Source organism: Oenanthe melanoleuca, chromosome 8, assembly GCF_029582105.1.
Source record: "Oenanthe melanoleuca isolate GR-GAL-2019-014 chromosome 8, OMel1.0, whole genome shotgun sequence".
Classification (NCBI taxonomy): Eukaryota; Metazoa; Chordata; class Aves; order Passeriformes; family Muscicapidae; genus Oenanthe; species Oenanthe melanoleuca.
Genome location: NC_079342.1, coordinates 13715664 through 13859842, shown reverse-complemented (window position 1 = coordinate 13859842; position 144179 = coordinate 13715664). Strand labels below are relative to the sequence as shown.

Below are 144179 nucleotides of genomic sequence, written 5' to 3'. Positions count from 1 at the left end.
TCTAAGAAGCTGTATTTTGTGCAGCCATTAAAGAAAATTATTTGACTGGTGTTCAAATACACAATACTTGATTAGCAACCAGTACACAAAATTCTCTTCTCATTTCTTGAGTAGTAATTGCTTTTTATAAAAAATGCATCATTTTCTCAGAGTAACATCCTATTCTCCTCTTGTATTTTCAATTTACAAGTATTCACTGAACTATAATGTTGACATTCAAATCATAAGGCTAAAAAAAGTTTAGTTTAGTTTGCTTCTCAATTTATTCTTATTTATCTGATAGCATATATTTCCAATTATGCAAAACATTCTATTGAAATTTAAAAGAATTCATTTGGAGCCACAAGTCTATTTCTACAATATACATGGCTTCAAAAATCCCACCAAAAAAAATCCACGAGAAACACACAGGAATTTTTGAGTCAACCTGAAAAATTAGTTTAATCTGTTTGAGAAAAAGTGAATATATATATATCTATATCAGAAACACCATTCTGGTAATTTTAAATGAAAATTGCTCTCTTATTTGGCTTTCTCCAAACAAGTGTAAAACTGCTCAGACACACTGAGCTCCAGTTCTCTGGCAAAAGTACCTATTTTTCCCATGTATACCCTGAAAGCAGGAGTCACCAAAACTCCTGAGGTGTGCAGTCTCTGGTGGAAAGGCTTGTGTGCAGGACACCCCAAGTGACAGTAAGCTCCTGTCCTGGTTCACAAGGGTCACTGAACGAGGGCAGAAACTTTTCAACCAACTTCTTTCATTAATTTGAGCACTGCTTTACACTGTGCCTCATGTTTGGGCCACAGTTATACCCTTAGCCAAATAACAGATGCAGACTCTATCTTCCCTGACAGAATTTGCTTTCAAAAAGACTGACTGACAAGTTCCTATTTGTTCTTTTTCTGGGGAAAAAATAGTATTTTCATATATATAACTGAGGGTCATGCTCTTGGTATTTTCAGAGCTCTAAAAGCTCCAGAGACATAAGGGAGAGAGAGCTGACTTCTTACCATTGATCACAAACTCCATCACAAGGAGAAAGATTGAGACCTTGATGTAGGCTGTCAAGATTTATACCAAGGAGGGCTGTCTTCAAAAGAAGGCTGTGGATAAATAAAAGCCAGATAACAGGCTCTTCAGACTGAGCTTTAGAATCAGGGTGCATGGGCTGAGGAGCCCCATCAATACTATTTCTGCAATACTGCCTGCCAAGAAAACTAGGGAGGCTCTGAAAAATGAGTGAGCAGGGGATGGGAGAGTTTATTTATCCATATGGTAACAACATTCAGACAGCTCCTAGTAACATACAAGATGTAGTAATGTACTTGAGAGGAAATAATTTTAAAATATATTGTCTCCAAATTCTTATGATTCATACTAGCTAATACAATCCTCCGGGCCAAATACCACAGTCCCTCCTCAGCTCTCATTCAAGGAAAATCTGCTCAAAATCAATAGGAGTTTGCTTTATAAGGGAAAAAAAGTGAAAACTAAGGATAAAATAGGGCTATCATTCACAGTACACATGAAAATCATTGTGGTTGTTCAAACATGCAGAGAATAAATCATAATAAAGAGATGCTGTACCACTGATGACCTAGTTTTCAAAATCTGTACACAGTTAGTAATGGAACTGAACACAAACTTCAGCACACAAGAAAAGCCAAAGTCTATCACCTGGCTGACAGTTTTCACTTCTGAATGCCATGGTCTGTTCAGAAACTGTCAGCCCCCTACATTGCACAACCTTTCTTGTTCACACAATTATGGATGAGTATTTTGAGAAAAGACTACATGCTATTAGGATGGGAAACATTCTACTTTTCTTATGATGTTTCTGCATAAAAATAACAGTCTTATAAATTTTTTTACTTTACCTTTTAATAACACAGTCTGGGATTTATTTTGGAAGATTTGAGTGCTTCAGAATAATTTCTCTCTCACAAAAAAAAACATTACTATGACAAATATTTAGCTATTATTTAGGTCATGTTTAATTCATTTCACTAAGTAAAAATGTTATTAGTACCGACGCTTATGAAAATAAGTAGGATTGTTTTATTATTTGAAATTATATAATGAAATTTTGCAAACAAATATTAAATGGACAAAGATATTTCGCAAAATATGTAACTCTAAAGACAAATTATTATTTATTCCTTTCTTACTTTTTTTAAAGGAGGCAGAAAACTCTGCTTATTATCAAAGATGGTGATGCAACTTTCAGGGTTTGCTACATTTAATCATCTTTGTTGTGAAGAGTAAACCAATGGTTCCCCATATTTCAGCCAGTCCTACATTTCTCTCATTAAATTTTCCAATTTATTATTCATTTTAACTTATTACTCTCACTGTTACCAAGGTCCTGTTTTAGACTATAAAACACATGCATTATACAATAAAGCAAATATGCCCAAATTTTAGTAGTATAATTAGTGTACAATTTCTTTTCCTCTTCAGTTATACTCTTTCATTCTGTATTCATACTCTTCACTCCATCATCATTTTCTGCTCACACACACCACTGCAAACCCCTCCCCACCCAATCACTTTCATGCTTTTAATTTGCTTATGCTCTCAGTTTCTCCTACCAGGTCTTTCTTTCAATCTGTTTCATGATACTTAAGGCTCTCCTTTCCTCTCTCTTCTCCCATCTCTTTTCCTCTCTGCTTTTTATTCCTAACTGTCTTTACATCTCCATTATTGTATTCAACATGACACATTTAGGAATTTACCTCTTCTCCTTATCTTTCTGTCAAGATACCTGTTCTCTGCCCTGCTGTAAAATTTCTCCTGGATGTTTCATGACGCCAAAGCATGATTTCTCATCAGCTTCTTTACTGACACATTGCTTCCTCTGCTGTGCAGCAGAGCAGGCTGTGTGTGCATGATGGGGTGTGCATTGCAGCAGATTGCAAGGATGGGGGTGTTGATTGCATCAGTGTGTGTGTGTGTGCATGCTCATGTGTGTGCTCACATATTGGTGCCAGTTACCAGCTATACTAGACCCTAGGAATCACTGCAACTAGAACTTAACCACTATTAAATTCCACTTCCAAGCTATGATGCAAAAATATTTTGCCTAAAGCAAATTGAAGCAGATGCAGAAGTTTACTATGAAATAGGAAATGCTTCCACCTTATTACCTTCGAATCTTTTAGAGAGTCTGAACCAAACTAGAACATGTGGACAGTACAAGTGACAGGATGATTATATTTTTAAGTGTAAAAAAAAAAATTAGAATTGCTGAGTCTCGTGATACAATGTCCAAAGGAATGAGGGAGCTGCTACCAAACTGCAGAGAGCAAAGAAGTAGCAGGCAAGAGCACAGGGAGCAGGAATCCATGGGAATGATGCAGACTCTGGATAAGATAAGAGAAAGGAAAAAGAAGTCCAGGTGAGGCAAGGACAGGCATGCAAATGTTGAAATCACCTGAACCTGAGTAAATTTCTAAACTGAAGAGCCCCATGAGTACATGTTCTCTTAAGATAAACAAAATGTGTTTTAAATATTTAACTCTTTCCTGGAACCAGAAACTGAGGTATGAGCACACATATAGAATTTTATTGGATATTTCTAATACATACATATGAAAAAAGGTTTGTTTCCTGAGGTTAACTGTAATGAGACAAGAATCTTAAGTGTCATTTTATAGATTCCTGAAACTCCTTTAGGATTCAAACAACACTCAAACCACTTCATTTTTACAAAATTACTGACGTATCTGTTTTTAAGAAGGCAACCTTCAATGTAATTTCTTCACAGTGAAGCACTATGACTGAGGACACTATGCCTGCTGCTAACCTCTCTCCTCCAAATTTTGCTGTTGCCTGTATTTCCTTGTCCACCTGCTGTTTTTCAGCACAGATTGGTAACCCAAAGGTCACTCTAATCTGCATTTATCCAGCCAACTGCATTGCATGACCAATAAGGGAGGCACCTGAGTGATAGTGCACCTCTTAAAGAAGCACCTGGATGGTTCTCTGCATGTGGAAGAGGCAGCACTCCCCACCCATTAAAACTAACAGCATACAGAAAAATCCTTAAAAAGAAAATCACGTCTAAACCCAGTAGTACACTGTTAACCACTTGCCATGTCTAATGCTGAATTGTCATCCCTGTGCTCTCTAAGAGCTTGACAAGGCAAGTTCACCTCCCAAAGAATCTTGATCTGAAAAGAAATTAAACATTCACCATTTGAGCCCTCCAAGATTTGGAGGACAAAGGTCTATAGCAGGCAAACAGATTAAAGGGATAAGAACAGTTTTACAATTAAGATACACTCAAGTGTGCTGATTTTAATCTAATGCCCCAAATACAGAAAAATTGTTTCAACTCCCACATCTCGTTTAGAAACATACTTCTCTCTTTTCTTTTTCTCTGTCTCCTTTCTTTCAAGGAAGAAGTAATTTCTTCTTCAAAAAGAATTAATGACACTCACTGATGACACATTTCAAGACAAGTAAGTGCAATAACAGGAATTAAATACAGGACATTGGCAGAATAATGCCAGGAACCGGAATAATTTCATTAATCATCTCACACTTACCTACCCACTCAGTTCTATAATTTGGAACTTCAAGCTAAGCTTTCTATATTGAAATAACAGGTCTTTGTTTAGAAAAGAAAATATACATACATATAAAAGCAAATCAAACCTCTTACAATATATATATATATATATATATATATATATATATATATATATATATATATATATATATATATGTATATATATGTATATATATATGTATGTATGTGTATATATATATATATATATAATGGCAGGTTTTTTGTTACTATGGCTATGTTGTTGGCTATATTCCATTTAGTCTGTCACCTTCCTTCAGTTTCACAGGTATATAACTGTAACTACATTTTCATCAATACCTCATTTACTTTGAAAATAATACCATCTGGATAGGAAATTATTTTTTGTTTCTTATCCTCCTTCGTTGCAATAATGAAATATCTCCAAAATTATTGTTAGATGTGTTTCTTTTTTGAAATGCCATCCTTGCACAGAGCACCCTGACAACCAGAGACAAAAAAAGAATAATCTTCCAGAAGTCACATTTCTCAATCAGCACAAGCTTACAATTTTAACAGTGCCATCAGTCTGATGGACATGGAAGTGATTCTGTATTTCATAAGGTTTTAGAACTACTGTCAGCCAGGATTTATGTCACATCCATACAAAACTACTAGAAATATATTTTTTTTCTTCTGTTTTGTGTAATATATTTGCTATCTCTACTGAGCAGCATATAAGGAAGAGACTTGCAACTAACAGAACACTAACATGTTCAGTATGGGGAAAATCAGGCAGAAAAGCATATTTTTGTCATTTTCAGAAGTAAGGGGTCATCTAACTTCACCTGCCAGTTTTGCCTGTTTTGTCAGAGCTGAACAGAACAGTCCAGGCCACTCAAATGGGCTTCCTTGTTTCTTCAAGCCATCAGCAAAGTGTCACAGTTCAAGCAGCTGCAAAGGACACGGTGCAAGGAGCACACACTGCAGGAGCTGCAATCACTCAGTGATGTCCCTGCCACGGCCACCAGAAACTGCAGTGGCTCAAGGCCAGACAGCTGGCACATGCAAAAGATGGAAACATCACATCAACAACTCCCACGTACTGGGTGAAATGAGTCTTGTCATCTTGATGCATTTATCCACTGTGTGCATTTTCAAAGTTAGTGCTACCAAGAGATGAGTGGCTGTAAACACTCTATGAAATGTAGGAGTCAATATAAATAGTGGTTAATGACTAGATCAAGATGAGAGTTGTTACTATTTTGGTGGAGGTCCTGGCCCTTTCTGAAACTTCTCTTGCACACTCTTTGCCTCTGCAAGGGATTGCTCCCCTAAGCACTGTAAACAGTAGGCAGAAAACAGCAGAATTTCTGGAGACAGCAACAGAAAACTCTGAGTTACATGATCAAATTTCTACATCATTCCTGCCTGTCCAGGACTTTGACCATAGTGCATTTACCCATGACTGGTCTCTATGATGATCAGTGTCTTCCCTCTTCATGCACATTACTTATTTAGACTACACAGAATAAATTGCAGGACGATACACTGTAACATACAATCATATCAAAATTAGTATTGAAAAAGCCCTATTTTTTTCTATAAATAATTAATGGAACTAGTATAACAGAAGAACTTTCCCTATAAAATGCTTCAAGTGGAAAAGATCCCTTGTGTTTTGTTTATCAGAGGAGTGATAGCTGACTGGTGAAAATTCCTTTCATACTTAGGAAGTACCAAAAAATATATTTTTCCCTGAAATCAGTGTTTGGATTGCCTGCAGGAAAAAATAATGTGTGTGCCCAATGCAGTTCTTTACAGTTGCCTGCAGAGTACTAAATGTGCACTTTTTTTATTAATGGAAGTGAAGGAAGGGTTTTTTCCTTCATCTTGTTCTTACCTAACTTATTGCCATTAACCTTGCAGATAATAAGTCTTCCATCTTCTTCTTTAATGACAAAAATGAAATAAACTCAAGCCACTTCAGCACTGCTTTGAAACTCTCCCTTCTGATGTGCCATCAAAGCAGTCCTGAACAGGCTTTAAAATGAGATGGTTAAATGAGCTGCAGTTCTGCCACACTCCCTCCTCCCACCTGTTGAATCCCATGACCTAGAAGTGAAGAAGCCACCTGCATCCCTCCTGCCAGCTCAAACTGCTCCATGTGATTACGGCAGCTGTATGAGGGGTGCTACAGAGGGATGCAGAATCACAGAAAATATTACTGAGGCAATGGCAATACTAAGTAAAATTCCAAAAAGAGAGCTCTGTAAGTGGGGGGAAGCCAACTGCTTCCTGGACAGCCAGAACTACCTCCCTCAATGCACTCCACTGTAACTGACATGCCACAGCTAGAGCCTTGACCTGGTAGCATTTCATTTTATTAAACTATCACTGTTCCTAAACTCAGCCAGAATGATCCTGGATCTGTAATTTTTCCTCCACTCAAAAGCGTGCTGCTGTTTTGGAAAACATCCCAGTCTCCAAGAAGATTATGAGAAATATCATTCCATTAATACTGTTCCTTAGGAGTTAATTTCATCTCTATGTAAGTCTATAAAAGAGTTCTTGCATGGAGGGCAATAGAGTTGAACTAAAGCTGTGCAAAATGTACAAAGAGCCACATGACACTATATAAAACTCACCAGGTCTAAGGAGTGCACTAATAATTTGAACCAGCAGGGCTTTGCTCTAAATTTTATTGAGCCAGAAAACCTTTCATTAAAATCAGAAATGTAATTTTGGTCACTATCTGGAATTGTACACATTTCTGGAAGCTAATTATTTCTCTTTTTCCTCCCCTTCTCCCCCTTCCAGGAGGAATGCTGTGCCTGTTACACAAAGCCATGGGTATAAGTTTCATGGTTAGGTTTCTGGAAGGATAATTGGCTCCATGTGACCAACATGAAACCTGCTACAGCTAAGCAGAGAGCCTCTCTGTACCTGACTTACATAATTCTGAATTACAAAAGTAAGAGTTCTAAAATAAACTTTTTTAAGCACTAGCACCTTGAGTTGCTGTGACTCACCCAGAGAGATGCTGCTCTTGGTGAGCACATCAGTCCTGTGGCTGTGCTGTCAAGGGATCATTCTCAGCTCCTGTCCCCTGGCAAAGCCATTATGTTCTTACAAATCCCTGCTAGATCCCACACAGTTACGTTACCTGTTTGTGCAGCCAGGGAGAAGGAAGTAAATCAGTGTTAACTCTTTACCTGGGCAAAAAAAAAAAAAAAAAAATAGAATACGGATTCAAATTTGAATGTATATGTATAATGTACATGAATGTGAATGTATAATGCATTCCTTCCATGACCGAGCCACTGTCACATTCATGTCTCAAGTCTACAGTAAATGCAATGGCAGCCAGCTAGGAAATGCTGGTTTGTTCATTAACTCTTTTGTTAATAATTCTATCTAAAAGTGTCTAGGTATAACATGCACTTTCCACTCTCCTGATCACACATGCAGTAGAAGCAACTTAACACCCAAAAACTTTTACAGGTATGCAAGTTCCAGATCCACACATTCTGATGGAAAAAATATAATTTGGATACACAGTGTATTTGGGGGGAACTAGAGCTTCTTCATCAGTCTTCAATATATATATGTCTTGTTTCTATAGCACTTACACAACCAGAGGTATAAAATAACAGCAGAAGAAGCAATTTCTTATATATAAAAAAATAAATAAATAAAAGTGGAAATTTCTCCTTAGGAAGAGAAGAATTTTCACAGAAACAGTAACCAGACCAGATAAAGTGTGAAAGTTGGGGGGGAGCTTGGCATATTCTCAACACTGTAATTCTTATTTAAGTTGTCACAGACAAAATTGCAAGACTTCTTCTGTTTAAGTATGTCGAACTAAAATTTTTAATAATAATTGATTCTTTTAGACAAAATAGGATCAAAGATTTGAAAACACTAGAATTTATTTTAGTGATTAAAAAATAAAAAATAATTTAATTTAATGAGGGCAATCAGAGAGCAAAAATGTGCAAGATTTGAAAGAAAAAAGACATTAAAATTTAGCAAGAACTGGATGACCTTAATAAATGAAGTAGCAAGCAAGAGGTGAAATTGGAGAATAAGATGTTATTAAACTAAAAGCATGGAAAATAATAATTAAAAATGACCATAACCAACAGATGACCCTTAGTAAAGTCAAACAAGCATGCTGTGCTGCAAAGCTGTGGTGTGATGTACTTTCAATAGTATCAAATGTATCAGAGTAAGGTTTGCCTAAAAAAAAAATTTGGAAGTTTGTTGGCAAATACAAATAATGACCTTTATCAATCTCAGCCTAACAGTAAATACATAGCATTCTGTTTTGCCTCCTGAATATTTGGAAGTAGTTGACATTAAAATTTAGTTTGCTTATCTTAAGGGTAGAGCATTCAGCATCTGTTTAAAATCATAAAACTGTACTGGTAAACATTTTGTGATCAAAAAACCCCAATCATCCTGTATTGTGAAAATGATCCTGAGATCTACCAATGAGGAATACCTAATTAAAGAGATTAATTACATTCTCATCTTTTTTAGCATATGGAAGTTACTTTTTCCCCACAGATACCAAAAAATATTGAACTAACTTAATTTTTTGGTCATTGCCAGTGTTTCTCTTTCTCTTTTTCCTTTTTTTTAATGAAGTCTTCCTTTAACCTGAACAACTGTTCACAGTCACCTTCTGAAATTGGACATTGCTCATCTGTTTACCCAAACATCTCTGAGACATCAAAAAAGCAAGGTTGAGAGCCAGGCCCAAAGAGCATATGGGTTAATCATCATTATTTCTACCCCTTCACCATCCAGAAGCAGGTTTTTACTGTAAGTCACTGAAAACAAACTCCACAATGTCTTCTTTCCTTCTACCCACATTTTCATTTCAAGCATCAGCTCACAAAAACATTTTGCAGAGGGAAAAAAAATAAAAACCAACTTTTCCTGGAGCTTTTTTTCCAGTTGATTGCTACTTCTTGGCACCAATTATAAGCAACTGCTTCACAGCTGAACCAAAGCAGCACTGTCAGCAAAATCACAGGCTCTCCATTTGCAAGCAATCAGAGAGACTCGGTGCAAAGGGGCAAAGGTGAGACAGACACCAGCCTAATAGGCCAAGGAGGAATATGGCCCTTGTCTTGCTCAGCCCAGGCAGCCTGGCTGGTCAGAATGTAAACCTCTGTAAACAATTTCACTGCCTGTCTGATAAAGAACTGCAAACTCAGTAGGGAGCACAAAACCGCTGGGACAAGGGGGACTACAGACCCTGCCACCAAAGCCAGAGTTAAAAATAAAAGCATAGAATGAACTCACTGCCCAGCTGGAGTGAGGCATCTCTGGTCATTGGTCAATAGTGACAGAGGTAACAGACAACAAAGACCACATTCAATGCCTCTTCTTAATGACAGGAGACATCAAACAGCTGTCTGCACAAGCAACCTTGAGGGAATTCACAGTCTGGCTCAGTTTCATGCTTCACACCCTGATTCCTAGCTCTGGTTCTTGATCCTGCTTCCTACCTGCTGAGCCATGGTTCCTCTTATATTTTCTTTATTCTATCCTCCCTGTGCTACAGCTTGTCCCTGGCTGGCCTGCTTGGCCAAATCCAGCACTGTCCACAGGCTGCTGCCTTGCTGCTTGGAGTCCTTGGCAGTCTGTCTCAGACCAAAACAAATCCCTCAACCCTGAAATGATGCATTATTTAATTACTGTGGGTCCTCAGTCATGACCCCAGAGTTGATTTGTTAATCTGTCATCAGCCTGGTCTATCTCAGAAGCACAGCCATCAGGTGATGCAGGGTATGGTTCTTCAGCTCAGAATTTCTTTGAACTCCACTAGAAGTCAGCACAACAGCACAGGGGTCTCTTCACATCTCTACTCTTTGCCAGTTTCAGCAGTCAGCCTGATTAGGTTTAACTCAGCCTTCTGGAGAGTGCTCGGTCATGCATGGTCATGTTTAACTAATAAGTACCACAGAAGGTGAACAAAGAAGCGTGATAAAAACAGAGATGCATAGCACAGAAAGCAGCTCTGATCACTTTGGTACCACACCCTGCAAGCTGCTGGTGAGTGCTATGGCTTTAACAGTAATTTTGGGTACAGTTGGGTGGCTTTTTGCATTGATCACTACAGAAGTGTCTGATTTTACCATTAAGTAATTTTCCTGCTGATCTAGCAGTAGTATTAGTGGGTACTGAAGTAGATTACATTAACCTAGCTCTCTGTATTCATAATGAAGTTCTATATGATCTATCTTAGTAAAAGGTGAAAAACAGTAATCAGCACACCAAGACAGAGCACAAGCATGAAATCTGCCTAGAGCAGCAGGCTGGTACAGGCAACAGTCAGAGGCTCAATTGAGAAACCCCTTCTGTTCCCACAGGAGCCCAGGTCTCCTCCAAGCTGGCTCTGCAATCGTAGGGCACAGGCATGCTGAAAAAATGTTATAACTCTCATGTTATAAGGAGCTGACAGAGCAGAATAAAAAAGTCATGGCCAGATGTGAGGTGAACACCCATTTCTGGGGAAGGATCAGCACACCATACAACCAAGAAACTTTGAAACCATTTGTGGAAAAACAATAATCAGAGCACAGAATGGATTTTATGAACAAGAAATCAATTCACTGTCAGTAAACTCAAACTACAGTACCACAGCTGGATGAGTTGCCTATCCTTGAACGACTAAGGACCACAACATCCTTTCTGGCATTAGAGCCAGCCTGCTCCACAATCCTTCATCTCTAGGTTAATACTGTTATCTGTGGGTGCATATACAGGTCAAAAGTCCAATAGCTGGTGAAAGCCTTTTTCTCCCTCACTTTCTGCCTATACACTGGCCTTGCTGACTTTCCTTGCTTGCTCTGCTATATACAGTACTAGCTGTGAACTGCTGTAAACAGTAGAACTCCTTCCACACACACACAAGTAACCCCTTCTTCATTTCCCTGTTTTACACTCCAGCAGATGTAAAAGCCACTTGCACTACTCCCCCAGTTTGTATGTACATAATTTTTTTACACTCCTGCCCCAAAGTTAACCAGGAAACTTACCTAAAGCCTATCAAAGAATTTTGTCCACTGACCAATCCAGAAACAGAAATTCAGGGATGGTGAGCAGGGAAAAGCAGAATTGAAGCACTACGTCATGCAGGAAATCACAGAAGAGACACAGAATATTCTGGGAATCACACTTCTTGTGAGGGTAGTAATTTGTAGTGGACACTCCTTCACCCTCTCTAAGGCAGTTGTATTAAATTATTGCAATGGTTTTTTGTTCTACAACTCATCATAAGAATTGCATTTGAAATACTTTTTAAACATTTATATCATTTGACAAAGAAAATTTCCATTAATGCAGAAGTCATAAGCTCTACTGAAAGTGATGTTCTCTTTCACGGGTCCTTATTTTTCAAAAACATGGAAAACTACATAACAACCAAACTAACAAACAGTATTTCATCACTTTTCTTTCACTTTCAATAATTCAGAGCCCTAATATTTACTCTATTACCTGTGCAGCATAAATATTAATGACATGCAACTACAAACTTTGAGTACATTCTGACTAGATCAACAACAGAGAACTCTTGCCCTTGGCCTAAAGACAAAAATTGCCACTGTGATTAATAACAAAAGTGACAAAACCTTGTAAGTGCAATCAAGAAACATATTATTCTAGAGAAACAATTCACTACTTCCTAAATGCACTTCACAAAGGCTTGAGATGTGTTTTTAAAAACATCAGAAAACCCACCCTGAAATTATTGTATTGCATGGAAGCTTTTGCAATCTTTTGACTGCATTTCAATGTTCCAAAAGCTCTATGTCTCGTATTTAACAGGTTTTCCATTTTGCATGTTTAACGTTACAATGCACTAATAAAAATAGCAAAATTAAGTCCCAGTTTCCCTGAATGATTAATTTCAACATACTTTCAGAGGAAAGAAAGTTTAACTCTTATTTAAGGGGGTAGAATGGAATGCACTCTGCTGCCAGACTACTCACCTATACAAAAATAAGCAGGGACCTTTCCCCCAGTTTTTCCTGAATGCAAAGCAGTTTTCATTTATGATTTCATAGAATTAATAGACTCAAGGTTAGAAAATTCTGATGACACAAATCTGTTAACACACTGAAAAGGTTCTTGCATTTTCCTAATGCTACTATTTACTAATAATGCTTTATCTGAACCCCCCTTAATGCACAGAAGTCTGTTCAGCCACTTGATGAGCCAAGGTTAGCATTCCCACTGTGCTGACACAAAAGGAAGTAATGAAAGTAAGAATCTGCAACTCAGTGTTCTTTAAAGAGTCAATAGTATCTGGTGAGAGATTGTCACTCTACACTTTGTGTAGGCAAAGACAATCTGGACTCCTGGATTCTGAACTAATATTTATTCTACTTAGTACAGAGAGCTCCTCCCCTCTCCCCCCCATACCCCCCACTCAATTTTCTCCGTTTACTTCAGGAACAAAATGGGCACTTATCTTTTTTTTCTGCCCATTCCCTTGGGAAGCAATAAATCTTGAAATGCATTTCTGACATCTTGACAACTACTGACACTATTAACTGGGGGCTGCCTGAGATGGGCAGAATCCTATCATCTCTCTCATCCACAGTCATCAGGAAGAGCTCAAAAACCAAATCAGATATTTAGTAGCAGATGACTGAAGTGTAGTGTTTTGGCAACCTTCACCAGCCTTTGTTCCTCAATTCTGTCCAGCTTTTCTCCGTGTTTGGCTTACTGACCAAAGTCCAAAATGTGAGGGCTACAATATGCCCAGTTAGCATGCAAATGAGAAGATCAAAAGCAGCCCTCCTTTTTATGAGCACACAAGCACTCTCTTAGTCAACAACCATATACATCCCACTTCTGGTTTTGCCACTGGGAATATGAGATCTAGATCAGATTCAAAGGACAGGAGAGAGAAAATTAGTGGTATGTCATTTCCACCCATTTTAGCAGAGTTAGCCACAAGCTGTGGCATAGGCAATAAATTATATACTATGAAATTTCAAAGAACCACAAACAATCAACATGGGATTCCAGTGTTTGTTTGTTTCTTTACTTTGGCCTTTATTTAATTGCTACTCTGGGTATAAAACAATTTTCATGGATTGCTCAACCATATGGAGGCAAACATATCTGGACCCAGGTCCAGGTATGAGATGTCAGGTAGAGAAAGTCTTGTGCTCTGGACATATAGAGAGGAACTCACTGTGAGCAGAGAGAAAGAGCTAACCAGTGCCGTCCTCTAATGTCACTTAGCATACAGACTTAAAACCTAGCAACTCAGATGTGACCAAGAGGAACTACTGTACCACAAGGACAAGACTTTTGTCTTTACTTCCCTGTAATTTATAAATTGTCCATAACAATGCACCCTTCTGGTTCTCTCATTTTTAGTTCTCCCCTGATATCCATCAAATCTGCACTTAGTTATCTTCAGGATCAGTGTTTGATAGCTTTTCTAATAATGTCACTGCAACCCTGATCCTTTTTTTCACAAGGACTGTTTTTTGGTTTGTTTTTTTTTTGCTTCATTATGAATACTGTCTCTCTATTGCTAGAGTGACTGTTTTTCCTCTCTTTAACAAAGAGGAAATAGATTAGAGTGATTCAGTTTAAAGGGACCTACAGTGATGATGTAGTTGCACTGCCTGGTCAGTTCAAGGCTGACCAAAAGTTAAAGTATGGTAGTACAGGCATTGTTCAATTGTCTCTTAAACCCTGACAGGCTTGGGCCATCCACCACCTCTCTAGGAAGCCTGCTCCAGGGTTTGTCTACCCTCTCTGTAGAGAAATGCTTCCTAATGTCCCATCTAAATCTTTCCTTGTGCAACTCTGAACCATTCCCACACATCCTATCACTGGATAGTAGGGACAAGAGATCTACTATGGGGAGAAGACCACAGCTTGGAAAAAGTGAAGAAAAGCATTAGAAAATGCAAGATGTACAGTAATCAACCATGGAGGAATAATAAAAGGTTTAGGTGTTTGGATCCATACTTAAAGAGAATGATACACAAAAGTATTTCTACTGAAAAACTAGAAACTTAGTGTTACCTTAATCTTATCATAAAGCAGGATGGATAGTTCAACATCTTCCACAAAAGAGCCAAGAAAAAGAGGCCTTAGCTTAGTTTACCATTTAGTGAATATCTGAATAAGTAAGAGGATCAGATCATTAGGGGAGGAATAAGGACAGTTTCTATTGAACCACCCAAGGCTATTTAATTATTTATAACCTCCTTGATTACTTGTGAGAGGGGTCAAATCACTTTTGTAACACATGATTTTTTTATATCATTTTTCAGCGGGTGAGGTAAATGATTATGGCTTTTTCCCTCTAGCTCCAGATGGGCTATAGTTGTTAATGTCTGTTATGTTAATAGAGTATGCAATATTAAGGAATATAAGATATTTATAACAAGTTATAACAGAGCTATGACCCAAACAAATCAGATATAAAATTTTAATGAATTGGTCCCTCAGTCTATTAATTTAGTTGTAGGGTAGAAAGCTAGCAAACATATTTTCTCTCTCAGGCACTACAACTGGAGAAAAACATTAGCCAGGGTCAAACTCTGTTGCATGCTACTAAAAGAAAAGAGTACGTTTGAAAGTGAGATAGAGTTTAATTTCAGGAAGATTTCTTAGTAACATCACTAATTAGAAACAAAAAGTAGAACTACATTTTCCACAAGTTTTTTCTTTATGTCATACAATGTTGACAATATACATATATAAAAGCCAAGAATTTAAAAACCTAGAAAAGATCCTTGATGGATTTACCATTACTTATAATGAAGTAATGTATGCACAGTTACAATGTTTTCAGTTTCTTCTGGAAACCAAAGAATATATTTTTGCATATGTTATATATACATATATAAACACTTACTGGGTTATTGATCCTAAGGAAGATTGGGATACATTCTTCACAAATTCCTCCAGATTTAAAAACTGCTTAGAAAATATACCATGTTTTATTCTAGAAAAAATACATTCAACTTCTGTAGAATTTTTCTACAGCATTTTTATAAAGGTCTTCTTGAAAACACATAAAGAAATTAATAGTAATTTTAAAATACATTATACAGATCATATTTTAAACCCTAATATATTTTCTGATTCAACCTCTTAAGGAAAGTTTTGTTTGAGGTTTTTTTAAGAGTTGACTTGCTACTTTATGTCCAGGAATATGTAATAGTTACACACAAAATCAGGTACCTAACAAATATCAGCCCAACTACATGGCTTGTAGTTACCTAATTCTCCAATCCAGATGTTTCATGTTGCTCCTTTCTCTCCATTTCCTGCACTTTTATAATCAAATTTCTCATTCATCTTTACCTGACTCAATTACTCTTCAGGATAATCTGCCCATACTTATCTATATACCCACTTAATTAATAGCACTGCCATTGCATTATGACTTTCAGAAATGTTACATTGGAAAGTGTTGGAGGTTATTTAATTACACAGCATTAACCATTCCTTCCCATGATAAATATATTCCTGTGCACCCCCATGCCCACATAAACAAACATAGAGAATTTAATTCTCTCTTTTTGCGGGCCCTTGATCACAAAAATCAGTGCTGCTCAACCAAAATCACACTGACCCTGACCTCTCCAGTTCAGTCCAGCCACTGAAGTGGTGTCAGGACAGCATCACAGCAGGTCTGAGTGACAAACCTGCAGCACCCTGCTGCTTCTGGCATCCCAGTGGCTTCAGGAACAGCTCTCCACGGCTGCCAGGGCACAACGTGGCTGGCACCCACCTCCAAGGGCTCACACAGGCTCTACAGCTGTACAGAACAAAAGCTGTGAAAGCAAAACCTCACCCAGAGAGCTGGGCCTCAGTTTGCCTTGCTGCTTTGGCTGCTTTTTCACAGAAACCATGCTCATTTTGCAGGGAACACTGCCAGAATGTCACATCCAGACCAAAATGGCTTTCACCTTTTCTTCATGATATTCTAGAAACACAGCACATTATACTTTATAGCCTAATATATTTGTTGTCCTTTGTGATTCTTGGCTGTCTCTGGGATTTTTATTTTTTTTTAATGTTTCAATTGCCAAATAAACCATTAAAAGCTCCAATAAAAATGAATATTAATGTACTAATAATGCATACTCCTCTACACTGCAGAATAACTTACTTTTACTACAGTTCTGCTTTGTAGAGGGTGCAATAAAAACAGCATCTTGGCATTTTATATTCACATTCTTTCAATTATTTTAATACCATTAATTAAGTTTTAAGTTTACAAGTTAAGTGTTGCTTACTTTTCTGCTTGCCAACATGCAAATACAACATCAAATTTAAGAGTGAAGCTAGGTCATCTTCTGCCTCATGAACCCCAGCCAACAGAAGCTGAATCTCTCAGCTCTTTGCTAAATGTAATCTGTGGAAATTCGCAGAGCATTTCCCATCTGGGAACACTATGCTAGAGATTTCTGTTTGGAGAAAACTCGAAGGCAGGGGGAAACTCCTAACATCTACTTTTTTACTTAGTCAGAAATGTCTTAAATAGATATCATGCTTTACAAGATTTGAAAGCCTTGTGACTGCTTTCTGTGAAATAATTGCTTATTGATATCTCTGTGTTCTGTCTCCCATTTCTCTTCAGATATTTCCCCAAGAACACAAAGGATCGATCCCCAGTGTAATCAAGTTAAAATCTGAGAAATGCTCGGAAACAATCTCTCAGTCACTCAACATGGAGAATGTTCTTTGGGCTGGGGGATACAACTATTCGTATATGAACCTTATAATGACAATTTATGAAGTTTTTCCACCATAATATTTGGAAAAGTATGAGAACAAGGGGAATTTCCAGCAAACTGTCAGTCAAGCTTGCTGCCTGGATGCACCACCTCTAACCACTACCTTGGTGAAAGTTTAATTCAGGATGCCAGGACCCAGACAGCTACAAAGAGATGAAAAGGGAAGAGAGAACCAGAAACTAAGAAACATGGCAGGGGTCAGGCTCATGTTTTAAAAACTGCTACATAACAAAGAAGGCTTCTTTGCAGAAGCTTCTGGCAGCAGCCACAACATAGAAGCATAACATGACCAGCAAGGAGAATATTCCCCTCTACTCAGCACACTCACTGTTCCGTGGCACACTTAACTCAGCTGCTTCCAAAGAGGGAGCAAGAAGTAAAAAGTTAGCCTTAAAATACTCAGGAGAAATGATGAAAATATGCTCCTCATGACAAAACCTTGGCCCACAATGAGGATAAAGTGATAACATTACACACCCCATGTCACATGCAGGAAATTTTAAAGTATCTTCTAAAATCAATTTCCCTCTTAAAAATACCATAAAATTCAAAACACTGCCTATATTTCACAAACAGTTTACTGCAAACACAAGTATTTTTTATCAGCTTACACAGTTTACATTCTTCACTACTCTGAGGCAAGACATTTAGCAAGGAAAAATTAATTTTGTGAATGATGAAACAACAAAAACAACTAGTTGCATTAAAAATCTCATTAAAATTTTTATACTGTCATGAAGTAGCAGAAAGGGAAAACATCTGGATGACAATTTAATTTATCTGCTCCTTTCTATCCATTATCTCAGGGCCTTTGAAATCTACTATAAAGTTCATCCCTGGACATTAAGTATTATAACAGTCATTTTGCTGAGAGGTAAGCTGGGATACAGAGATATTTTTTATGTCTCAAGTCTCTTTAAAAAAAAAAGGAAAAAAGTCAAGAAAAAAAGCAGAATGAAATCAACAGCTTCTATTCTTTTAGCTATCCCACCATTCTCTCCCTCAGCTTTATCTGAACTAAACAAAAAGGTATTTGACATTGTCCTCACCAAGTTACAAAATGATACACACAGAGCTACTCCTGCCATCCCTTGTTCTCTTCCCAGTCAAACAAGTACTAGACCTGCCACCACTAAGTATATAAAGGCTGCATGATCTGTACTGCTTTCAACAACCAGAAAATCTTCCCACTGAGAAGATCCTTCCAAATTACAATAATCTTTTTTCTTTTATTTTTTTGTAAGTACTGCCAAAGACAGCTAGTATATCTTCAGATCTGCAACCACCTCTGCATGACAGCACACACAAATACTTCTCACATGTGAAAGCAACTACCCACATGCACAAAGCTAAGACACACTATAAGCTCTACATAAAGAAATAAATAATTTTTTGTTGTTTATTATGTTAGTAAAACACATAAGAACTTCAAGACTGTTCATAATGCCTGCAGGTTTGGTTCTCAGGGAACACAAACAAAAAATGGTCAAGGAATTCTGTTTATATAAAATTTTTAGTATAGGCACAAAAAATTTCAAACCTGTTTTTGATAAAATGCTTCACATTGCTAACAATTACATGAAAACTAATTAAATGTTCCCATATTAGGCATGAAAACCTAGAAAAGCACATCTGTACTCTTACAACCATTTAATAGACCAAACACTAGTCAGTGCTTCAGCAAATGGAAAAAAGGAAATCACTAACCTGCACTGATCAGAAGCTGGGAGCCACAGTGGCTGCCCAGAATGCCAAATCCCACTGACACTGCCTTTCCTCCACCATCCCAACTCAGGGATAACCCTGATCACTCGGCCTGTAAACTTCCCCTCTCTGTGACTGCTGGGGTATGGAATACGGAGATAAAAATTAAAATACCCTTTTCTCTTTTTCTCCACTCAGCACTGCCACTCACGTAATCACTATCTGCTAGACTTAGGTTTAATCCTAATTATGAGCAAACAAACAGTTATAATCTCAAAAGGCAATTTTAACATATTAATGCCTATTAGTTCAACAGAGTACATTCTCTTGTCTAAAAAAAAAAAAAAAAAAAAAAAAAAAAAAAAAAGCCTAAAGACTATGGGATTTCTTAACACCTATTTTTCACACTTTACAGGAAAAGAGTATAATGCTACAGAATATTTAGCTTTAAAAAGTTATTTTCTGGAAAAATGACATTTAATCAGCAGGGGAAAGAATTTAGAATCTGTATGGCACCTGTTTCAAATAACTATTATTTGCACCAATACAACAGATTTCTTTATTTTACCTTGATAAAGTAATCTAAACCTTTCTGACCTGTATACTGTTAAATTTTGATTAAAGCATTACAGCTAGAACTTTTAGTTCAGATATGCTGAAGATGGTGAGGCTCATTTTCAATTTTCCACTTATCAAAAAGCTTGGTAGAGTTAAATAGTGCTGGATAGAAATTTAGCCTGGAAGCAAGTCACAGAAACATGGCCTTGCTTGTGTACAGTCTACTACAGTGCATGTATACAGTATGGCTCTTGTATTTAGAGATCATCATTAAGTTTTATGAGCAGGACAAGTCTGCTAAAAAGGTGGGGTTTTTTTCTTTAAGAAAAAAGACACATTTTCCTTTTAAGCAGGTTGCTTTGCTCATTTTTTTATACAGCCTTGCAGCCCATCATGATGGTACTGCATGATTAAATACAAAGTGATAGTTCTCATTTCTCTTGTTTACAGTGACAATGCCATTTTTTTAAAAACAGTTGACTTGTGCTTTACATCACTCCTTTCTTAGCTCATCTTGCTCCTCTAGGTTACACTAGCCATTCATCAGCCTGAATTGCATGCAAAAATAGTCCTAAAGTCATCTGATTTTCTATATTCTCATCCTTTCCCAGCTTCCACCACAAAACATGGGAAGTTATTATTTTAAATATTAAGGTGGAAGAATGGGAGGGAAAAAATGGGCTCAATTCTGGTTCTAACTAAATCTTTCACTCTTCTTACACTGTAAGTGAATCTTCAAATATTTTAAGGTATTTGTTTACAAGTGGCTTGTATATGTATGTTAGAAAATAAACAAGAAGTTAAACATTCTCTGAAGTGATAGGTGCTGTACTTCCATCCAAAACCTATGTCTGTGTCCTGTGTTAGCCCTGAAAAGAGTGATCTCTGTACTCTGACCCTTGCTGGCCACTGGAGCCCTCCAAACCTCCCAACGGGGCAGATGCCAGCAGTCAGACTGGAGAGCCCAGCCGCCCCTCTCAGGCAGCCACAGCCACAGCCACAGCCACAGCCAAGCCATCATCTTCCCCATCAAACAAAACAAACCCTTTTGAAGCCACATCCATCTTAATAACCATTACTGAATGAAAAGCTGCTTCCAACCCTCTGAGCTCTCTGAAAGCAGGTCATAAAATGTTCCAACTGCCTACTGATGCCTCACTGCTCCCTTGCTGATGAGCTATTGGACACCCACCCTGTTAACCCACATGATTTCACGTTTCTACAGAGCTGGTTTTAGTTTCGAGATGCCCAGCCTTTTCCTCCTAAAGTCTGTCATTACAAAAGGGGGTTTTTAATGTATTTTGTGCCAGGTGTTACAAAGGTAAAATATTTCAGGCAGCACCATGACTAAAATTAAGAAAATACTGAGAATATACACCATGGATTCCAGTCAGGCTAGTTTGCAAGAGACAGAACATGTTTACAAAAATCAGCAATGTCTAACAGAAATAAAAATATCTTTTCCACAAGTGTTAATAAATGATGCATATTTCCTCTGTCAGCAAGCTGTATTTTCTCCTTTTAAACTTTTATAACATTCAAAAAGATATCTAAAATGTAACTCAAGTCAGAATAAATGATGGGCCAAGGAAAATAATGACTATAGGCAATATGGTGACTTGAAGCTCATCACAGAGATGACTGCCTAAATGCAATATTTTAAAATTCAAGTGTTCTGTAACTGTTACATATTTTTCACACTTTCAACAGCATAAATTTTTAATGTGTTTAGCAATTCTGTAGGAATCAGAAAAATATAATTGAAGGTTATTGGATAAGTTAATTTGCATCAGAATAACTACAGATTTTCATAGATTTTGCATTGTCAGTTTTTTTCCAACAACAATATTCTAAATTTTTGGTAACATTAGTGAAAACCAAACCACACATGTAGGAGTGTGAAATAAAGGATGTGGGAGTAAAGGATGGATCAGACTATCTCTTGTTGAGTCCATATAGCCTCTACAGATGCACTTACCAACTATATAATGATCTTAATGGTGCCTGCATTTGCTTAATTATATTTCTCTTCTAAGGATATACACGTGGAAATAAAAATATATTAAACTTGTTTCTTGATTTTTCAGAGATATAACAGTTACATTAATATTGACCATATTTAGAAGGGGAAAAAAAAAAAAAACACCAAAAAGTTATTTTTATTTGTTGCTCTTAAGGAAACTTGGAGTCAAGATCAAAGGGCACTTTGATTTGTTTGAAAGTTGTAAATGATCCATTTCCAGATTTCATAAAGTTAGTGTGCAATCTGTGAGCACTTGTGCCATAATGGAGAGGGAAGGCTCTTCAGCTTCACATGTCAATGCTGTAAACATGTAAGTCTGGAAAACATTTTCCAAGCAGGCAGCCATGTGTAAAATTTACAGAACCTGTCATGAAAGAACTGCAGCTGCAGAAGTGCAAACTTCTCACTGCATCTTGAAGATTCCAGATGGGGGGATGTGAGAGATATTTTTTTCCACCATGGAGGGTTCCAGCTGGATTGAGTTGTTGGTGCCATCAATTTTTAAAGCAACACTTCACCAAATAATGAAACACTGATTATCCAATCACAAACAACAGAACAGAGGAATCTCTTTAAAAATAAAATAGAAAAAAATCTGAAGCTAATTACACCAGTATGTGAAAGACTGTGGGCTAATTTATGACCATTTTGCAACATGTCCAGATGTCACTGTGCTGAGACCACCAAAGCTACATTACATTAAACCAAACCAAAAAAAAATAAAAAATAAAAAAAAGCAAGGAAAAATACCAGTTCAGAATGAAACAGCAATCCAGACATGCTATTGAAAAGCAAAGGGTACAAACCTGAGGTTTGAACTATATAAATCTAGTATATATTATTATTGTGTAAGAGAATACATACAAACATGTATGTATGAAATTAGAGAGAATGTATACACACAATCCCCCTTAGGCCCCAAATCACACTCCTTTACAGTCCTTCTATGGGGTCTTAGGTGGAATAAAACTCTGAGCTCCTCTTCACCCAACTGCTTTCACCATTGCAGAGAAATGGGAGAAGCCATGTTCCTCCCTTCCAAACAATGCAGCCTCTGCCACCCCCAGCACGTGTGAGAGGACACCACCATCAGTTGCTGCAATTAGACACAAAGGAGAATTCAGGAAGAGTGGAGAGGAGTGATAAGCACATCCCACCCATTTTAGTGCACACTAACTGCTCATCTTTTCCAGCTCATCTTCTTTGAAGATGCCAGGAAATAAAGACCAATATGCAAAAAAAGCCTTTGTTGATGCCTATAGCATCATTGTACCAAACTACCCAGCAAAGCTCAGTGCAGTAGGAAGTTATGAATTAAGAGTTAATTTCCAGTTGAGATAAACTATCACAGCCACAACGTTGTTTTACGTAAGTGAGAATGTTGCTGCAAAAACACCAAGCACTATTAAACCACATAGATAAAAAGATACAATTGTCAAAGTTAAATCTGTGACCTCCCTACAATGATTCAGAAAAGGGTTGGTCTTTTGATTTAAGTTCATCCCTTGACACTGAAGCCAATTGTGGGAGATCATCTGTGCCAACCATCCTTTAAAATCTCCACAGAACTATGCGGTATTTGCTTTCTATTTATAGATGTGCTAAAAACTTCTTAATATGTACTTAAAAATGACATGTATAAGCTATCAGATGGCACACAAAACAATGACAATTTGATGAATATAGAAATCAATGCAACTATTTCTAACACCACTGGTATGTAATATTTGTGATATGCAATATTCTGGTATAATAATATACACTATTTCAAAATGAAATCTGCACTTAAATGCCAATATCCTCTCCTTCTGGCTTCTCACTTTATGACACTAACATAGGATCTCATTCACCAAGCCAATTGAAATTTTAATAAAAGAAAGCTGGAGTTTCTAATAAACTCCCGCAGCGAGCGGATAATACTAAACATCTTTAGCAGCATGCTGTTTTTTATTATTATTTTAGCTGTATATTAATATGCTAGTATTTGTAAACTCTCTAGTGTCACCAGATTTATTTCAAAAGGCTTCTCTGCATTATTCTTTTGTGAAAAGTGTGTGTGACAATGAAATATTAATTTCAGTGGGTCTTTACTATACAGATGAATAAACTGAAGAAGAAAATACATCTTACCTTAAAAAGGACACATTTAATATTACTTATTTGCCATTTGGGAAGATGGTATATTGAATTTTCTTGTTGAGGGTATAATTTTAACAGGAAGACTGGCAGAGTTCACTGTGTGAATTATTATCAATTATGATACAGATAAACACACATGCTTTGTCCTGCCTCAGTGCTGCATGCACTGCCAGGTGAAATGTGCACAGGACACAGTGTCCAAGCACTGGCCAGGACCCACAATTGCTCCCAGCCAGCAGCAGGCCAGGTAGTTTAAAGAAAAATTGCTTTAAGCATTTTTTCAGACCTCATCAGCTTTACTTGCAGCCCTACAAATGCTTCCATCCACAGAGAGCAGTGGAAGGCATCACAGCCCAGACCCAAGGTTTTGCTTTCCATCCTGTCAACAAAGAGCTTTTCCTATGGGATTCAGGCTACTGGTGTGCTCAGTCTCCTTTCCTGTCCCACGGGCTTCCAGGAGTTTAATGCCACTGGCATTAGTGGTTGCAAGAGACCCCCTAAAGCCTTTGAAATTGATCCCAAAATGGCTCTTTGTCCGCAGAAAACATAGGGTAAGACATCTAGGAATCAAATTCTCTTTTCTTTGGAGCACAAAAGTCTGTCTACAGTGCTTAATTCAAGCAGGTTGCCTCAAGTATTTGTGTAGCAAATCAATTAGCAGCATGTTTAACAACATATATATATAAAACCTTGTAATTTTCATAGATATTGAATTTAGCTTTCAGATGCTGAAAATGCACATATGCAACTTTCTTATCTCATTCCAGGATAATAGCTGTAATTTTCAATGACAAAAAAAATTAGTTATTTGATTCCTAAACTGCCTGTACACTACCATTAATTCATTATCTCTTTCATTTTATTAGTTATGTTCTCAAACTCTACAGTGCACAAACATTAATTTGAACAGTCACCTACCCTTAAAATGCCAAAGTTTGTATTAATTTTGGCACCGTTTAAAAAAATGCATTCATTGGCTTGCAAATGAAATGTATTCATGGCAAAATTTCCTCCCATACGCTGAAACAGCTCATCATTAACATTCAAGGAATGTGAACACAGGCTTCTTAGAAAACCATTAAAATATAAGGCAGCTTTCAGCCTATTTTAAGAATTTCAGAGAAATTTTGCATTCTCTTTCCCATGATGCCATGGTGATGTCAGGCTGCATTTCAAATAAAATGACAATGAAATAATTTCAATTCCATGCAATGTGCAAAAAAAAAAAAAAAAAGTCAATTTTTCTCTTGGCAAACTGAAGTCTGAAGTAATTAAGCACTGCTGTGTGGGTGGCAGCTTCTTCTCTGAAGTCAGCCTGAGATAATTACCATGTTAAAGTCAAAACATCATGTGCTGTGCTGATAGATAGATGGATGGAGAGATTGGGCATCTATTAAATGATCCATTTTGTTATGCTCCCTGGGAAATGTGCCATTGATGCCAATTAAAAATATATATTCCAAGTGAATATTTCTTAGTGAAAAAACTTCTATTCAGTAAATTGAATGTATTATTTACTGATCATGAAGTACTTAAAGACATAAAAAAATCTGGACAGACAAAATCTGGAAAGAGAAGTTTATGAAGTTTACAAGCCCCACATTACCCAATTGTTACAGTCATAAAATGTGCTCTGTAACCCCACTTTTAACAAAGATACTAAGCTATTTCCCCTTCAACATAAAATCCCTAAATAAGGTGGAAACACAACAGATAAAATAATCTAAGACTCCTAAATTCACATATATTCTATTGAATTAAAAAGGTCTCTTTCAGTAATAATAATAAACTCTCAGCATATATTTATAATTAAATGTCTTCAAATCTACAGTTTTGGTGTCAGAAAAGTAAATGGACCAAAACTAAGGCACACTAGCAATGATTAATCGGTTCTGTTTGTTGAGATGCCCCACAGAGAGGCTTAGTGTGATACAAACACCAAGAGAATTCCATATGTAACGAGTTTTACACACATATTACCAACACTATCTTCAGTGCCTACTCCTGTCACTCCAGTGAAATGTTTCCACTATTAGGAAGTGAAGGAAATTCTTCCTCTAAAATTTAAAGGGAGCAGTTTTTATGCATCGGATTTGGATTTCATTTGCAGGGACTTCAGAGCACATCTGCCTGTACCAATACCAATTTAGGTGCTACTGGAACACATTTGTGTCATGCTTTAATAACCAAGGGCTAAAGGCAAGGATTTGCTATCAGAAACATTACAAAAAGAGATGACTTTCCATTCTACCTACTCTGCAGGTTATGTTTGATCTCATTTAAATGCTTTGAATAAGATTTACTCTTCACTGTTGCTATGATAAAGGTCACAGAACTGAAACTGTGCCTTTTTAAAACTAAGGATAGGAATTTCTGAGACTCTGAAGAGTCTTTTTTTCATGTTCACCAAACATAAATGAATGTCATTAAAAAATTGTGCATTAATAATAAAATGCTAATAAGTTTTCTCAGCAAGAAATAAAAACAACCAATATTTTATCTCTAATATTAGATGTAGGTCTTGCTCTGAAGCACCTTACTCAAGGTACTCAGACTCCAGAGAGGCCAGCATTTGAGTAAGCCCAGTATTCGTGTTAGTGTTGACAGAAAACTCTGACAGACAATCTTAAGACCTTTCTGTTTAACAGATTTAAGCTAAAATCCTAGGCTGAGTGAAGCTTTAAAATTATCCTGAGAAAAGTTTAAGAATCTGTAAGAGCTCAGTCTCACAGCAACTATAATCCAAATATATGATTTGCAACTGCAGAATTTATTCAGAGTTTGCATTGTATTTTCAACAGACAATTTTCAATACCAGCATAATTCAATTTTTAATGTGTAAAATACATGTAGCTTTCATCATACTAACATGCACATGTCTTTCCTAGCTCTTAGGAGATATTAAACACAATGGCACAGAGCTATGAGAATTAAAAAGAATCTACATGTCACAAAAAAAGGGGGGAAATGGTTCTGTACAATAGTATAAGGGGAGGGATATCACAGACTTATCAAAATTTCTCTCATTCTACATGGAACAGCAGTCTTGACATCAAATCTCTAGAAAATAAACCTGTAGCACACTATAAATGCAAGCACAGATATTATCCAGTTCTTTTCAAAGTAATGCTCCCCCATCTCTTTTGAACCCTGGTGTCACATCCCCCCTGCCTGTCTCCCAGCTGGGGCTATGCAGGGACTGGGATGTGGGAGAGCAGGGAGTGCACAGACAACTCCACACTCAGGTGTGCAGGACTCACCAGGAAGAAGCCAGGTTTGCAAAGCCTTCCCAGAGCAGTGTACAGTGAGATCTGGACAGTTCTAAATCAGAGAACTACTTGCTCTCTTAAACAGGCTCATTTTGTTTTTCTTTATTTTTTTCAATAATCACAGCTATTCATCAGTTACTTGAAGTGCTATACTCTCATATGGTTTTAGAACAAATGTAGTATGTATTTGGTAAATCATCACCATAACTGATATGAGAAGCTTTACAGTGCCTGCACAAGTCTTCATTCCTACAGCATGCTGCCACTGAAATGTCTTTTTGAATGCAGAAACATTTTCAGTTTGCAGAGAAGGACACCAAGGCTCAAAGAAATAGGATAATTTGTCAACTGTTGCAAAAGAAAAATCAGTCCATGGAACTGGCATACAGCAGAAGTGTCCTAAATACCAACATCCACGACCTCTTGCAACCTTAGGTCAGGGTTCCTTCCCTCATTTATCCACCTGACACCCCTCAACAGTCACACCAGCTAAGTGAACATCTCAGCAGATCCAAAGATCTCTGTGAGTGTTGCAGAGAACACAGGCATGTGACTTCCTCAGATGCCACAGACACAATTTTACTTTATTCTGTCTTACAGTGCAACACCTTTTTGCAGATGATTACTTCACAAAGCAGAGAATTCTCCAAAAACCCAGCAATTAATTTCAACCATGAGAGTGGCAATTGTGACAAGAAACAGGGTACCAGGTACTAACTTGCCTCTAGCACATATTTAACCATTTCAGTGTTGAACAGCAGATGAGAAAAGCAAGGCAACATATGTTGAATATCTGGGCTGAAGACTGAAGAAATTCTCCTGCAAACTAAAGCAGAAGACCAAGAGCACAACATGCATGGCAAGAAAAATTGAGAACTTCAACTGAATGTACTTTTACAATAACCAACACAGTACTTTAGTAATTCTATTTGTAATAGCAACACTACAGGTGCTCATGAGAGTGTTACTTTGTTATGCTACTTGCAATTATGTTTTGTTGTAACCCATAAATCTGTCAAAACAAAGAAAGCAATTAGGAATTTCCACATGAACAGGCAGGGCTGCTCCTTCCCACACAAATGGCGCAAGTAAACACCTTAACTCATGTGCCTGGTGGGAATTAGGCACCGAAACCTCCTCCTGCCTACTCTTGCCAAGTTTTGTGCTGCTCCATGTGTAACACTTTTATGCCAATTATCAAATGAATGGATTTGCAGTTAAAAATAATCTGCATATTAACGAGGAACTTTAATACAGAATAAGCAATAAGAGACGTACCAAAAAAAAAAGAAGAAAAAAAAAAAGAGGGAGGAACATATACATATTGTGGGAAATCTAAGGGCAAGAGGTAGCTGGGAGGAAAAAATCTTGAGGGGATGTGAGGTACAGTCAAAGGTCTGTCACCACCACCACCCCTCTCATGGACAAAGTTCCTGTTTGTCCTTGGTGTCAGCAGCTGCTTCTTCTCCCCTTGCAGCTTTCAGGGGAGCAGCCAGAGGAAGAGCAGCGAGAAGTGGCCATATGGCTCCCAGCACACCAGGCATCAGTGAGCTCCCGATGGCAAGCTGCAGGGATAGCAAAGTGGCCAGCTCCTGGCTTCTCTGCCACAGAGACAGAATGCAATTTTCTGGCAGCCCAGCTGCAGGAACAGAAAAGTGATTTTTTTTGCTATTGACAAAAAATAATACATATGAAAACGTGTGCAAATTTTAAAAACCTGACAGCCTGGGAGTGGGGAAGGCAAGAGGCTTGAAAGCAGAAAGAGATGGGGTACAGAAGTAAACAGGAAAATGTTGTTTTGCATCCATTTTCAAGGTCTTTTTGAAAATTGCTGTTATCAGAGAGAAATACACAGCCAGGTAGAATGGGTAGCTTCATGCAGTTTTAGAAAGGTCCATATCAGTTCAGACAGTCAAATTTTTCATTTTAAAACATTTTAATAGTTAAAAACTGGACTCCACACAATTCTATTTCCTACAATTAGCAGTTAAAAATCTCAATTAAAAAAGCATTTCATTTTGATGACTATAATTTAGCTGCTCCCTTTCCATAAATAAGGTAAGTGCTCAGAAATGTTTAGAAGTACTGTTATCTTTTGTATAGTACAAGGCACAATGTTTGTATTCTTGAAGACAGAGTGACATCTAAAGGGATTTTGAAATACTCAAATCTTGCACACAGAATCCAAACTGACAAAGTCAAGGGCATGTCATATTTTTGAAAACTGATGAGTTTTCAGGTTTGCTGTGGTTGATTGTCCCAAGTAACCATGAAAAGAGGATCAAATTCCAATTTTAATGACATGCCTCAGGGTGCCCTCAGGACAACTGCCATTTTTATCTTAGATTCTGCAGGTCCTCAGTGAACAAAAGAGGGAAATCAGCTTTGAATGGATTCCTTGCACTGTTGTCAAAAGTAATCCAACTGCTCTAAATATCTATATCCTAAAATATTTTCTTACAGCAGTTCTTACTAACCTGAAGTATTAAGAGAGCAGAATATGTAAATGGCATTTTTAGCTCCAATTCTCCAAGCAGATATCATGTTCCCTAACCAATAGGTATTATAACTAGAGTCTTTCATAACTGGAACCTCTCTCCAATACACTCCACACAAACAAAGAAAAATCAAAATAAGGTATCTATGTCTAGTTTTGGGAGCCAGGGTGGTATTTTCATGCATACAAATACTTCTAACATATGTTAGAAATATTCCCTAAATTATATCATTCTGTATATATTACTGAACATAAAAATCAATTTAGGATAAAAAAAATCAACATTAGTTTATAACATCAAAGACAACAGAGCAGCAGAAATGCAACGCCTACATGTGGTAACAGTGAGTTAGGTACCTTTACAATGGGCCTTTATTTCATTCTCCTGTTAAGTATCTTCCTGAACTCACTAACAGGGACAAAAAAAAAAATCCTACATTAAAAACATATTTTTCCCTCTTGAGCTGAAATCATAGTAAACTCTCATGAATTTATTTCTAAGAACTTGTCCCAATGAACTACTTAAATAGCAGACTTAGCAGCAAAGCACTGGCAAGCTCTCTGGCTAAAAAGAATTTACCTCAGCTTTGAAGACATGTATCTACTAAAGGAGAAAAAAACACGAGTATTTAATCAGCAAAAAAAATGGTCACAGCAAACTTATGTTAAGACAACAGCACAGAAAACAGCTCTGGAAACCTGTTCAAAAGAATTTACTGTGTATCAGCTGTAGGAAAGTAGGCTCTTCTGCCTTAATCATGCAATCACAAAATTGATTTAGTTTTCTGGTTTGTTGTTTGATTTTTTTTTAAAAAAGCTCAGTCATGCTAAACTTTACTACAATAAACTGTAGTATTCCCCTTTCAAGTCAGAAGTAGTTGGCAAGGCTAATGTAAAACAAAAAGTGGAACCTGAGGCACTCAGACAATAAATAATGACAGATCCTTTCAGCAAATCTTAATCAAGGAGATTAAAGCAACATGTAACTCTAGATGCATGTTAATAAAACAAGTGGTGAAAAATATTAAATGGAACATACAGAAAGATACCTATCTCTGTGCTTCAATTAATCTTTGTGAACACTGTCTTTTTTCTTTCTCCCCCAGCACTTTCAAACATATTGTAACTGTGACTTAATTTTTTGATGATTTTCAAAAGAAGAGTTCACATAAAGAGGAACAATTGAGTTTTTATTTTAAATAATTCCTTAATCCAGTAAAATTTTTTGGTATATATTTGAAATGGCCTGTGGTTTGTGCTGGTTTTGGGCCCAGTTCAGATCCTGACCAACTTCCCAGGGTGATCCAGGTTCTCACCCCATCTGCTACAATACTGATAAGAATTCCCAGACACACAGACAGGGCTGTAAAGGCTTGAAGAGAGAACAGAATTAGAATGGTCTTTATTAGACCATGGATCAGTGTGTCTATGGCTGCACAGAAATTCATTTGCACTATATCTACAATGCACTTTGAACTTTTCCTTCGTTTGGCAAAGCACATCAAGCCTGATTTAACAATTCTCTTTGTGGCTTTGCTTTTCTGTCTACAGCTTCATATATTTACAAAAGGACAGATGCAGGAAGACTTCTGATAGAGTATAAAAAATAACTATCACTATACATGCTTGTATACAATCAATGAAAATTGTATAATAGAAAGAATAAGTTATAAAAATCTCTCTGCATATTAAAGTCATGACAATGTCAGCTGCTAGCATTTTATAAGTCATGGTCATTTATAGCACTAAGGAAAAATACAAACATTCTGCATTAAGAAAGCAAGAATTTAGCTCTCCAAGTAATATTGTGAAAGTAAAAGTTGAAGTAAAGCTGAATGAGAACTGTTACAAACTGCTTACAAGTAGCACACACTGCACAATTCACCTGCTGTCATTACTGTCATACTGACATGGCATTTCTATTTAGAAGTATTCCAAGTTAATAATATTCACAAGCAAAACAAACTAGTTCTGTTTGTTTGGCAGCAGCAAACTGGAGTCTTGATACAGAACTGAACTGCACCAGGAGAGGTCCTCTCCAGATCACCTCCTTTGAACACCTCAACATGGAATTAGAAGAAAGCAAGGAACAGAAAGGAGAGCAACGCAGATTTGCTTCAACTCAGCGGCAGGGAAGGGGTTCCTGGCTTCCCTGTAGGTCACACAGCTTCTTCTTGAGTCCACAAAAGGTAACACAGGGCTCGTCTGATGGAGAAAAAGAAACAGACCCGTGGGCAATGCAAAATGCAAACCTACACAGACTGAGAATATTTTTTCCAGCTCAGAACTTCAGTTTGGAAGATTTATATCTTCATTTTTTCTTTGACTGTTCTTTCTCTATTAAAATTTAAAGGAATTAAGTTGCTATGGAGTACATCAACTGGTGTTCCTGTTTTGACTATTATGAGGATGTCTGTAGAAATGTATCCACCTCTAATTCATTGCAATTACTGAATTCTGATATGTAAAAAATTAGCCATGGGATTTTTTATCAAACATTCTTTAACCAAATGTGGGGTTTATTCATTTAATATATTATATATGGATATATTTATCAATGCTTTTGTAAAGGGTAAGGAGTCTAAGAAAATAATATATTCAGTTCACAGCAGAATGAGTCCCAGATGCAAAATCTCCAATATTCAGCTATTGTTGCTACAGCTTATGCACATATCAGTTTCAGAAGAAGTTCAAATAACAAAACAATTGATCAGGCAACAAAGGAACATAGAAAATAAGACAACAGCAAAAATTAATTAAGTATATACCTGAGAACATCTCTTGTGTGCATGGAAGCAAACTTCATTTTTTTGTGAACGTCCAGTTATGTCCTCTGGGCATTCTGATGCCAAAATACCCCCTTCCCCAGTTTTTCTAGATAAATATTCACATTATAAATTACCTAGAGCCAGGAGGAACTACTCGGTTCCTCCCAGCTACACATCCCTGAGTCAGGATGTGCAGAGAGTAGGCAACAAGGACAGGCATGCAAAATCCTTATACTTAAGAAATATTCGAAGAAATGAGACAGAAATAGACACTCTTTGCTCAGTCTCCCTCTCCTTCTGCTCAATATGTGCTTGTGTTCCTGGAGAAAAGAGAAAAAGCAGACAGAGGGGACTCACACATTCAATCCACGCTTCAAACAGCCAGAGCATTCCTTCCCTCAGCATGCTCCTGCCCTGTTCTTCTGGAGGGACACCCCTTCACTCAGAGCCAGGAGCAAGACACAGAGAAGGACAATGTTCAGCTCTTGTCAGAGCCACAGGCCCTCTTCCTAAATATCCAAGATATTTTTACCTCTCATCTTGGTGCTTAGTTAAATAAGCAGATCTATCAGGAAGGACTCTGGGAAATCCATAACAGAACACCATACCACAAATGATAAATGATGGTCATCTTGGAAGCTCTGAAAGCCAGAGACATCCCAGTTAGACAAAGAACCTCTCTAACACAGGTGAGAAAGCTGCTATGTTTCCCCCCAGTTCTGTGTGGAGCTCAGTTCAGTTATCCCACGTCAAATACAAAAAACAATGTAAATTTAAAACCAAGCTACACTCCAACAATTTTAGTTTAACAATAATGCATTAAAAGGGTATTTTAGAAAAATTCAAATTTATCAGTATCACTTACTTGGAATTATATTAAATTTGAAGTATAAGATAGATGCTTCTAATTTCTCAATTAAATATAAGAAGTAGTGATTCAGTGATGACAGTGATTTACATAAGACTTTTTTTTCCAGAATTTCATGCAGCTCTCTTTATAGCAGGCTTGGTAACTCTGATGTTTACAGATCAAGAGAAAAGTTAACCAAAACCAGCTATTCAAATATTCCTAATCCTAAAGCTTGTTTTAAATTACATATGTAATGTAATGTTTCAATTCACATGCTCACTCATTGAAAACTGAGATCTCAATACATTCTTCTGGCATTTCATCCTATCCAAGAAAATGACATGAACACAGTTCCTTAGGAACTTTCCTCAGTATAGGAAGTACAGTGGCAAGGACCTCCTAGATTATTTAGTGATTGTTGTAACACTGTACAGATATGTGCACATAACAACAATGGCACATGATGGGGAGAACCTTTTCATTTCCAGTTTAAATGCAGGCCATTCATATCTGCTGGTATTTCAACACTGCCCTTCAAGTTCCATAACTTCTTTCTTTTGTCATAAAATTGGCTCTCCACTATCCTTAGCACTCCAGAAGAATTCTCTCACCTATCCTATGCTGAATTTAGCATTCTTGAATAGGGCTGATCAACAATGTACAATAGTTTTCATATTATCTTTCCTACTGGAAATGCAACAATGCAATATCTGATGACTACTATGACCACAGTTATCCCTGCAACCGATTCACATATCTGTCATTTTCTTTTCCTTTTTTCACTTTTTCTATAATCTCTTTATTTTAAAGCCCTTCAATATTGAAGCAAACAATCTGATGTCAAAAGAAGAGTATTTTATATCAGAATACTGAACTCTAGGCCAGGGCTCCTTTTTTCTGCATGGAGAGGTAAGGAAAAAAATCAATGACCAAATGAAAGACGCTTTTAACTGGGGGCAGGGGGGGGGAACAAAACAAAACAAAAATACAAATCAAACAAAAAAAAACTATTCACAATATTGTATTAGAAACCTTGGCATTACCATTAAGAGGTTAGCTAAGAAATTATTTTTAATATCAGCCGTTTCCAATGCACAGATTTCACTATATATAGGGCAGTCCTAGAATGACTGGGTTGCTTTGTCAATGCTTTTCTTTCAGAAGGCAACTCATATATTCAGAATTACAGTATCCTTCAGCCCAAAATCCTCATATTAACTACTTGCTAGTAAATAGAGCCTTTCTGTATTAATAAAGGATATTTCTATTCACTGCCCACACCTACTTGCATGCATTATTGCAGCAGTTTTTGTCTCTTCTGAAAAATATATCAATAGGAAAACTCCAAAGCTCATCTCCCCCACCCTCCAATCTCTTTCACAGTGTTAAGAATTGAGAAAATTGCTTTATGTAAAAAGACTGGAGTATTCAGTCTTGTTGAGAAAAACAGAACATAGATAAAAGTTCATCTAACATAAAAAAGAAGGATAGTCAAGACAAAGTGTGCTTTGCGAACAGCAAGCCTCAGTGACCCTCTGAATGGGGAATGGTCCTTTCTGAGGTTGGAAGGCATCTTTTTACACTGTGGGTGATCCAGGATTAATCTCAAGCAAAGTAGTAATGATTACAAATTACAGACCAATTTCTATCTTGCCTGCTGTGACAAAGATTACTGAAAAATTGGTTCACTCACCAATGATGAGCTGTCCAACATTGTGCACACTAAAATTACACAGAACCACCATCCAGATTTTTGGCCCCTGATGGAATTCAAATGGCCCTAGAAACATGACTGGTAGTTTCTTCTGCACATGGATCAACATCCACATTTCTGGCCCTGTGGTCATGAATTCAAAAGCCTTGTAGAATTTTTCCTTTCTTTTTAGTTTTATTTTTTCCTGGCTTTTTAACAGTATACTGTAGCAATGAAATGATAGTTAACGTGCTCAAACTGTGGGACTAGTCCTCAACAGGTGCCTCCATTAGCTTTTTCACAATGCTCAGGTGGGTCTGGGAGAAACAAAACAAAGAATGTTTCACTTCATGCTTAAATTCATTTCAGAGTGTAACTCATGGCAATTAGGTCTATTCATAGAACCCCATAATGGTACCAGTTGTTTTTGACGGTTGTATTATGCATCAAAAGAGATGAATAGTATTTCCTCCAAGGAGAGGACAGATTACATATTATAAAGAGCAGAAATTGACACAAATACTGAGGAAGCAGGTCAGTGTGGTCTGAAATGGTGAGCCAATAGTGGGATGGGGATGCAGCCTGGGGGTGAACACATCTTTGCCAAAAACAGCCTCTTCTAATTGAGAATTTTAAAGCATTTTAAGAAGAGCAATAAGGCATTATTCTCTCCAGTTTATGAATAAGGAAACTGAAGAATGGTAAGGCAGCTTTCTCAATGTCACACAATAAGATGTAAAAAGGGAAGAAGCAGACCCCAGGTCTCTTGATCACAAAATCTCTCCATTTCATTTAATGAACTTGCCTCCCAGATGCAGAGAGATATTATAGTGCCTTAGGGCAAATCCAGATTTTCATAACTAAGCAGAATGTGAATCACAATGGATAAGGAATTGCATCCTAAGTAAAACTCTTACTTAAGATATAAAAATGCAAAAATGTTCTTTGAAACGTCAAAGAGTTTGGAAAAAGACCTTTGTTCAACAAAGGAGAGTTTTCCTTCCTGCCTCACCCTCTACAAACTCAGTGTATACGTACAAAATGAGCTACCAATTTGGGTACTTGAAATTTTATAAATTATGGAAGATGCAGGAAACTGGGAGCATGGGAAAATCTGAGGCAGGGGGAAGTAGAAATAAAAGGGCATTTCCAACATTTGTGCAACTAGAAACATCTTCAAGAATGGCACAGCAGGCTGGGCAGGTGAGCCCTAACATGGAAATACATGGGAGGAAGTTGGAAAAACTTGCAGGACAATTTCCAATCCATGTTTCATGGGTAGCCCTGTACTTGCAAAAGGCATCAGTACCGTTAATAGTCAAGAGATACCAAGGCAAGAATGAGCACAAGGGAGAGCAGAAGGCAAAACATGATGCTATCCAAGCACAGCACTTATTCAGCACTGCCATCAGCAGACCTGCAAAGACCGGGAAAATACTGCTCTAATTTCATTTGGCCCACTCTAAGATTTGAAGGAAAGAGAAATACAGCTTTATTTAATGTTCTAAACTGCTCTCTATGTATGAGGAGATTGGACAGCCATGGCAGTTTGTGTTCAATTTGCACATTATGTTTATGTGAGCTTACATCTTTTTAATGCAGCATGGTTACACTTACAGCAGTTTGCAGCTTCCCCGGGAAACCATTGGAAATGGGACCTGTGCCCAACTGTTTTTATCCCAGTTAAGTAAATAAATGAAATATGCTAATTAGCACCCTATTAGTTCACAGCAGGGAGTAATCCAGGGTACTTTTATTGGAAATTACTCTGTCATTCAGGAAGCTGCTCTGTAACAGAATGCAAACTGGCCCAATTTCCTCTTTTTACCAACGGTAGATGTCATCCAAATAATGGAGACACCACTAAGCACAATCTGTAGGACACAGTGTTGCTGCATGAAACCTCCTTTCAGTCTCCCAAGAGTCTGGCCTAAAGATATGCTGGCAAATCCCTCAATCCCTCACTAGAGATGCTGTCTGCATTTAGATTGAGGGGTTGCTTTGTCAAGCACGCTTTTAAGCACACAGTTTATTTTCCTCCCTACAACCGGCATTTCAAATATTGCTCCAGAATACTTTCTGAACTTATCACAAATCCATATTAATGTTGATTTTTTTTTTTTTTTTTTTGTCTCATTTGCCAGAAATACTGAGGCTGGGACACACCAGAGGTACATCTCCACAGAACAGGTAAAATGTGGCATTAAAAAAAAGTCATAAATTCCAAACTCAGTATTCTCATACTGCAAGAAAGAAAAATAATGTTTTCACATAATTTGTATTAAAAAAAAAGTTTAAGTGGATTTAATTATGGATATTTTACCTCTTCGCTAACAAAGTAGAGTTACCAACCTGGTTAGTGCAGATCTTTAAAATCAGCCTGGCAACAAGATGACGTTGGAAATAATGCAGGCACCAAGGAAAAAAAGCTTAACAAAAAAGCAGCATGTTTTCCAATCCAGTCTTTCAGAAACACCCATTTTCGAAGAGCTTTGGGGCTTTTGGGGATTAGACACTGACACATCTGTCAGGTTGCCAGTAAGCATGTCAAAAATCTCCATCATGGTTTGAGTTATGCAATGAAGCTTACTTATGTTATAGAGATACCAGTAGCACACCTTTCTTTTGTTATCAAATTTATATGAAAAGTTACAGGGATTACCTTGGATTTTCTGCCTGCCATTTAAACCAGAGAGTGACTTCAGTTTTTATTCTGCTGAACAACAAGGCAGTTTCAAGTGAGTTCCCCGTAAAAATTCTAGGTCTTCCTTCTGAAAAGGCCTACATTCAAGTATTACCATATTGCATAGATTTAAGGCCTCAAAATACTTTTTTTTTTTTTTTTTTAATATTAAGACTGTCACGATTTACGACAAGCAATTTTGGTTTTATTTAAGAAGTTGAATCCTTCAATTGACATAGGATCTAATTTTGTTTTGTATAAAATTACAGTCTTAATTCATTAATAAAGTTGTCCTGCTCATGTTCACTACAGATCCTGCCACAGTTATTTAATCCTGATATCCATTTACGCCATAATTGCAGCACTTATATACATGAATGCTAGCCACTGGAACCAGTACTTTAAATTTCAAAGGGTCAATTTTAAAGTTGGGAAATTCAAATTAAGAAAAGGAAAGCAACAAGACCTTGAGTAGCACACCACAGTCCTCTGGCATTTCAGATCTACACTAATTACCTTTTCAAAAGGGAATTTTTCTAACGTAAAGAGATGACCACACTATTGAGTGGCTAATGTAATATGGGTCTCCTGCCTTCAGTTTAGCAGTGCCAGTTAGGTCACCCAAGGATCAGGTCTTGCTTATGCATTCAGGAAGGATAGTTTTGCTCTGTATGCTTGGAATCCCTGACACAATATGGGATCCTCTTCTTTAATATCTAATAATATTGTGTGTTGTGTATCCAGGACTGTTCAGAAACATACCCAGTGGGTTTGTTCAAGATACATTTATTTTATTTTTATTTTTCCTTTACAACTGAAATGCTAGGGTCTTCACTGAAAACTAAAGAGGCAACATCAGTGACTTGCAGTATGATGTGACTGGACTCAAAGGACTATTTATAGATCTGTAGAGAATATGTAATATACATTTCTCTTTTGGGAACAACCCTTTTTATCATTAGAATATGTGCTTTCCCTTATGCAGAATAAGACCCTGGGATTTTTCAATACAGAACAAAAGCTCAGAGCCCCTGCAATGTGACACAAAAGAGGGAGGTATTTAGGCAAATGGAGCAGTTAAGATAACTGCAGCCCTCACTGCACTGCTCCTGCACACAGCTGCACAAATACCCAGGGAGGAAGCCCTGACACAGAACCTGCTGGTGCTAAACTGTGGAGTACCCTGTAAATACCCTCACTCCACATCTGAACTCGGAGCAGATCCGAGCCCATCTGTTCCTTCACTACTGGCAAATGTTCACCAGGGGAAGACTAAAAAGCTACATGTGTCTCACCAGTAGCTGATATCATTGACTCAGCATCAGAAAATACCAGAACATCCCCGAAGAAGTCAGGAGCACTGAAACACTGCACTGCCGGCGAGGAGACACCACGGTCAGTTTAGCATTTATCTGCTCCAGTAATTGTGGAACGCATAGTTGAGTATGTCTGCTTCATACATTTATTTAACCTGTTGAAAAGTCATGCAGAGAGGAGAATGAGCTCTGAATGCTTTTACACATTTACAGTTGCTGGGAAAAACATTTGCCTTTAAATCCACATGTTCAATATATCCATCTCACTTTGAGTCTGGCTTTCTGAGAGGAAAATTCACAGCCTGGCATTGGAGATGAAAAAACTGAGAGAAAAATCCCTATTGACACATTAAATTAGACATGTTTGCAGGGCCGCCAGAGACAGCAATTACTCTGCTGCAGCTTCTGTGGACAGATTACAGCAGAAAACACTGACTGCTACCAGGTAATTCTACCTGCTAATTACTCGGGAAGACACAGGTACTAAACTGACCTGAATGTTTTCACGGGTCCTGGGACCCATTAAAGGAAAGAACTTTAAAAAGCCGCATAGTGATGCTGACAGGAACTCTGGAGCTGTTGAAAATCCATCAAAAATATTCTTGCAGAATAATGATTAGAGTTCCAGTCAGCCCCAATCTGCACAGGCATTCACATTTCTCAGCAGTTGAAACAAAAAAGAAGTGCTTTAATGGGGTGGTGATTTTTTTTTTCTCCTGCCATATATATATATATATATATTATTTATTTATTTATTTTTTTCCAATTCTGACGAAAAAGTGCCCGCAGCCCCTGTCCCCGGTGTGTGAGGGCAGCGAGGCACTGCCGGCCCAGCCGAGCGCTGCTGGGGCGCCGCCGTCCCGGGGCTGCTCGGGCCCCGCAGGCGGAACGCGCCGCGGGCCGGGCCCGGGAGAGGCCCGCACCGGGACCGACAGCACCGACGGTTCCGGGAAGGACAGGACCGACGGGACCCCGCACCGGGACCGACGGACACGGGACCCCGCACCGGGACCGACGGACACGGGCCCCTCAGGGACAGGGCCCCTGGCGCCCCCTGGCGGCCCCGGGCGCCGCTGCCCCGCTCCGAGGAGCTGCCGGAAGCGGCCGCGCTCCGGCGGGAACTCGCCATGTCCGTCTGCAGTCGCCGTGCGGGAAGGGAAGAGGGCAGCTCGCTGTCAGCAGCGCTGCACGGTGCTCCAGAGGGGAGCACAGTGAGCCGCAGACGGCAGCGCTGCTCTGCCCCACCCGTCCTTCTCTCGTCCTCAGCGCAAAGCGCGGCAGAAGCTCAAAGCTGATGCTGAGCCCCTGATGCGTGTCCAACACGCACCCCCAGCACAAACCAAGGCAGCAGGGAGCTGACACTGGTGGCTCTGCCCCTGAGAATGGCCCGGAGTGCCTGGTCCCGGCAGCATGGGCGTCCCCAGCGGCATGGCGAGCTCCGGCACAGCTTCAGAGCCGCCAGGCCTTGGCAGCGCCGAGGGCAGGAGCTGCAGCCCCAGCGCCGCCCAGAAGGGCTCTGGATAAGGGAGGAGAAGCAGATTGTCACATCTGGACAGCCACCTCTTCAAAGACCTGCAGTTTTTTCAGTGCCGTGCTGAGACAATACCTACAAAGGTCAGAAATGGGAGCGCAAGTCACCAATAGCTTTCTCCTGCAGCCCTGCTACCAAAGAATCCTCTGGTCAGAAAAACCTGCCTTTGACGGCTGTTTGCCAAAAGAATTATTAACCACAGAATGTCCAAAAAGACCCCCAGACCAAGGTGAAAGCGTCTTTCCATATTAAAAAAAGGTTCTGCATGCAGTTACCAAGGAAGAAAAAAGCACGCAGAAAGAATAAGGAAGCTTTCTGTAAATAAACCTGCATCTACCACCACTTTCCAGCCAGCACACTTACCCATGGGGGACTGGGGTTGTCCAGTGTCAGGCAATAAATAGGGTATCCTGAGGTATCCCGGTCAGATGCACATAGCAAACGTTAGAGAGTCACTGTCAAGTTCAGATTTATAAGCAGCATTTCTTTCAGTGTCTTCTAAAGTACAAAGGTAAGTGGAAAATTTTGTCAGAGCTCCAATACACTGGCAAAGCCCAGATAATCCAGGACCCAGAAAATGTGCATTTCACATCTAAAAATTCAAATCTTCTATGACAAAGACAACCTGCCATTTGCCATTCTGTAAGAATTTGGGTATAATTAACTACTGCTAGAGATGCAAGGAAAGATGTGTTATTTCCTGTGAGGAAAAAAGGGTGACTTAGAGGTTTTTAATATTATAGTTATTGCTTTTCAGAAAGTCTCCTCAGGAAACATCAGAAAATCCCTTCTCTCCAAGTAGACAAGCCTAAAATTACAGATTCATTAAATCAGTGTGTGAGTAAGAAGTTTCTTCATATAGTATCACTATGTTTAAAACAGAAAAAACTCAGCCTCCTTTCATCTGGTGAGGCTGAGCAATCTGTAACAAAAAGAGAATATATAAACAAAGCACACTGCTCCCTGGCACAGTCTTTGCTGTCAAAACTTGCTCCTGTCCAGGGTCCATTTCCCAATCCTACCTACATGTAAACTACCACCATCCCAAACTGTTATTTCAGGGTTGCATTAAACACATCAGGATTTACTTATTTAGTGAGCAGTGATGCCACCAGCCTTTCAGTTTGACACCAAAAACATCTGATCAAGGCTCTGCTACAGAATTTAATCCACTAGGCAGCTGCCTAACATGTGAAAATATTCTCTATGAGTGTTATGACACTTCTGAACAAAGCTATTCTCTTTACTATAGCCAACAAAGAATCCATTAATCTTTTTTTGAGATTACAGCATACATGAAATTATTAAGAACAGTGCAGCAGGAACACTAAATAAACAAGTTGAGAATTATGATATATATAGTTTAGGTCAACCTGGTTATCATCTAGTGTGTGTAACAAAACAAAGTATGGAGTAAACACTTCCATAAATACTTTGAACTGCACTAATCTGTCTATTCCATCAGACTAATCTTAATTTATCTGAGCCAGTAAACCAACAAAAAATGTGAGCTGCTCTCATTTACCCACACATAATATCCCTTCACATTGTCTGTGACCACCAAAACTCTTGGCCACATTTAACCACATTTTGGTAAACATTATCATTAGGAATGGGGTGTTTTTCTCCTCCAGACTTTGCTTCTGTTCTGTAAAATGAGCAGCTATTATCAACATGTGATTTCTCCAGCTAGAAAGGGAACCAGGTGTCAGGACTCAGTGGAAGTTGATAATTATGTATGTCTAGAGATTCTCTGGTTTAGTGGATTTTTCTAGCTCCAGAGCCAGCACACAACTCCTGATAACAAGGCACAAAGGTAGCAGCTGCCCTCTGGCTCTGTACTTCTGTGGAGATGCAAACCACTTGATGACAGCTTTGTTAAAGCTGGATTTTTAGATTCTTGCCTATGACTATACCTTGCTTCAGCAAGGTCCTTAGATCTGTATGCTGCTTTAAACAGGACAACAGTCTCACCAGAAACAAAGATCTCAGGGCCTTGAAGTTAAACCTACACTCAAAGCCTTGCTCGGTGGCTGCTGCTCCTCACGGTGCTCTGGATGCCAGAGCAGCTGCTGCAGAGGTGCTCAGGGCTGCACAGGGGCACCTGCACAGGGCTGCACATGCAGTGAGCTGGTGTCACACTGCAGATATGCTGAGGAAACAGGAGGATTCTCTTGCTGCATCTGTGAGCACAGGACAGGCAGATTTGTTTCCCTAAGAGTTGCACCAAGTTCCAGCAGTGATCTGTAAGAGAATTGTTTTGCTTCTAGGCTCCATTGCTGGTACATAATCGGCAGATAATACTTGCATAACATTTCACCAACTTGTGGAATATTGCAAACATTAATATCCATAGAGCACAATGAGCAGGAGACTAAGAAAACTTACTAATGCTACTCTAAGACCACCCCCAGTGGCTCATTAGCAATTGACTTTACAGTTATACATGCAATTTTCCACATGGGCCACCTCCTAGGGAAAACAGATGGTGAGAAAGAACCTTCTCTCCCCTTACCACCATCCCTGCAAAGAAGTAACTTCTCTATTTTGACAGGTATTTTCCCACGATTAACGTTTAACTCCACAAAAAGAAAAAAGTATTGGTGTGTCTTGGGCAAATAAACAGCTATACCCAGGAGAAACTAACACTTTCAAAACAAAAGGGGTATTTCTATATTTGAAAAATTACATATTTATTCTTGCTTTTCTATTATTATTGTCCTTTCAGGAAGCTTGCAAATGTTAGAGACAGTTGGTTAGTGCTTCAAATGGACGGTAACACATTTCTGTACAGTAGATAACAAATGAAATTATCTTTTATATCTCTCATTGGTTCACATATTTCTTGGCTGTACTAATTTCATTCTTGCAGATGTCCAGGAATGCAAGAGAATTAAAATGCATAGCTAGTTCCAGCAGCACAATTCTGCTTCTGACACAGCTCAAATAAAACTGTGTCATATATAAATATTTTACCAAGCCCATGGATAATTTCTGTTCCACATCATGGCAGTGGTCCTAATGTCAGGGAGGGCAAGTAAGGCTCATGGACCTCTTTTCACTATGCAATAATATTTATCTGTGAGGTAAAACCACATCTGAATCACTGAGCCTTACTTTCACCTGACACATATTAATTTAGATAAAGTCGCAGAGACAATGCTTCCTTCTTCAACCTTGACACAAAATATTCGAAAAAGATGTTAAAAAGAGGGACCATCTTCTTCTGAAAGACAGAAACGTTTTTCACCAGTCAAACATGTCTAATATTTCTTTGTGCTGTAACTGACTTAAATGTATTTTTTAAAAGACGAAGACTTGGATATTTTATTTGCAAAAGCTATTGCAGTTTTCAGCAATTAACTGCTGATGCTTTGAATGGAAAAGGATGCAAGAGGACCATCACAGGTCTGACACTCTAGAAACCCTCTGCCTCTAGCAGCAAAAGCTCATACACTAATGAACTGGATAGCTCTTCAATAACAGCTGATTTATATAAACTACAATGGTTTCTACTGAGTTAAATGTATTTATAACACATTGTGAGATATAAATATGCAGCAGGAGGGGACCCCATGCTTTGCATGTCTTTTGATCAGGCACTGTGTTTATTGTCACTCATTTTAAAATCAAATGCCAAAGTAGAAGGGACTTCAATCACAGTAACCCTATCTCATGGTGGTTTCAGAGAGCACCCTCCAGCAAAATGCCTAATTAGCAGCATTTTCTGAAGATTTGGGGCACCCAACTTGAGACAATCTGTGTCTGATTTCCAGAGATGCTGAACATTCATAGCTCATGTTGGATCAGAAACAGCACAAGGTAGCTCAGCCTGAAGGGCAGAGATGCTTCACAAGACCAGACATACAAGACACAGGATGGGTGGTCACTTCATTCTGAACACACACCCAGCAGCACAGAAAACATCACATGTTGCCTGATTCCATCAGCATAAAATTAAGCTTTTTAACAGACAAGCAAAATTAAAAAGCTCTGGTTCATATTTGAATAGCTGTTTTGAAGACTGTGACATCTGTTGTCAAGTTGAGCACAAGCAGCATCTCATATACAGACTCTCTTATCTTGGTATGTAGTCTCTATATTGTAAGTTGTTCTTAATTTCTATGTCTTTGGCTCAGATTTTGTATAGAATTGTGATTTTGCAAATATGAGGTACATACAGAAACTACTTGCATTTATTCCTTATAGCAAGAATGAAATTCAAGAAATTTAGATATTTACCTAATTGCCTCAATAATAATATTAGAATTAAAAGGATAGAGGAAAAGACTCTCCAATGCCTCCAGGACTAAAAATACGTTTCCTTTTTTTTTTCTTTTTGGAGGAGAAAAAGAATAAGCAAGATGTAAAGACAGCTAAAATGGACTACAGAACAAAACCAGTCACATTTCATCTACTCAGAATGTCACACAACACATAGAATATTTATATCACCAAAATTTCTAAATTTAGAAAAGTCAGAGAAAAAAATTCTTGGTTTAGGGAATTGGAAACTTGTTCTTGGCAAGAGAGTAATATTTGGGTTTGGAAAATCTAATGAATGGTATTTTTGCTTTATGGCTTCTTTTACAGCTGCTGGTTATGTATCTGATGTGACTGTCATTGACAGAAAGATATTGCATTGATTTTTATTGAGGGCAACACGTATCTAAAGGCTGACCTAAAAAAACTCATCATGTTTGCAAAGATTTGAATTCACATTTGAATTTAAATGCTTTCAATTACTGAACCACATTTTTACTTTTTTGCCTACAAGGTGATGTGGGGACAATGATAACATAGACCCACCGAGGGACCTGCAGACACCAAACCCTCTAATGGTGGTCTCCAACTGAGAATTGGGCTGTTTCAGATATGTGCTCATGGGAAAGTGAAACAACCTTCAAAATTCAGATAAATGTTTCTAAAGCTATTGCTTATCTAGCAGAGTTACTGCTTTGCAGACACACACTTCCAATCCATGGAAGCATGTGGACACTGAAATACCAGAAGGGATAGTTCTCTATTCCCTTGAGCATAAACTAGCCCAGTTGAAAATTTTAGCTCATTGTGGCTTACAGGTTTCATTGCTCCAGTGAGTAACTGGCAGTGTGTTACTCCACAAATTATTAAAACCCTGTGTGCCCATTGCAATATGCTGTTACCAGGTAAGGCCTTTTACTCCCTCTAGAAGGGGCTCAGGAAGGGTAAGCAGCACTGCATTCTCCAATAAATAAATCTGAAAAAAAAAGCCAAGCTGCCAGCAGACAGAGGTGTTAATCTCCTCCACTCCAGAATTATGAAGAAGGCAATACAGCCTGTAAATTGTGCAGGCAGCCCAAGAAGCTCGGTTCAGTGTCACTCCATACCACTGATGTGGTCATGGTGTGACTTATTAACAGTCTGTGGGAATCCTGGGGAGGAGGATCAAGGTGAGGGGATGACTTGTCCATGGAATTCACAGTCTAGAGGCATCTGGCAGCTTTTCATTCCCTATATTACACACATACTTTATAAACATTCCTGCCCAGCCACAAGGGATTTTCTCATGAGCTGCCAACTATTTGTTTTAGGTTGATTCTTGCTTAGAGGGCAAGAGATTAGAGGGAGCACTCATTTCAAAGGGCTGCTTTAGCACAGCCACAGAGATGTTAAAGTAAAAAGTCAAGGTCATGGGGAGAAAATAAGGATCTCCAGTCAGGAATCTCAAACAGACAAAAACAAATGTGATCTCCAGAAATCTACAGCAGTCCCTACAAATATGCCTCTCTACTTATGGCTGCATCATTCTTTGGAATAATTCTTCAAACGGACTTCAACTTGACACGTTCTTGCCTTGAAAAATGTTTTCCTGTACTATTACCCTACTAAAATGAAAAGTATCATGTTGCTCCACAATTTCAGAGGAGCAATGTCAGACCTTGGGCAGAATCTTCAGGTTTAGAGTCAATAGAAGTGCAGACTGTCAAATTCTGCTGCAGCAGGTCTGTTCTGGGGTAGCAACAGGCTAGAGAACTGATCCACAGAGGTACCTGGGGTCCACTAGAGAGGAAGCCCAAACAATGGGATGATACTTGCTGTTCAGTCTCATAAAGACTAGACACAGTCAATTCTATTTGGAGGAAGCAAAATATTTTCTATGTTATTACAATTTGTAAAATGAGCACTTAGATTTCATTAACATTAACAGCTATGTTCTGAAAGAAATCAAATAATGTACAGTATCACCCTCCATGTTGCACAGATCCAGGAATTATGAAGAGGCAGAAAAATCCAGTCTGCATCGCTGGGAAAATTTATAAAAAATTCAGAAGCATTTAATAATTTACACAGTTGGACCACTGACCTTAAAAGTTGTGTTAAAAAATTAAGAACCTCAAAGAAAAGCTATTCAAAAATACTGACTACACTTAACATAGATTATTGGTTCCCCAAAAGCATTAAATGAGAGTGAATTTAATAACAAATTACGTATGAACACAATTACATGCATAAGTAAGTGTGATCGGATCTGAGAACTTCAGAGCAGAGCTATGCAGCATCAGGCTGAGGCAGTGAGTGAATGTGGCACCTATGGAAAAAGCCTCTCTGAGGCACTAACAGTTCTCATCTGTGCTCAGCTGCTGCCTGGCACAATACCGAGGACATTTGCAGCCTGGCAAAATATTTATTGTGAAACTCATCTGAATTTAGATTTCATTGCAAATGAGACAACAATGCCTTTCTCTACCATACCTCATCTATGAAAAATTATCTTTAAATGTCAGATCATTCCTTCCATCTTATTACTCCTAATCTATTCATCACACAGGCCACAGTAAAACAACAATCTGAACAATGATTTAAGAAACACAGCTATAATATGAAATCTGGTGTGCTGTACAAAAGGATGTGCTTATCAAGTGTCTCTAATATGGCATTCAGTGGAATAAGTGTTAACATCCTACCTGAAGAAAACTCAAAACTCAGTTAAGAATGACGAATATATTCTTCACATCTCATTAAAACTATTATAGGGATTTATTGGTACAGAATATCAGTAATTTGGTCAGTTGGCCAGTGATTAATCCCTAGATATACACTCTGTGAACCACTTCAAGATTCACTGTGAAGAAATAAGTACACACTGCAGAAATAACAAGCCCTTCACTTGAGAGGAACTTTTTGGGTTTCAATTAAAAAAAATAAGAGAAAGAGAGAGAAAGCAATGTGAACTTGCATGTATGAGAAGTGCATCTTTGATTGCCAGGTGTTGAAATATCTTGCTCAATTTCCCTTGACTTAGGAAGTGCTCTCTGATCTCAAAATTGTTGATGCTAAAAAAAAAAAAACACCAGAGCATTGTCTTAAAAGAGCAAAGCAGACAGTACTATAAAAAAAATGAGCTGGGAAAGCTCTTAAACCTTTTACATAATAGAACCTCTCACTGCACTGAGGAAGATTCCCTCAAGGCCCAGTGTAGCTCTTTTATTTTGGTTTAAACAGGCAAACACCACAGCATCAATTAAAAAGGCCACTTATTTACTAAGCATTCAAAGTCTACAGCAGTTAAGAGGATTAATTGTCTTCATGCATATGAAATTTAAACATAGGAGATTAAAGACAAACCAACCTGGTCACACACAACTAACTTCAATTAACCTATCTGCACCCCCTAAGCATTTTTGTTAATAAGCACAGACCACTGGTCCCAATTCTGATGCTGATCTTGTCACAAGTTTTCTCCATGTGAACTGAGAGAGAAGCGCTGTCAGAACACAAGGAAAGAATGGAAAAGAAAAAGAACAAAACTCTTGGAATAAACTGTAAAACAGCAGCTGCAAGAATATGCCAGCTGGACCACAGTGGAAAACATACATGGAGATCTCCTTAGCCACATTCCAAAACTACTGGCTTTTAAGCATCCAAACACTGGAAGCAACTTTACTGTAATCTAAAATCTGAAAACAGCTCTGACTGCAATTGATGGGACAGGAAATGTTACAAGCTATAGCTGCTCCATTCATTTCAACGACATTATAGTGCTGAAGTGATTTATATCTATCACATTAAACATCTCCTAATGGCGACTACAGCCATTTTATCCTTAGATAATTAAATTAATAACAGTCAAACTTCAGCTCTGCCTGGTTACAAAGCTGTGTTCTTTCTGACCTTCACCACATAAGAGGCTGCAGCAGTACTAAGTCTTGAATAGTACACACTTGGCAATATTGGCTTTCAGTATTAGAATCAAGTCCCATTCTTTTAGTGACACCTTTTTTACAACAAAATACTATCTTGAAATTTTCCTGGATTGTACTAATTGCAGTCATTGCGATAGACCAATGGCTGGGAGGGTGGGAGAGGGAGGAAAAGTTAAAGACTCTTGTTAAAAACTGTCAGTGTTGCAGCCACTGAGTTTATTTATCCAGAATGTACAAGACTTGTCCACAACAAATACAAGAAATTTCATTTAAGCGTATGAACAACCTATTTTTCTGGCCCTGTAAGGACCATTGAATGCTGGAACACATTGCTCAGACAGACTGCAGTGTTTCCATCCTCGAGGATGTTCAAAACCAGCTGGACACAGCTTTGAGCAACCTGTTCTAGCTGACCCTGTTCTGAGCAGGAGGGTTGCACCTCAGAATCCAGTCTAGCCCAATTGCCCTCTGATTCTGCAGCAGCTGTTATAATAGTGGTACCCACTGCTTCTGGTCTATGTGAACATGTTCATTCCGCCGAATGAACGAACTCCCTCTCCACAAAGTCAGAAATTTCTGTAACTCATCCATGGTATGGACGTTTCCCTGCTGCCTATCTTCTGATACTTCTGATCTCAAACCACACCATCACTTTGAGCAGCCCCTCCAAAAGTGTCAATATACAAGTCCCACAATCAGCACAAGATGTCATGGATTTTTCAGTTTATCTGGGTTTTTTTTAACAGTGGATACCACTGACAGCTGTCACACTGTGTGCCTTTCAGTGAACAGCAGGCAAAGTATATGGCAATTAGGTGACAAAGAAGAGTCACATAGCAAAACTGAACCTAGGATCTCTAGTTTTTCTGATTAATATTTCACTAGAAGGGATCTAAAGATAATACCAGTTTTAACCACCAGTTTCATTTGCAAAAGTGTCTATTCAGACAGATAATTTTCCTTCTAGCCCTTTGTAGGTAATTGCCTCAGCCAGCTGCAAAGAATTGTGAGTTTTACTCCTTCTGAATTGCCAGCAAAATTATTGTCTAATTTCACTCATTTCTAACCCATTACACCTGCACAAGCCCATGTGCTCTTCATAGAAGCAAGCAACATCAGAATTTGGCCTGATGTGCTGTGATGGCACATAAAGCTCATCCCACAGAAATTGTGCAGAGCTGCCAGTTCAGAAGAAATATCTGGCTGTCACAACTCCCTTCCCCTGAAGCCAGGGCTTTCCTCCTGCACTCCCTTCCTACTAACTCTCTATCTAACTCTAAGTACCTGAAGGAACCCATAGCTCTAGATTAGGAACACTACTTGTTTTTTCATCCAGTTAGAGTAACATCCCTCTTTTAAATAAACTGTAATTGGAGCAGGACTATATCTCTTTCTCCTCTACATAGCTGCTCTAATGTCTGGTCTCAAGTGCACCACTTCGGCCATGGGAACAATTAATTCACTGGTAAAAAAGTGAGGAGTTTCAGTGTAAGAAATTTTATGTATTCTCTCCTGCAACATTTCATGGCTAGACATATGACTTCATGATTTCTGGGCATTCAAATTTTGGATGTAGAAAGATAACAGTGAATCTAATTGATGACAGATGGACCATGACACATTTCAACAGTTTCTCAGTGACTGTAACCTTTCTGCTAATAAATAAATGCAGTAAACCTGTGAAAGTTCTTTAAAATTGAAATGGTTAAATATCCAGGGAAATATAGACTTGAGGCAGAGAAGAACAATATGTACCTCTTGCCTGTAATTTCCCTAAATATATAGGCAGGACCAGTGAGTTTCTTGTCCCATTTTTAAAGGAACAGAATGATATATCATCTGAAATCATCTTCAAATCATCTAGTGTAGGTTCCCTGGTTTGTGTTTCCTTCTTGAAGGCTCCTTCATTAAAGCATCATATATGGCAACATCTGGAAGTGCTGTAACATGATTCTAGAATCAGGGAACAGGTTTATTGTTTGGGATTTTTTAAAAGTAGAGCTTCAACAATGTAGCAAACACTTCACAAAAAAATAAACAGTACTCATTTACAGTAACTCTCTCCTATTTGCAAGTAGAATACATTTGGTATAAATACCACTTAGCAGAGTCAAAAAATCAGGAACCAGAACCTTTTTTTTTTTTAAATCATGTTGTGATTCTTTTTTTCAAAATTGAAACTCAGTCATAGAAGTAAGGCCTTATGTGGTTCATAAACTATATCAAAAGGTATATCAAAATTAAGAGGACAGAATATTAGAAACTGTTGTGTGATAGCTACACAGGAAAAAATACAATTATTAACTTAATAATAGCTTTCCCTAACAACTAAGTATTTTAGATAGAAACAGTCTGACATTGTACACAGTCATGTTTCATGAAACTCAGGCCAGTTGCAACAGTTGGGCAGTCATCAAGCAAAACCGGCTGGTTTTGAATAAAGATCCAAATAGAAACAGCAGATTAAATCAGAACTGTTATGTGGAAATCTGACACCTTAGTGCCCCTCTGTAGCTGCCCTTGCAAAGCCATTTCACCCTTGGCTGCAGTGCCTGCACCAGCACCAGCAGTACCCAAACACCTTCTGAATGTTCCCCTGCCGTGCACAGGCTGGTGATGCCCTTTGATTTACAGCTGGGGAGGAAGGGTGCACAGAAATGAAGGGCTTATCCACAAAAACAATTTGCACAGCTCATTCTGGGCTGGCACAGGGCTCTTAGTGCAACAGCAGCACCCGTGGGAGGCTTCCAGCAGCCAGGGATGGGACACAGGGAAAGAGCCAGGCTGAGAGCTCAGCTGGCTGATCCATCCACAGACAGCTGATCACCATCAGCCAGAAACAGAGAGCTAAGCTCTGTGCTCCACCTGCAAAAGCCCACCACTGCTTAATCAGGGGAAAAAAAACCCATCGACAAATCTAAAATACCTCAAGCTTGATTGAGCATTCAAACCATCAAGGTGAGACATGACCAAAAACCCCAATCGGTCAAAATATTGCTAAGTAGGAAGTGTTTCTTTCTTGTTGAAACTCCTCTGCTTGATATAAATAAAATGTATAATGAGAAAGGATAATATCCTAGGTACTGTAGATGATATCCTCCTAAGATACCAGAGACTCAAATTTTGATTTATACTGCAAGGTAAAAAACAAAAATAAATTAAAAATAACAATATTAAAAAAAAGTTCTCTCTATGCAAGTATTCTGGTCACATCTCAGCACACCAGAGTTCCTCTGCTTTTGGTTTCAGCTGCTTTTTGCATGAACAGCATTCAGCTGCTGCCTGCTCAAAAAAGTATCTCTGCAATTCAACATTGCTGATCTTGTTGCAGAGCTCTAATTTCAAACAAACCATTGGCTGTGAGGTATCAATAGCAGGTTGAGGTAGCAAGGGCAGGATGATTTTAAATGAGTCACTGCCACTTAAAAGGAAGATCAAATGCCTAACAGCTTACATAGCTGTTAAGTACATGTGAGATTCTGAGCCCAAATTATCATTCAAAATTCGCAAAGAAATTCTGAGCCTCCAAAAAAAAATCAAAGCACTTTATTAACAACCTGTTATTTTAGCATATTCCATACACAAACAGAAGGCATATCTGTAACTCTAGCAAGACCATAGAACTGAGCAGACCCCTCACCTTGTTATCTACTGCTGGACTGAAGTCTACAGTGTTCCCTTAACCAGTTAACTGATAGAGTGTTCCCAGCAATAGAAAAAGTATTAGCCTTGAAGACACATCAGCTAGGTCAAACTGATCAAAATAATTGCCTAAGGACAGACTGCAGTGGTTTTATAAGGGCTCTCCAGGCTGGCTCTATACTCCCCAGTAACACTTAGTTTGTTTCAGAGGGATTAGGACAGTACCAAAAGGACAGGTATTACAGAGGAAACAACCAATTCTGGAATGAAATGGTTCCATGAAAAGATAAATCTTTGCTCTTGAAAACCCTCACTATTCAACAGACAGTAAAATTAACATCAAACCAACCAACTGAGGTTTTCTTTCATTCAGCCGGTTGGGAAAAAAAAAAAAAAAAAAAAAAAAAAGAAAAAAAAAAAGCAACCCAGTTTCTCTTCTTTCATATTCCCCATTCTATAAAGACCCAAACAATCAAATCAAACAAGTTACTGTCAGGCTTGCCAAGGCATTTATACTGTATCACTGATTTCCCAAAGAGTGCCTGTCAACACTGAAACAAGGGTCTGAAATCCACTATCCAATCTCATCAGTACAGCAGAAATACACATGCTGTAGCATGCTGTAGATCAAGCCCAAATGTTGAAGTGTTCATTTCAATCATCAACATTTCCTCAATATACATACAGTAATTAAAAACAAACAAAAACCATAGAAAGATGATAATTTGACAATTGTCAATTCTCTGCAAGAAAAGCAGAGGAAGCCTGACTCCATAAGAAGGGATGTGCAATGCCTGGAGGCTATCCTTAGACAGTACTGTATTCTACATGAAAAAAACCCTCTTGTCCATAATGCAGCATGTGCCACTTAAAATCCTTTTTTTTTGACTTTGCATTTCTCATTTGCTAGACTGGCAGAACCATTTTAACCTAGAAGTCTGGGTGTGTAATCTTCATTTCTTGTCTGTCCTCTTCTGTTTTTATCTTGCATTCTATGTGTATACAGCTGGTATATAAAGAACCTTAGCATGAAAAAAACTAAAAATCACTCAGAAATCCTCACTGTAAAAGAAATCACTGCATTACAGGATTAATCTGTCAAAAAACATTTTTTTAAGCTGCAAAAAATATAGAAACTGGCCATGTGTAAAGTCAAGGTTAGCTGCTGAATTCATGAAAAAGACAGAAAGGTTGGTGTCATCAAACAAGATGATTAGTTTCTCAGTCCCAGAGTATCATCTCACAAATCTTTGATAACCTCATCTGGTGAGATAACTCAAGTCGGTTCACATTTCAAAGATAAAGTCCTAAATAATTGCCTTAGCAAAAGTAATGAGCATTATAAAACCCAGAAAACTGCAATTTTATTGAAACAAATATGAAAAATATTTTTGAAATAAATTCTAGCTGTTCTTATATATTCTAAAGCATCTTTTTTTTACCTATTCGAGACCACATTGCATTTTTCCTGATGTCAAAATCCCAAACATTCAGATTTTCTTCTAAACATTTGCTTCTTTTCAGTACGAGTTCAAATCCAACACCCATGTAATAGGACACAATACTATTTTTTTAGATTATGTAGAACACAAATTTATGGAAAATGGTGCATTAGGCACAGGTATTCTAATGCTGATTACCCAAACCCCAGTTATCTAGAATTCCTGGTAGCTGAAAAAAGGTTGTATGCTGCTGTACCTAACTATCAGGGGAACTTATTTAACATGATTAACTGAAACCCTGATCCTCTGAATTCATGTTCACTCTGACATTTGGATTATTAAAGCTGTAACTGCTCTGGAGAAAAAAAAAAAAAAAAAAAAAGGCTAAAATGAGCTAAGAGGCAAAGACTTTTCTAATGACTTTGTTATTTTAAAAAGAATGCCAGGTGATTACCCAGGCAAGAGGCAGCCAGAGTCCCCAAGGTGGAATGGCCTCTGGTGACTCGGACACGACGCTGAAGGCACAGCAAGGCCCGAGGTACAAGAGTTACAGTAATGTGATTACACGGCTGCACAGTTCAGGAATGTGAAAATCCTGATGGTTCAGTTGCAAGTCTGCTGGTCATTTTGTGTGTGTAATTATTATTGATTTACTTCTTGACAGAATCTCAGTGAAAGCACTAAAAAAAAAAAATCCAGGTGTAAATGTAGGTTTTAAATAGTATTTTCATTTGGCATTAATTGTTTTAATGGTATTTTTTATTCTGCTAAGATATAATTTTTTTTCTCTTGACTTCAAGTTATCAGATACTGTGCTTTAGCAAAATGAAGCGATCAAGTGTGGAATGGGCACTGAAGGCAAAGACTCAATAAAAGAGCAGCATGCTTTTCAATCTGGCCTTTTAAAACATCCACTATCAGAGGGCTTTGGAGGTTTAAGGGATTAGATACCATGACACATCTGTCAGATTATTATGTAAGAAAACTCTCCTGCTGTTTTCTGTGGGGAGAATGTCTGCTGTGGAATATTTTTTTTTTTTTTTAAATTACAAACAAAAAGACACAAAAAAGGGCAATATTTAATTTACTTCATAATGTTTTTTCATGGAAAAAAAAAATAGGAGATAACTTATTTTTCCTGGCCTAAAACCAAATTATATTTAGCACTCTGACTGCAGCTTCTATCTGAATATGGATTAGCAGAATGCACATGCTTTTACTGTTCACAACAGAGATTATGCAAAGATATCAGGATTTGTAGGTTGGCCTAACTTAGCAATAATTTCCAGAGCCAGGAATCACTGACAGCATGCAAAGAATTGCAATGAAATGTGAAGTGATAAATCATGTTACATTCCAATTACATGCTTAAAAGCACTTTAAATGACTGCTAAATTTAGGAAGCTTTTCTATCTAAAACAAAAGCCAAAATAATTTTATGGAAAATACCCAATATCATCCTACCTCTCTCATGCTTTGTTTGGGTAACACAATTACATCTCGTCAGTGGTGTGGCAGCAGTGTCCACATCCTGCTGCTGAGGGCACTGCAGAGCATCAACCAATCTCCAAATTCACATCACACATGGCTGGAAAGCTGCAGCTTCATTAAAATTATTATGAGAAGCAGAAGTCTGAAGCCATCATTCACCACCAGTTGGATACTACAGATTTAAACAATTATTTTAAGTTTCGTATTGGTCCATTCTGCTCTTCAAGTTCTGCAATTCCCATGCCCCTGCTGAGTTCTTTTAGACATCTCGCCCTTACAGCAGGGGATCAGATGATGCAGGGCTGTTTAGGTGGTAAGAGCTACAGCACTGTGCTACACAAACAAGTCACAGAGGCAAACACAGCAAGAGCTGAATTGGATGTTTCTCCCATTCCAATAAATTCTCTCTCCAGCACCTGAAATCTACCTTTGCCAGGAATTCCATTACCAACTGCACATATCATTTTAGATTCTGCTTTGCATAGACAGATGAACAGAAAATAGTTGTCAATAGATAGAAACTAGAGTGAGGCAAACTAAAAGTAATCAAAATCCTGGAACACCACTACAGATTATGATCAGGGGAACAGATAGTTGTTTTTTCAAATAGACATACGCATATATATAGAGACATATATAAAACGTTTTTCCCAAAGTTGACCTTCACAGGAGCACAGTGTGACCATAAAAAGGAATCCTTGCTCAAGGATCAATCCTAACTGGTTTTTTATACTGACATTATCACAATTTGGAGCTACAGGGTTCCAGTCTCCAGCACTAACCCATTACTCTCAGAGGGTGCAGGTCAAAGCAAGAAACTCCTGTGCAACAGCACAGAGTGTGCTAGGGCACTTCCTGAGCACAGGAAGCTCTCAGCACTGACACACTCATTTGCTTAGCATTTCAAAAACATCATCCCATTTACAGAGGGGTCTTGTTTCTTCTCGTTTCCCCTATACCTTCTGTGAGTGGGAATCTAAAGGAAGGGTCTTCTTGGCCACACAAACTCATTTCACCAAAATTTCCCCGAGTTTATAATCTATAACTGGCAGTTTCATTGTTTCACTCTTGACATTTCTGTAAACCAGAGCATCCTGAGCAGAAGGTTTGCAACGACCAAGAAGCAGAGCAACAAGAGCCATGAAAATACACACTTCACTCTAAATAAGAATGGTTCAGTCACGATGTCACAGACTATACTGATGAATATATAACTTGTTAGTAAAGGACAATCACCTTTTGTTCACAGAAACTGTACAAATTTAGTCTGGAAGCATTGAGTCATTTTATCTCTGTGTGTACTACTGACTTTCATACTGAAATCAGTCTAATTCACATTGATAACTTAAATACATAATAACTTAAATAATAACTTAAATAAGTTAAATACTTAAAATACCTGATGGTATGATTATGTACATACATAGACAGCTACTATAGTGAGTTTTTAAAAAAACCAGTTCATTAACAACATTTTTCACAATAAAATAGTTTCTAGGAAACTGTGTGCCAAAATGTAGATTCAGAAATCCATGAGGGTCGCTCATTTAGATGTCTCTTGTGCAAACGCTCTTCCCTCAGCTGGGTTCCCTAGCCTTACTTTATAACCCATGATGAATCTCATTAAATCTGGAAAGAGGGAATACTTTTTCCTCATATTGTAAATCAGAATTAGGAAAGGGAGTTTTCTAAAACTAAGTAATCCATAAGGTTGCAAAGCAGCATTCCTAAATTCGGCTTTTTAAACTATGCCAACACCTCTCATTTGGACAGAATCACTGTACCCTCACTCTATAGAAAACTAGCCAAAATTTACCTTTACAACAGGAGTTTCAAAAATGCTCTGTTTCAGAGATGCAAATCCTAAGGCTTGAAAGCTTCAGCAGCCCCAGAATTACTAGTCTATACTTCTTTCAAATTATTATTTAGTCTGAAAATATTTGGGAAAAGGATGATACCTTGGCTCATAGTCAGAAAAACAGTCTTTATTGAACAATCTAGTCTTCCAGAAATCTGGATTTAATTATTTTGAGCAAAATTTATGTGTACATGCATGTAGATCTGTAGAGATATATGCATTTTGTCTTATTTACATGCAGTCCTTACTTATTTAGACTTTAGGCAGCTCATGCAGACATCTCTTCTAGAGGCACTGAAAAACAGGTTCAATCCAATGTTTATAATCAGCTGGCAAAGAGATGTAAGCGTGGCTCTTCAGGGGCAGAGTCTGCCTGGCACACACAGGGTCACTCTCTGTGCACAGAGGTCTCAGATGAAGAGCTGCTTATTCCAACAGACACAACACAACAAACAAACGTGGGCTCAAAGCCTCCGGCACAGCCAAATCTTGCTGCATCTTTGCTCAGCTCTCCAGAGCCCAATACACTCTCACTCCCACACCAAGCATCTATTGGAGCTTCCCTTTTGCTCTTCTCAGGGAACTCCCACAGAATACTGAAGTCTGAAATTAACTATTTATTTATCTTTAAGCAAAAGTAAAAATAGGGTCACATACATTCAAAAATCCAGGCTAGAGTAGACTACAATTTCCTTTCCAGTGACACACACACCTAACACTTCCTGGCTCCAGCAAGCTTTTCATGGAAGGTTTCTCCTAAAAAAAGCCATCATTTGCATTGCCTCTGGCCACATTTAAATTCAAACACACTCCTATTTCACATACATCTCATATTTTATTTCTGCTACTTCACATCAGCCACATTCCTAATAACCATGATGGGATGATGGTTTGTTACAGCAATTTTTCAGGATTTTTTTTCCTCTTTTCCTGTACTCTGACTCTCTCCATCCTGCCAAAAGCCTGAAGATGTCATTCAGCTGAGTTTTTGCTGGACCCTCCTAAGTGAATCCTAGTAAAGAACTTTGGACTACAGGTCCCGTTCAAGAGTCTTTGTGGAGTTCAGGACGTGCCTGAGGCCACCTGTGTTGTTGAGTCGTGGGTGGCCACTGGCACAAGCTGCACTTTGGAACTCCAAACACTTTTGGAACCCTATCACTGCCTGAGGAGCCCAGGGTAGAGAACATCCTCCCAAACACGGGTCTACCGTGTGCAGCCAGTGTTACTATACTGAAGAAATGTCTATTACTGGGACATTGGAAGTGACCAGAAAGTTACAGACCTTAGTCTCTAGTGGCTTAACTTGGATCTCTTTTAATTCAACCTCTGAACTAACAAGGAAAAAGAAATCAAATTATTCTTTCTCTCCTACACACAAGAAAGAGGGAGGAGAAAACTTCCCTTCTCAGCCTGGTACAGGAGAGACTTTGTTGCTCATGTCTCCCTTTCCTTTTCCCACTGCAGTAAGACCTCCCCTCATTTCAGCCTGCAAAGATCCAGGTCTAGCACTGCTCCAAACAAGGTCACAGGACTGTGCCCCAAACACCTTGATGCCAGCCAAGGCCCACAGGATACACCAATGCACAGACAATGCAAACAACCCCCAAACCCAAGTTACAAGAAATGACACAGCTAGGTTTTGGACACTCCAGGTGAGTGCTTCCAAAAACAGACTTGTGCATTACAAAGTCCTTGTTCTTGTATCTTGAGGATCATTTATCTTTAGTTTTGCTTTAAAAAAAAATTCTCAGCTACTAACACAAGATGGACATAATAGTAGAAAAGGGACTTCAAGGAACTTCCAAACAATTACCAAAATTGCATTTTGTAGCTTTAGGGCTAGAATCTGAATATTAAAAATTCTACACACTCAGGACAATGACAAATACCAATGCAAAAAAAAAAAAAGCTCATTTCCAGGCCTACAAGTGCTTTTTTCCCAAGTCAATCAAACATGTAGTTGATCTCATGCCAAAGCATTTAATAAAACTAAAAACGTTAAGTATATTTTAATGACTTTAGTCAAAGAAAATTCATGAATATAAATTCTGCTGTTGAAAAAAGTTTCCTACAGGAAAGAAAAGCAGCAATGTTTCAATAAATGTCTAAGCATCTTTCCTGAATGCAATCATAATGAATGAGGAAACATATTGTACATAAACATCTGAAAGACAAAAATATGATCCATAAAAAATACATCATCAATAACTATAAACCTAAATAATGATTGCATCACATTTATCACATTCAGAGGCAGGTAAAATACACACTAAAACAGAGGGCAATATGTTCCTGCTTACTCTGTAAAATGGCCCCTTGCCTGAAGCACATACAGTGTGCCTATGTTGCTCTCTTTTGGTGAATGTGCTGTACTGACACAAATTTCTCTGTGCAAAAATTCCAGCTTTAAAAAAATATTTATTCAACTCTAATTCCAAAACTGATCTTACAGATAAACTTTAGCTTCTGATTTTAATCCTATTAAAATGCTGATTTATTTTTCATCATTATTACATTTGAGAAAATAATGTAAAAAATTAGCTGCTCTTGTCCTTGCCTCCTCACAAGGCTTATACACCACAGGCTATTTTACCAAAGTGACTTAAATACTTTAAAATACCTTATCTACATGCACAGAAATATTAATCAAAAATCTGTATGTTGAAAGGGAAGAATAGTTTTGGAAAAAGTATTGTGGTAAATTGTTTTGGTTTTTTAACATGGCAATGGCAGCTGTAGTTTACTGCACTGGAGGTTAAGGAAGGAGAAGCAAAAGCCAGCAAACAGTAAAGCATTCACTGAAAAATTCAGTGTAAATACAGTTGTTTGTCTGCAGTGGCAGAATAAACAGGATATGAAAATTAAAGCAAATGGATTTGTTCACTTCATGCTTGTTGAGAGACTCACAGTTCACAGAGCAGAGACCTTGCATAGCATCACATCACAGTCCTTCCACTTTCTGTACTCTCCTGCATCTCGCCCTCAGTGAGCCTTCCTACCCTCCCCATCCTCCCAGTTTAAATTTTTTCTTAGCCAACACCTTCTCACCAGTGATCTCTAGATCCTTGTTTCCCTTGTCCTATTTTGTCTCCTCTGAGTTGCCTGTTTGCTTGTACATATGTTGTGCTATAAAATGTTTAATAGTAATCCCTGTCCTTTCCACCTGGGCTGCACAGAACTGCAGTAATAATGTTTATAACCAATTCTGTGTGGTAGTTACACAGAGCCCAGTAACCTTCAGGCTATTTCTCATTCAGGAGAAATAATCTAAATTAAAGAGATTAATCCTTAGGGTACACATGGACTTAAGGTACTAAAGGAGGGCAAATACTTTGCTCCATTTTTTTTTGTGAAAAAGTCTAATCAACAAAGGACAGTCTCTTAATTTAAGTACCTAAAATGAAGCTTTCAAACCAATGTGCATAAAAATAACCAAAAATAACTCCTCATTAACATGAGAAAAATTTTATTGGCTCTCCTTGATTTTAAACCCACACATAGATTTTGCATAAGTATAAAAAGAATAGCTACTAAAGGACATAGTGATATTTAGAAAAATCTTATCTTTTAACATATTTCAGAAAACTATTAATTCCACTTGATCCAGATGCACCCACCTAATTCTGTAAATCAAAGAAATCACATATGGAAGTGTGAGAGTTAAATCAATAAGAGTTTCTGAACATCTTTAAAACTTCCCTAAAAATCTGTGGGGAAGCCTGTGAAGTTAAATTGCTGCATCCATAAAAAGAACAGAGTAATAGCAGGAGAACTGTTGTGACCATACCATTTGATTAGTATTCCCACTACAGCTGCTGCCCCAGGAGAAACTAGAAGTTTTACCTAATGCAGATACCATGATGAGTGAAATTTTAAACTAATTATTACATATAAATAGGGAAGAGAGAGATTAATGGAGCCATACTTCAGTCAAATGATTCTGCCAAAGTCATGAATGGTAAGAACATAAACTGAATAATTCATAAACAGCAACACACCTCTGGAGCAGAAACTGTAGTAGCTGTTTTGACTAATGGCCCAAACATGTATCTTTGCAACATACAACAGGATCAAAACAATAGTGTAATTCAGGGGACAGGATACCAGATAAGCTGAAATAATGGAAACTGGTCTCAAGGGGAGTAGAATGATTGTAAAATGATAGAATCATCAAGGCTGGAAAATACCTCTGTGATCAAGTCCAAGCACTGCCAAATCCACAACTAAACCATATTTCTAAGGGTCTCATCTACATTTTTTTTAATACTTCCATAGATGATGATTCCACCACTTCCCTGGGTAGCCTGCCATAATGACCATCCTTTCAGAGAAGAAATCTTTCCTAATATCCATTCTAAATATCCTCTGGTGCAATTTGAGGCTGTCTCCTCTTTTCACCTGGCAGGAGAGACTTACCTACTGCTCTCTCCAATTAGCTGTCCTTTCAGGTGATCAGAGAGAGCAATAAGTTCCCTCCTGAGCCTCTTTTTCTCCAGGCTAAACACTCCCAAAACAATAGATTTGAAGAGTTATGGGAGAGTCCTAAGAAATTATCTGCTACAGCACTTCTCAGCCCCCTCCACCCTCTCAACCCTAGCATCAGACTGCTGCCACTTCAGAGTACCTCAGGGCAAAACCAAGGAGATAACCTGGGCTCAGCACAAGGATGAACCTTGTGGATAAATATTTGATATCTACACTGCCTGGTCATGTGTTTTCTCAGGGTGCCCTTGCAATTTGTTATACAGCCATAATTCTTTGTTTCTCACTTTAACACTGCTTGCCAGCACCTCGATGGAGGCCTATGCAATCACTTGAAGCTAGGCAGAGAACAGTGCTGTTCAAAAGGAAAAGTGTATGAATTCCCACAATCTAATGCAGAACAAGTTATTTTTTTTATTTCTGCTGTCCTCAGATAGTGACGTATGACTTGTAAGATAAATTCCAACACAAGGAAGCACATTTTAAAACCACACTGCAATGTGTAAGGACTCATTTTCAAACACTTGAGACAAGTTTAGGTCTAACAACTGCTAATATGGCAGAGTCTCAGTGACGTCCAGTCATCCTGCCCAGAGTTTTTCAAATTCCTTGCTCCACTGAGTACCACCCACTGCTCTATCTCTCTAGAAACCAGTCCCAACAAACTGCAAGGCAATATTCTACACACCTCCATTAATTGTCTCTTGATCCCCACCCCATACAGCTCACCACCCTGCATGTCCTCCTTTTCTGCCATCCTGCAAGCCAGCTGTAGAGAGCAGAAAAGACTCTGTACTCTCTTCCAGGCTGGAGTTCTCTGCAGCTGGGGTGTGCAGCCTGTTACATCCATGACCCTTCACAGCTCAGACCAGGCAATTCCTGCTGCTGATCTGAACACCTTAACTGGAATGATTTCACTTACAGCTGAGCCCAAATATGAAGAGAAGGCAGAAGTTTTCTGGTTACAGTCCCTTGACACAGTTGATATACCTGAGAGCAACTTTCTACCAATGAGGCTTTAAGGGTCATACCCATTATTTTGCCTTTTAATTAAGAGCTTACAGAATAAATGCAAAATTAAACACCAAATGCCAATAATCCATAGGAAGTGGGCAAAAAACATTTTGAAATACTAAGCTTTAAAGATTCAATTAAGAATAGAAATAAATAAATAGCCAATCAGGGTTTTTGCAATTATTCTAACTTTGATCTTTAAAACCTCCAAGTTGATTTGTATTCTATTGCTACAGAAATCAAATCATTTTTACAGTTGATAAACACTCAAGTTTGCTAGGTAATTAAATCCTTTTTAGATTTTTTCCCTCTCTTTCAATTTTAATGGAGCAAAAGTTTAAGCTTTTAATAGCAAAGTGGAGCAGCATTATATAATTCTTTTAGTTGATGTTCTTAATTGCAATTACTGGTTTGAACTAGAGAACTCCTTTGGGGGCAGCTCAAGAAGGGCTTTTCTTCCTTAACTAGAGCAGTAATTAGAAAATACTTGGCTTCTCTATACCTCTGATAATCTATCTTTTTCTCTTCCAAACAACTGCAAGTTTCCTATATCACTAAGATGACATGAACTAGGTTTGCAAGTTAATCCCCAGATTATGTGTGACATACTTAGTTCATACAAGTCACACATTACTGACATTTCAGACTCCTGAATAACACTAATATTTGATGCTGCATTATAAGATACTAAAAATGGAATTTTCATGTGAGGCACGCAACACAAAAAATATAAGAAAAGCAAACTGCTTTTAAAAAGGAGAAAACTTAAGGAAAGAACCTTTGATTTGCATTTTTGTAGATATGTCTGACAACATCTGATTGCACAAATGCTGCTGGTCCTCATATTCCACCTGATAAAATCACACAAGATGATAATTTTAAAAAAACAAACCAAACGCCAAACCACTTACTTGACACTGATTTGTAGAAAACTACTGCTATCTTAAGAATTTATTCTCAGCTACATAGAGGTATGCTCATTTGCATTATTTGATTAAAGAGTGTTAACAGGAATTAAATCTTCCAGAAGAAAAATTTCCCAGAAAAAAAAATAACTACCAGTACAAAAAGTCCAGGATAATTATTACTAGACTTCTCTCTCACTTGGCCTTGGCAACAAGAAAATGTTAAGTTGGGAGAAAATAGTTAAAAATCATCATTGGTAGCACTAAAGTAATTCCTTCACTGCCATTGCACCAGGAACCTCAGGCCTTTATGCTGAGGGGCTTGCAGTTGGAACTGGATTATTTCACCAGTGTTTAGAACAAGCAAAACCTGCAGGCTGAGAGAGCCCTCCCTGCTCTGAGAGCATCGCTGCTTTTTGCAAGCTTTTTCAACGCAAACTTACAAAACTAAAATACAGAGAGAGCCCAGTGTCAGAGGAGGGGGAGGAAGAGGCTCCTGTGGCAGACACAGGCGCTGCAGTTGGAGATGCTGGTTCAGTGGCACAGGTGACACTGCAGGTGCCTGCTGAGGACGGGAGGCGAGGCAGAGCTCAGCGCTGGCAGTGTGAACACAGTCCCTGCTGCGCCTCCGGATCTGTCCCGGGGTCCTTTGCTGGCAGATTTACACATGGAGTTCCTGAACCAGAAATAATCTCAACACTCGGTAGTCTACACCATAGAAGTTTGAAATACAAGTATTGCATTTTTTTTTTAATCTTGAAACTGAAAGCTTTTATTTAGAAAATAAGGTCCTCTATGTCCTTCTGATAAGCTTCCGAAGGAGACAGTGGACTGTGGGGGATTTTTTAAAGAACAATCGATGGGGTATAATGATATAAGGTAGTCAGACGACACTGCACCACTTAGTTTAAAATTATATGTAGCTTTAAGTGAAACCATCTGTTCTGCCATGGCTAAATTATTTACCATAACAGCAAATAATTTCCACAAGGGTGGGCAGAAGGAAAACTTTTAATGTGGAACCTTAACCGGGATTTTTTCTCACCGTATCCCCTTACTACTTATACCCTTTTAGGGCTCCAATCTACCTCACGACTGTCACCCTCAGCCTGGCAAGGCGGTGCTTCGCAGCGAGTGCTGACATCCCTGCGGCGGCGCTCAGCAGAGCTGCGTGACAGGAGCTGGAGCGGCCGTGCTGAGAGGCACAGCAGCAAGGGCGGGCAGGGGTCGCTTCCCTGCGCTCCCCTGCCCTTCATGACGCTGCTGATAAATCCTGGCAGGGGCTGGCACGGAGGGGACCGACTGCTGTGCGGCCACCTGAGCCTCCTGGCACGCTGGGGGGACTCGGGCACCCTGTCAGACACCCTTCCAGCCAGGCACGGGCTGCGCTTCACCCTGCGGGGCTAAAAGCCCCAGCGAGTACTTGGGGCCATACACAGCAGCCTTAACTGCATTATTTTACAGCATAAAGCTATAGCACCCGTGTGGAAAGGAGGGCAATACTTAACAGTTTTCCTTTCTGCAAAAACGTTGCCTTTTGTTTTAAAGAAGAAATGAGGATATGTTAAAAACATCAAAAATGCATCTGCCTTGATTCCCCACAAGCAGAGTATTCTGTTCCATATACGTAAATGGCAAAATTACCCCCATTTCCTTAAGAGTCCTAAAGTGCTACAGGTATTTACACACTAACAAAGACTCTTCTGTGTTAACAAGAGATTTCAATAATGTAGGGAACTGCACAAAGGTGGCTGGCAGAGAACAAAGAACACAGATGCAGAGTAACAACTAACACATGGGAATTTTACCACATACAGAAAAAATTACAAATGATTTTTAGCAAATGCTGAAGTGAAAGATTTTCCAGCAAGAATGCCATTTAACAGCAAATTGTTTCCTCCTGAAAATGGATTCCCATTGTAACAGCTTCAAGTTAACTGTTTTAACAATGCATGCCAAGCTAACTTGCAAATAATTCATATTTGCTAACACCTGAATTAGATGCTATAACTGTCAATGCAATTCAGTCTTTTCACAGAATCGATTAGGTTGGAAAAGACCTCCAAGATCAAGTCCAAACTATAACCAAACACCACCATGTCAACTAGAGCAAGTACCATATCTAGCCTTTTCTTAAACACCTCCTGGGATGCTGACTCCACCACCTCCCTGGGTAGTCCATTGCAATGTCTAATCATTTCTCTGAAGAAATTCCCACAGATGTCCAAGCTGAGACAACCAGCCTGAGACTATGTACTCTGGTTCTGTTACCTGTTTCGTGGGAGACCAGTCTGACCCTACATCCTCCTTTCAGGGAGCTGCAAAGAGGGATAAGGTCACCCCTGAGCCCCCCATTCTCCAAGCTAAACAACCCCAGCTCCTTAAGCTATTCCTCACAGGATTTACCCTCCTGACCCTTCACCAGCCCTGCTGCCCTGCACTGCACACCCTGCAGCACCTCCATGTCCTCCCTGCACTGAGGGGCCCAGAACTGGACACAGCACTTGAAGTGCCTCACCAGTGCCAAGTACTCTGGGCATATTTTTAGTATTTTCACTTGAATATGCAGGGAAAGTCATCAACCATGAACTTAAGGTTTTATACCTAAAAGTGAGTTTGTTCTAGAACTCCTAGACCAGATAAGGAACCTTTCAGATGTAATTTTAAAAACTGAGTAATTTGTTTACTTTTCAGTTCAGAGTATCAAGCATATAGAGACTAATTTTCCTATAATAAGACATTCTTTCTAGGCACAACCATAGCCCAAGGCCAAGGTCTACAAATAGGTGTCCTTATGATGGACTTCAAGAAACATTTCCTCCAACATCATTTAAATAATGGTTTCAAAAAGGTCTTTTCCTTGCTCTGGACCTCAGATAACACGTGGAGCCTTTGTAATTTATAATAATTGGTATTTCCGAGCCCATCTCCACGCTGCTCCCGCACAGCCCTGCCGGGTCCGGCCCCGCTCCCGGCTGATCAACTGTGAAAGCCGTGTCGGGGGAATAAAAGCAAAACAGGGCGATATTCCTGACTAAGCAGCAGCGGGGATTCCGGCGGTGCCGCTGCTGAAAAGCGAGGAGCTCGGCGGGGCTGCCCTCAGGGCATCGGGCGTGTGCAGGTGCTGGGATACACCGCTACAGAACCCACTGCCTGGTTCAGTCGCGTCTCAACCGGCTAAGGATCACCGCTGGTAACACTATCAGCGCTCCTTTGCTTCCCACCACAGGCCCGGGTCCGTCGCGCTGTCGGACTCTGCGCTCGCTGCTCCCCAAATCCTGCACGGCACGGCCGGGCTGAGGCGGGCGGAGCCGCTGCCGACAGGCTGCAGGTGCTGCCTCCAATTGAGACTTACCAGGAGCGCTGGGCTGACCGCAAAGGGGAAAGGGACAACTGCTCCCACCTATGGCACCGCCTGGAGCTGGGCTGCAGGTGCAGCCCGTGATGGACCCGCAGAGCACACACTGGTTCTGAGGAGTGCAGCCAAGCGAAGCATGATGTTTATTGAAGGTATTGATTCACACATTATTAGGAACACGTGACCACTTTAGGAAAGGTTATCAGAAATACAAATACATTAAGTCATGTCAGATGTAAGCCACCATCTGGTCCGCTTTTGTAGATGCTAAATGTATTTTTTTTTTTAGATTTGTCCATAGGTATGGTTAGTAGCCCTCTTTCTTTGGGCAGAGTATTCTGTACAGACTGACCTGGCCCAGCACTGGTATTCGAAAATAGAAATCATAGTGAAGTTTCAAAAAAAAAAAAAAAAGAAGACATGTGAACCTCCTATCCTAAAGCTCTGTTTAAGTCTGGCAAGCTAAGCTGGAAGCTGATCTTATGGCAAAAAGTAGAATACAATGGAAGCCTCCTCCAAGAAGAGAAAATTTACAGCTTTTATTAAGTGTTACAGATAACCAGAATATGCTTTAATAGTCACTGTATGGACCAAAAGAGATATACAATTAATGTGAACATACTTTATTACTGAACTAGTATTACCACAAAAATTAAAAAGACTTTACCAGGCCAAAAGACTGCTTTGATCTGGTAATCTCAAGAGGGTTTTTTATTTGTTTACAAACATTCTTGTTATATATTCTGCAATTCTAGAGCTGAGGCACTACAGCACAGGCATCAAAAATCTCAGTCAAATTCCCAGTTTTTATATATCCCAGGACTAAAACTTCTTTAAAAATCATTCCCATATAACTTCAATCTCAATCTCTTAAGCCTCTTAAATTTTTTCTAAATTGCTGGATATCAAAAAACACTAACGTATTCGCTCCTGAGGATAATTAGCCCCCAAATTATTTTTAAAGTATACCTGAAATACATTGATAATTTACAAACATGTTTCAGGGTTAAATGATTCATAAGTGCATGAGTCTTTGGTAAATAATATCTACTCTCTTCTTTACTCAGTTAAAAAACTTAATTATTTTTAAATCTAGATTAACTGATTTGTTTAATAATGCTTTCTCTAATGAATAAGGCTCACATGGCACAATGCTGAGTGGGATGAATGGCTGTATGTATCAAAACCTGAAAGATGTTTCAGGCTAAAAATCCTGTCAATTCTAGGTTCCTGCTCTGGCTCATTTTGGTTTTGTGCTGTTCAGCCAGTCTCAGGAATCTAGATCTGAATGAGAACTTTCTGATTAATAAGATTTCCAACATTTAAAGATGTCAGCAATCTAGAATATACTGTCCATTGCAAAGATACATTCTACAGTAGGTACTGGATTGCATGCTAAAAACTACAACAAACCAATTAATTTAAGTTTGAAATAATACATTACAGCTGCAGTATTTCCTACAAATGTCTGCTTTACCACTTATGCAGTGTAACAGAAAAACTATGCACTATGCATGCGTGTGGAGCTGAGGATGACTGCTTGCTCCCAAAGGAAACCTAAAGGCACAGGATATAGGTAATGTGAATGAAAACCTGGAAATAAACATTGGCTTCCATTTTATTATGAGAATCCAATTAGGAAGTGAATGCCTAAACTGATATTTTACTGTTTGTGTACCAGATGCCTTTGCTTTGGCTAAAAGATACTATATCATGTCCTTTAAGAAAAACAGCAGTATTAAATAGATCTTGTCATTTCAGAGGAGAAATAAAAAATATGTCTGCTTTAGGTTTGGCTTACAGAGTTTTGGGGATTATTTTAAACATGTCCAAGAACTGATCAGATTATTTTTTATAATTGTTACTGTTTTACTGTTCTACTAGAGTTTTTTAATTATCTGTTTTGTTAAAGGATAAATTACACTTGAGACAATAAATAATATAATTTACAATAAATAATTTTCAAGTCAAAGAGTTGTACTTACAAAATAATATAATACTGTAATAGAATCTTCAAGAACAATTCCATTTTATATATTCTGCAGCAAAAATAACATTTCTAGTAGGAAGGAATTACTTATAAACCTAGCAAGATCTACACATTCACATGTGTGTGTAAACAACTTAACAAGGTTTATTATGTTCCCAGAAAAGCTATGCTTTTAGAGTATGTTTTCAGCTAAATTTTATTTTAATATGATGGTAGGAAATATATAACAGTGCTTATGTTTAGCTCCATCACAAGTTAAAAAAAAAAGAAATTGAGTGCTATTATTTACAAACAGCAATTTTCCTTTTACTTCACAAGTGACTGTATTTGTGTGTGAGCAAAATGTTAGGGCGAGGCATTCCAGATGAACTGCAGCTAAGTTTGGATGAGGATGATTTCAGGATGAACAGGGTAGGTCTTGGCAATAAATACCTAGAAAGGATATGAAAAATACAGCAAAGTTTACAGACAAAGAAACATTCAAGAGCAAAAGAATTAGTTGTTAAGGTGCCAGACTTTATAATTGCTGTGTGCAGGAAACTCAGTACAGTAAATGCTATTTATGAAACACAGAGGGCAATAGGCAAAAACTAACTCAGAAAATGAATATAAACACTGTTGTAAGAGGATCAAAAACCTTTCCAGTCCTTTATGTTTCAAGCCGTGAAATAAGTAAACAATGGAATCCTGTGTAAACAACAGAATCCTGTTTAATTTAAACCGGGCAAAAATTGCAGATGACATTAACCATTTTTAAAAAAGCTGGATCATAAAAAAAAAACTGATTAGAGTCCAAAAGAGATTTTCAGCTTTGGTTTCCAGCTCTAATCCTCTAAGAATAGACATGTTATCATCATTACTCTAGTAAAGGAAGAAATGATCCTACAACCTAGTAATTCACATCAGTGACTATTTACCTTTTAAATACAGGAAATTCTATAGCTTTTATTTCATCTAATAATACAAACAGTCTTTTATCATATTGCCTAATATTAATTGTTAAATATTTTCATGCTGTAATTACCTAAAAGTTAATTGTGAAGTCAATTAAGTGTGCAAAAATAACATCCATACTAAATCAGAATTTCACAATTAATTATGTCAATGTTGGGATGGATTAACACAACACATTGTATAAATTATTGCTTAAAAATTGTTGTGCAGTTCTAGTGAATCATGCTAATTAAAAAGACTGGTCAGACTGATCTCATGGATACAAACAGGGGCACTGTGTCAAGGGGAGACAATCTATATAAGAAAGTGTAGACATGTGCTTTGTTTAAGCTTGAGAAAAACCTTATCACCAAAATATTTTTTAAAGAATTTGTGAAAAAGTCTGATTTGGAATGGATTGGTGGTGATGACAGTTCACTGTGTCACCAGACCGAACTTACCTTTGCGTGAAGATACAGTAAAAAACTCTCATACTTCCCAGAGAATATGCCATGACCAATAAGGTCATTTAGGAAGCTGTAAGGACCTAGTGGTAGATTTTTTTTATTTTTTTTTTATTTTGTAACACAGGTTAATTTATGACTTTTTACATAGTTTGATTTCAGCTAATTATTTTAAGAGACTTTAGTATAATTTTTGACCAGTCCTATTGTTTTATTTAGTTAGTGTATTACCAGTTAAGAGAATTGAAAAACAATTTGAGAAGTTATTAAAGAACTCTGTGGTAGTTTTCATTATCTTTTTATCTCTCCCTGTACAAATAAACTTTCCCAGCTAAAGAGCTCTCTATCTGTAAACTGTGAAAGCTTTAGTTTCACAAACTTTCATTTCTTAAACACAAACAAAATGAAAAATTGGTTTGTGCTCAGAAAAAACAAAGTTCTTCAAATTAGATTTTATAAAGTCTTGAAAAAAATTACATCTCATACATTTATTACATTATACTCTAATATTTTCCCATTTCTAGAAAAGTAGTTCATTACCCTTACAATTGTAGGCCATAACGGACAAAAGAATTTATTTCTATATGTGTCTTTTATTTCATAAATTAAGAATATCTTGGTTAAATGGCATATTGCTGTATTCATTTCTAGATGAAATACTTATGGAGACTAATATAAAAACTGTAACTTTAATCAATCAGAATTGTCCTGACAGTCCATTACTGATATTTAGGATATAGAGGGCTTAGGTTCCTCTAAGCCTATGAAATTTATGAATAACTTCCATTCAACATCCAAAGAAATACAGAAACTGGAGATGAGAAAGTTCTCTTGGACCATCTCTTTCATTGCATTCCAAATGCAAGCCTGTTAGCTGAGTACATTAGAGTAATCTGATCAGTTTGAATAGTTTGTGGTTGGTCATGATGTAAAATTTTCTGCAGTATTAACAGTAAAGGCAATAAAAACACTGAGATTTTCTAGTCTTAGTTAATCCAAATGGCTTTACCATACTCCTGCTATAACTCAGTAAATGTTAATATTGAATATGACTGGTTTGTGGCTAACATACTTCTACTTTTGCTGTGATCAAACAAATTTAGTTTCTGACTGGCTTTAAATTATGTTAGAGTGTCTTAAGATCCACATGTCAATAATGCATAGGTCCAGTGTATCAAATGACTAATCTGAAATATATCAAGTAAACAATTAAATCATAAAACAAGTTTAACAGATTATCTATCAAAAATTTGTTTTTCACATAATACTTAACTCACAAAGCCCTTCTATGTAACAATATATGTAAGATATTTTATATAAACAAAGCATTTGTAATTTTATATACACAATAATTAAAATGGGATAGAATTTGGATCCTAAGTAATTTAAAACTGACATTTAATTCTCTATCTATGACTGTTTAATTCCAAATTGTTGACTGCCACAGTTGGAGCATTCTCAGTAATCCCTATACTGATAATATTATAACCCCTGTTGTACCCAGTTGGGGAACTAAACCAGCCAATGGAGAATCAGGTAAGTGCCAAATAATTCTTTTACTATATGATGCTGTTTTGCAAGGTTTGAAAATATATTTATGCTCCACAAGATGGAATAACAAAACTTTTGATCCATAGGTTTTGGAAATCAACTTTGCAAAACTGTGCAATACAGTAAATGAGATGGCACTTACCTGACCCTTGGCTGGAGCTGTGCCCCTATAGCATCCCACTGCGAATGTGAAGCCAGAAGTATCTGACATGTTAGGGTACCTCTAGGAATGCAAATCTGGAAACACTGACTTTGAGGGATCTGAGAAGGGGAAGAAAGGAGATTTTCAGTTCACTTTATGGAAAGCCTTTGCTGCAGCTGGTTTGGCAGTAGGCAGTCAAGAGTTTAATAAGTGTACTTTCCCACAAGATGTGTATGTCAAGTTTTCTTTTGGTAGCACTTCATGACTGGGGTAGTGAGATTAGAATGACTGAAAATCAGGATCAAGGGAAATGTTGGGGAGTTTGCTGGGGTTTTTTTTCTTAATTACAGAGGAAACCAAACTTAAAAGTATAGTGGTAGCAATCTGGACTAAAACCTGTTCCAGTACTATCCTTTATATGTATAATTCAGGAGGAAAATATTCAAATTTATACCTTGTATCATCCCAGTGGTGGCTCATCCCAGTTGGGGATCCTCTTGAATCTGATGACTGTTTGTAAACCACCAGCAGGCAGTATTTACAAAGCTGTACTATTCGTTGGCAACACTGGAGCTGCTCAGGAGTCACTGCCTCTGAGCCTTTACTGAATATGGTTTCCCAAGAGCTCCTATTACAGAAAAACAGACAAATTCATGGTCTCTGACACAAACTGCAATCTAGGAGATTTACTGCTTTGTATCGGACCTAACAACAGAGGAACAAGAGAAAAAGCACAACCTGGCATGTGTACAGGAAAGGTTTATACTATTTAACACAAATACTGGCAGATGCTGAGTCCAAAACACAAAGAAGTTAATCTTTATATGAGAAATGTCCACCACCATTTTTCACTTGGTTTGTTCCCTGAAGTGTTTACAGAGCCATTACTTAGGTTTAGCATATAAAGACTTACTGTCACAAAACTGTATACTTGTCTTACAAAAAGAATAACACAAAACACTTATTCTTTTTAACCACCTGAATGAAATTATTATATTAAAGGAATTAATAAAAGTAATACTCAGATCCCTCTTCTTCTTCTTATCCATTTTCTTGGGAAACAATTAACAAGGGTAATGTGCAAGTTCTCCACATATGATAAATGACTATATAGGAACAACATATTGACTTGATTCCTTGGTACATACAATATCCAGCAGCAAATGTAGTTCATTTTCAATACATCTCTTAGAACACTTTATGCAAACTAATAAAGCCCCCTCCCATTCTTTATATATTTTACATACTAACAGAGAAAATGTCATTTTTGTATGCAATATATTTCATATTGTATTCTTATTTTATGAATAAATTGGTGGGTGGGAGGAATTGTTTAATGCCCTCGATACGATCCCCCAAATCTATATTTCTACCAATGTCTTTGATTTCAGGAATGTAGATTCTGAAGTGTAGGTTATTGAACTTATTTATATGTCCAGATCTTTTCTTCACTGTAGAAAACTTGCATTTGCTACCCAAACCAAAAACACCTGCTTACATGGACATTTCATACTCTGCATATACTTAACTTTCTACCAGTATGGGAAACAGTGAATGTAATCAAGCACAGAAATTTGAAGTGTTTATTAGTAAATCACAGAAGTGACATTGCATCTGGAGTGAGATGTCAGCTGCACTTCTGACTGAACTCTCCTTATAAGTCTGGAGCACAAACAGATACAATGATTTCTGTTGATGGCAAGTCCACCTTTCACTCAGTGGTCTGGCCTTAAAATCATGCACTATCCAGTAAAAGAGTTCACTTAAGGCTGAAATATTTTGACTATTAGATTTTTTTCCTTAGATTATTACATTTGTAAATACATTACTAAATGTTTGATTCCATTTCTGAAAAGGTTGGCCTTGCTTGCCAAATAGACTTAATTCCACTATATATCTTAAGGTGCTTTTAAAATAAGTCAAATGTATTACATCATTCTTGTGAATGAAAATGAGCAACAAAGTATGCCAGCATTGATTGTGATTGTGAAGTTACGAAGAAGAAGAAGATTCAGCTTACCCTGAATTACAGAAACAGTTCCATAGGCCTTGACCATGGCTCCAAAGTAAGCGATTAAATACACGGTTAAAAAGCCGGTAGAGATGTAAATTTTCAATGTCTGGAGCTTTCCAGACATGGTGTAGAACTGCACGGACACTTGTCCTGACTATATCCAAAACCTAGGAAAGAACATTCCAAGTAAATCAAAGACATTTTGCAAAACCAAAACCCCACAGATGGCTGATGCCATCCAGACAGCTATCCCTATACATATGACTGCATACATTCCTACAGAGATCTGGGAGTTCATTTCTGTTCATTAGCATTTATCAGCAAACTTTTATTATGTGTTCTTTCTGTTAGTAACATTTTGCAAAGCCAAATCAAAGTAGTTTATTTTTATTACCGAAAAGTTAATTTCTTTTTTTTTTTTTCCAGTCTTTTCAATACTAGCTTGTTTAAATGACAGAACGGGTAAAAAGAAACAAAATGAATACAATTAAAGACGACAAGCAACTTAATTAACCAAGTATTGTATATCTTCTTTATACACTCCCTTGTAAAATACCATCTATTTTATAAAGAACTAAAATGTCCTGAAAAACTACAGACTGCCTTTGGTTTAATGTCCATTTAAGCTCAGTGTTACACTGGATCAAACCATATTAGTGTACCTGGCAGGAGACAGTGTAGTGAAATCAGTGAGAAGATAATCAGCAAGATATTTAAAATAGAAACATTTATAGACACACCATGGATTTATTACATGCAGACTACATTTAAATGCAAGAGCATAAAGGCTGAGCTGCATTCAGTTCAGTGCTACACAGCTGCACATCCAACTTTACCAGAGTCCTGGACACCTTTGTACATCCCACTGAACTGGGGCATACAAGGAGGGTGGGATTCATCTTGCCTGCTTTTAAATATCTGGATGTTCTCTTAACTCAGCCCTCTCTGTTCCCTTCATAATCCCTGGAGAGAATCAGACTCCAGAGTGTCTTGGATTCTGTCTATTTAGATACTATCAATAAGCCTAAGAACAGTTTTGTGACCAAAGTAGTATGTAGGTCCCATATTGACGCTCTGAGCAATGTAAAATCTGTCCTACAAAAAAAACCTACAGTGCACATAAACTATCAACAAAAAAGCCAGTTAAATCAATGAAATTTCCTTTAAAGGAAACACCCTCTCTGCCTCTTTTGCATAACAGCATCTTCCAAAAAACCAATCTGACTCAAGTGGGTGGTAAACAGATGGAGGTAATTGCTAATTTGGTATAAGATTTTATAAATTATAAGGTACAATGCTTTTCCTGGAAACTTTCAGATATGTAGGACAAACTGATTCACATGGTGAACTGTGGTTCTCAAAAGGTGAAAGAGATTTAGTAGAACAGTAAAGTATGGAAGAATGGTGTGGAATTGCAATTTTTAGGTCCTACATAAAAAACTGTTGTTTATAAATTGTCTGACAAGGAAGGAAACAAAGCTTAAAAAACCAAAATGCTTGCAATAGCACAAGGAAGCTGTGTAGTATGCCTAATGGGCAGAAAATCTATAGATACCCAATAATGACAGGCTTGATGAAATACGGGGTTTTCCCATGCTATTTAAACTGTTTTTGAAGACCTGGGATTAGTCTGCATGCACAGGTCTTGCAGTAATTCCATGCACATAATAACCCAAAGTAATGCACCACTGTCCTCTCCGTTGGGAATCTTTATGAATGCAGGTGTCTAACACATTAAAACCCACACCCATGGCCTCCTCCCCCCAAAAGAGTCAGATAGAAAGAGTAAGATATTAAAAGCTAAGGGTGCTTATCTTTTTTAGTGACAGCAGGAGCTAAACCCAGGTTTTGGACTGTCCCCTGCCTGTAGAACAGGCCCAGACTTTCAGATGCTCCCTTAGCAGCATTAGCCTTCATGCTTCTGCTTCTCAAGCCCTTTTCCTTGTGTCTCACCTGTCCAAGGCATTCCCACAGACACGGCCAGTATCTGTGGTCAAACACACAACTGAAACAACTCAGCCCTTAAAAAACATAAGGATCAGCCCTACACTTCTTTGCAATGTTACACCAACTAATAATATCTCCCTGTGTGAAAAAGAACCATTCCATCCTGCACAGACTCTCTCACTAGTCCAAAACACATAAGCTAAGAACAACAATGCCAGTGTAGAGCTTTTTCTTTTACTGTAGTACCTAGAGTTGGAGAAAACTAAGAACTGAACATCTTAGAGCAAATCACAGACTGCCAGGTACTCTGGGGAAAAAAATCTCTCTTGCTGTTTTTACTGTGCTGATATTGCCAAAATGCGAGAGCAGAAAATGTGCCGGTTAATTGTCCTTAATTTGCAAACATGGCAAAAAAATCATCCCTTTAAGACAAGAGACAAGGCCTTGCACAAGGGCTGGAACTTCATGAAATCTAGATTTCATTTTTCTAAGTTAATTTCCCTACCTTGCCTTCATTGTTCTGTTTAACTTACATCATTTACTTTAACAAAACAAATTATCTAGGTATAACAGAACAAGATGCTATGAAAGGGCATATTCAAAACCTTCTGGTAACCATCAAAACACTTTTAAAGAAATTACGTAAAGTGATGCTACATGAAGCAATCATAAGTCCTCCCATACAAAAATCTCTTTTTAGTGAAAGTCTTAGAGGTTAAATTTCTTTTTAACATGAATTGATTTAATTGGTTTACTCTCAACTTACTTCTGAATGCCTCCTGTACCCACGCTGTAATGCCAGAATATTACACACTAAGAATAAAAGAGTAAGTTTAATTTTTCTATATCATGTTGAGTAAGTGTTAAGCTAATACAGCTGTCAGGGGTGAACATTGTGAAATATAGTACATTGCCCAGGTATTTTCTTCTTGTGTGTTAGAATTTCCCAGTAAGTAAGAGTAAAGAGGACTGAGATTATGTTTTGTATTTCACAGAGTAGCAAAAGGTACCTTTGAGACAGATTCCTTACTTGCATAAATATTCTCCACCTTGCTCATTTCTCCTTCACCCACCTCATTGGAATATAAAACATACTTCTTTCAAATCAACAAAAGACATTTGGCAGTCCTCAGCTGCAATGTCATTGTCAAAGTTAATCCGTTTTTATAAACTACCCTTCTAAGAATAACTATCTGATTGCTTGAAGGGATTGAGGTTAAAAGCAGTTAAAAAAAAGGCAAATCATTTCCAGTGCAAGCAAAGATGAAGGGCTCACTAGTGCTTCAGGAATTATAAGTCTCCTAAAGTTGTAAAAGATGTCCTCACAAGAAGAGCAAAAAGTCCACATTTCTGATTGTGCAATTTTTGCAAGTAACAACATGGCACATCAATCTCTGTCATCCTGACTTTGTACATGTGCCCTTGGTGTAACATGACTGCCAGTCAAATAAAGGGCAGAACCACCCTCTGTTGGAGGCTTTCTGAAATAACGCTTAAAGGAGAAAATTCTTTGCTTGGTAGGTCCATTTTTTATTCAACATGATCTGTTCTAACATTGTGGGTCAAAGCCAAGTACAGTATCACTACCTCTAATGGAGTTTTAATATGCCTGGTCTGAAACTGCTGACTGGTGAAGCCCTTATCAATCACACCGGCCGAGTGAATACCCTTCTAAGAATGTTAGCTAGAACTTAGGTATTTAAGCACTAATCATTTATTTGTTTTCTTTGTTTTCAGCAGACTAATTTTTTGAGAAATTGATTTTTAAATTATAATCCAGAAAAATCATGCTTCTCCAAACAAAATGTCCTGTAATAGAATTAATGCATTTCTATGTTAGTAGCATTAGCCAGTATTTTGGCATCTCAAGTCACTCCCAGTGAACACCAGTAGAAACACTGCTATGCATCTAATTCAGATGATCTTCTGAAAATGAATTATGCCACTTACTTTTCGTTGCTTTGCTGAATCCAGTTTTACCAACCAATAGGATGACACTTTTGTTTTATGATACTTCCAATTATCCATAATCTGCGGTCATTGTAAAACACAAGATAAAAAATACACATGAAAACAACTGAAAGCTGTTCTTTCATTTTACAAGCACTCCTAACCCTTAAAAATGGGAGCATCTTAAAGAGTGCCGTGAGAAGTTTTTGCTAAAAAAAAATAACAAAATATTTGCAATTTTATGTGGGGCAACATTTTTGAAGATCTGTGTGATGCTTCAGTTTAATACTACTTTCTTTTCTACCTGATTCTCACAGTCATATACTACAAAGCAGAAAGTTGTCTTGACTGACTCCGCTCAGATTTTTTGAGAGTAGTTAAGTTCAATAATGTATAACTGCTTATCTATTTAAATAGTGAGGGATTTTGCTGCATATGGGACATTAGACATACCTGGAAATCATCCTTTCTGTTAATAACCATATATAAACTACAACACTCTGCTTTCACAAAATAAACGATACCAAAATAGCTCAAGATGCGAACATACATTTTTATTCCCATTTTGTTATTTCATCTTTCTACTCTACTCCAGACCTTCAGCGAGGTCTGTCTCACCCGCACTCATTTTCCCACCAGGAACTGGCTGTGGCCAGCCGAGCTGTGGGAGCTGTGCCAGGGAGGGTCGGGGCTCGCCGGCGGGCGCAGGGTGAGGAGCGCTCGCAGCCCCGCACAGAGCTCACACTCACAGCATCGGGGACCACGTTTAACTGAAGCTCTGCCTCTGGAAACACCAGCCTGCTGGCTGTGAATACTGCCTTCCACCATCACCAAGTCAACCATCATTACAGAACAATTCCTACCCACTCCAATGTAGCTGCAGAGATTACTAGAAACATAATCAACATTCTGGAAGCTCTCAGAGCTCAGGACATTTCTGGCCAGATAATAAATCAGATGAATTTTAACACATCAGGGACTGTGCTCACTACATCAGAGCACAGGTGTTAATTTGAATCCTTTCATTTTTCTTCTAAACTGAGAAGAGAACATCTATCTTTATTTTCTCTTTTCCATCCTGTTAGCTTCTTTGCATTAAATATTTACAAGGTTTTAGACAGCATGCAATTTCTGTTTATACATATAAATATTAAGTATTGGGGTTTAATTGACCTTTAGTTTGGCATTTTTTCACACGTCTTGATACTAAACTACAAGGCTCAGGACAACATTAGATGTGAGAAAGGCTAATTTAATAGACTACAAGAGCCAAAAAGCACATGACTGGTGCCCTTTATGACCCTCAAACCTCCATTCTGCCTGCAGCACACCATTCTGAGTTCTCTAGTACGCCTGCTTGAGAGCAAGTTAAACAGTTCAGGATCTGTTTTAATATCAGATGAAATATGAATTGTGACATTCTTCATGGCTTACTTAGTTTGAACTTTCTCTACAGTGAAAAACTGAATTTTCCTAACCCTCCTGATTATTTCTCATATATTTTATAAGGACAGAGGAATGTTTTCAGTGCTGCTCTTTTAAGGTCAGAAAGCATGCAAAGTTCCAAGCTTCCAAATTCTTTTGAGTTATCCTGAGTTCTGGAAGTTTTAGGGCCACAGGAACTAATGAATCATAGATTGAGCTTTTTACTTTCCTTCATTTCAGTAGCCTAAACAGTGTCTAGCCTGTTTTTCTTTCTTATTTATAGATACTTACATCTTCTATAATTAATTCAGATTCTTCATTTGTTTTTCCTGGGAACTTGACTCTCAAGTCATTCATAAGGAGAAGAGTCTCTTTTGTCAAAGCAACTTCTTGCTCTTTTGTTTTCTGTTGCAGCAAAGACTCACTCTAAAAGCCAGCATGAAGCAGAGGAAGACATTTCAAGCATGCCATTAAATCACATTACAAAGATGTTTGCTTGACAAAAAAAAATTCTAGAGTGACATAAAATATATTATTAAAGTGCACAGATGTATTATCTAATACAGAACTAATATATATCACATACATTAATGCATCACCATTACTTAGCGTTGTCAAGAAATCCAAGAAAAACAGCTTAAATATAAGTTTGTTTGAAATAAAATAAACAAACATATATTCCATATTTATGATGCCCACAATTTAATGTATAAATTTGAAACTGAGATAACAGACTTTGAATTTAAATTCAACATAATGAAAAATATTATTAGTCATAAACAGCAGTTTTTCAGTTCCTCACTTCAACAATTTTTATTGCCATAAACTGGCAATGTATCACAGGGCCAAGATTTCAGGAAGAATTAAAAAGGACACTTTTCTCCTACTTTAGTCAATAATGGGTCTGACAGTGTCCTCAGTTGTTCAGAGTTTTGTTCAAAGTATTGGTGCTTTTCACACCAACACTGATCTGAACCCCTGCAGTGTCTGCAGAAGACCATCTTGGGAGGATTTGGGGTGTTCTTTAAAACAAAACACACTAGTTAGCAGTGTTTCTGATCCTCTTTCTTTACTTTCACATACTTTTGCATTTTCACATTTGCAAGACCAAGTCAGCTTAATTTTAATGTTTTTCAAGACTGAAATTCAAAATTTTTAGGCACTTCTAATCTTTGTATCCTGCCACAACTACAATACTAAAGGATATTTTTATTTAAGTGAGTGATAAATATTTTCAAGTACAAAAAATACTTTGGTATTTGATCCATGTTAATGTAGCTGAAATAATAAGATAGCAAATATTTCCAAATCCACTTTTGTTTACAACTCCTATAAGAATATGTCTGCAATTCCCAACTGTAAATGATTTATTTTAAATTTTGTTTCCCTACGTTTAAAACATTCAGATCTCAGCAGACTCCAAAAATGGCAGTGTACTGCTCTTTTCTTGCCCAAAGGATAGATAAACTAACACTTTATCATGCACAATTATTTCTTCTTAGTAAGTCACAGTTTATCAATTTTAATGTTATTCTAGCAGTAATATATATTATATTATTCTTAGTTGCAAAAATAATTATGAACAGAGTTCCATTCAGAATACAGTGCTGAATTATAAGTGGTTCTTATCCATTCTGTAAGTAATTTTATTCACATCATTTTTAGGAAGCATGACCTAAGCTCTATCACCCAAAGTAATTGTTCTGCACATCAAGATCATTTCTGTGGTGGAGCGTTCTCAATGAAAAAGAGAGTATGATTTCTTACTAATGTTAATTTAAGTGAGTAGCCCATTTTTAACATCAGATGGTAAGAGACTGCTTTTAATCTTTCAGTAATTTGTATTTGATATAAAGTTAATGTGAATAGAAAAATCCATATTAGCCCTGTCTCATTAAACTCTCAGAGTACATCATGATGATAAAAGGGTACTTTTTAAACTTGAGATAGCTTATGCGATAAAAAATACCTTTAACACATTGTTGTGAAGACACAATCTTAATGTCTTTCCAATTCTATTTGCTGACTTTAAAGATGGAAAACCATGTTAAGGAGTATTTTACAAGATGTCAGCACACAATTTTAAAAGGATTCTTTTTCATCATTTAGACGAAGCCTCACAGCCAAAACAGACAATGAGCGTTCTACCAGATAAAAATGAAGATTAGAGATAGTAAATACTATGAGGCAAGTTAATTAGCATTACAAAAGGATTTCTCACTATCAAAGCTCACCACAATACAGAGAGGCAGCAAATATGGGTTAAAAGTGCCAATTTGTTTTGCCCCATCTCCGCACAAATTATTTGGGTGATGAAATATGTAGGTGAGGCAGCAAAGCACGAATGGAAACGCTCTGGCACCAGCAGGGAGTGCAATGCTGAATGAGGCTGGGGATTGAGCCCTGCAAACACTGCCTAGGGAAAAGTGAATATGGGCTCCAACACACCAACACAAAAGAAGAAATGCTTGGAGCATGAAGGAGATACCAAATAGGATGACAATCTGCTAACAAAATGAAAAAATATACATGGTCCAGAGGTATACTCTGAAAGTACAACTAATCATACAAATTCTAAACAATTAAAAGTGTTTAATCTGATCTATTAATTATTTGGGCCAGTTGCTTGACTGTCTCAAGTAGAGGGTTCAAATTAAAGATATTATATCTTCTTTTTTAAAAAAGAGAATGGCTTCTGAGTCAGTTACTGCAGTGGCAAATCCTGCAGACCACAAGCACTGTATAAATTTTCAGTAGTTCACTTTGGAAGTAGAGCTCTGCTGCAGTGGTATCACATATGCAAAAGAGGCCCAGTAGATTGAAGATTAATCTCACCTTCTTCTACAATGGACAACCATACAAAGACTTACTAATGTTTTATTCTGGCACAATATATTTACCCTTGGACTATACAAAGGGTTTGAAATCTGGATGTATTTTTGTTATTATAAAGATTTTGCAGATAGGTACAACCTTACCTCAGAACCAGCAGCCCCCAAACAAATCACAGAAAAATTTTAAGAGTGGTAATGATCCTTTCTATCTTCAAAAGCCTATTTAGGAGTGAAGGTCTCCCATTCACAAAGTGAAGGTTTCCCATTCTCTTAAAATTTCAATTTCCACAAAATATAACATCTGTATTGCTGCACCATGAACACTGAGACATCCCAGCTGGCACTCATCTCATATCACATACAGGTCTGGAGATCTTACATGCTTGAGTATCTCTCAAAATAATCTTGACTGTACTACCTCAAGTTTTCTGATGTTGCAAAAATTACTAATAAATTTATTGAGTTTTAGAGAAAAATGGAACATATTTGAATGCACTTGCTGTGTTAACTCACCCCTGAAGAGTTCAAGGTGGCTGTCTGAGAGAATCTGGCTGAAGATGGGCTACGACTTAGAGAGTGAGACCTGTTCACTGGGGATGTTCTCTGCATTTGGAGAGATGCTTTGGCTGACAAGGGGCGCTGCTCAGCTCCCTGGGACTGCATAGTGAGAATGGAGATGGAACGAGGGCAGCTCACAGAACGCCTCATTGGGCCTGCAGATGATGTGGGGGACGAATATGATGGAGACTTTACGTTTTTAGTTGAAGGTTTGCAGTTCATTCTACCTGCAGACAGATCAAATGAATGATGTTGTTATTTTCTAAACACCCATTTCTCAGCTTTTGTAACTAAAAACACATATGATCAATGTGTGCACAGATGTTGTACTACAATGTGTGTTGACTAACAACTATATATGTAGAAGTCAGTCGTGTCAGATCCCCTAACAATACAGAATTTACATACTTATAGGAACATTTATTTCTTCCTTATATTCAGCTTTAATCAGGCAGACTCCAATCCCCTAGAACACACATGAGATTTATGAGGGAGGGCATGTGTTCTTTAGGTCAAAATGTATGTGACTTCTGTGTGTGGTTTCTTGACTATAAGATATAGAAACAGGAGACAAATTTTGCTCAATGGATCCCATATTTGTAGATTCAGTATTTCCAATTTGCTACAGCATAGTTACACCATTTTTTAATTTAGTTTGCAGCTAAATAAATGCTATGAAAAATAAAATTTTAGAAGCACCATTATACATATGCAACTACATTATAAAATTCTTTGAGACAATACACCTCTAAAACAAAAGATAACATGGTAAATCTATTAATTTAGAAAATTTTAAAATTTAAAGAAAATGAAACAAGCAAACCAGTTGACACAATCTAAAAGACTGAAGAATTTAATATAATTTATTGTCAATGCCAGACTTCCTTGGAAAAGTAATCATTTAACTTGCCTGATCGTTCCAAAGATTTGTATTTATTTTCTTCAAGATCATATGAAACTTTTTTCTCTTTTTTCTCATTGTGATCTTCCTTTTCAGTTTCTTCTCCCGATTCTGACAAACTGCTATCACTGTCACAGCTACTGTCACTGCTGTGGTTCTTAGGTTTCCTTAAGGATTGTGCACTTTCTGGCATTGAACACAAGGGCTAAAAAATAAAAAAAAAGAAACACCCAAAAAATTTAATTGAATCCCAGAGAAACAGCTGGCTATCACACTAGGTCCCTGGTTCAGGCAGGTTCAGGCAGGATTTGCACAGCTATAAACCCTCCCAAATTAGACTGGAAGTTTGTCCTAAATTTTAGGAAAATTGCTTAAATATTTAATTAAATTCATTTCACTGTAGTTCTAATCTCTGTCACATGAAGAGGAGCATAATATAGTAAGAGTGGGAGGGAATTATTTTAAGTATGAATTGCACTAACAAACATACTGAATTATGGTTTGAAATCATAAATCAATTGATACAGAATACCATTTACAATCAGTTCAGGTTTCTTTTATTTGCAATAACTGAAGCTACAGCTTAACAATGATCAACATGAAGTAGAAAAATACATCAGGGAACTTTGGCTGTTTTACTTTCCAAAAGAAAGTGATTAAACCACATCCTGCAGAGAGCAGAAACTAAAGAATATACAGCAAGCTGTGCTGGGGGTTCTTGGTGCCTCATATGCACACGGGATTCAGTGTCATTAGCTAATTAATCCTGTTATTACCAAGGATACTGCAAGACAAAAACCGAAAAGTTGGAGACACAGAAACTGATCCAAGAACAGAAACTACAATTGAAAATTTTTTGTCTTCCATCTTCCATCTGTCAGACACAAAAAATGCAGTATCTTCTATCAGATCTGTTATCCTAAGTAGGCTTATGTGGTCACCTTTTTTTCCTACACACTTTCTTTTCAGTAACTCTCAGCTATAAGAAGCTATGCTGATGGCCTCATCTACCAAATGGATTGCAGTTAAAGCTCAGATTGAAAAAAAAAAAAAATCATAATTTCTGGACATATTTTGAATCAAGTGAAAAAGAACTCTCAGGAAGAATTTAAATTTTCCTAATGTCTTAGCATAATGCAATGCACCTGGATTTATTATGAGGCTAACAGGAAAAAATTCAAAACCTCCTGTTGCTGCAAGATACACTCTATAACTAAACAGATGCTACTTAAACTCCTATTCCAGACAAGGAAGGGAAGGGAATTCTGCCACTAACTAATAGTCTGCTTATGCCATCCCAAGCTGTTAGACCAAATAAGAAGTTAGAAAAGAATACTGCATTGAGGAGAGCCCTGACAATTGTTGTTGCACAAAGAATAGGTTGATATGTATCTGTCTGCCAAAGGGATAAAAGTAAGGTGCCTCAGCACATACCACTTTATTAAAAATAGCTCTTCTTATCGTGAAATGCTGTGTATGATGGAGACATATTGATCAGACATTCCTGAGGAGTTACACAAGGTATAACAAACATTTTCAGTCACAGCTCACAGGGGCTTTAAGACAGATCTTATCCCACTTATCACATGCATGTTCCTCACACATTCTACAGTAAACAATATCAATTAACAAAGAAGAATAAAAAGAAAGACCAAAGAAAGTATGAAAAGCAATGATAAAAAACAGCTGAATCTGAGTATAAACTGATCTCTTAAAAAGATATCTGATTGCCTAGCACATCCAATCACCTTGATTTTACTCTTACACTAACCCAATTTTTCTGTGATTAAACTCATCTGATCTTATACCAAAATAATTAAAATTAATTTCCAATTTCCTCTACAATATCTGTTATTTTAAATCCTTAGTCCATTGTCCTGCACACATGGGTAACCCTGACAGTGTGTAGGCATCAGGAGCCCTCTAGAGGCTATAAATAAACTGGACATTTCCAGAATGCACTTCTCTACGCAAAACACAGTGAAATTTTGAGTGCAGGAAAAAATGCCTTCATTCTCTGAAAATATTGATTTCTTTTTTCTGCACTGTGTTCATAATCATGTTCAAATAAAATAAGGCTGAAATTCATAGCAAATATGGAATAATTTACACACAAAGCTTGCTTTTATTTATATCTACACAGCCCTCAACCTCTCCTATGTATGGATATATATGTGGAAATGTAGATGTTTCTATATGTTTCTATATATGGAGCAGCATGAGGAGGAACACAGCTCTCTCACCTAACTAGTCCAGGTGTTTTGTTAGTTTTCTGAGTCCTGACTGATGGGTTCTTGCCCAAGGAAGTGTGCAACCCAAGGCACTGCATCTAACCAATGAGGACCTTCTGTCAGCAGGGCAACCACTGAATTTAAGGGGGGACAGACTCCATGACCTTCTCAAAGAACCTTTCATGCTGGGTTACATGACGTGAAAAGTACCAGTACTCTGGTTGCTTTGTTTTGGTTTTTTTTTCTTTTAGATCCTGCATACATAACCAAATAGTTCTTTATTTGTAGGATTTATAGTTACAAGATGAGATTTACAGCTGGATTATTCTCTTACCTGACAGATTGACAAGCAATAGTACTTTCTACTGCCTGCCTCCCTCACCAAATTTCTCTATAGATATATATTTAGACATTACATATCTCACAGAACCCTCTTTACAAAGAGGTGCCCAATCAAATGAAGATGATTGGCCATATACACCTTAACCCCTACTGGAAAGAAGTGATGATCTTTTGGAAAAAGATAACAGGACCATCTGCATGGGCATCTGTGTTTCAAAGGGAGCACACAGGACATTATGTAACCAGGGAAATCTGTGCTTACATGGCTTCATTGTCAGCAAGGCTTAAATGATTGAGAAATGTATCAGATAAAAACCATTTGCCTGCTATAAAAGAAGACCATGGCATATAGTCCTAGTCATAAATTAATCAAAATTCATCTTAAAACTAATTAAGAGAGGTTTCTCAGTTGGGGCTTAGTATCCTATTAAATGTTCAGCCTCCAGCCTGGGGATGCTTTGTGAGCAAGGAGTGTAGAGGTAGAACAGAACAAGTCAGTGTGCATACAGGCAACCAGACAGATGCTTTCCAAGGGCTGCTGGGAAAAGGCAGGCTTCTGGAAAAAGGGAAAAATGTGACTGAGATGGTAAACTTGAGTAACTGACCCCATGCTAAAGAACTGAAAACAAAACTTCAAGGAAAATGATCTCTGTAACAACATGGACTGAGTGTACTGCTAGCATGGACTGGGTTTTTTTCTCTTGTTTAAATGAATCCACTGCTGTTAAAGCACGAGCTCACAAAATCCCCATATTTTAATGAGGTCCCTGCAAATCTATCTTAATACCAGATTGGGCATGTAGATCCTCTTTCCAGAATGCATGCCTGTAATAAGATGTAGCTCTTTGGATTCTTGCACATATTTAAAGTACTTCTTCAAGCTCAGAACAATTTTCAGCATTCATTTTGTGCAAATATATCCACAGATTTGTACACCATGTCATCAGAAACATAAAATGCTGTAAAAAAATTTACATGCATCCATAAACAAATCCATCAAAGCTCAGAACAGAGATGTAGGCTCTTCTAAGCAGACTTGACCTAAAATGTTTACAGGATATAAAAAACATACTTATTTCAGCCAAGCCCAAACTATTTATCTTTACTGGCTTAGAGATAAGTTTATTTAAGGCAAAGACTCACATGAACTATGCACACAAGCAGAAAACATTAAGCTAAAAATAATACACATTCTCATTAAAAGCAGATTTTGGATACAAAATGGTTTCCAAGATATACTGTAAAACCCTCTTAGCAAGCAAGCGAGCTACAGATATATCAAAATTATAATTAATTCTTTGACTTTCCATAGTGCCTTTCATTCTGTGATCTCAAAAATCCTAATTTTGGCACTAACAAATTAGAGATGAAGGCATTCTTATGAGAACCACTATTGATATAAAAATCTTTTCACACACTGAAATCAACCCCTCATACAACAGTTGTTGCCATGCATGGCAATTTCTCCAAATGGCTCAGGGAGGGAAAAAAGGATCACATATGCCCTTAAAAATTTACTGGGATTTAGTTAGACAAATGGTAGTGATACCTCTGTTCATACTTTAAAAAAAAAAAATTAAAAAGGTTAATGGCAGTCTGAGGAAAAAAATTTCCAGCAGGATCAGCTAACTAAATTCCCCACTTCAAATTCTCAGAAAACCTGTCTATAGAGTGAAATAAAAAATTGGTATCTAGAAGTCAAATACCTTAGGTCCTCGTTGCCTGGTGCATTTTCCCATTAGCTTTTCATCATCTATTTCACACTGCTCCAGAAGATCCAAAATGTCCTCCTCCTAGAAATGGGAATTTCATTACTATTAATTCAAAGCAGGACATATCCTGTCCTTCAAAAATTCAAGCAGAAAGTGGTAGAAATTTGAAACTACTCTGATTACTAATGCTGAAATAGGCCTATGAATTCTCCCACAGGAGGAAATAGAAATATTTCCTTTCATGTGTGCATCTCTCCTTGTAAGCAACATGAAAATGAAGTTTAAAATCAAGTCCTAACACATTTTATTTTTCTTAAATCTGAAGAAATGATTGAACAAAGATTCCTGTAAAACTGCTGGATGAGGCCAACTACAAAGATGCAAAATTATTTCTCAGATTCCAAACTACATCATATTAGCTTGTTATTACTATAGCTGCTTTCCTACTTCCTCTGACTAAATAAGTAGGCAAATCAGGTAAAATTTTTGGATGCTTTAAATCCTTAAACTAGTGGAGCTGATTTTAGGATATGTCTTGTTCCAGTCATTACAAGTGAATGAATAGGCAGGGAACATTACTAGAGGAAGAAGGAGGCAATCACCAGCTCAAAAGCAGTTTCTGCCAAGCTCTGGTTTGGCCAGGGGTAAGGCTGAGGATCAGGGATATGGTAAAGTAGCTTAAAGCCATCAAGCCTGTCTCCACCCTGGCTCCACTGCAGTTCATCCAGATTCAAGGATCTGGCCCACAAGCTGCACAAAGAATAATAATAGGATCATGGAACATTGTCAACTGCTATTTATTAGCCATCATACATGATTATAGTGAAACTAATCCACGAGGTCATGAATTCAAAGATAACACCTAAAGCCAGTACTCAGTGTACTTCAGTACCTTCATTCTTTTTAAGGGGTTATTCATTTCCCGCTGAAGTGAAGCTGCTCTTCCAGCAAGAAACGTCTGGAAAGCAGTGGCTAACAAACTCTCATACTTTTCAAGTAATGTCTTATCATCAGGAGGGTAAATTCGTCTGAAAAAGAAAAAGATAGAAGCTGAGGTATTCATCACACAAAAGTAATGTCAATAACACACAATCTCTTTTTTAACATGTACGCATCCCATCTATAATAATCATATATAATATCAAATCATAAAACATATACTCTGAACACTGTTTTCTAAACCTACTTTTAATTCACAGAACACATTCATGTTTAAACCAGCAACTAGCCAGTCAAAAGAAATGCCATATAAATCATTCCACAGGAATACCAACAGTCAGTTTTGCAGTGCTCAGAAATTTCAGTGGGTGTGAGTGATGCATACAGGTGTGAATAATTAATGAAATATTAACAAAATATTGTATGTCAAATTCAGAGTCACAAGATAATTTGTATTAGCAATAAAAGGACACAAAACAATTTGTATTAGCAACCAAAGGACAAAAAACAGTGAAAATTGAACAATCACTTTGATCGTATGGACAGGATATGAATTAAAGATCGAATATGTACTGCAGTTGAATGCTAAATCCTCCAAAAAATTAACAGGAAGAAATAGGTGCTATTAGAAAGAAGAAAAAAAAAGGTACATGGATACATATGGTGACTGATTTTCCATTAAAGCAGCTATGCCATTATTCACAAATCACAGGTAAGGAAATTATGACAATATCAGAAGCAGGACTTGGTGATTTATTCATGTTCAACAAGCCACAATGGGCTTTGAAGAAAACCACATCAATCCATCCGTCACGAATACCTGAAACATAGCCAGAAATATGGATAAGATGGAAGACTAATTTTTAGTCTATTGTAAGGAGTAACCTTACAATATTGCACTATGCAAAGCATGGACATCATTTGTACAGTGCATGGCATTATGTGACTTTTATGTATTTGTGAGACTTTTCTGAACTTTTAACAAATTCTTTTTTCTTCTCGTTCTTCCTTTTCAGATGTTTTCTCCTTGAAAAAGTATCTATCATGAGGATTTTGTTACAATGAAAAAAAGGATGATTTGATACCATTAGTCTCAGAGCAGTTGTAGAACAACTGTTTGCATTAAACATCTAAAGGAGATTTAAGTTCTAATTTAGTTTCAGTCAACACCTTTTAATGGTGTTGATTCTACTGCAGAAAAAGCGCTTTAAAGAAAGGGTAATATTCTTAATGTATTTAGAAACAGACTGCCAGCTAAAGATCATTTCAAAGCTATGTACATTCTTTCCAATTCCACGTGATTTCACAAGGGCTCGAAAGTGTGGCTCCTACTCAGCTGCCCCAAGACTCCTACTGGAGCCTGCTGTGCTTGCAGACAGACATAGACTAGGCCAATTCCTGAGCTGATACTCACAAATTAAAACCAAACCTCCTGAGTTTGAGGTTACTCTGGATTTTTATTCAGAGTGCAATATTAATCCATTCAGCAATACTAGCTTCCAAAATTTCCACGATTCTATGTCAATGCCTGACACAAGCTAGTCCTGCTTTACAGAGGAATATAACATAGATAAAATACTGCACAACATTCAGATAAAATTCCTCTTCCTCTCTAGCCAAAATTACTTTCCTTCTCATGTTCTGCTAATCCTTCAGCCTTTTCTCAAAGACATGATAATAATACACAAAGCTGTTCTGCCTTTTTAAAAGTGCAGATTCCTCATAAAGGGACACTTTTGTTTTTCCTGAGGGAAAAAAAATGTATTTTTACTGATTTACATTAACCCAAAAACTAAATAAAGAGAACATGTGTCTGATTTTGAGTCAAAAACTGAATAAGCAACTTAAAATGTGATCTGTTAATGAGCTAGATGTTTAAGTTAGCAAAAAGAAAAATGTGTTAAAGCATCATAGTGCCTCTCTTTCTTTTAGTAGCATGAAAATAACCACTTTATCAGTTCATTGTACATCTATATGGTTTTTTTACTTACTAGTTCAGCTCCACACATCAAGAAAATATGAAATTGAAAGTTACAAAGAAAGACTCTTTGTAAGCCAAATGTTACATCATCAAAAATGCGAATTTCACAGAAACATCTATCTGTTTAAATGAAAATTTTACTGGGAATTATGGAACATCTGTTCAAAAAAAGGCAGCAATGAAGAACAGTGATAAAGACATTCTGACTAGTTCACAATAAAATATGTGAACTCAGACCTCTCACACCCTGGATGAATGTTGTAAAGAGTGGGCAAATATTCCCATCATCTCTTTCTAGCCATACTCTTCTCCCTTTCACCAACTATTCCTAGGCCATGCTTTCACTTCCCAATGAAGCAAATATCAAGAAATAATAATAAAAACATCACACTTTTTTTTTTTTTTTTTTTTGTTTTCTGGTCAATGCCTGTTGTAACTGACAATGTAAAGCTCTCTTTTGAACATACTTTACCAAGGAATCTGAAGGTACTTACAGTTCAGCCTACCGAGATTCAGAATCAAAGTGCAAAAATACAAATAAAGTACTTCAAATGTCACTCTATTCAAAATTATAGAAGCACCCAGAATGTTTCTGAATTTTTGGCAAGCCTCAGAGATAAAATTCAAATATGATATTTTTACAGGGGAATGTTCATTCTGCACCCCCTGTCACCAAGATAAGAATGCTCATATGTGATTAGAGAAAGCATCCGCAACAACAATCATGATTCTTGGTACATTGAATGTGAACAACCATGTCTTTCAAGCAAGTGTCTTGCACAAGCAGAAGGGTGTTTGATGTCATATAAATTCCTAAGTGCATGGAAAAAATTGGAATCAAGAAAAGAACAGTCTGAAAAAAGACACCTGATGTACATGTATATATTTTCTATAAATGCCTACAGATTTTTGGCAGAAAATATCATCTACCACAAATATTTGTTTCCACTGTTCCTAAAGAATATACTGAATACTTCCTACTAATACAGTCAAAAACATTCACCTGTAGTTCCCCATGTGTTTATTTTCATGCTCCTCTTTGGAAATCTGTTTACGTACTTGTGCAAGTCTTTCCTTCTACAAATCAAGAAAGTAAGACAATTAAAACAAAAGAGAGTATATACCATGAGCAAGAAACAGCACTTTTTTTCCCTTCCTACCAGTTCTTGTTTTCTCCTTTCCAGTGTGTGGCGCTGCTTCTCCCAGTCTGAGGAACCTGGCAAGAGTTTTTTCACTGAACCTTGGCCATACAGTCTTTTTTGGGCCTCAGCCTTCTGTTGGGCTAAATTTCTTCTTTTATCACTTGTCCTGAAACACAGATATTAAGAAATGTCAATTCAATGCAGCCAAAACGAGATGCATTTCATATCAAGTACATAACCTGTATTTTCCAGTCAGTCATGTGTTTATCATAGAATATTAGAATTGAAACATTTATTAAGTTTTTTTCAGTATTAACTTTCATGGCTACAATATTTTCACACTTTAAGGGATACTGTATAGACTCTGTGCTGTAATTTAATGTACAAACATGGCTGTATCTATTTTCATGGGGTGTAGATTTTTCAATATATTTCAGCTACAAAGTTTTCCTCTAGAGGGGTGTGGCTTTTGACTGAATGCAACACTATTACTCAAGGAAATTTCCTTTATGGCCACATACCCATGACTGAACCTATAGACCAACTTCAAGAAGTGCTTGAAAAATTTTTACAAAGAAGTACAAAAATTACTATTACCATTCATATTTTGCAAGCATAGATGCACGAAGAAAAATTAAATTTAGGTTAATTTCTACAGAAACACTGACAGCAAGATAAACATTTACATTTTGAAAATAAGAAGGCAGAAAAAAATTTTTTCATTTTCTTTGAGTCCAATTCAATTTAAAAAAAAAAAAAAATCAAAGCAACAGAAATAGAGCTGGACTGAAGAAAAATGGACAAAGTACCGTATGTTGAGAAGCTTTAATGCATTTAGCAGAACACCTTTTTTTACATCATAGTCTATTTTCTGATCTGTTCCAAAGCTTGGTGCACGATTAATCTGAAAAAAAAATGAGACACAGAAGACTCAGGAATGTTCAGGTTCATTGGGAACACACCTATTGTAACAGGCTTTGTAGAAATGGCTCTTTCAAACACAGCAGAGATTAAGAGAATACATGTTGAGAAGTTCTTTTCCTTTCCATTTGTATATATATTTTTAAATAGAGTACTGAGTGTAACAGATACTAGGAGCTGGGAAATGTGCCCTTTCAGTCACCAGGTGATGCAGATATTTACAGTGAATACCATTCAAGTCCTGCCACTGTGAATCCAGACTAATCTACTCTTGGTTGCTGCCACCAGAAAATTTACCACATTTACCACACAAAGTGCTGTTAAAGACATTATAACAGATGATGTGCCATGCTATGGTGGTCCAGCACAGCAAGAGTCACACTCTTTCCTAGTTTCCAGTCTGAAAGAAACTCTAAATACTACTCTAAAAAGTAACAACTATACAAGGACAGAAAGAGGCTCTAATCATGCTCTTCTTAAGCATGTTTAAATAATTTTTCAGACACACTTGACAGCAACACATAGAGATCTAAGTTATTAAATCGGTACATAGTGCAAAAACATAAGGTAATTAACAGTGTCAGTAACAAAAAGCTTATAAACTGAGCATAAGAGATTAAAAATGGTACCATAAATATAGAGAAACAAGGAAAATGCAACTGGGAATCTCAAGTGAGACCAAATCATACACTTAGTCAGAAGCCTCAACCAGCCATCTTATAACCCTGACAAGTTTTGGACTCTCTGCAGAACCTGTTTTTGGGAAGTTTTGAGGAGGAATAATGATTTATGAACTCTTTCCAGGCTGGTAGAAAAATTTATATTTGAGTAATGGGTGCTAATGACAAGCAGGAATCTCACCTTGATAATGAATGAGCAGTGCTGGTTGCAGAAGGGACAGATAAAAAAGAGCTTGTGCCCCACACAAATCAGAAGCGGGATACAGTTTGCATGTCCAAAGCAGAGGGCAAAAGCAGTTTACTTTGTTTTAGCACTCTAAATATATTATATGAGCATTTTAGAGCCTCTACTGCTGTGGGACAGAACTGTTTTGGCTGCTGTGCCACCCAGTGTCCTGTTGCTGTGTTCTAGCTGCCCCATCACCTACACTCAAAACTGACAGGTACCTTTTGGCTTTGGGAACCAGATCCTTCACTGCTCTTGCAAACAGACTGGCAAAGTGAGCACAGAGATCTGATGTTGAAAGAAAAATCTTGAAATCAGAAATAGTAAAAAGATTTATGCATGTTCTTTTTTGGAAGACTTTAATCCAAAAATTTAATTGACCAACATCTTTAGACTGACCTGTTCATCTACTATCATATCACAAAGAAGACAGTAAACACAGTTGCTGACTAATCTCTAAGACTGTGGCATGGTAATCTTGATAAGTTACTAGTGATATGCCACAATAGGTATCCATAATTACTGGTTACCAAACCATTGTCTGTGCATCTGTCAGCCAGGAGATGATTATTTAGAATTCAGTGACCTGAGAACCAGGACATGCACAACTAGGTTGTGTTAATATAACTTCAGTAATTGTATCAGCAAGGCACATCTTGAAGATTGTTGTCAAAAACAGGGTCGTATGAGGGACCCCAGAAGTACAAACAAGTGATGATTGCATAGACCTTGAGAATCCAGACACTGACACCAGTGGTCAAATTGTGTTAACTGCAGGAATGCAACCTTGTAAACAAGATGATACTGGCTCTAGAGGTAACAAAGAAAGCACATAGCATGATTCCAGGAAATGTAAAAGACTTCTGTAAAACTTGGAGACAATGTGGAGTTGCTGGCCAGTAAATGAACAGTCAGTAAGCAGATCGTGTCAGCAAACAAAGAAAAATAACCCAAAGTGAAATAAAGAGCAAAGAAGAAGCAAAACTTTGCCATCAACAGTGTGTTCTTTCTGGTGAAGAACATAAGACACTGAAAACTTGGTATAGCCACCTAGTCATCTGGTGGCCTTTGGATGTCCAGGGGTACAGACAGGACAAGCATAACACAAGAGAAACAAGTAGATGCCAGAAAGTTTGTGTATGTGAACTTTAAGTACTTCATTAATTGGAATTAGCAATAACTAATGGTTTAAGATGTTCACATTAATTTCACCTGGATTGATAACAAAGTTTTGAACGGATTTTGCTAGCTCAATAACACTAAGTAATAAATTTCTGAATGTGTATGTAAGGTTTTTTTTGCTTTGCCTACATAAATCACAAGGAAAGTTAGGTACCCTGCACTTGAGGAAGTTACTAAAAGGCTATCTTTTTCTCCAATTATCACAACTTTATGATCCTAACTGAATATAATGAAAGTGAACAAGACTGGAGTCCATCCAAGAACTTAAACTGTACGATTTTTATTTTTTTACATAAAATAAACTAACTTGGAAATTTTGATCAAAAAGTAAAACCGGATTTCCAGGGAATTGAAGGGAGATCTAGGTCGTTGTTAATACTCAGAAAGGATGGAGGCTGCACAGATCCTTGCCAGAAACATTTGGTGCCACAAGATGGCAATCATGCATTTCCCAGAACCCGCACTACGGTAGAAGGTTCCGGAAGTTCAGTAGCATCAAGGAGCAGGGGAGCTACAATGCATCAAAGCAATACAAACAAAAGTCAACTCAGGAAAGCAGAGTCATTATAATATGTTGCACAATTTATTTCTTTTAATAGTTTGTTACGCTATCTTTATAGCAGAAAAGCTGCATGAGGCATGGAAACATGAAACTAATCATCCTAATCCTATTTTGGCAATTTTCCCATAACACTGGGAACATTCAGGGCTTGTGATTAGGACTTGTTACCACTGTTAGAAAGAATGATTCACTCCCCTAAGGGGGTTTTCGCAAGAGGGAAATGGTGGAAAGAGATAAGAGTGGAAATCTGTAGAAGAAGCAGAAGTGTTTTAGAAAAAAACAATTATCTATATATGTGCACATATATATACACGGACTGTATACACTATGTATAGTCTATGTATATACACTGCAGATCTGACCTTTACTACACTACATGCATACAGTGTGCATACATCTACACACTCTGTTGGAAGTGCTGCAAAAAAGCATGAACAAGCAAGGTTAAAAAACAGTAAATGAGTATGCAAAATGAATAAGTTTCAAAGTTTGAAATCTCTGTTAGTTTTCATAAATGTGTCACAAAACAAGTTGAAAGACATATGTATCAGCAAAAGCACAAAAGGAAATACTTTTGCTTTAAAAAAAATAGTAACTAGGTACACAATTCCAAGTCCTGAAGTATTCTCCAGCAAGTCAAAATACCAGAGGAGCACTTACTACTTTACTCCCTCATAAACAAAGAGTCTGGGATTGTATGACTCAATCCCCCCAAAATCTCCATACCTCATGAAAACATCAGAGCAGACAGAGAGGTGTCCTTCAGAATGGACTCCCTGTGCTGGCTGACTCACCACCTCTCACAGAATTGGTCTGTCAGCATTTGCTACAAGGCTGAATGAAATGTTTCACAGATCCTTCAGTCTGCTCTTAAATAACTACACACATTTACAAGCAAGCTACAGGCAACCTATAGATGATAATCTGGAAGTGCAGTGCTAAGTCAAAGGGACAGCAAGCTTCACTGGACAAAAACAGAGGATACTGATGTAGTACAGAATAAGTTCATGTCATGCGCTGCTTTTGGCGAGAACATCAAAGCCACCAAATATGTCATGCCTGCATGGCAACAGTGGAGGAATTTTATTTTCCTAATTAAAATTATAATGAACCCCTGAGAGAAATAAGCATGAAAAAACAACTGTTGACAGTATTAATGGCCTGCAAATGAGGTTATAATTCAGTAAATTAATTGTATACATTTTGTTCATCAGTAGCAAAATCATATTCATGACTTGCTGTCAATAGAGAGATTTTGAATACCATTTACTTTTTTCCCCAAGCTGCACAACCTCCCAACCGGTTAACAGAAAGAAATAAGACCATCTAAAAAAAGACAAGTGAATTTCCTCTATGTTATTAATAGAGCAATATAAAAGACACAACAGAAAAACCTCAAACATTTGAAAATGTGTTTAAACACCACTCAATTTAACTGTACCACTAACAAACATATATTTCTAGTCCCACCATACCAATTGTTTGCAGAATTTCCCGTATATCAAATTAATTTTCTCTTCTTATGGCAGTGCTTTTAAACAGCACAGGAGAGGAAAAGAACAGATATCCCCAAAAAGGAGAAGATTAAGAGTACACATTCACAAAAGTTACCAGAGCCATATTACATAGCCATACCTATTAAGGAAATCTATGTAGCTTGCTACAATCAATTCCCACTAAAACTTTTCCATTAAACTTTCAAAAATATCTTAAATGCAACATTGGTCTAAGAAAACAATTACCTTTTTTTCAGTATCAAAAATCACTTCAAGGTGATCACTGGACTTCTGTACAGATGCTGTAGAAAAGCACCATTTATGTACTCAACAACAGTGCATGGATTTTCTTTGCAAGTTTTCTTACTCAGACATGGATTCAGCTGAGGCTTAGTTAACTTTACCCCTAAAAATTTACTTTACATCTGTATAAAGAAGCTTACCTCTAGGAGCCATGGTTTTAGTTTTCTGTCCAGCAGAATATCAAATCCCAGGACTTCAAAGCAGACACTGTCACTTCCTGGTGCTTGCCCCGGCCTGCACATGCGATAAGCGTGAAGAACATGCGGCTCTGCAACTATCAGAGTCTTCACCACCAGCTCCTACAGGGATTTGTTTCAGAAAAATTCATCAGGAGAGAAAACACCAGCATATACTGAGCTACAGTATTTCATGCTTTAATATTTTAAATTTCATTTGCATATCTACTAGGAAAAAAAGAAATAGTCCATAATAAACAAACTATTCCTATGTAGTACCACGTATAAATTTATATAGTTTTAGAATAAATTGTTATACTTCCCATGGTACATGCAAACTTTGAGACTTGCAATAATTTAAATAATAAAAGCAAAGTAACAAAGTAGCCAATATTTATCCCTTAGTATAGTATAGCCAATAGTACAGCATAGCCTGCATCTATTTCATTTTGCAATATAATTTTTTTAAGTGTTCTCAGAATCATACAGTTTTAAGCTCTAAAAATCTTAAGCCTATTCCTCATCTAAAGACACCTGTAACACGACCACTTCAATGGTGCTTGATTAAGTCCATAGATATATGCAACACTGACTACAATTTTGTAAATATTCACACATAAAATTCACTTTATACTCTAGAATAGTCTCCAAGAATTTAAATTGCATGATTCCTTTGTACCATATTACTTATGTGAATAACTGTTTGAAAGGACTTTTGATCCTCAGAAAAATGCTAACATTAAATTTTTAATCAAACTATGAATTTAGTTTTTTAAAATACATAATAATAATTTATAGTATGTCCTTTGCGACATCCATTGCTGAGAATTTGGATTATTAAAGTTTCAAAAATAATTCTGAATTGCAGTAAAGCAGATGGTAGAAGCAAGTAATTATCTAAAAATACACAAAATAAAGAAAAGTGCTTTAGTCTATCTTACTGAAATATCACTCCAGAATTTGGAGACATCAAGGTTATTTGTTTCTAGAAACTCAGTAAACCATTTTATGGAGCGTTTGCTTCCTTTGTCTTCTGTTTCATCCCGTTCAAAGCGTTCATTATGTTTATTGACAGAGTAGTTAGTCAGATGCATATACAATTGACTCTTAAAAAAAAAGGAAGAAAAGACATTTTAAAAACTTTTTAAAAATTCTAAAATAATAAATTCAAAATCATGTAAAGAAAAATTGACATTAAACCAATAATGACATAATCAAAGAGCTCATATTTGCAAATAACACTATGTGCAGATTTAGTGCTTCTAAACATTAGTGATTCTGGGAAATTTCATGACTGAATGCTCTCTAGCCTTCTTACAACAAAACCTGGCCTTCTACTTAAGCCACATTCAGTGAACTGATTTCCCACTCCACATCTGGTTAGATAATATAATATATCTGCCATTTTTACAGGTCTGCACATAAACAACTACCTAAAACAGTAAAGAGCAATTACCATAACTTAGAGAAGGATTGCATTCCACATGAAGCAAACAATAAAGATGGTATTTTGAAGTGCTACTTTGAAAGTGCTAAAAATCACTCTGGCATCTGCTTTATAGACAATCCCACATTTCAGTTTTCACTGTAGCTTATTTATGAAGTGTTCTCATGATAGTGATACTTTAAAATATCTTTTACATATAAACTCATCTGTCATGCTGATATCTGCCAAAATTGCTCATTTTTAACTGGCTGGTAGCCATACATCAGAGGGAGGTAAATTTCAAAACATACGTTACATAAATGACTGAGTGCCACAGTTCCTTCATGGAGCAAAATGTCACCAGCAAGGGACTCACGTTATCAGTTGAATTCAAAGAAAGCATTCCCTTTCCAAGGCCAATTTATAAATCATGATCTGTACATTTACATTATCTTAGAGAAATTCATTCAGCTTTTCAGTTACACCATGGTGATGCCTGTCCTCATCACAGTGACAGTTCTCTGTCATGTTTGATTACATATATGACAGTAGATGATATTCTAAGGTGACCACAAGCCTTCTGGTCCAATTCATCTTTAATAGATAACACAAGCCTTCTGCTATCATTTATCTCACTACACTTCCTTATCTTTAAAAAACTTAAGGAAATGACTAAAACAAATCAATTTAATTGCAAGCTAGTTAACAGTATATTGTAGTAGTACTAGAAGCAATGAATTTTTCCTATGGCTTCATTACTCCTTTAAAAATCATTCTGAAATCTTGTTATTTTGAGTCATTTTTCCACGAAATTAAAATTATTTCAGACAAAAGTAATTATTTGTCAGACTACCAAAAAAAAAGCATTTGTGCATCTGAACTGATAGTCCAAAGTTATTTGGAACAATGTCACTGTGGAAAAATGTCATCCAAAGAATAATGTCATTAGTGACAAGCAGGTTGTTTCACACAATAGACAACCTCCAACATGAGCAGTTCTGAGAACACAGAAACAACTGCCTGCTCTGTTTATCCGCTCAGAGCATATTTCTGTGCTGCTAATGCCGAGATTAGAAGCAATACACAAATATTAAAAGCAAACTATTCCAAATATAGTACTGGAACCCTTCCAAATACAGCATTTGTACTGAGCTTCAAAGTGTACCTGTGTTTTTAAAAGGCACACCAAGAAATAGTCACAATTTTAAGTTTCACACAGGCAAAAAGGCTCTATGGTGTTTTCTGTTACATAATTCCATGGAAGCTGCTCCAAAAGGAATGGAATACAGAGGGAGGTATACAAACCTTATCTACTAATACCTTCCAATGCTGCAAATCAACTTCTTTCTTAGACATCTGCATTTTGGTCTGAGCCAAAAGAGAAGGGTTTGCATTCCCCAAGAGGGCAACACGATATACAGTGGAACAAGAAGAGGAAATTGTGCAAAATCTTTAGTATGACCCTTACCATTTCTTGGTTTTCTCTATGTTTATAGGCAGCACTACTGAATCACCCTAAAGCTGCCAAGTACATACTCCTGTCCCTGCTGAAGCAGTCACTGGCAAACTGCAGCAGCAGCAGGAGATTCCCTCATGTTCAAGGACTGCAGTGACCACTGGTCCCTTGCAGTGCTGGTTCTCTCCTTTCTGCCTTAGTTCCCAACACAATGGCTGAAACCTGGCAGGACCCACAGCAAAGGCTCCAAACTTCACAGATGCTAAGCAATGATCTAGCAGAAGATAAACTTTATTACCACCTGCCAGCCCTGCCTCAGTCTCAGATGAACATAAAAGCAATGTGCCTATTCTTGAAGTGATTTTATTTTCTTTATTTTTTGGGTTGATATATTTTGCTTTCCTCCTTTTTCCTCTTTTCCTTTTAGAATATATTTAAACTATTTAGCATACATACATGTCATATAAAATCTTTATATATAAGCAAGATGTGGCTATATTTATGATTTTGATAGAAAAACATGTGTTAAGTATCTTTGACATAAAATTTTTTTCTCTTCAATGACAATGCAGAAGTTTTTCCAGATGAACTCAAGTCCCAGTTTATTTAATTTTACCACCTGCAAACACTACACAGGTTAAAGTCTACACCATAAGCAATAAATTGGAATGAATTCCAACTTACCAAATTTGAGTCACTGGGGGGGTGATACTTTTCCGTGCCCATTCTCACCAGTCCATCATGATATAAAAATATTTTTAATGGATCACAGGAGGTTACAAGAATATACACACGTAAATCAAACTTGTAGCCTTCCATAAGAAATGGTTTGTCAAGATATTCCTGAACAATTAAGTGATCCTGAGCTTGTAACTTTTCTCCATTTCTTATTAAAGAGATCCTGGTAAAAACAAAAGTTATTTTAAAACTTGGACATTACTTTTTTAAATAGATTATCGTGGTCATCCAGCCAAATAGTGAGGCTAAAGTCTACCTAGAGAAAGAGACTAAGATATCTGATTTTTAGGGCAGAAAAAAAGTTCCATTACCTTACAAGGCTTTTGGTAGCCTGTCCTTTATTGAGATTCACTAGATGAAAAAAGGGCAACGAGCCATTTCAAAGTAACTTTCTGCTTGCTTTGATTCAACAATTTGTAATAATGGGTTTGCTCCACACTTAGAAATTGTTTGGCAGAACGACCAGTCTCCAGATTAGTCCCCATGCAGCTCTAAAAATAGACTTCCAGTCTTTGTCACAACTTCTGCCTGAAGTACAGGCTGCAAAGAACTTTCAGTGCTAACCTTAGGTGATGAAGTTTGCAAAGCAAAACTGTATGACTGAGGATGGCATAGATTAAGCTCAGAATTTCTGTATTTCCAGTGTCCTCACACCAGAATGAAAAAAGGTCTATATATGAACTATGAACTTCCATTCTCTAACTACATAGACTTTTAAATAGCTGGAAAAGCTACTATTTTCAGTATACAATTATAAACCTAAAATTCCAAGAACCTTAATGCTACCTTAATCTTATTCTCTGTTATCACACATTTCAGAGGTTTGGTGCTGAATACTCCTAATAGGGTAAAGTACTTTGCAGAAATTTCTCTCAACTATGCTGGTACCTTTCCCTTTAGCTTCTCTTTGCCCTTATCAAGAGGACTGAAAAATAAGGAAATTGAAAAGTTTGGGGGACTTACTTTTATAATAATTCTGACATATGCTGAAAAACTAAGAGCTTTACTATATTGTAGAACTCAAATTGATATTAAAAGCAATAAAAGCTAAAACCAAAATATTAAAAAAAAACAAAAAATGCAATTGCAGTATTTATCTCACTGGATTTTTAAAATGCAGCCCTGTCACAAACAAAACTACAACAGCCTCTTCAATGGTGTGCCCTGCTTCCAAGAGGGCAAATCCAGCCATATCCCCAACAGCATCTCCTCTGCCTCTCCTACACCTTGTGGCTGCTCTCAAACACCTTTCAGTTTCTCTGACTGGCTGGGGTGTTTGGGCTGGTTTAAAAGCTGTTAAAGATCCTGACTTCCCACATGACATCCCTGCAGCCTCCAGCTACCAAAATGCTGCAATTTAGGCCAAATACAATCTCACCCTATAAATCTAAGCACAGCAGAAAAATTCACAATAAAATAACTGTTCTTAACAATTATTTATTTAAGGCTTGTGAAGCCTTCACCCAATACACTGACTTTCCCACAATATTCTTACTAATACACAGCTTCTGTCAATGTTGTAAGTAGCCCTGGATTTCTCCTCTAACAGGTAAGAAGACTGAAGTTAACTCACAACTCACCCATGTCCCATTGCACCATTAGCTGGTTTGACTATGAAAGTTTTCTGTCTACGTTTCTTCTTCAATTCTTTTACATAGTTCTGAAATTGTGTGTATTCTGAAGGAAAGATCCATGTTCGAGGAATGAAACTGTACTCCTGAGGCTGACTCTTGATCATTCTGCAAGAAAAGGGTAATTGACTTAAAATCTTTTGACTACTTTGATGTTTCAATTCTCAATATTAAATGGCACTTATGACAATTTGACAAATTTTTTAGCAAAATTCTGTAATATTAAAGCAAGCTTTCACATTTCTTTAAGAATAGCTAGAGGTCTGTTACATATTCAAATGAGTGTGAATATGTTATATTCAAAATCAGACTACCTTGAGCATTTTTGCTTATATGCTTATTATGTTACTGGCTTCCATCTCATTTCTTGGCCTCCATCTCGCTCCTGTTACAATTTTTGGCCAGTTACTCAGATGATTTAATGCTATTCCTATTCTTAGAAATATTGAACTTATAATAAACCATGGATATTTTGGGGGGGGTGGGTGGGTGGTGGTGGTATTTGGGAAGTATTTTAATTTTCATATTGACAGGTGTCTGAGAAGGTATGAGGATCAACAGGCACAAAAAAGAGGAGTTGGGATATTTGGGGTTTCTTCTTGGGTGCAAAAAAGACTGAATTTAAAATTAAAATGGAAGCAGTTAAGGAAGAGTTTTTTGTTCTTTTTGAAAGAATTTTAAAAGTAAAGAATTGTAGTAAATAGACTTGGACACAGGCCAAGCAACTCGTTCATTTCCTATGTAGGACAAATGACACAAGCTTTGATTAGTGTTTGGTCCTAGCATATTGGGATTAAGACTCTAAGAGCACCTAATTTAATCAAAAGAAAGCAAAGACATTCTAAATAAGACCAAGCAGGGAGGGAATAAAGGTGAAGGCATGGAACAGAAGAACTAAAATAAAAACAGGGAATCAAACTGAATCTGGGGAAAGAATGCAGCAAAGTCCTGGCCTCCCTGCTTTAATAGCTGTGGCAGCTGAGGTAGTGAATGTATCTCATTCAATATCTCTGTTGTCTGTGAAGAAAAACGGAAGAGGAAGAATGGTAATGAATTCAGGTAGCGGAAGTTTCCATGACCCAGAGCTGTGTATGTGGCAGACAGGAAGATGCACCCACAGCACTCTGCTGGTATGGCTGAGGTACACAGGGGTTGCTTTAATGCTGGTTAGCAGCCAAGGTATAGCAGCAATGGGGACATGGTACTATGCACATGGTGTCATAGCTCCCAACAGCATAAATTTAGTCTTTTCTAAGTTATATACTGGTGCAGCAAGCTTGTTTCAGGTACTCATAGCACCTGAAGCTTCCTTCACACAAGAACCTCACACTAAATTATTTCAGGTAACTCACAACTACTCTGTAGCATAGAGTGCACACATCTAAAATACAAATATCCACAGACCAACAGAAAGGAATTGGAAGTTTAAAACGAAAATAACTGATACAGGAAGTTCCCCAACTTTGGTATTTTTTTTTCTTTAATGCTACTATGGTGAAGTTTAATACTTTTTACTTAAATACAGATTTAGGTATATTTCTCCTTTTTTATTGAGAACTAATAGCATCAGCATAACTAACATGTAAAAGAGGTAATATCATTTCCATTTTTCATTTCTACTATGAGGTTACATAATACTCTTGGGCAGATAGTTTTTCTTTAAGTGGCTAAAATAATAATGGAAAAAACAAAGCTGTCAGCCACATGTGTAGGGCTAGGACTGTAGCCAAGCCCTACTGGTATAATGGATATGCTGTCACCAAACTGTGTAGCCAACTACCCAACAAACACTCTGCAGAAACCACAATAGCTACAGCAGTACTGCATGAGCTTCAGTGCTTCTGCAGCTTCATTGTAACTATTATTCTTACAAATCCAGTTCAATGAAAGCCACTAAATATTCAGGAAAACTTTTTGAAAACAGAAGTAGATATTATAATTCTAGATTCATTTATATTGTTAAACTACTCTTCATCTGCTCTGTCTTTACAAATGTTATTACTTTGCCAACTGAGTGTCTTATCTAGGCAGAAATTATCCTATTTTTAGGCGAAAAGCAATTTCTGTGTTAGTTTAAATCTCTCTCCAGATTATTTATCATATGCATCCTGTTACATGCTAGAGACTTGTTGTTTAACTTACTCAGGGTTTCAATACACACGCTTTCTACTCATTGAATAAAGCTTCAAGATATTCCTGATATTATTTTATGACTGAAAGTATATCAGTTCCATATGTCTTTTCTTTTTAATGCATAACTGGGTGGACTACAAACACTCAATATTATGAAGTGGAATGCTTCAGCATTGTTTATAGGTTCTGGGGCTCACTAAAACTTTCAAAAAAAGAATTCAGCTCTGTTCTTTCCCTGCAGGGCCCTATTCAGAAAGGGCTTAGGAACATCATTAAGTAGCCTGTGGAATCAAGGCCTATTCCATTACAATAGCCCTATTTTTCAGCACATGGGCTGTCCACTACTATGAGTAACCACTTTTTCACTGTGCTGCTCTATCCTTCAGCCTTTGCTGTCCTTATCAGGAGGTCTGAGAAACAAACAGCAAATTATTGTTCTTCTGAGTACTATTTTAGCTCAACAAATATGGCCAGACTGTGCTCTTGATCTCAGAGTGCTTTCTGTACAAAAGAATCAATGGTGTTGAAGAAAACATAGCTTACTAAAGGAACAACCTTCAGTCTAACAATGCAGATTCCACTGCCTAAATTTCAAAATCCTCTGACTTTTCACCTATAAAAAGTTAGTGGGTAGGTATGCATGAGAATGATTCTTGGCCCACGATCAATTCATGAACCTTTTAAATACAATCAACAAAGGTGTGGAAAAAACAGTATCACATAGATGGATCTGTGCTCCTTCCCACTCAACCTGTGCACCTTCTCCCCCATTTACTAAATTCATTTTGCCACAGGATAAGCCACACTCATCCTTCACAAGAGAAGCTCTCATCTAAGAGACCCCTACAATGGTCTCTTAGGCACTTCTGTTGTTACTTTTTTCTTTTTCGTGTTCTGATTATTATCCTTGAAAATTATGCTCATGCCAGCCTTTTTTTCCTCAATTACATTCCTCTTTCCATCTGTTCCATTATTTATTGTGTTCCTACACTTTCTTTGCTGAGTTGTCTTCTTTCATACTACATGTTACTTATTATGCTGCTCCCTTCCACCTTTCTGCATGTGAAAACCACATTGTCCTGTGATTCAGAATGCCTGGGTATTGCCTGCAAAAAGAATTCCTGAAGTATTTTCCTCTCAAAGTAAGGTTGATCTGTTCTTTCACTTCATTCCCAACAATTTGCATAAAATGGAAGGGTGAAATCAATACAACAACAAACATGGAAGAAAAAAGTTTACTCTCTACCAAGTCTACCAATTCTCAATATAGTTTCATTATCCCTCAATAATAGTAATCAGTAGAATCAGTAATGGGAATAGAAAAGATAGCACACAGCAGTAAACAAGACAAGAGAATCAGGGTTTCTGCACATTCAAATTTTAAGATAGAACAAGAGCCGTAGGAAACAAAATTCAGCATTCTACAGATGAGAGCCTGCTCAACCATGTATCTCAACTGACTTATGATTTTAACAGCAGTCTCAAGGCATATCGATTTTTATAAAAATATAAATAAATTCACTGAGTTGTGAGGCCAGTATTGAGACAAAAAATACAGCTAAGCCCTGCTCTATCTACTGATATTAAGTGAAGTCACAACATAGATGTTCAACCCAGAGTTATAGTGTAAGAGAAATTATTCCCATCTTAACTATATGAACAATCTCAGCATTGAGTAACTTCACACTGTTTTGAACTCAGAATTCAGTAGGTTGAGAGAGGTATCATCCGACTGTATTTGAAAGAATGTGTGCATGATAACAAGAGTCTTTTGTCCATTTTCCATATTTTTTTAAAAAGATCACAGAACTGCAATAATACACAGGGATACCACTGTGTACCAGGCTGACTGACTGTTTCCAAGACCTCTCCAAACAGCTGCCTCCATGTGCTATCTCTTACTTTCAGTCTGACAGGGGCAGTGAAAGTGCCTGTGAAGCACCATGGACACAGAGGAGCTCTGGTCCACACGCAGGACATGGAGACACCACAACAATGCACACAATATTTGCATTATAATAGTTGCATACATTCTACATGTTATGTGTTCTAGTTACAAAACAGAAAAGGAAAATGAAATTGAAAGAGAAAGCAAGAGGAGACATCACATTAATACATTTGTGTGAAAACAAATTCAGTTCTGTTAGTAGTTAAGTTGTGTAAGTCAGGTTGAGGGCCAAAAGATTAACTCTATGAATAATTGCTCTACAAACTAATTTAGATTAAAATAAAATATTGACATATATTTACCCTCAAATCTTTCCTTAAACCAGACTATCAGATAATTATTTAGTAATGTTTTCTTATAATTCTTACTCACAGATTCTCAGCTAGGATAATTCCTCAGAACCCAGTTATTCCACTAGAGTGAGGAGAATTTGTAATTAGACAAATGAGCCTCACCAACTAATTTCTTATATAAACAGTAAGACCCTTCACATATTTTAAATTTGATACACACAAAAATATAGCTAATAATTATTTTAAACAAGTACAATCACAGAATTGGTCAGGTTGGAAGGGACCTCAGTGGGTCCTCTAGTCCAGCCTCCCAGATGAAGCAGGGTTGTCCTAAAGCACATTGCACAGAATAGACCAGATGCACTATCCAGCCAGATATAGGTTTCTTTTTCTACTTTTCTACTATTATGAGATACATACATAAGTGTAGTATGTGTTAGTTTTATTTTACAGTAATTCAAGACTCACCTACATTCTGCAATGTTTAGACAGAGATGTGAACCCACATAATATTCCACTGAAGTCAATTGGAGTAATATAGTAGCCCAATCCAGGACCAAAAAGTTATTAAAGTACTTTTAAAATTATTCTTGGTCCTCACTTAGTTTCTTAGTTAAAAAAAGACAAGCCTCAAAAGCAATAGTTCTCTATATTATTGCATTAAATACTGCAGCTGGAAAACTTCTTAATATTAAAAGAAATATTACTTAGTCATGTTTCTTGCCAGAAAATCTTTTCTGCATATCTCTCCCATTCCTGGAAAATGGTTGATTCTCTGAGGAAGTAGAAAAAAGAAGAAAATTAATTGACATTTTTTAGTTTTTCTGGCATGCCTAATTACAACCATTTAAAACATTCAACTGCATGATCAGGCAAACAAAAGTAGTGTTACATCTAATTACTTAATATAGTACCTTACACCATACTACGTATTCTTAGCAATGCTAAAGATACTGCAAGTTGTATTCTCTTCCATCAGTATAAGTGCCATTGATTTAATTTCATACATGAGATTATCATACTTTTATTCACAAAACTATCTAGAAATAAAGAATGCAAACACAAGGTAATGGCAAAAAACCAAAATATTTATTCACAGGACTGTGGAGAGAGCTCTGGCTGTTAACTTACTGCTTCAAAGCTTATGAGAAACTTATAAATGATATTTTGTATCTTCTTTAAACTGATCATTCCCACATAAAACTGGCAGAAAAAAGCATTAAAGAACAGCCCCAAATATTTACACACTAGATTCCAAGTGGTGAGAACAAATAATTCTGGAAAAGAGACTAGGATTTTAAGCTAGGCAGTGGTACACCCTTAATGCAGCCTGGTGGGTTGTGGTTTGTGTGGGTTTTTTTTCCCCTCCACAGAAATGGAACTGAGCAGTTACTGACAATTACTGAACATTTCAGAGTGAAGCAGTTTATTGAAACATGTCAAAAATCTAAACTGCCCTGTACCTGATAGTTCCGCAGCTCAGCGATCTTCTCTTGCTGCACAGCACAATCGCTCCAGATAAGATTTGCTGTCTCATCCTCATCCCGTGTTTTCACAAAGCCCATTTCTTGTATCACTACTCGCACTATGGAGAAATCACACACTTAGGGACCACCCTGAATCTCTAAAATAGATTCACTTTCAACATTTAAAAAATCAATTAAGATTTTAAACACTTCCAATATAGAAACCTTTGTCTGAGAACAACATTAGAATGGCAAGCTATTTATCTTGCAATATTTCCATCATCCTGTTGCAAACCTGCTACTACAACGTTACAGCACGTTATAGTGAGGCAGGAATCAGCACAACCACTGATGGGAACTGCAAAGAGATTCAAGGTGTTCCCCACTCATGCAGCAAAAATCCTCTGGTACAGCAGTTAGATTTAATCTTGGTTACGCCGTAAGGTAATCTTGAAACAGTGATGACTATAAGTGTCACTGCAGATAGGGGCAATAATGCTTCCTTAGACAAGGTACAGTGTTGCAAAAGCAAATGCATGCATTATTTTAATTAAAAAAAAAAAAAAAAAAAAAAAAAAAAAAGAAGAAGAAGACTGATTATGTGCCATGTATAACTCTGATTCTAGGAAAAAAGATTTTAGTACCAAACATTAAAATACAAAACATTACGAAGCCTCTGTATTAGAGTATTTAACATTGAATTTACACTGCTCAACTTTCAAGGCTTTAAGTAAACGTCCAAACCCATACATAACACATATTTAGAAGGTTCTTCCACAGCCTTCTTGATTGCCTAAGTTTTTACATTTCAAGGTAACAAGTGGGAATTAATATGAGTAACAAATGGGGATTAATAGATGCACAATATCAAAAGCTAGGAATTAAATGTTACAAGAAAAGCCCAGGTTTCTTACAAAAGAAACTCCTTCAGAAATGTCTCAGTCAGCTTGATGCAAAGTCCATTAATTCACTCCACTAATCAGTAACTCTCTCAAATCAAAGGCTATTAGGATGAAAACAAAATATGCAGCTTCCTACCAATTTCATATTTTGTGCCAGCAATATTGGCAGTGATGACTCCATTCTTCTTCTTCTTCTTCCTGACTTTTCTTTGAATTGTCCCCTTATAGGGTAATTCTGAACTCAAAGTCAGAGGAGCAGTTCCATGGTTATCTTTGAAAAACAATATTGTAACAATCAACATTTTTATATCTCAAATAATATATACAAATTAACTAAAAGTACAAACAGTACTCCATCACAATTTATAGGTACAAGCATACTGAATAATTCATAGGGTATATTAAAAATCCAAGACTAGCATACCTCCCTCATTAGGAAAGGATGGCATTATAATCTAGGATAGTGCAGAAGTAGAGTTCAAATTCTGTTCCAAGTTCTCAGTAAATGGTGAAACTGTCTAAGCCAAATTACTTAAAACTCCAGTCATGCCATTTCAGTCTCTGGTTGTAGAAAATATTAGCTCTGGAATAGATAGATACTTGTGTTAAAAAAATGTAAGAGAGACTTTGTCATAGACAAATCCTGAAAAAAAGTACACAGCAAGAAACTAAATATGAAAACACTTTTAATTGCATGTACAAAAAATTGTTTATTTTAGAAGATTGATCAAGCTATTGTAAATACAAAACTTTGTTCATTGAAGTTCAATTATTTTCTTTCTGGAAAAATAATTTTGCAGTGTTAATTTTCAAAATGAAATTATATTACTCTTTTTCTGATTTTCATTTGGGTAAGGGACTTTTTGGAGATGAAAAGAGAAAACACTGAACTCAATCAGTACTGCAACTTTCTATCTCCACAAAGCTCAATGAATAAAGAGTCATTTTAAACTACATTTTGAGTAGAAAATTAAAATCAGACATACTGTGTGATAGGTTTTCAGTACCAAATGGGAAATTACTGAAATCACACTAATAACCTGTTTCTATTTTTCACTCTTCAGTGTTTTTTAAAGCAATTGTTCAATAACCATGTGGTAACATGGCTGCAGTTTCATGACCACTTCATGACACAACAGAAGTAATTTGAAGATATTTTGCGTTGGCAAACATATAAATTTTCAGCTTTTAAAGTGAGCATTTATTTACATAAAATTATATTTTTTACATCTTTGGTCACACAAGATTCCTTTTTCTTATTTTTTTCCCTCATGAATACAGCACTACATGAAAAATCCCACTTATTAAAAAGTTTTTTAGGTCCAGCTTAAGCACATAAGAACAATGGGTTAAAATATTAAGAAAAAAACCTTGGGAATATATCTCTTCTAAACACACTGCTACATTACTTTGGGCATGCAGCACTGTTATACCAAAGTCTGCAAGGAAATAAATGCTGTCTTTGGCCAGCTGCCACAAACAAATCTAGAAGTTTTCAAAACATATATAATGTTACTGATCTTTAAAAGCTTTCATTTCTTTTCTGTAGTTATATGTGTAGCTAAAGTTCCTCACACTTTAGGTCAGTTTATATTGCTGCTTTTGGTAATTGCAAGACTTATTTAAAATAGCTCTCTAGAGAGCACAAGGGATTTCTTCTACTATAAATAGCAGAAAATTACAGCAAAGTCAAATTCAGCCATGACTTACGATGCAAAATATATGTGGTCATAAGACTGGACAAGATATGCATTAAAAAAATTACTAAAACATTAAAATCCACATTTTTTCTTTTTCTGTGTATGTACACACAGCAGAGGAGAAGAGATGTAAGTATGCTCTGGACAAGTCACCCACATTTTAAGAAAATATGTTTAAAAAAATAGATATTTTGTGCTGCAAGATCTAACTTCCTTTCAAGACAGACATTTACCCTTAACAGCCCAGTAATGAAAAAGGATAAAAAGAACAGATTATGGTTCTTTTATGACTGTCACAAATGTACCAGGAGTCAAATTCTGCTTTGTAACAAGACAAATCTCCCTCATGCCCACTTAGTGCCCCTGTGTATTTATCTTCAAAGCCCTGGAGATGTTTTATACACAGATACAATGTCAGACAGCACAAGCAGTAACCCAGCCATTTTGAAGTTTAAATGTTTGGGATGACATTATCTGAGAAGGTGGCCTGAAAGTCCTTGGGCCCACTGGCATACTAAAATTAGACACAGAGATGGGAAAGCAAAGCATTCGTCCTCCTTAAAACCGCTGAGAAGGAAAAGCAGTGCTGGGCACAGTGACTCACTGGCTACTGCGTGTTATGGGTTTCTCAGGCTAAGAATACCACCAGAGTACAAGACACGTTTAGTTCCTGGGAATAATACTGAAGTACGTCTGTTAGCCAATTAAGGACTTCTATGAATGTACAAAAATGCCTGGCAGTTGTTTCTTTGCTGTACTGAGTAAAAACTTTTAATAAATTTGGAAGAATGTTAGGAGGACTAACACTGCCCTGAGAGAAACGCCAGCCCCTTACTTGCACAGCATGATTTACAAGCTGTGATATGCTAATAAAAAACGAGCAGCTCACAGAACTTTCATTCATCTTACAATCACAGAAAATTACCTGCCCAAAGTTACTATAACACACTGTATTCTGAAGGTGGACCATAAAATTCTAAACTGCACCACACTGCTGAATTACTGCTTTTCTTTAGATAGACACTATTCTTTTCTTCTCAAAAGAATACTCTTCAGGGTCTAAATAGAATGTACCAACACTCAAGGTCTGTGACCAGTCAATTTTTAAGCACACATACATGAGTTGATGGTAAAGATTTATGGCCACCTTTAGAGTATTCTAAGGACAATTAGTAGTTCAGCCATATGGAAAACAAAGTAATGGGACTGTATTCTATACTCAAACTTACTTTAGGATTTTAACTTTTCAAAAGCACCATTTCAGACCATTAAATATTTGTATTCTGACCTAAGCTTTTATGTAATAATTCAAAATTGTTTTACAACTGCTTGACTTCTCTTTACTAGCCCAGGTTCAACCAATCATTTAATTGAATACCAAAGCACTAGCAGTTCTAAACCATTAGTTTTCCAAAATATTTTATATAGGATGCAGCCTTTCCCTTTGATCCTTTGCAAAGGGCAAACACGGTCCAGTGAAATGGGACAGTCTCACTTCACTTCCCACCATTGCAAGTGACAGATGACAGACACTGCATCTCATCTGGAGGGTACATTACCCAGAATAGTGAGCTGCTGCTGTGAATTGTAGGCTGATCCATGGGGGCAGTAGACTTCCCCCTGTTTAGACCCTCCTGCTTTGTGCATCCCCAGTACAGTAGCACGAGACGTTCCAATTCTGCAATAAGAAAACCTAACAGCACTCTGCTGAGGAAGCTGCCATCTTCCCAGGTAAACTGCATTTGTTCCTCTAACTGCCCTTAGATGACAAACCCTCTAACCAGAGGAATGGATAACTTGGCAGAGACAGAAATACATCTCCCAGAGCAATACACGAAGGGGAGGGGGCTGGAAGGAGGAGAGCGCACTGGGACAGCACTGACAGGAAACGTGGCAGTGCACAGGCCTGGCAGCCACAAACTCCTACACATCTTTTTTAATTCTATACTGCAGAAATCATCCCAAAATTACTTCATTCTCTGACCCAAGTCTTCCCCAGGCACCTTCTTCTAGCTCACATCTGATTTGTCATTATTGCCAAGCCCTACTCTCAGGTCAGAGCACAGCTGAAGGAAAAGACTTTGCAGCGCAAACTGCTCTGCAGGCAGCCTCTGCCAGTCACAGGCCAAAGCTGATGGCAGGACTCACCAGATCATGTACAGTAACAGCAGCAGCATTGTCAGGTTATGATTACATCTAATTCTGAGTCAGTTCTCACACCTGTGACAAGTTTTTGCTTATAAAACAAGCATAACCTTTAACCCACGTTCAGCTACAATAATGCAGAGGCATATCTCACTCGTAATCTACCTGAGAGACCTGTTTCTAAGAGACTGCTTTTAATAACATAGAAGAAAGCATTCTATTTTCAAACTGGAACTTTTGGAGCAAGTCAGCTGTCAGAAATCTCTGAGTTCACACTCAGGGAGAAAAGGATTGCAGTTCCTCCTGCATATACCATTTCCCTCCTGAAATCCTGATACACATCAATTGGTGAAGGTTTGTTGCTCAGCCATACAGATTCAAGGGTAGCTGAACAAAAATGGTCAACATATAAATGGAGCTATATTTGTGAAGAAGAAATAAATGCATCTTCTTCATGTTAGCACATTCTTATATAAACAAGCACTTTGACTAGAAGTGCTCTATAGAGGAAAAAAACTGAGATGTAATCTTTACAGCTGCCTGGCAAAGGTGTGAGAGTGACAGTAGGAGAGATACATTGCACACCATCCTGTCCTAGAAAGGCAAAAAAAAAAAAAAAAAAAAAAAACTAAAAAAGGATCTTTTTTCCTCCAGGGACAGAAGAGGCAGGATGCTCTTGCTGGAGAAGGAAGTGTTGCACAAGAACAGAGAACACAGCAGATGCTCAAGTCCATTTAAAGGAACAGTCTGAGCAAGATATGAGAGTGCCTAGGTAAAGAGCAGGAAACAGTGGAAAGAAGTGGGTTTCATAGTCAACAGAATGATTCTCTGACAAGTTGTAAGATATTCTAGATATTCAAAAATTCAAAGTATTTTATGCTGTTACAAAAATTAAGTGAATCATAGTAAGTTAGTAAATTGCCCTGAAAATATTATTCTGGCCTAGATTATATGCAGGTATTTTTTAACAAATCCCTCTCTAATTTCCTTGGTTATTTTCTCTAGATTACTCACAAGTGACCTCTGCCTCTCATGAACCTTCACTTCATGTCTTGATGCAGTCTGGAAAGTTTTTAATCTCTAAATAGTAATTTTTTTGTCATTAGACCCCACTCCCTTTTTTTTCCCCTAAACAGTAAGCATCCCAGAAAACGGCTTAATTAATCAGATCAAAATAGAGCAGGGAAAGTCAAATTCAAACCAAAAGTAAGGTACTGTAATTTGAGAATCTCTTCCAAACAACTCAAGTCAATGAGATTCTTCAACCTAGTTTGATCACACCAGTAACTATGAAAGCACGACTGTGCACTCTAAGAAAAAGAGACTTGATTGGATATGCACATTTGAAATTATTTAATTTGATATATTTAATTGTTCAAAATGGTAGAATCACTTGCTACAAAATACTCCATGTTCCACACAACACTCAGTGTACTGTTTGTAATGAGAATTTCCTTCCTTCTCAGCAATTGTGACACTGCTTCTTCCCAGTTTGAAAAGCTCCATGGGTTACATATTGTACATGTGCTTAACATTATATACATGAACAAAAAACAAGACTTCAGATCTTAATCCACGGCACATATGACAAGACCTCTCAAAGACAGCTAACATCCTACCAAGGTACAAAAATGGATTGCCAGGGTAATTTCCTGAATTCCTTGGGTACAGATAAGTACTCACTCATCAACAGTGGAACATTTTAGAACAGATTTTCAAACCAGCAGACTGCTTTCCTCTGAGCCCATTAGTGCAATTTACTCAGTGCTGTCACAAGCGTTTGGAAATACAGAGGAGCTGGAAGGAAACCCACAAAGCTCCTGACATAAGGAGCTTTTACAGTGAAATGGAGACACACTGGAGATACAGTTACAGAACTGGGCAGGTGACCACGGGGATGGAAGGACACTGCTGCAATCCCCACTCTTCACTTGGCTGGAAAATTAAATTAACAAAAACTTCACAGAAACAGGAAAAATAAAGATGTGAACATAGTCTTCAGAGCATTGACCTAGCAAACATCTGAGTTCTGGGTTTGATTTTCAATCTATCATTTAAGTCAATTACCCTTAGATCTTAGAGTGTGGAAGTCTAGACACACTGTAGTGAGGGGTATGCTATTGATTACAGTTATGCAAACCTATAATCTACTGTTGTTCTGGAATTAGGATATAAAATGCAGATTCAAAATGAGATTAAGAAATCAACAAAAATTATAATAGAGAAAAATTCCTTTTAGTACCATGCTCAACAAGATAATAACAATTTTCAGTAATGAAACTGCAGAACTAAAAGCCTCCCACCCCATCCTGATTTTTTTAATATATGGCCTTATAAAATGTATGTTGAAGTGTTCCTGCTACAACAAGCATAGCGACCAGTTTTATTGCTACATGTGCAAAGAACAATTTGGGGGCAAGTTCTCACTCTTACAGAAATTCTATATGCAAAAAGTAATCTTTATTTTGAGGCTTGATATGCCAAAGTGATTGTTTTTAAAAGGCTATCTGTCAGCTGTCTTAAAATTGCATGTGATTAGGGCTTGTTTCAAAATATTCTGAAGTCAAACAAAGTCCATTAATTTAAACATCCTTCATTCCAACCATCAAAGAGATGAGACATTTATACAGCAGTTCTTTCAGATAAACAGAATGTACAGAGTTCCCAGATATTTGATTTGCTAAATGTATAGATACAAGCTACAAAGGAATACAAACAGCATAATTTACACAACTTTTTTCAAATCATGCTATTTCGTAATACAATTCTCTGAACTAATTTATCTGAATGGACAGCATTTCCAAAGCTTCTAACACTTCCCTAAACCACCAAACCAACCAAGCAAGCCAAGCTATAGTATGTTATCCTAAATGGCTGGAGGCTGGCCAGGAGATGACCCTGCAGGGCCAGCTCCAAGGCTCAGCAACACACAGTGGCACAGAGCCCCAGGAGCTTTGCAGTGTTAGCTCAGGGGAGATTTTACTTTGGTCTTCTCCCGACCTTGCACTTCACAGCTTTAGATTGAAAATTTTCATTGTTTAGTTCCACAAAATTTCTATGAAATGAGAACTACAGAGTGCCTGATTCAGAAAACAGGAAATAGATTAGAAGATGTTAAAATGTTGGAAGTTTCACATCACAGTTTCACAGGCATTAATCACTTCCTACTCACAAAATACAGTGATCACAATTGAGCATAGAAGGAATTTTTTTATTTTCAGGGTTGTCTTGAAATAATATTGCTTCTTTTTGTATCCATCCATTTTTCGAAATGAAACTTCAAGTCACTGGCCAAATTTAAATCCATGTCAAATCTTTCAAATCTGAAGATTGATTTTCTGTTTAAAAAATGACCTCCAAAGTGTCTTTCATAGCAGAGCACACAATGTGACTATCTGTTAGCTCATTCTCACCCTTCAAAAGCCCTTTCTAATGTGATAACATATTTCAGACTGTTAGCAAATTGAGTACTATAGAGTTTCATAGTTATGGTTTAAATATTGAACGAGGGCCATCAAAGAAAATGAGACCAAATTAGAAAACTACGGTAAAAGGTCAACAGTTGAATCTTTTACTTGTTCAGTAAAACATAAAAAATATATTATTTGACAAGGAAAGAGAAAAGAATTTGCATGACTTACAAATCAATAATTCAAAAATAAAATGCTGTGAACTTTAAATAAACATTAATTAGCATTGAAAATGGCAAGGGGAAATATTGATGAAATAGTTCAAACACGCAAATGTAACAATGCTTTTATACACTAAAACCTAAATTTCAGAAAATACATATCTCTGTCACTTGCTGCTAAAAAAATAGCAGCTTTCATGTTCTATTCTCTGCCAGCAAAAAGCAGAGACAATGCACAGATCTTGTACTACTTCTTCACCACTTCACAAAGTGTCAACACCATAAATCTGTCATCAGGACATTTCACTAACTCTGGAACATAAAGTATTCGTATCCCCTGATCACAGTAAGTTCCACTGAATACTGCTGAATGGAAGCCAAACTCTATTTATTATAGAACCATTATATACAATAATTTTTATATTATATATATATATTTGAAAGGGTTTTATATAAATATATTATGCTACATACAACCATTCCACCTTCATTCAAAACAGCATTGGCGTGCTGTAGGCATTTCTAGCCTAGAAACACACACACAAATAGAGCATCATCCACCCCAGCTCTGCAAGCGACAGCTGAGTGGCTGCATATCCATGGCCACAGGAGGGCTGGACCCCTGTCACCTCACAGAATCACAGAATCTTTGGATTGGAAGAGACCTTCAAGATCATTGAGTCCAACCTGTGCCCTAACACCTCAACTAGACCATGGCACCGAGTGCCACATCCAGTCTTTTTTTAAACACATGCAGGGATGGTGACTCCACCACCTCCCCAGGCAAACAATTCCCCAGCCTATAATGTTGCAGGGGGTTACTGTGGCCAAAATGTAGGATGCAGCACTTGGATTTATTAAACTTCATCCTACTGGACTCTGCCCATCCATCCAACTATTCCAGCTCTCTCTGCAGAGCCCTCCTACCTTCCAACAGATCGACACATGCTCCCAGCTTAGTGTCGTCTGCAAATTTACTAATGGAAGACTTAATACCCTCATCCATGTCATCAATACAAATATTGAACAGGACTGGCCCCAGCATAGACCCCTGAGGAATATCACTGGTGACTGATCCCCTGCTGGATGCAGCACTGTTCACCACCACTCTCTGGGCCTGGCCATCCAGCCAGTTCTTAACCCAGCAAAGAGGGCTCCTGTCCAAGTCACGGGCTGCCAGCTTTTCAGGGAATGCTGTGAGAGACAAAGGCCTTGCCAAAGTCCAGGTGCACAACATCCACAGCCTTTCCCTCGTCCAGCAGGCGGGTCACCTGGTCATTAAAGTAGACCAGGTTGGTCAAACACAACCTACCCCTCCTAAACCCATGCTAGCTGGGTCTGATACCCTGGCCATCCTGTAAGTGCTGTGTGATGGCACTCAGTATAAACTGTTCCATTACCTTACTGGGTACAGAGGTCAGGCTAACTGGCCTATAAATGAAGCATTCCCTTGAACCAAACAGCACAAGGACATCTGTTTGCTATGTGTTTAGGACCGAGTGCAGGAAGCCACACTCACTGATGGACTGACACACACTAAGGGCCAACACTGTGGTGAGACAGCCATGGCCTCGAATAAATGAAACAGCTATGATAATGTTCCATAATTATTCTGTGTTATAATAATATGGAGGGGTGACATTAACATTGTGGGTTTGATAGGAAGAAAGGTAAACAAGAGAGAGATAGAAGAGGCATTTGAGTTGTGGCACCCGTGGGAGCATCTCTGCTCTGCTTTTGATTTTGCAGTGTGCAATCCATGCTCTTCATTACAGCATGTCAGCACACACCAACAGCCATCTCTGGGTGCTTTAAATTGTGTACACCACACACTAACCACTGCTCCTTTCTTTTTCTATCATTCACTTCTCAAAAGATTACTTTCTCTAGTAAGTGCTAGAGGCCTTAGGGATCTACAAGATAGGACAATTTAACATTTTACATATATCAGCAGAGCTGTCTTAGCATAAAAAGCACTAATCCTTTAACGAATCTGATATGTTTGCAGTGATTCATTATATTATAAATAGACCCTGGGGAGAGATTTGCTAAGGATCTTTGGGAAGAAAAAAATGAGAAAAAGATATCTTTAGACCGCTCCCCTTCACACATCAAATTCTCCCTCCCTTGCTTCAAGCTGGCAGCATTGGCTTAGTGTGAAAACAACCTCAAGCTCGGGAACACAAGAACACAAATATGGCTAAATTAATTTCTACATAGTTCTGTGCATCACAAGAGCCACACCTCAGCCTTGTGTTGGTCTGCCTCAATTCATCCCATATTTTACAAGCCTGCGATTCATAGATTCATTTCAGCATCACTAGACATGGGCTGCAATCCTCACACACGGCCCACGACAACTCTGATTGAAGATTACATCATCCTAATTCACATGCTGCCACACAACATTGTTTTCTAGTTTAACAACAAGGATGACACTCCCACAGCAGTCTGAAATTTAAATTGGCAGACATTAGCCTGTAGTTCCAGCATCCAATGTGCAAATGTTAAGACAATCATAAGGTCTTGAATAAATCACCAAAAAAGAAGTTTCTTGCAATCACAAGAAATATTTATTTAAAGGCTTCTTGGCCATGAAAGTACAAGAAAAGTGCTCCTACATGAACACCAAATTCTTTATCAGATTATCCTGACACTTTCAACTATGAAATCATTTGCTCAGCTCCACTGGCAATACTTGTATGCTTGTATGAGTGTTGGTAGACCTCTAACATTTTAATGACATCTACTCTGTAAAGAAAAAGTGACAGTCAGAAATATTCACACTTTGCCTACAATATCACTGAGACTAGTGCAGCCAACACTCAGTGCTAGTAAGAGTTTGCAAACAGCTGATAAAGGAACCAGAAACCCCAGCAGCTATAAAACATTTCACAAAAACATGCTTTCCTCCCCACGGCTTAGTACTTGGAGCTCAGTGGGATATCACTGATTTGAAAACATTTTTGCACATGAAAACAGGAGAACATCAAGCAGTTTCAAAAGGATGTGAGCCTTCAGAAACTTCTTTAAATGAATTGACCCGATTTATAGAAATTGCCTTAAAAGGCTGGATTGGCTCCAAACCCTCTGTGTCACACTATTTTATCCATTATGGAGGATCTAAATAAAGTGACTGTCCTCATCAGTAGTGAGATGAGACTCCATTATCCTACTACAGGAATATTTTGTGCAAATACTGCTCACCTGTAGAGAAATACCACATGTAGTCACAAAGTCTAGAAAAATAATGTCTTAAATACTGTTCCTATATTGAATACTTTGAATACCCAAAATAAGAGAGAAAAGTGAAGTGCACCAGACTTTATACACACTGCTTTAATTTTTACTTAAAACATGAGAATAGCCTACAAAAAGTAATTTCCTGGGATTTGCTTGAACTCATAGGATCAGGATAATGTACTTTCTAAATGATAAGTACAGCATTACTGAGGTAACCCTGTAATATTCAGTAGTTTATTTACTGAGTAATCATGCACCATCTCTGAGCTGCAGAGACCATACTGAAAACAGCACCAGAGCTTTTTAATGTAGTTTAAAATAATTCCAAAATCTGAAGAAATAACTGCCCTAAGGATGACTACTTCCTCCATTGCTTTAATCACAGTAGAAGCAGTGTTCCAAGTTTGGAACAATCACAGTTAGTCCTGTCCTCATCCTTCTTGGTCAAGTCCCAAAAAGCTACACTTAAAAGTAAGTGTTTCTGGCATGTGTGTTTAACCTTTTCTCTTCCTTTTTTTTTTTTTTTTAATTAAAAAAAATAGAAAGTGTTGGTTAAGATTAAGAGCTAACAGCTACACTTGAAAAGTATTCTGAAATAGAAGTCCCCACCCAGAGGCTACAGCAGTGGGATATTCCATTCATTTAGCAAGGCTCAATTTTATTTTCCATTGCTTTAATCTTGTATTTCTTAAAGGTGAATTTAAAATGAAAAAGAAATGCATAAACTTACATAGTCAAATGCATGCTGGCTGCAAAGCTAACTGCTTTTCAAATATTCAAAATAAACAAATACATTAATTTCTTATTATGTTATAGCAACATACATCATTGCCAGCCAAAATAAAACATGACTGGGAACTGAGCCATGTATTTTTTTTAATCATATTATCCTAGGCAGAAAATTTTGAAGTTTATTCTTTTGTGCTTCTGACTCTCTCAGACGTATCATACCCTTCACACTATAGAAGAATATTTGTAGACAAGAGAGTAGCATATTTACCTTGTAACCACAGATAAGGAAAAAAGTAAAAGCCAAACTGAGTCAAAGACATTTTTAAATCCAAAAGGTATGGAAAAGTTTCATGCAAAGTGTCAATACAAATGAGAATGGAGGAGATAACAACTGACATACCAAATAGAAAAAAAATAAAAATAAACTGGCATTCATAGTTGGCTATTAAAGCAGGACTGTGAATATTACTTCACAAATATAAAACTTCTTCCCAATTTTTCTAGTTCCTTTGATTGCTCAAAGGAAGAAAAAGCTTTCTTCAGGAAATTTCCCAGTTCCATCATTCTGAAGATACATACAAAAATTACAATTTTTTCCCAAGTCTATAACCATACAAGATTTTCTCTGTCACCCAGTGAAGTAAATATAGATATTTTTATTGACTTCTGTGGACTTTATATCATGATGTTTCAGTTCCAGGACAGACCTGCTGATGACACAATTTAGTTTTGATTATAATTAAGACTCTACTCTCATCCATGTCAAAACTAGAGTCCATTTAAATCAAACTTACATCACAGTAGAAATTACAGCTCGAACTTACTGAGTTGCCTCCAAATTTCTCTCTTTCTTGATAAAGATTACAAGCTTCAAGTATCACTTTCAGAATTTCTTGGGTGTCTAGAGGCAGGACTTGATAGTCCACAGCCCATGCAGGATTCACATGTTTAGAAACAGGGATTACTGTGCAGGCAATCTATAGATACACTGCCACAGAAAATGCTTCATGCTGCTCTTCACAAGCACATTTTGTCCAACTAACTGTTCACAATTTACTCCATTCAGTAGGTGCTTCTGAATCTAGTTCTCTATTATAAGGAAAGATAAACTGCAAGCTCAAGGATGGATCAGAAAAAGAATAAAAAATAAAGAAACAAGAATCCTGCAAAAAGAATTCATTGCAAAACATATGTGGTGGACAGAATGCATGAGCATTCAAACTGAAGGCAATGGATTTCAATTAACATAGTCTGCAGTAGAGAGTCATAGTGAAAAAATACACAAACAAAATATCACAAACAAACAAATAAAACCTTTGCAGCATCATGTGGCAGGCTGATATATCAAATTCTTCTGCATACAATTACCAAGAGTGCAAAACATTTATTTATCATGCATTTAGCTGACAAAATTACATACTGCAGAATACAGTCATACCAGGACCTCCTACTGATATAGAAACAGATTTAAAATAATTCTGCAGTAGAAGCAGCAAAATGAAATCACTTACCGTTAGTGTTGCATTGCTGAAACTATCTGAAGAGTCAGCCCTCTGGAAACAGGTTTTTCCATCAATAATTGACAGCTGATACAGTTTCAGACTGTAATACACCAGGGAAAGACCGGCTGCAGCAGCAGCTCCTTCCCACTTAGCCTATCTCTAGCACTTTTTAGATCTCTTTCTTAACCCTTTCTAGGTATTTTCTCCCTGTGTTTTGGGCGGCAAGACAAAGGCATGATATAAGAAAACAATGCATCGTTTCCCACTTTACTTAGTGATAAGAGTCGTGGGAAGAAAGTCAGTAGGATTTAGTCATAATAGTAAGCTAACAAGAAGTAAAATCTAAAAACAGAAAATGACTCAGTGACCGGGAAGAGATATAACAGGGATATGAGCTACTGTAACCAGGACAATGGTTTCTCCAAACATAGAATTAAGAGGTCAAGATCACAATAACAAGACACTAGTATAGAAGAAGGCTAAATAAGTTAATAATTTGCAATAAGAAAAAAGATTCTCCTTTTTCTCTTCCTTTCTTCTCTTCCAGGCTTGGACCAATGAGACCTCAGCTTTGAAATCAAACCTATCTGGTGTCAGTGAAGCCAGGATTACAATCTTATATATCAATTTTTAAACCAAATGAAATACTAAGTGCAGGAATGGAAAGAGAAAAGGTACATCCTTTACTGAAATAGCTGTTTCTATAGTATTCTGAAACCATTCATATTCCTCAAACGAGGTTGTTTTCTTTCACAATGTCAATTTATCCCAATAAGAAATTGTTTTCTGACATCACTTCAAAAGATGGCCTTTCTTTGTCATGCTATTCTTTTACATTAAGAAAAGATTGCTCTGATTTGACAGCTAAGTACATTTTAATGGACTTTGTGGACCACAAAATATATCTGACAATAAAAGGTTTGGAAAGTTTCTTTGTTCAAATGGATTACTCTTCCCCCACAGAAAAAACATAAACAAACAAAAGCCACCAAAAATGAACAATCATGGAAGAAAATCGGAGATATCAAGTGCACTCCACTATTTTACATTAGTTTTATAGGAGTCAGGCCCATCAGATGTGCCAGACATGACTGACTGCACCACTACTGCCATACCTATCCTACAAGGATGCCTTAATTCTGAGCTTTCATATTATCCAGATTCTGTACTGCAGTAGTATGTAACTCTGAACTTCATATGAAGTGATAGCAAGTGCTCTCCACAGTTTAGTTAGACAAAACAATCCTTTTCCAGACCAAAAAGTGTAAACAACAGTGAATTGAAGAGAGCAATCTGGGAGGATGGGACTTCATAAGCTGGAGCTGTAACTGGACAATTAACCCCAAGGTGTAAATGGACCAAAATTTATAAAAGTGTGAAACGTGTGACCGTCGTTCATCTTGGGTGTAGCCACGGCCAGGCTCTTGTACTGCCCAAGGTGTGTCCTTTGAAGGTCTTTTAATAAATACCTACTTTATTCCTCTAACACTGTCTAGCCTCTATTCTAGGTAGCCTCTCAAGGTACCAGATGAAATATTATTGACAGATTCTAGTGAGATGGGAAAGGATAAATTGTTAGTAGTCCTACTAGCCCAAATGTCAGCCTTTGGAAATCAAGTGCAGGTAGAATGCAGCTGGGGAGCAGAAGGTGCAAAGGCTACAATGTATGTAAAAGACTTTTCCCCTCACTTCCTACCCTCTTAGTTTGCAAATGACAGGAGCACAAGCTCTCTCTGAACAACAGAGAATATCTCTCTTGCTTGCCCATTCAAGAGAAGGATTAAGGCCTCTTTTTCAGTCATGATTGGCCAGGTACATCTTCCAAAATTGAAGAATTGACTTCAAGGACTTCAAAACAGTAGGAAATTATAGGAGGAAACAGTGTGGCCAACTGAGATGCAATTTCATGCAGGACAATAGAACAGGGAGTGAAATCTGGGCATCTTTCCTGAAGCCTCTTCCCACAGATTACTTTTCCCCATGGCTCCTCATATTGTCTTGGTTCCAGGTGTCTTACATGCAGCTCCTGCAGAGACTCAGCTTAAACTATAGTATTAATCTACTATCCTCAAACAACTGGAACCGTATTATGCATGCATATCCCATGAATGAGAATTTTTATCAATCAAATAAATGGTATGTTGACTATCTGTGTCAGACCTTCCCAAACACATGTACACAAGAATATATTTTTTTTTATTTTCATTACTAATAAATTTTATCTCATTTTCTCACAAAATATCCAACACTTGATTCCTATATGTGTTTGTATTCCTGAATGTTGCTTTTGGCAAAAAGGCCACAATGTCCTTTCAATTTTCTCTTCATACCTAGAGGCAACAGAACAAAGTAATATATAGGCTTTTTTAATTGACTGCTCGGGGTCATTAACAGCATGATTTCTCAACTGGTATCCAGACTTTCAAATCTAACCCTGCATTGTTCCCTTACTTGTATTTTATTTCTGCACTTGTGGATGCTGCTCTGGGTCAATATCTGTCACTGTCTAAGCTGAGTTGCCAGCTAAGAAGCATGACGCCACTCGTTCCCTTCCCCACCACCTCAATCTCCCAGCATGGTGAGAGAATCTGGATTAAAGAAAGAAAAGTCAAGGGTTGAGAAAAAGACAGTTTAACAGGGAAAGCAAGAGCTGCATGTACAGGAAAAGCAAACAAGGAATTCATGAACCACTTCCCATGGGCAGGCAAGCATTCAGCCATCCCCAGGAAACCACCATCACGAGCAGTTCTTTGGGAAGACAAAAGATATCGCTCCCAACATTCCCCCCTTTCTCCTTCTTCACCCCTCTTTATTTGCCAAGCATGATGTCATATGCTATGGGAACCCCCTTTGGCGGGTTGAGATCTGCTGTCCCAGCTGTGCCCCCTCTCAATTTCCCATGCATCCCCAGTCTCCTTGCCAGCACAGCAGTACAAGAAACAGAAAAGGCCTTGGCTCTATGTAAACCCTGATCAGCAATAACAAAAACATCTCTTATCAACACAGTTTTCAGCACAAATGCAAAATGTAGCCCCAAACTATGTACTGTGAAGAAAATTAACATTTCCCCAGCCAAAACCAGCACGATATCCTACAAGATTCCCAACTCTATGAATTTGAAACAAATTTGGCTTGAAACAGCACTGATTCCTGTATCTCCACACTTTATTTTATTCACTGGATATCTCCTTTCCATCCTCAGAAACATTATTTTCAGTAAATGCTCCCATTTTTTAAGTGGCACAAAATGTACCAAACTCATGTTCTCAGATCATTCCTGCTCATTTTCAGGAAAAAACCCTTTTTATTCAAATTAATGCCTAATTGTTAATGCTCACTAGTAATTCATAGTCTTTCAAAGGCTTCAAGTTGACATAAAAAGTTAAGATTATATTATATCCCTCTAAAAACCCCACGAAATAAAATGTAATTCAAAGGGTAGTTTTTCCTGGGTGAGTAAATTGCACATCTTTGAGATTTCTTTCACCAATAATTAACATGAAGTGCATTTGCATGTCTCTCCCACCTTCCGCACCACCAAGATAAGTTTGGAAGAATAAAACACTATTACAAATTCACAGAAATTTCATGTTCAGTGAACACTAAACACTTGACAACCACCCACAAATGCAGAGAAAGCACAGTCTTCTATTTCATAGCTCTATTCTATATTCTTCAAGAAAAATTCATTCTGAGCAAGCAGCTAAGAGTGATTTCCCCATCAAATCTCACAATATTCTGTCCTGTCAGTGCACTTGTTTTTAGTGGTCATAATCAGTATCAAGATCTTTGCCTCTCCACCTGCAACAATTCAGTATTAAGCATCTGATTTCATTTTCTCATTCTATACTCCAGTGCTTCCACTGCACCCTATAGGGATATAACTGTGCTGGTTTTCAAGTGCTAAAAATAAAACAAACACATGTCAACCCAAGGACAAAGTTGAAAGGAAACATACTTTAATGTAACCAAAGAAGAATATATTTAGCATTTTGCTACTAAGCAAGGATTAAAATAAACATGTCAACACATCACTGTTTCTAACTGTGAAACCCACTCTCTACCCAACTCTTTCTGCAGCATTTATTATATATGAAAAGTGGATATAGTCTTCATTTCTTTCTTCTGAAGAGTGACTGTTAGTACTCTGTTACTACTGCTGGCCAAAAAGGGCTCCTGAACTGCAGTGTAAAGTACTTACATCCTCTTAGGTAGTCAGTTTTTCTATCAACTAACAGTAATGTAGCCATCTAAGGTGCATTTGGACAGTGGTGCTTATGAAACCTCAATTTGGAATCCTTCCAAAACCAAATACAAGCTTAAGTGGGAAGTGGCATGACAGTCCACTCCAGAAAGTGAAAAAGTGATCCCCAAATCAGAATGTTTTCTTTTGTCTTTCTTTCATAATTATTGTTAATTAGGGCTCTCTGTAAAGCAGTACTGTCCCTCTGTCCTGAGAAATGAATGCTCATAAAAACCCCATGTGATTATATTTTTTAATATTGCCTTTGAAACAATGTGGATCTATATTTTAACATTTTCAACTATCTGAACTTTAATTTTTAACACTAGGAAAACAAATAGTACAATTGTATACAGAGGTTTTCATTCTGGAGATCCTGTATTCTGATTAAAGCTGATATTGAAAGCAAGAATCATTATGTCTGCTTTACTTAACCTTTCAAAACACAAAGCCAAAAATTTATTCTAATACCTTAGAGCTTGTTTCCTGGCATATGGAATTCAAGGCAGAGCAAAAACGATGGTAAATTAATTTAAATTAATGTGGTAAAATTGTCAAACTATATTGTATAGTATATTGTATTGTATAACCCCTACAGAACCTGTAAGTTCTGGCCTTCACTGCCATGAACAAGAGGATTCAGTAGAAGAGGGCACTACGGAATCTCCTGGCATGAAAGATTCTGGCTCCAAGGAGTTGCAACTCTGGAACAGGAACATCTGCCCTAATCCCCACCAGGTTCAAAGGCTGACTCCTTCAGAATGTCACCTTTTTTTCTCACATATCCATTCAATTGCAAATGATTCTTTCACCCATCAGTGTAGCAGGCATAAACACATTCCATTCTAAATTTAAAAATACATTAGTATTTTAAATATTAATGTTAAAAAGGTTCACTGGTTCTGGTAAACTTTCCAGGAAGCTCATAACGTCTGCAAAAGGAGTAGTTGCAAAGTAGCATTCTGGCAGGGCTTTAGGTAAGTATTAATGGAGCTCTAAAGAGCTCCTTGTGCTTAATAAGGGCCATTTGACTTCCATCAGTAGGATTCAAATGGCCCCAATTAACTTCTAGGTATGTAGAAAATAAAAATTAATAGAGGGCTAAGTATTCTGAAGTTCACAAGGGAAAAACAAAATCCAGCTAATATGCTCCGATATGAATGCTGTGGTACTTGCGGTGAAATTTCTTCATTTTCACAGTTTGTATGCACCTTTCCAAAGAAAATGAACTCCCTCTTTTAGGCAAAACCAAACTATTCTTTTCCCACTCACATCATTGTAGTCACTGTGTCAACTATGGATGATGGAAATACCTCATCAAAAAGAAAAAGACTGGCAAGCATTCATCTCTTTTGTCAGGGACTGATACAAGGCCTATTAAAAAAATTCAGTGTCTTCATTACTCACGATTGCCCCAAAAGCCACAACACTTCAAGGCACTAATAACACTTGGAATTTTCTTAAGATTTGTGAAAGCATATAGGAGTGAGAATTAGCATTGATTTCTACAAGATATCTTTACACTGATGAAATCGTAGCACAAAATATAAAAAACATTAGTAACTGATATAAAAAAATTATCTTGCAACATGCAGCCATGGGCAGTTTTTAAGACAGGTGTGGCCGTCATAGGCCCAGGGAGAATCTTAAAGGATTTTTCCAGTCTGGCTTTCCCAGGCTCGGCTGGGTTTTTTCCCAAGCTAGAGCCTCTTTCTCTACTGTAAACATAAGAGAAAGAATTCTAACAAAGATAAACACCTGCTGGATCCGTGAGAAAGCCTGGGACAAGAGGTGTCTCTTCTCTGACCAATGATCTGTCTGTATTTTGTTTTTCACAAACTGTCTTATTTACTGCAATGGCTTCTTTCAATAAATTGCTCTTTCTTGTTCTTTCTTACACCATGCAAGAGAGTGCCTTGTTACTGTGTCCTTTTGCTCCTCTGTAGCCCATATACAGTAACAGACAGGAGCTTTGCAAAAGTAGATGCACGGTAGCTTGGAAGATGTCATCCATTTGTCTATTTCAGACATTCACATTTCATTTCAATTTCTTCTTTCCTAAGGATTTACATACTTAGATCAATGTGTTCTCAATTAGTATGAGACATCTGCAAGTAACTAGTAAATGCAAAAATAATCCTTAACACAACATTAAAATACAGGCAAGAAAAAAAAAGAAAAAAAAGTTCAGAACATCAGAAAATGTGGATGTCCAAGAAATCTTCCATATGTATCCTACAGAGACTTTTAAAATGTATAATAAATATCCATGGATAGAGATTCAAAATCAAGCAATCATACTTTGGTCATTCTTGATGTTGACAATTCAGAGATAGCACATTCAGCAGTCAGCATTAGTCTGCCACATTTCACCTTCGAAATTCTATTTATGACTTTCATAACCAACATACAGCAATAGAAACATCTTAGAGAAAAATCCTAACTATACAAAAAACTGCAAGATGGCTTTGTCTCTAACTGCTTCTTGATCATTTAATCTCCCAGTTCTTCAGACTTGTCCACAACTAAATGTATGCTGCCAATTTACCACTATTGGCTTTGGAAGAACACGGGAACAAATTTTATTTTGATTGCAGACTTGAGCCTCAGATTACTAAAATGACTGTTAGATTACTGGAATAATTACCTAATAACTGCTGACAGGCTTGATCTCTTGGCCTCTTCTAACACTCCCAAAGTGCTGGGCAGATCCCTTTGGAAATATGTGGAATGTATCCAAACCATCAGAAATCTAGAATAGGGGCATTTTTCTAAAAAAAAAATAAAAAAATAAAAGTTGACAACTATTTTTCTAGACTTTCTTGCATAAACCTGCAGAAAACATATTTTGTCATTACAGAAGAAGTCACATATTCTGTATTAAATAGCTCACGTAGTTTTCTGAAGCTTAGTAACATTTTTCTCCAGAGAATCTTGCTTCAGAAGTAATAGCACCATATGTCATCACAGATATTATATTTACTCACCACAGAGGAAAATCCCTGGCATAATACCTGCTTCTCTAATTTTTATTTTTTTTTGTTTGAACTATCATTGACACTTGTCTTATTTCTACTAAAACCCTCATTGCAGCACTTAAATCAGGGGTAAAAGCTACAGATGCCAAGTCACTGTATATTTTGAGATACTCTGCAGTATTTGGGGGACACAGAAAAGTACTTTTAATCATTCATGTGTGGAAAGAACTAGCAGGATTTCTCTGAATAATATTTAGATAGGTACTAACACTGGTTAATTAATGAGGGATTTAGACTGAAAAGTATACTGAACAAGGGGTGGGTGGGATATGTGTGTTTGGTTGGTTTAGAGGGGGTTTAAGAAGGAATAAAATCTAATTTTGGTACTCAAACTGCAAATACATAAGAAAGGCACAAGAGCTATCAATATTGAGACCTTAAGTCAGTTTCACAGAGTTCAGCAGTACGTTCAAATTTCAGCATCCATTGCTTTTCCCTTTGGTTACAATTATGTGTGGTTTCAGCAGTAGAAATTCAAAAAGATCCCACAGATTATGAGCTTCCAGCTAAGCACAGAAAGCACAGGAAGATATTTGACTTGCATCTCCAGAGATTTAACTTGTTCTACATTTCAGCCTCCGCTGGGTACCACTGCCAAAAGACGATCCCATTTTAACCTTAACGGGCTCTGAAGAGACCTGGCCGTACATGCGATACGACCCGCACGGACGATGGGCTTCGCATGCAAAAACTGGGGGGAGGGGGGCGAGAAGAGAAAATTAATACCTTTAATCCTGAAATGCCTCCTGGTTCCCTAGCGCTCACACTGCGACACGCGCAGTCATCCTCCCTCCCCGCGCGAGGGCTGCCCGCTGCATTGAGGAAACTTCCCGAGGGGCCGCTGCCCGCGCTCCGCCGCACCTGCCCGGGCCCGGCCGGACAGCGCTGCTCCCGTGCCCCGCACCGGCGCCGGGGCTGCCGGCGCTTCCCCGCGCTCCCGCCCCGCAGCATCGCCCCGAGCCGGCGGCACATCCCGCTGCGCAGCCCCCGGCCGGGACGCGGCTTCCCCTCCCGCCTGCGATGCTGAATCACGGCGGGCCGCCGCTCCGCCGCCTGTCCCCAGGGGTGGCAGCGCGTCCCCCGCCGCCGCAGGAGGAGGAGGAGGTGTCGCGCCCCGCCGGCCCCTCACCCTGACCTCACCTGCCGGGGCGCGGGCGGGCGGTCCAGGAGCGCTCCGGTGCTCGCGGGCGGCGCGTGCGGCGCCTCACGGGCGGCGCGATCCCGGGCGGGGCGATCCCGGGCGGCAGCATCCGCGCCGGGCACGGGCGGGAGGAGGAGCGGGAGGTTACGGCGGGGAGCCGGGACAAACCATTCCCTGCGAGGGGGCACCGGCGGCGGCCGGGCGGCCGGGCGGGGCGGGGAGCGCGGGCCCTCCCACACAGGTACGTGCGAGAATTGCGCCCGAGGGGCGGCGAGCGGCGTCCGCGGAGAGGGACGGGCGGCGCCGCGGGCGGCGGCAGCGCTGCCGGTCCGCCGGTGCCCCCCGCGCTCGCGGTGGAGCGGCCCGCGCTGTCTCGCTGCCCGAGGACGCGAGCGGACCCGGCGGCCACGCGGGCAGCGCCCGGAGCGGCCAGCGGCGGCCGGGAGGAGCGGGCCGGGCCGAGCGGGGCCGCGCCGCCCTCAGGGCCGGATGCGGCCGGGTCCCTTCGGCCCCTCCGAGCCGCGGGACCCGGGGCCGGTGCCGGGAAGCGCCTTAGGAGCCCTGCGGAGCGCTCCCCGGCCGAGGAGCCCCGCGGGCGTCCTGAGCGCGCCCCGCCGTGAGGCGCGGGGGGCGCCCCGAGCGCCCGCGGGCCCGGGCGGGTTGAGGCGCCCGCGGGCCCGGGGCTGCCGGCGGTTCGCTGCGCCTGCCCGAGCCACGAATCCCTGCCCGCGGCTCCAAACTGCTTTTTTCCTCTTCCCCTTTGGACCCGTAGCCAAATGTTTTCCTCCTGTGTGCACAAACGCTGTTTGCCGCTCTGAAGGAGCCATTTCGGGCTTTTCTTGAAATACTTTGCATCCTCACATAAAGGCACGTGACCTTATCAGACAAATGCAATGAAGATTGGAAAAATAGAGAAACGCTTGCCAAATATTTATTTTAGGAATTTATCAAACGAATAAAAAGTTTCACAAAAAAAGAATTCTTACAGAATAAATAATAAAAGCCCAACTGAAATTTAGTCAATTATCTCAGCAGACTATGTAGCATCCTCTGTGTTCATCAAGGTTAGGAGCCCAATTGACAAGTGCAAATCACCACGGCGTTTGATTTTGTCTGCATTATGTTTGCCGTGGAGCTAGCTGTAATCTTTTATTGACTTCTTCTGGTATATTAATTAATTATCATACTTTGTTCATACATGCTTACATCACACATTCCTCACTAGCACATACCTTTAATATCAATTCCAGTCTATTCTGCACAATCTCTTGGCTAAAATAAGGCCTTCTGTGAGAATGCCTCCAACTACCGTTTTTAAGGCACTTAATAAATCTATTCAGTAGGCTTAGTTTCAAGTTTTCTATTTCTTGGTCAGAAAGAACTGAAACGAAGTTGACAATGTTAAATGAAAGGATAATGGAAATTTAATTGCAACTTGATAAGCATTAAGGTTTTTTTCTCTATTTTAACATCTTTTGAGGTAAGCTGATACTTTAATAGGAACAGATTGTAGGCTTCTTGCAAACGCTAAAATGATTGCTAAGGACAGAAAACCACATGAGAAATCCTTTAGGAAATCCTAGAGAGATAACAGACTGTTTTCTCATGTGTGGTATCAATTTGTAGCTTGTAAAGTTGAAGAATTTACTTTTTACAGACATGGTATTTTTACATTGGGTTGGATGACAGATTATATTGTGATTTTTATTGATATGCAGAAAGTATGATTTATTTGCCACTAAAACTTTTGTTGGGCTTGTCAAAAAAAAAAAAAAAAAAGAAAGAAAGCAGAAATAATTTCTGGCCACAAACGTAATCTGATAGAAGCTCCCATGCTTGTTTGCGTGGATAAGTGTTCATAGTGACAGGTCTAAATTTTAGTGGTAGAAAGCCTATGCTAAAGCAGTGGGATCTAAGCTTGTCCCCATGCAAACAGTCATTATTCTCCCAGCTGTGCCAAAGCTGTGTTCCAGGGTGCTCCTGGGGAAAGGTTTGATTCTCTTTCCGTTAGTCATTTGGAATGCTGCCACTGACTGCAGATGAAACCATTTACAAGGCTGACATGCACTGGATGTTATCTCTGGGTCAAAGCTTGGGTTGGGCCTATAGCAGACCCTGCCTGCTTTGTTTTAGCAGTGTGTCCACATTCCATAGCCCAAACCAGGCTGCACCCCAAGCGATGTGCACACCTCTGCTGAGCTAAGTGCGTCATAGATTGGGAAGAGCAGCAAACCACAAGCAGGAGTTTGTGATGACAGATTCCACCCAGCTGTTGCTTTATAATTCACAGGCAAACCTGAAGTTTGGGAATAGACTTGTGGCCTGCTTGGCTCCTGGAGGATTTTAGGAAAAGCCTTCTCTTCCAGATGCAGCCAATGCTTCCTTTTTTCAGAGGGTTGGTACCAATGGGAGAGCACAACCCGTGACACATCCTCCCAGCAAAGGCCAGAGCCTCACAGCAAAAACGCTTTTTCTCCTCTCCATTCCTGGGAGGCAGGAGGCATTAATCTCTTCCTGAATGTGCTTTTAGTTGTTGTTTCCCAGAAGCAGATCAGATTTACTTTTTTTAATGCGATCTGCATTGTGAATCACTCTGAGAGTAAATGGTACTTGCTACCTCCATGTTGAAACGTTAGAGCTAACAAAATGTAGTAAGGAACCAAAGCAGGGTATTAAATACACAGATGCTTAATTAGGAGCATTAAATAGAGTTATATTTTTAATATGGAGCTAGTTTAAATACTGAATATTGATGCACTCGAGAACAGATGTGCCTAGATAATTATTGTAAATAGAACTAGTAATAAAAATACCTTTTATATGGCATGAAGATTATCTTATGAATTTCATAAATGAACAAACAGGAAAGAGAAAACCAGAGATCAAGAAGAATATGCTTTCTCAGAAAACTACATATTTCTAAGAATTTTCTTATGTTTTTCCAGTTTTTCCATACAGAAGTTCTGGATTCATTTATGAATTTTAATTGTTACAGTTGAATAATGGTGAGTGCAATCAGATCAGTTCTATTTTCAAGAGAAAGATTGATGATTTATTTGAACACAGTTCCTATTTCACCCTTCCTGTTACTACAAACATATTCCCTGAATAATTATAAGCACTGTAATTCTGTATATATAATCCATCTCCAAGTCAGTAAATACAATGTCCTCAAATTACAAAGAGGATAATTAAATTCTCTAAAGAACACTGGTATTTGAACAAAGTCACAAAATAAACTTGGAAATGCAGATCTATTTCTCCTGCTTACTCAACCACCAGCTTACAGAGCTGCAGTAGGATGTACAGTCTGATGTCGTCCAGAAAACTTGAAGTTGCATTTTACCTCTGCTGTTGAAACAGGCTTTATCATTGTGCTACTGTTGTACTGGCAAATGCCAAAAAGAGCTTCAAAATATTAAATGTGAAAATCATGAAGTTCAAAAGCTTTGAAACAGAATCAGCATACAGATTTATAATAGGAATAATAGCTATTCCTACTAGCTAATAGCTATAAAATAGTGTGTTTTCTTCTGTTTGCACAACACTCAGAATATATTTACTAAGTAAATAATTACACATTTCTAAACAGGTGCATTTTCCCACTTGCTATAAAAGCCATGTCCAAACATAATCTGTGCTGTCATAAACTATCCATTTCCTAGTGTCAGCCTAGGAGACATTTCCAATGAAGAAATAAGGTTCAGCTCAACTTCCATCCCTATACTTTATATTCCCTTAGGATTCTTGCTAGAATACTCAGGTCATACATAATTTTTGCTTCAAAAAGCACGACCCATTTCTTTTATAAGCCATCTGCTCAGTGTGTTAGCAAAAACAGTACAACAGCTTCCCATCAGCTCCAACACCTGCTAACAGGGGATGGTGTTTCAGGCAGATATTGCCAGCCTGCCACAGCTTCTTATCTCCTCTCTCTCTTAATCTTCAGAGTACTGTCTGGGATTATCTCCTGGAAATCAAATGCCCAGCAAGATGGCTTGTTAGTTTTTTATGTATCAGCAAACATGTACTTGATTGAGTTCATTAGTGCTGTAAACATCTTTTATTATATAGATCAATGTGAATTTACAAGCTGTAGCAGTATGATATTGACATAATGTAGCATTTAATGTACAATAACTTTTTATAGTCCTCATCACTCCAAACACTCAGTACTGATGTAAGCAGATACCATAACACCAAGGCTATCCACAGACTACAGTCAATTATCCTCAAACTTAATGAGGTTCCTTTGGTTCAGGCATAATTTTGAATAGCTTTAAGACAGGAGAGCTTCTATTTTTAACCACACAAAATATCATTTTGTAGCATCTGTATCTGTTTAGTAATCGAAGCTTGGAGGTTCTTCTTCAAGTATCTTCAAGTTTCCATCTGCTGTCTGCCTCTGTTTAAGAAAGGAAGTTCCAGAATTTCAGCAGTTTGAAGAAACATTTCCTTTTGTTGAGCAGCCATGAAGAACAAAATTATTCTACTGTATGAAGGCTGTAAGATCAAATGAAGCATAAGTTGAAGGAAAGTGGAAAGTTATATCTGTGAGTCAACTAAGTTACTATGGTCATCCAGTTTTTGTAAGTATTCACAAACTGGGGCAAGTTCATACAATGCTACTAAATACTTACGCTATTGCTGGCATGCAAGGCCAAGTAGAAAGAGGGGTGTGGGCTGTTTCTCCTTTGCAGTTGGACATAGTAATGAAATTATTATTTTAAGCCATGTGGTCAAATAGTGAGCATGAGACTTCCATCCCAGCAAAGTTGTGCTTTTTCCCATGCCTGTCCTTTGTGTAAAAGGTGTACAAGTTCTCAGTATCTGTTCAATCCATACTTTACCAGGTGTAAGTGGAAATTCATCCACACAGGTTTGTTGAAATAAGTCTGAAGTGATTGGTTCATTGCTTTAATGTATTTAATGTGACAACTACTGGGTATTATATTACTATCACCATAACGATTTTTATAATAGGTAATTGGTATCTAAATTCTACAGCTTAAAGAAGTTTTACATCTTTTGAAGACGTTGATTCAATTTACAGAAAAGTCTGCATTTATTTTCATTATTATGGTCTCCTTATGCTTTTTTAATTTAAATTTTGCCTGGGAGGAAAAGAAGATGCTAGAATTTGTTTGGATAGGGTAATACACCTCCTAAACAAAACTTTTATTCACTTTATTATCAACATGTACCTAATTTACTTCACATTTTGTAAACTGCCTGAAATATGAGCTCTGGAGCCCCTGGCTGAAGGAAGTGCCCAAGTCCACCGAGGTCCCATTGACATGCTCAATATATTGGATATCAGAGTGTGATAAGATTTAGCATATTTAATATTTATTAATGTATGCCTTTCAATATTTCTTAACATGTAGTAGGATTTTCATACAGTACCTTCAGAATCTGTGTTCTGCAGAGCATTCCTGTAGTAGAGATACCAAGTAAAACCATTTCCAAATTATTTGTTCTAGACACAATTTCATTACAGTAGCTAAACTACAGAAAATTTAATATCAAAGAATCGTAATACTTTTCATATGAAAAGGACTATTGAAGAGTTGATTTTTGCTTAAATAGAATAAAACTGTATGCAGACGATGAATATGAAATTTGGATTACATTAGTATGCACTATTGAAATACTGAAATATTTCAGTTCCTTAATATTTCTACACACAGATTTCTCAAAAATACCCCTAGGTTAGATGAGAACCTATGCTATGTGCAGCAGTCTCAGTCTTCTGAAAATTAGATGAACCTTTAAGGATTCAGATTTATGTTATAAAGATGCAACATATCAGGAGGCAGCAATAGCAGGGCTCCTTGCTAAGAGAACAGGAGCTAAGAGAGCTCCCACAACCCAAGAGAGCAGCCCCAGCCCTAAACAAGGCAGACCCAAAGTGGACAAAGCCAACCAAGAATCGTATCCTAAGGCACTATCACAGTGACAAGGCAGATGCAAGGTCAGGCCAGGAAGTCAGTCAGTAGACAAGGATAAGGTCCAGCAGTTACCAGGCAGAGCCATAACAAAACCAGGAGTGAATCCAAGCTGAGGAGCTGCCTGAGCCACAGCCATGTCGTGGCTGTACAAGTGATCAGCACTCCTCCAGTGTCACTAGAGGAAGAGCTGTGAACTCAGGGCTGACCTTCAATAGAGCTCCTGAGCCCATCTGTGTGGGGAGATCCCAGCTGAAGCTTCTCTGCACCTTTAACATATGTGCCCTGACACAACAGGATTTAGAGGAACCTGGAATTTAGTTTATTTATTTTATTTGAAATTCTGTAGTGGAGATTGTAGGACTTTTGCTTTTGTGTTATCTTTCACAAAGAACTTTGGTACAGTATATCTCATATTAACTTAACCAATATTTATCTGGATAGGCATATGAAATTTAATTCAGAGTGTAGAAGGAACTTCCCTGTTCAGCAATAGAATTTTGTTTGCCCTTGCAATCAAATGCTGCTTGCTATTTACAACAAGAATTTCTGGTTCTGGAGAAGGTAAACAACGTAAGGGTTAATTTGCAGGACAGCTAAGAATACTCTGACATAGGTAACATTTTCTACAGGCTGAATAATATCTATTGGCTCTTATTCTGTGACATTTAGTGACTGAAAACTTGCTTCTATTGTGTAGCACTCACCAACAGGAGCTATTAACAAAGATTATAAAATAAACGAATGTGTGGAGTGAGAACTTGTGGAAGCACACTATGAACTGTTCTCACCGAGAGAATGCAAATTTCCATGCACAGAATAACTCATGTCTTAAAACCTGTTGTACTCCTCTTTAAGATAATGAGTAGGATGCAAATGTAGAAAAGATAGCCTGATATTAACCTTCATGTCTTTAAAGCATAGTTGCTTCTGTTAAAAATAAGCATTTTGCCACCAATGATCCAGAGCAGACAGTGGCAGATTATGGGTTTGCTACAATCCAAGTCCTATCCTACTCCTATGTCAGACTAAAAGTCTGCTGCAATACAGTAAGTAGAAGAGAAAGAACATGTCACATTTTATAAAAAGTGCAGTGGACTCAGCAGCTCCATGAAAATTTGATGTTACCATTCAAAGGTCCAGCCACAGTTACAGAGGATTAAAATTGTCATTCAGTTTAATTATTCTGCATTTTACCCTGTTTTGACTCAGATGCATTTTCTGATTACTTTATTCTCATTTTAAAGACTATGTAAGGACTTAAGATTGTGTGAATTTGTATTACATAAACAATAATTGCTTTATATTCCTTTTCCTCTCAGAAAAATGATGGCAAGGATGACTTTCACAGGATTCAACCAAAAGTACTAAATAACTTCATATTAAATCTTGAGATCCAGTTAGCCTAATAAAACTACTACTTCAGATGTTTTTCATCATTTAATTGCAAACTCAAAGATTTTACATATGAAATTATACAAGTTTTTCATGGCTAAAGTTTAAGAGGAGTATTTTTACATTGAGTAAAAGTTATAGAGCTATCATGTTAACACAGACTAAATGGAGATTTTCATCTTAAACATTAGAGATGTAAAATGGAGTTCAAAGCTAATTAGTTGTTCATCTATGACCAAGTTCACCTGTCTACGTATCTCCCATGGACAACCATTATTTTATATATAGCAGGAGGGATATATAGGAATAATATAATATTTTTAAATTATAATACTAAATCTGGAAAATAAGTAATTTAATAACTTTATGTTACTACTTTTTAACAATAAGATACAGCAGTAATAATAATAATTTTCTGAAACAACTTGTTGTATTGAAACACTAGCTGGGGAAAAAAAAAAAGAGTTCTGAATTATCCGGGACACAGAACTGCCAGATTGTTTTCTTGTTTTGGGGTTTTTTTTGGATTTTTTTTTCATTATTTCTTCAGAAATCTGTGTAAGATAGATCCTGCTGTTTTGTATAAGTAAGAAAAAGCTCTGAAATATTTATCAGCTAACAAATATTTATATATTTATCATGTTTAATGGCAACACATATTGCAAATGGTAACTTTTGCACCATTATTTGAATTTCACTAGTACTTTTAATTGCTTTCTATTAGGCTTTTCACCTTTCTAAAGCTATCACCTCGAAATGAAAAAAAAATACTACTATAAAAAAATCATATTATCAAAAAAGTAAGTGGAGTTGTCACTTTTGTATAGTCAAAGTATTCTTTCTCATATTCTTCTTTCATTACATATAAATATTTAATCAGTATATATTTATGTCACAGCAGAAAGCAATATAGAAAACAAGAAAAAAACCTGCTGCCAGAAAACGTTTATTTTTTCCATATATCATAAATTAAAACAGACTATAAGAGCATGAAGCATTGCAAAACAAGTCTGTGAAAAAAATCTCTGTCTGTTCATATAGGTAAGGCTACACTGGATCTGCCTGTCCCCAGATGACCTCACTTTTCCTCAAGGTCCCCAGCTTTTTGAAGACCACATGTTGTTCCACTGATGTTTACAGGGGTTGTCTAGGCAACCAGATAAAACAGAGATTTAAAGGGGCCTGCCCTGTCTGTGCTGTGGACTCCAAACTCACATCAAGGAAAGGAGCCCTGCCTGTGGAGAAACACAGCCTGGGGTAGGAGAATCCTCCAAATTTTAGCAAATCCTTTCCTACAACCACTTGTAGCAGCAAAACAAAAGGCTACTACAATTATACTTTACACAGACATGATGAGTTTTGATACAGACTATGAGCTGTAATTTTTTTTACTATAATAGATAATATTAACATAATTTACATTTCCTTATGATCTCATTGGATTTTTATGTCCAAGAAGTGATAGTGACAACATTATTGAGTGACTATTTCAATTATGATAGAAAACAGAGACCCCATTCAAAATGAGTCCCCCATTGTGATGCAGCTGTACAAACATATATTAAAAGACTGTGTCTGGACCAGAAATCTGCACATTACTCCACTCAGAGTCAGGGAAAAGACAGCAGCACACATGGAGCACACACAGGCAGAGATGAATCTGGACAGTATGTGTATTGCCAAGATTGTAAAAAATCACAGTTTCTCCAAATTAAAGCAACACTTTTTCTCTCCAAATGAGAAAGGTTACCATCTCCTGTTATCTTTCTTAAACTACTATATAGCTTATTTTCCTGTTGCATGAGGCACGCTCTACAATTCTTCCATAATTATTTTATCTGTTCCCCTCTCTCCTGCATATGTATGTGCTCCAATTCTCCTAGCTGCATTTCCTTCTCTCTGCCATTTTCAAACATTCTCTTCTGACCTGCAGCCCAGCCTTTCTCTTACCTCCTTCCTTGAAATCCCAGCTGCCATGGAAATCCTGCTCTCCAACACCACTGAAACTTTCAGAAGCCTTTTACACCTAACTGTATAACCCTAAAATTTGTGGATGAAAAAGCGCTCTATAAATGGTAAGTATTGGTATTGATTGTGTTATTAATATTTGCATGTTAAAAGATCAATATACAAACCATTTAGCTCCCCCTTCAAACAGGCAGTGAGCTGAAAAAAAAATATTCCTCCCTTGTCATTTAGAGGGGAAATGAAGGAGAGCAATTGCAACCTGGATTTAGCATTTCCAAGAAATTACAGGAAGCAGTATTTTACCCAAGAACCATTTCTAACATGTCTTTTGTGCCTATTCAATATGCTATCCTATACTAACTTTGAGGAATGGATATGGTCAATTATACTCTTTTCAACAGATTGATGCAATGTTGCTGCAGAAATGAAAAAGAGGATGCAAGAGAAGTATTTTCTTTGAGATAGCTTATGAAAAATATCAGGCACAAAACTAGAAAACACACCTAGATCCAGTGTTGCAGGAAACATCCTGATGTCACTGATGGTAAAATTTAATTTGAGTATGAAGAAATCAAGATTTCATTTGAGACTCCAGAAAAAATAGTTTGTCATCAGCAATGGTTTTTATGGCCTTTTCCCCTGCTTATGTGTGCTCAGGGGATCAGAAATCTGTTTTGTCTTCTCAGTAATGATGAGGAAAGGCCCTGACTGATTTAGATATGCCTTCATTTTTGTTCAACACTATCAGTGAAAATTAAGATCTAATGTAAGGAATATTTGGAGGAGGCAAGGGATGCCAAACACCACCAAACTGTGCTGCTGAATTCCATTGGTTTTGTGAACTCTTACAAAATAACAATTCTGGTCATAAATCTGCAGTAGAGTGAAGGGAAAGAGCAAGTAAATGGAATAGGGTGGCAAAGAAAATGAATGGAGGCCAAAAGGGACAGAAAAGAGGGAAAAGCAAAGTGTGACACTAAAGGCATATAAAGCCTTTGGAAAATAGAAAATAATGTATTTGGGAGGAATAGAAATATAATATTTTTTTAGCAGTATAAAGCAAAACTAGAAGGAACAAAAAATATCTGATTAAATCACAAGACAACTTTTACTGTGATAAAGTAGATGGAAAGGAAGATTTCTGAGGAGAAATATTAAAGGACAAGCTTTGCTATCCTCTGAGTTAAAATGTTGCACTTGAGCATAAGAAATAAATGCAGGTGTTACCTCCAAGACAGTCAGATTTCTATACATTCTCTCTGAGAGACCTTGATTGATTCATTTTACCTGAAATTATATGAAAGGAATCACAGTATTGGAAATGAGAAATGCTTGAGGATAATTTTTATATGTAGACATTTATTGGTTAATATATTACTTGGGGATGCATCTGCTCTTTGCACAAAAAGAATGGCGTTCTTTCTAGTAAATGTGATGGCTAAAATTTTATATTTATAAAAAATTTATATTGACATTTGCATTACAACCACTTGAAATAACCACTTCTTCTTTGTGCTAATGAGAATTAATAAGTTCTTCTTGGCATGCACTGTAGATATTTCTCCTTTTAGCTTTGTGAATCAAAAACAAACCAAAATAAATCTAATAATAATAAATAAACTTTATAAGCTATTTTTGGCTGCTTTTTTCATATGCAAAGTGGCTTTTACTCTTTTTCTCTTGCTTGGATTTTTTTCAATAGATTCACACCTATGAATATGATACTATATTTGGTTTTTCATAATTAAAGGTTACTGGTCTAAATATTCTTTTAGACATTTTGCTTTCTGGCTTGTAAGTGAAAGAAAAAAAGCACTGCAGGCACCTGACTGAAGAACATCTACTGACACCCTCTGAGTTTGGAATGACCACTCATTCATAGTACTAGCAATAAAAATTCAAAAAATCAAAAAATTAAAAAAAAAAAAATTAAAGACACTGAGAAGAAATTGAAGAAATTGAAGTATTTAAAGGCTCGAACTCTGCAAATACCAGAAACGACTGGAAAAGAAGGCAAGAACACTAGAACACTTCAGTGTACATCTGGAAGCAGTACATGTTATTTAAAAGCAAGTCTATCAGAAGGAGGTTTTCCTTCTGAAAATAGCAAGTGCTGATGCATTTGGCATATTTAACACTTCTCAGGAATCCAAGAAAAGGAGGATATTCATGAAACTGTTGAAAAAAAAATGAGGAGTATTGCATTCTAAATAAAAATGAAGCATATTAAAGTTATATGCTTTGGTCCTAAATGTTTAAAAGTATTTTCTACTTTATAAGATTGGGGTGACAACTTTACCTGCTAGAAGTGTACGATAAAGCATGGCATTACCCTACCATAGGGTAAGATCTATTGAAGATTTGTAGATATAAAAAAACAATTTAAACCCTTCCAACTTTAAAAAGCCACTGGTTTTCAACAGAAAGTGGAGCAAGTAATACAGAAATAGACTCCTGGGAGGAGCAGACTCCAGATGAGGCAACTTAGAATGTGCCAAGAAACTAGTACTTGAATAAGTGTTAGACTGGACAGTGCTTAGGAACTTTAGATATTGCCAAGAGCTGAAAATACCATAAGACAAAGATATCAGAGGCAGAAAAACACTCAGAGCTTGAATTCCTGAACAAGGAATAACAACACAAATAAGGCAGATGGAAGACACTGCATTAAACAAAAGCTTGTATTAATTTGTCTTCACATGCCAGGGGTTTGAACTATGAAGAAACTGCATGTTGTTGCCTTGGATGACCATTTTCTTTAGAATAAAAACACTTGCAGCAAAAGGTGATGGGTGCAGATGAAATAATAAACATAAGAGCAAATGGGACATATTACCTTCAGTTAGGCCTACATATATGCACAGCTCCTAGTTTTTCTAGGAACTGTGCTGGAACTCTGAGATAAAAACAGCAGGTTTTAGAAAAATAAAGGGGTAAAAATACTGGTTTATTAAAGTGATTTTTTTTGTTGTTGTTTAAAAAAATGTGCTTCTAGAAATAAAAAATAAACCAGGAAAACCATATTAGACTGTTTTCCTATTTTTAGATGGCACTACTAAAGATATTGCAGCAGAAGAGCTGATTATGCATTAAGAACCTCTTTAGCTAGATGTCTTTAACCAATACAGTGATATGTGAGAGCAGGACACAATTTACAGGACATACATTTGAGCAGAATACAGTGAAGCTGAGATTTAAATGTGAGACTACTAGTTCTCATCATTCCTCACTTATTGCCTGCAGAGTATGTAGGAAAGCTTGCTGAACTCCTTGAACTTTCCCAGCTAGAATTAAAATGACCTTCAGATAACCTAGCATATTTCACTTCCAAAGTGAGTTAGGCTAAACTGAATTAAGGCCATTTTTAATTCTGAAGAAAAATAGATACTGAGGCATTTGATATAGCTTAGTCTGCTTTAAATTAATAGCTGTAATTAACTCGGAGATCTCTGTAGAAAAGACCTAAGAAGATAAATTTAAAATACCACTATTTTTGTTTTTTGTTTTTAATCTTCCTAATTCAGTGGAAGGTTATTCAGAGTCTTAATATACAGTAAGAACAAACAATAATATTGCTCACCTCTCAATTATGGTAAACATGCAAACAATTAAGTCAACTACCCTGAAAGTAGTTTACTATATGGTTTTTTAAACAGCTATGCATTTCTGACTACACAAGTAGTATTTCTATTCAAATCTATGGGAGTAAACTAGAATCTAATGTCAGAGAAGTATACCATCAACACTAACTTATGTTTCCTTCCTGCTATAGTTCACTTGCAGCAGTATGAATATGTTGCTAAACTATTAAAAATACAAGAAAAAAAGTGTAATTTTTTGTTTGCTTTCCTCTACTCAATATGTACAACATCAGCTTTTCAGAAGTGTAGCAAATAAGCAAATAAAGATAATATAAAGTATCTTACAAGGAATTTTTTCAAATGAGCTGATGGCAGCCAGATACCCTCAAAACGATCACAAAGCCAGTTACAGAGACGTCAGTAAGAATTTTCCGTAACAGTAATTAGCAATTTCTTCTGAATCATAAATTTACAGGAGTATCTTCTACAAATATGGAATAATCTCCAGAACAATTATAAGCAACTGAAAAAAGTGCTGCATGGTTCATAGCAAGAGACTACGCCCACTGCCAAATG

At 37.5% G+C, this 144179-nt stretch overlaps 1 protein-coding gene across 4 annotated transcripts; it reads right to left on the bottom strand.

The window, feature by feature from the left end:
• Positions 1-67265: 67265 nt before the first annotated feature.
• On the bottom strand, positions 67266-130941 carry TTLL7 (tubulin tyrosine ligase like 7). 4 transcript variants are annotated; one of them, XR_008841093.1, is made up of 23 exons: positions 130711-130941; positions 129180-129303; positions 109761-109919; positions 109473-109607; positions 108432-108553; positions 107676-107743; positions 102544-102702; positions 100910-101126; positions 98285-98449; positions 97308-97466; positions 92607-92701; positions 91816-91963; positions 91659-91732; positions 88628-88763; positions 87730-87816; positions 83456-83655; positions 82505-82772; positions 79449-79583; positions 77733-77813; positions 73842-74002; positions 72276-72449; positions 71822-71940; positions 69075-69163 (listed from the first exon to the last, which is right to left on the bottom strand). XR_008841093.1 is itself a non-coding variant. In XM_056497844.1 (22 exons), the coding sequence occupies exons 3-22, from the start codon at positions 109783-109785 to the stop codon at positions 69043-69045; spliced, it is 2730 nt and encodes a 909-aa protein (XP_056353819.1). In that variant the 5' UTR covers positions 109786-109919; positions 129180-129303; positions 130711-130941; the 3' UTR covers positions 67266-69042. The 4 variants fall into 4 exon arrangements, 3 of the variants coding, with proteins under 3 accessions (XP_056353819.1, XP_056353820.1, XP_056353822.1); XM_056497844.1 differs by lacking the exon at positions 71822-71940 and having other exon boundaries at positions 67266-69163; XM_056497845.1 differs by lacking the exon at positions 71822-71940 and having other exon boundaries at positions 67266-69163; positions 82505-82776; positions 83460-83655.
• Positions 130942-144179: the final 13238 nt, after the last annotated feature.

Coding starts and splice junctions, on each gene's coding strand:
- TTLL7 (XM_056497844.1), bottom strand. CDS start 109,785: ATGCCATCCTTTCCTAATGAGGGAG. Junction 97,467..98,284: donor AATTCTGGAGTGATATTTCA/GTAAGATAGACT, acceptor AAATCCCTGTAG/GAGCTGGTGGTGAAGACTCT. Junction 82,773..83,455: donor TCTTTGGAACGATCAGGCAA/GTTAAATGATTA, acceptor GTCTGCAGGTAG/AATGAACTGCAAACCTTCAA.